This window comes from Pelodiscus sinensis, chromosome 17, assembly GCF_049634645.1.
Source record: "Pelodiscus sinensis isolate JC-2024 chromosome 17, ASM4963464v1, whole genome shotgun sequence".
In the NCBI taxonomy this organism is placed as follows: domain Eukaryota; kingdom Metazoa; phylum Chordata; order Testudines; family Trionychidae; genus Pelodiscus; species Pelodiscus sinensis.
Window position 1 is genome coordinate 14876532 of NC_134727.1, and position 141742 is coordinate 15018273.

At 46.9% G+C, this 141742-nt stretch overlaps 3 protein-coding genes and 1 pseudogene across 5 annotated transcripts; 2 read left to right on the plus strand and 2 right to left on the minus strand.

The window, feature by feature from the left end:
• The first annotated feature begins 1482 nt into the window (after nt 1-1482).
• Nucleotides 1483-29302, plus strand: C1QTNF2 (C1q and TNF related 2). Of its 2 annotated transcripts, XM_006137140.4 has the most exons (4): nt 1483-1761; nt 18869-18980; nt 22897-23148; nt 26968-29302. In XM_006137140.4, exons 2-4 carry the CDS (start codon nt 18950-18952, stop codon nt 27579-27581), a joined length of 897 nt encoding a protein of 298 aa, XP_006137202.1. In that variant the 5' UTR covers nt 1483-1761; nt 18869-18949; the 3' UTR covers nt 27582-29302. The 2 variants fall into 2 exon arrangements, with proteins under 2 accessions (XP_006137202.1, XP_006137203.1); XM_006137141.4 differs by lacking the exon at nt 18869-18980 and having other exon boundaries at nt 1486-1761.
• A 10874-nt stretch (nt 29303-40176) lies between these two features.
• Nucleotides 40177-99502, plus strand: CCNJL (cyclin J like). Of its 2 annotated transcripts, XM_006137143.4 has the most exons (6): nt 40178-40499; nt 41234-41343; nt 63810-64020; nt 92461-92760; nt 93942-94101; nt 96771-99502. In XM_006137143.4, the coding sequence occupies exons 2-6, from the start codon at nt 41266-41268 to the stop codon at nt 97207-97209; spliced, it is 1188 nt and encodes a 395-aa protein (XP_006137205.1). In that variant the 5' UTR covers nt 40178-40499; nt 41234-41265; the 3' UTR covers nt 97210-99502. The 2 variants fall into 2 exon arrangements, with proteins under 2 accessions (XP_006137207.1, XP_006137205.1); XM_006137145.4 differs by lacking the exon at nt 63810-64020 and having other exon boundaries at nt 40177-40499.
• On the minus strand, nt 87468-89747 carry LOC142818707 (endogenous retroviral envelope protein HEMO-like; annotated as a pseudogene).
• Nucleotides 99503-113726: 14224 nt separating the features above from the next.
• FABP6 (fatty acid binding protein 6) lies at nt 113727-119340 on the minus strand. The gene is made up of 4 exons (XM_006137150.3): nt 119226-119340; nt 117724-117899; nt 115866-115955; nt 113727-113817 (listed from the first exon to the last, which is right to left on the minus strand). Exons 1-4 carry the CDS (start codon nt 119290-119292, stop codon nt 113764-113766), a joined length of 387 nt encoding a protein of 128 aa, XP_006137212.1. The 5' UTR covers nt 119293-119340; the 3' UTR covers nt 113727-113763.
• Nucleotides 119341-141742: the final 22402 nt, after the last annotated feature.

Genomic DNA, 141742 nt, shown 5'->3' on the forward strand with positions numbered 1-141742 from the left:
AGACTAGGCCCTAGTCATTCCAGACACTTGCCATTGGCAGATATTAGAGGTACAACTACCGTATTTTCCGGCGTATAGGGCGACTGGGCGTATAAGACGACCCCCTATCTTTTTAATTAAAAGATAGGGTTTCATCTTATCCCCCAGCGCCCCTCCGCCTCCTTTGCTCCCAGTGTCCCTGGTCTGCTGGAGATGGTCCCCAGCAGACCAGAGGCACCGGGAGCAAAGCCGCCAGGAGCGCCTGGGATGCCCCCCTGCCGGCTTCCCCCGAGGCTTTCAAAGCCGCGGAGGGGCTCCGGCGGGCGGGCAGCCCATGCGCGCCTGGGATGCCCCCCCGCCAGCTTCCCCCGAGGCTTTCAAAGCCGCGGAGGGGCTCCGGCGGGCGGGCAGCCCATGCGCGCCTGGGATGCCCCCCCGCCGGCTTCCCCCAAGGCTTTCAAAGCCGCGGAGGGGCTCCGGTGGGGGGGGGCAGCCCATGCGCGCCTGGGATGCCCCCCCGCCGGCTTCCCCTGAGGCTTTCAAAGCCGCGGAGGGGCTCCGGCGGCGGGGCATCCGGCGTACAAGACGACCCCCGATTTTTGGGGGATGTTTTTTAACTTCAGAGGTCGTCTTGTACGCCGGAATATACGGTATTCTATTCTTGGCTGTCATTGACTTGTTGTTTGACCATAAGTAAGTCACTTCTCTCGTGAAGCAAATGGATGATGAAAATACTTACTTCTGTAATGCATTTTGAGGTCTATAAATTAAGATTACTGCGCTGCTGTTTGTCTTCCTTATCCACTACATCATTTCTGTGTTTGTTTTTCCTTGTGGCTACTTTTAAAAAATTATTTTTGTTTTATAATTTTCAGAGAGAACTTCCTTGAAAATTCCAATACTATCATCACTGTATCAGCTTCAAAATATTAATACACCATCCGGTAACAAATAATAAAGTAAAGAGTGTCATTTTTCTTGTAGCATGTATGTGTATATGTAATAGAGATGTATAACAGAAAATGAGGCTGCACAACTAAATAAGATTTGTAAAGCTGTTGAGTTGCATTGTCTGGTTAATGATGATGTCAATAATCCATGATGGAAATGGAATAACTTATTTCACTTCCAGAAATGGAACTAATCTCCTGCCAAAGTCATTTTAAAATTTATAACAGAGTTTCAGTCTCCAGGATAAGATCCTCCTCTCCTGCCAATGTGCTCAGCTAAGGATCAAGCCTGGATTTTTTTCCCTTGGGTCAATAAGCTAATCTCTCCCCTTAAAAACACTCTTTGCACAGACAGGTTGTGTCAGGCAAACTCTCAACCATTTATCCATGAATCCGTCAAGGTCTGATCCTTTTAGACTAGTCTGTAAAGGAGAAACAGAGAGGGGAAAGAGGAGTTTGTGGGGGAGAAAGGGGGGAAAAATCCCAAGCATCAAGAGTTTTACAGCCATATGTGTGTAAAATTTTTCTTCCCATATCACGTGACACAAGGAAGAGGCTCAGACCCATTACACAATAATAAAAATATGCCTTTGGCAAAGTGGAGCCAAAATCTGAAGCTGCTGAAGGAAACTGGGAATAGAAGCGAAAGGAATAAACTTTTTAAAACACAGTTTGAGGACTTGAAATTTCAAGCTACCCTCAGAAAAGAAGCTGTTTGCAGAAACAACTGAGATTCATGCTAAACTGTGTGATGATTTGCAGTGAAACATCTGCTTAAGATTCAGTAGGTTTTCCAGTGCAGATCAAAATCTTACTGACAAGATTTGTCCTGGTAAGTAGAATTCCCCTTCCTCATTTTATTTTTAACCTTAACTTTGAAACAATTAGTAAATAATGTCTAAATTACTGAGCACTCAGGTTTCCAAGACATTCAAAGGAATCCTTAATGGCAACAGTCTTGAATGTTTTCTGAGCTCCGCATGTCTGGGCAGTTTTAACTGCAACCTTTTTTCTCTGTTCTTTAACTGGTGACTTGTATTGCAAACTGTTCTACACAAAGTTACTGAGGAATTGCCACAGGCATCAGCTACTTGCTTAATGGCAGGAACAATAATGTGACCTGAAGGGTAAGAGATATTGTTCTTTCTTTTTGGAGGTGTAACTTTATCAGCATTTTGCCTGGCAAAAGATTATGGGCCAGATTCAGACCTGATGTGACTGTTCCTTTCAAAGAATTACACCAGTGATTAAATGCATCCATTTTAAACATACCACGATGGTTACTAATAGCACACTTTATTTAATTTTGTGTGGATGAGTGCCTTGCTGCTATTATCAGGGTGATCATTTATTATAATGATATATTAAAAGTATTTAGAACATTAAGACATTTTGAATTACAGTGCAAGAATCTGGGGTGGGGAAGTTGTTTTATTTGATAGATAGCCAAATGTTTATGGGAAACACTGGAATGTAAAGATAGAGCTAATCCTTTAATTTACAAATCTGTGAGAGAAAACACTGTAAGGTCATAAGGCACCAGGGAGGAAATATAATTCAAACAAAATCAGTTTATAGCCTGCATGGTCAAAACTTACTATTGTTATTCATGCAATACAAAATACCCGATCTTTTCAGACTCATTTGTCAATTACTGTGTGGCGAAGGTTCCCTCAGACCTATTACTTTCAAACACTTCCACCTCCAACTTGTACTTGTTAGCCTCCTTGAAGGAAAATAACTGCACAACTACGATTCTGCTCGGCTAAACACCTTTAGGAATTTTACTCTGATTTTACATTTCCAAGGCAGCTGAAATGCAATAAGGAATGTATCCTATGGTACATGACAACAAAAAGGATTTGCTTCCAACCATTCATTCATGGTTCATTCTTGGTTGCCTGGGCAAAACTTTTCCGTCTCTAGATCCAGCTTTCCCTTCCTCTTTTTAATTTATATTTGCAGTATCCTATATCCTAATTGTAGAATTGCTTTGGAATCCTATTGTGAATAAAATTCCAGGTTGGCAGGACAGCATTTGCCTTTTATAAGTCTGAGGCTGTGTCTAGACTGCCATTTTTTCCGAAAAATCAGCCGCTTTTCCAGAAAAACTTGCCAGCTGTCTACACTGGCTGATTGAATTTCTGCAAAAGCACTGACTTCCTACTGTAAGAAATCAGTGCTTTTTGTGGAAATACTATGCTGCTCCCGTTTGGGCAAAAGTCCATTTTGCGCAAAACTTTTGTGCAAAAGGGCCAGTGTAGACAGCTGAGATTTGTTTTCCGCAAAAAAGCCCCGATCGCGAAAATGGCGATCGGGGCTTTTTTGCGGAAAAGCGCGTCTAGAGTGGCCATGGATGCTTTTCTGCAAAAAGTGCTTTTGCGGAAAAGCGTCTGTGCCAATCTAGATGCTCTGTTCTGAAAATGGTTTTAACGGAAAACTTTTCCGTTAAAAGCATTTCCGGAAAATCATGCCAGTCTAGACGTAGCCTGATTGTATAAGCCAAGAAGAGTGGCTAGAATTTAAAAGTGATTAACTCAGGACAATTGTTATGGTAGGCATATAGAAAATGCTTTTATTTAGGAACTCAGAAATGTGCACATATGGAACCATGCTAGAAGAGTATTGGTCTAGGTCTCCTTCAAGGGGCTGGTCCCTGTTAGGTGGTTTATGAATCTGCTACAGAATGTACTTGGGCAATTGCTCTTTTAGCTCAAATGGTAAAACACATTTTTAGTGTTGAAGATTCAGGGTTCAAATCCCACTGATTACTCAACTTGGTTAGTTATAAACAGGAGTGTTCAGTATCCCAAAATAGCTATTCCACATCTTTCAATGCGCCCATTATTTCAAAATAGATTTCAAAGTAATGGGCGCACTATTCTGCTATCCCTGTAACCATCATTCCTTGAGGGTTAAGATACTTGTTGGAATAGCACTTTATTTCAAAATTATCTCAAAATAAGCTACACAATTTTGCGTAGCTTATTTCAAGGTAAGGTTGCCATGCAGACACACACTTAGAGAAGACAGAAGCTGTCACTGTTGATCCAATTAGTGGGTCTAGTGAAGATATGCTAATTGGAACTGGGAGAAACTCTCCAGTTGATGCTGGTAGTTCTACTTTCATGAGGATCAAGGGAAGTCGAAGGGAGAATGGTCTCTCTTCGACTTCCTGCAGTGTGGACAGTGCCAAAAGTTGAGTTAAGGTACTTCAACTTCAGCTACACAATTAACGTGGCTGAAGTTGCGTATCTTAAATTTGACTTTATCCTGTAGTGTAGACAGACATACCCTGAGGCTATGTCTACACAGCAGGCTTTTGGTCTTGAAGCGCTCATTAGCATTTGTCACATTGCCATTTGCATATCTCTGCTGATGCTTTTTGCGCAAGAGGTTTTTGCACAAAAACAAGCAGTGCAGATGGGTCCATTTTGTGCAAAAACCCCCTCTTGCGCAAGATCCCATATACCTCCATTTTGAGGCATAAGGGATCTTGCACAAAAGGAGGTTTTTTTGTGCATAACGGACCCATCTACACAGCTTGTTTTTGTGCAATAAGTATTGGCAGAGATATGCAAATGACAACGTGACAAATGCTAATGAGCACTTCATTAGCAAACTCGCTGCTGGCAAAAGCCTGCAGTGTAGATGTAGCCTTAGAGAAGAAGGGAGAGAGAGCCTCTTCCACCTATCAGGAAAGCAATTGCCTACTTATTCTTTTCTCCACCCCCTTGTGGATTTGATTCTATCTGCAAGGGCAAGCAGCCTTGAGGACTCATGGAGGGCAATGGGATAAAGAGCGGGGGGACTCATAAGGCCTGCAAAAGTGTGAGTGGGGGCAGATGGGGAGAGGGAACTATAGTTAGGGGAATGTGAATGCACAGTTTTCAGGGCCTCGTGGTCACTCCAGAGCCATAGAAAGGTGCACTTCATTGTAATACAGAGACTAGGAGCAGTTGTTGTCTTGACGGACTTAGCAAAGTCGGAAGGCAGAATTCAGCAGTCCTCAAGCAACAAGCTTGTTATGCACCGATCCATATCAGACCAAACCAATTGAATTTGTGGTATAATTATGCTCCAGAATCTGTGTGTTCAGTGTTTGCAAGGGGACTTTGTGACTTGAATTCTGCCCAATGCTTTCTTTCCTCCTAGAGATTCCCCTGTATCTTCCCTTTGGGGGCAGAGAACTGAGTTTTCCCTCCACCCTCCAGGGGAAAGGTTACCCTCCAAACCCTGTCAGATCCCAGGGGACATACAGAAACCTTGTACTCCCCCACCCCCGCTGTACTGGCCTTCTGGCTTCAGTGACTCCCAGGGATCCAGCTAAGTAGCAATGTGGGAAAGGGAACAGGGAGCTCCGACTCATCCCCTCTCCATGTGTGGATCACATAGAAACCTCTTGGTTTCTCAGAGGAGCTGAGGCTGCATTTGAACCTCCATTTTGACTCGAACTATGATGAGATTCCCCCCCCCCTTTTCTTTTTGAATAAGTGATCTGAAAAGCCTTAGCAGCAATGAATACATGCAGCCTGCAGACGATAATATATATAATTTCAAAATAAATTGATTAATGGATTGTTTATTTTCTGGAAATTTGGGGCTGAAAAGGCGATCTTCCTAATTAGGTCTTGTAAAGCACATAGGGTATGGCTACACAGTAGCGTTGTTTTGGAATAACTTATTTTAGAATAAAAACCTCCAAAATAGCTTATTTCGAAATAGCGCCTCTACACTGAAAATGCCCATTAAAATAGCACTGAGCTATTTCAAAACAGAGTGTCTACACTGATTGGAGCCTCAGTCACATTTAAAGCCTCCCCAGAAGCACTCCGGGCAGGACATCGGGACGTTACTTCCTGGAGATGCTGCTTGAGGCTATCTAAAACTCGTGTTTAAAGGGGCTCCTCTGTAAAGTTGTGACTCAGGCACCTCACCTTTGCCTACCTCCTTGAGCCTTTTCACTGCCTGCTCTACTTGCCCTTGCGGACACCACAGCACTCTAGCCAAGGAGCTGGACCTGCTGTCAAGCTCCTGGATCTCATGATGCACCTCTTGGTGCAGTTTTCGCAGGCTGCCCTCGTGCCTCTGCAGGAGGAGGACCTGACACTCCCTATGGGGGACCTCTTCATCTCCCTCCACATGCTGCTCATGAGGCATAGACTCTTCCACCCTCCCCTGCACACGATACACCTCCGCTTCTAGCGACTGGACACCAGTTCTGACTGGTGGGACCGGATCATCATGATCAGCAGACAGAAGGATTTCCGCAGATGGAAGGACACCTTCCTGGAGCTGTGAGAATGGCCCACCCCTGCCCTCAGGTTGCCAGCTTTCAGAAGCAGATTGCCATCACACTGTGGAAGCTTACCATGCCAGACAGCTACTGCTCTGTGGGGAATCAGTTTGGCATGGAGAGATCACCCGTTGGGGTCGTAATCATGCAGGTATGACTCTCTGTTATTGTGAGGGAGGGGAACTGCTGGAATGGGATCTCCTAAGGAAGGGGTGAGTGGAAGCTCTCTCCCCGGAAGTTTTTTCAGCCCTGCATTCACAAAGCCCTGCTGGGGGATGCGGTGAGTTGGGGGATGCTCTTAGTATGTGGGGAGACAGGGGGGCTGGGCTCAGGGACTTCCCAAGGGCCCTAGAAACCCTGTGATTCCCTGTTTGTCTTCTTCTACAGGTAATCATCAACAGCATCCTGCAGCACCAGCTCATCCTCCTGGGTGACATGGACCACATCATCCCTGGCTTTGTCGCCACGGGCTTCCCCAACTGCAGGGAGGTGGAGAGGCAGGCATTGATGGCACCCACATCCCCATCCGGGCCCCCAACCACTGGACATCTGACTACATCAACCGGAAGGGGTACTTTTCTGTGGTCCTGCAGGCTGTTGTGGACCACTGCAGCTGTTACAGACTAACATGGAAGCTTTTGTAATAATTTGTTGATGTTTGTCAAACTCTATGTAACTGTCGAGCATTATCACATAAGACAAGGGATGCATTTTTTATCAAATGTTTAACACCGCTCTGAATATAGAAAATATTCTCCTTGAAATGTTATGCAAACTGTAAAATGTCAGATGGAACCTTGTAATAAGCCAAACTGTTTTATTTCTAACCTTTGCTACTGGGAGCATTGCCTGCAGTTTGGAGAGGCCAGGGACATACGTTGATCTGGTTCCAATATGCATTTGAAGCTGAGTGAGTGAGAGAGAATTGGTCAGTTCTACTCTTTTGTGAATTTGATTTTTTTTTCCTTTAGAGCCACTGTACTGCAGTGTGGCATTCTGAAGTCCTGCTGAGGTTCTAATCAATAGTGCACAAGAATTGCATCAGATCCGTGGTCCATCTAGTCCAGTTGCCCCACATCAAAAGTTGCCAGTATCAGATGCTTCATAGGTACATTTAAGAATCCTTCCATAGCATGGGGTGGGCAAGATACTGCCCATGGACTGGATCTGGCTTGTTAAGCCTTTCAATCCAGCCCACAGCCCAATCTGCCAGAATCCTCAGGCACAGAGCAGCCCCATGCTATTCAAAGTAGCTGGCTGCTCCCTGGCTCTCTGTGCTGTGCGGGTGGGAGGGAAGAGGCTTTGCGCACTGCTCCCACCCCAGCATAATCTATCAGCTCCTCCCAGCAAGCGGGGGAGCGGGGGAAGTAGGAGCCAGTGCTGGTTCTCCCCAGCACCGTCTCCATGGTTCCTCCTGTCCCCTCCCCCAGACTGCTGCCTCTATCAGAGACAGCAGCAAGGGGAGGGGAGCAGAAGAGGCTTCTGTGAGCCTTGGCCTGCCATGGGCAGAAGCTGTTTTATGGCAGCAGCCCCTGTCTATGAGAGGGTCAGAATGCCCTGCAGACAGAGGCTGCTTTGCATCCCACAGAGGAGCCTCTGTCCTTGGGGAGCTTGGACACTCCATGGACTGGGGCTGCTGCCATCTTGTGCTGCTGCTTTGTGGAACAGCTCCTCCTACAACTCCACGCTGCTGCCTCTGATAGGCAGCAGTGCAGGGTTGCCCGGGGTTCCCCAGGAGTGAGGCTGGGAGTGCAATGAGTGCCGGTCCCACCCCCTGGAGACTGTAACATAGTCATGTAACTGCAAAGATTTCTTGCAGTTACACAACTATTCAATTATCTGATATCTAACATCCCTACTCCACAGGCATCTATTCTGCCTCCGGGGAGACTTTCATCCTCTACTTCATGAGATAGTGATGTATTTATGTCCTGAAGCATGAAGCATTATATCCCATTGAAAAATCCTGGCTTTTAATTGCCATTTTAAATGTACCTTGTTGCAATGAGTTTCACATGATAATTGCTCAATGGTAAAATTTATAAATTTGAAGTGTGCTGCCTTTCATCATCCACTGTGCCCTTATTCTAGGAGTATGACAAAGTATATAATATATGGAGATATACCTATCTCATAGAACTGGAAGGGACCTTGAGAGGTCATCAAGTCCAGTCCATCTCTGACAGATTTGCCCCAGATCCTTAAGTGGCCCTATCAAGGATTGAACTCACAACCCTGGGTTTAGCAGGCCAACACTATCCCTTCCCCCAATCAAAGTGCTTGATTTATTTTCTTGATACCATTTGTTATCTTGTACAACTTTCTATCATTCCCTTTTATACATCTCTTCTCTACACTAACCAGCCCTCTTTTCCCAATCTCTCTTGATAAGGAATTTTATCCATGCCTCTATTGCTGGATTCAGAATTAGTACAAGTTGGGAATTTTTAGAACCCATTGACCAAGATATCTGCCCCATAGATGCAAAAATATGGTGGCTAGGGAATTCATGAGGGCTACGTCTAGACTGGCATGATTTTCCGGAAATGCTTTTAACGGAAAAGTTTTCTGTTAAAAGCATTTGCAGAAAAGAGTGTCTAGATTGGCACGGACGCTTTTCTGCAAAAGCACTTTTTGTGCAAAAGCGTCCGGGCCAATCTAGACGTGCTTTTACACAAAAAAGCCCCGATTGCCATTTTCGCGATCGGGGCTTTTTTGCACAAAACAAATCTCAGCTGTCTACACTGGCCCTTTTGCGCAAAAGTTTTACGCAAAAGGGACTTTTGCCTGAATGGGAGCAGCATAGTATTTCCGCAAAAAGCACTGATTTCTTACAGTAGGAAATCAGCGCTTTTGCGGAAATTCAACCACTTAGTTTTGTGAGATCTTTTTGAAGTTCTTCACAATCTGTTTCTGTCTTGACTTTCTTGAACTTTGACTTTCTTGAACTTGATTTTCCACTGTAATCCTCAGGTCCCTTTCTGCAGAACTGCTACTTAGCCAGTCAATCCCCAGCTTGTAATAATGCTTGGGATTCTTCCGTTGCAAGTGCAGGACTCTATACTTGTCCTTGTTGAACCTCATCAGAATTCTTTAGGCCAAATCCTCTAATCTGTCCAGATCACTCTGTACCCTATCCCTGCCCTCCAGAGTATCTACCTCTTCCCCCATCTTAGTGTCACCTGCGAACTTCCTGAGGGTGCAATCCATCCCCTCATCCAGGTCATTAATAAAGATGTTGAACAAAACCAGTTCTACAACAGATCCTTGGGACACTCCGCTAGAAACCGACCACCATTCTGACATCGAGCTGTTGATCACTACCCGCTGGGCCCGACAGTCTAGCCAGATTTCTGTCCATCTTACCGTCCATTTATCCAATCCATATTCCTTTAACTTACTGGCAAGAATATTGTGGGAGACCATATCAAAAGCTTTGCAAAAGTCAAGGTATATCACATCCACTGACTTTCCCATATCCACAGAGCCAGTTACCTCATCATAGAAGATAATCAGATTGGGTCAGGCATGACTTGCCCTTGGTGAATCCATGCTGACTATTTCTGATCACTTTCCTCTCTTCCAAGTGCTTCAAAATGGATTCCTTGAGGATCCCCTCCACGATTTTTCCGGGGACTAAGATAAGGCTGACTGGACTGTAGTAGAAGGATCATCCTTCTTCCCTTTTTTAAAGAAAGCCTCGTTGACCTCATCCACCTGATCTGGCGGTCTATAGCAGACACCAACCACAACATCACCCCTATTGCTTCCACCTCTAAACTTAACCCATAGACTCTCAACAGCCTTTTACTCTAAATACTGGAGTTCCGAGCAATCATACTGCTCTCTTACATACAATGCAACTCTTCCTTCTTTTCTCCCCTACCTGTTCTTCCTGAACAGTTTATACCCTTCTATGACAGTGCTCCAGTCATGTGAGTCATCCCACCAAGTCTCTGTTATTCCAATCAAACCATAGTTCTTTGACTGGGCCAGGGCTTCTAATTCTTCCTGTTTGTTTCCCAGGCTTCTCGCATTGGTGTACAAACACCTTAGATAACTAGTTGATCACCCTATGTTCTCCATCCAAATCAGGGGGCCTCCCTTGTTGCTCATTCCTCCTTGTGTTTCTTCTCGGTATCTGACTTCCTCACTTACCTCAGGGCTTTGGTCACCATCCCCCAACGAACCTAGTTTAAAACCCTCCTCACTAGGTTTGCAATTGGGGGCCCAGAACTGGACACAATACTCCAGATGTAGCCTCACCAGAGTGAGCAAAGAGTTATAATCAAATCTCTGGATCAACTTGCAATGCTCCTCTTAATGCAACCTAATATGCCATTAGCCTTCTTGGCTACAAGGGCACACTGTTGACTCATATCCAGCTTCTCATCCACTGAAATCACCAGGTCCTTTTCTACAGAACTGCTACTTAAGCAGCCTGTAACAATGCTTGGGATTCTTCCATCCCAAGTGCAGGACTCTACACTTATCCTTGTTGAACCTCATCAGATTTCTTGTGGCCCTATCCTTCAATTTGTCTAAGTCACTCTGAACTCTATCCCTGTCCTCCAGTGTGTCTACCTCTCCCCCTCACTTAGTGTCATTTGCCATCTTTCTGAGGGTGCAATCTATCCCCTCATCGAGGTCATTAATAAAGATGTTGAACAAAACAAGTCCCAGAACTGATTCTTGGGGCACTCTGCTAGAAACCGACCGCCATACTGACATTGAGCTGTTGATCACTACCCTCTAGGTCCGACCTTCCAGCCAGCTTTCTATCCATCTTACCATCCATTTACCCAATCCACATTCCCGTAACTTGCTGGTAAGAATGTTGTGGGAGACCGTATCAAAAGCCTGGCTAAAGTCAAGGTATATCACATCCAATGACTTCCGTATATCCACAGAGCCAGCTACCTCATCTTAGAAGCTAATCAGATTGGTCAGGCATGACTTGCCCTTGGTGAATCCATGCTGCCTATTCCTGATCACTTTCCCTTCTTCCAAGTGCTTGAAAATGGATTCCTTGAGGATCTCCTCCATGATTTTTCCAGGGACTGAGGTAAGACTGACCAGCCTTTAGTTCCCTGGATTGTCCTTCTTCCCTTTCTTAAAGATGGGCACTACGTTTGCCTTTTCCCTATGATCCAGGATATCTCCCGATCTCCAAGAATTTTCAAAGATAATGGCCAAAGGCTCCTCAATGACATTTGCCAACTCCCTCAGTACCCTCGGATGCATTAAGTCCGGACCCATGGATTTGTGTACGTTTAGCTTTTCTAAATAGTTCCTAACCTGTTCTTTCTTCACCAAGGGCTGTCCACCTTCTTCCCATATTGCATCACTTAGCGCGTTAGTCTGGGAACTGACCTTGTCTGTGAGTACAGAGGCAAAGAAAGCATTAAGTACTTCAGTTTTCCCCACATCACCTTTCACTAGGTTACTGCCCTCATCCAGTAGGGGCCCTACACGCTCTCTGATCACTTTCTTCTTGCTATCATGCCTGTATAAACCTTTCTTGTTATCCTTCACATCCCTTGCGAGTTGCAATTCCAATTGCACTTTTGCCTTCCTGATAACCCCCTGCATTCTCAAGCTATACATTTATACTCCTCCCTAAGTTCACCAAGGATTTCCCCGGTGAGCCAATCTGGTCTCCTACCATATTTGCTTGTCTTGCTACACATTGGAATGGTTTAATTCTGTGCCTTTAACAAGGCTTCTTTAAAATACTGCCAGCTGTCCTGGGCTCCTTTCCCCTTCATGTTAGCATCCCAGGGGATTCTGCCCATCAGGTCTCTGAGGGAGTTGAAGTCTGCTTTTCTGAAGTCTAAGGTGTGTATTTTACTACTCTCTTTTCTTCCTTTGGTCAGGATCCTGAAATCTACCATCTCATGATCATTGTCTCCCAGGTTGTCACCCACCTCTACTTCCCCTATTAACTCCTCCCTGTTTGTGAGCAGGAGGTCAAGCTGCGAACAGCCTCTGGCTGGATCCTGCAGCACTTCTCAAGATTGCAAGTTTGGATGGCAGATGGATGACTCAGTCCCACTTAGGATGGAGTCCCCAACCACCACCACCACCTGTCTTCTTCTTTTGGGTTTGCATCCCATGCCTTCTGGTAAGTGGAGTTCCCGTCTGATTTCTTCCCTGAGAGATCCCTGCCAAAGCATTCTCCACTGCAGTGCCTGTGGAGAGAGCCTGAAACCTCTACAGGAATGGGGGATACCTGAGTTGGCCTTCTTCTTCTTGATGTTATGTGCTGCCAGTTCTCTTCCTTGTCCTGCACTGCCCTCACTGGCTCTTCAGCCTGCTGTGCCTGCAGGATTAAATGCTTCCTTCTATTGAAAAAGTCTTCATCCTCTCTGATGGAACTTATGGTCGATACTTGGGTCTCGCGTCCTCTAATTTTGTCTTCCAAAATGGCGACCAGCTTGCACTTAGTGCAGATGAAATCCCTTCTTTCTTCCAGGAGAAAGACAAACATGGCACATGCTGTGCAGGTAGCAACAGCAGACCTATCACCATCCATATCTGGCTTCCTTCTGAGAGATTCCTCAGATGTTATTAAATGCCTCCTTGAAGGGGAGGAGTGTAGTGAAAAGATTTTAAAGAATGGCAAGTCTATCTCACCCCTTCCCACTCCTCAACTCCCTCTCCAAACTCCCTGTTGGCAGCCCCTGTTTGCAAGCCCTGGACTGCCTGATAGCCCCTCCCCCTGATTAAGGCTCAACCAATGAGCAGAGGCTTCATGATTTCAAACCCTATTAGAAGCTCACAGCTTTCACCTGCCAGTCACAGCACACATTCCTTGGGGGGGGGGGAGGGGAAGAGGGGGGAAAAAAACCCAAACCCCAGACAGACAAACACAAGCTCAGCACACAGCAAGACACCCCCAAACACAAACACAAACAAACACAAACACACACTACACTACAAACAGCCACTTCCCTCAAGGGTCCTGTATCAGCTCCTTCTCCACCTGGAGAACTCCCTCTTCAAACTCACTGTTAGCAGCCCCTGTTTGCAAGCTCCCTGGTCGCTGACTCACTTTTCTGCATTCCCAATAACTACAAGCATTGGTGATCATATCTTACAGTTCCTGCATTTATGGTTAACACAGTTTGTGACCCCATAACAGCCAAATTGGTTACAATGGGCAAAACACCATACTAACAGTTGGATATCTAGCAGGCCTAAGCAAACTGGGGGTACGTCTACACTACAATGTTAATTCAAACTAACTTAGTTCGAATTAGTTAATTCGAACTAAGCTAATTCGAACTAACGGATCCAGACTAAAAAACTAGTTCGAATTAGCGTTTTGCTAATTCGAACTAGCATGTCCACATTAAGTGGACCCTGAACCGGGCTTAAGGATGGCCGGAAGCAGTGCTGGCAGGGCATCAGAGGAGGACTTAGAGCGTGGAGATGCTGCCTCAGGCTAGCCCAGGGCTGCGCTTAAAGGGTCCCGACCCCCACCCCGGACACACAGTTCTCAGGGGTGCCCCGCTTGCAAAGCAGTCCTGGCTTGGAGTGCTCGGACTACCCACACTGGGCACATCACACCACTCGGCCATCAGCCTGGCTGCACTTGCCTCAGGCTGCCATCTGGGGAGAGGGGGCAATTGGGGGGCTGCAGGAGAGCTTCCACCCCCAGAAGCCCACAGAGCCAGCCCAGTCCTCCCCATCGGGGGCTCGTGCCCCATTCCTCCCTCACCTCCTTCCACTTACCCTTCCCTAGCCCCTCTTCTTGATGTACAAAATAAAGATAACGTGTGAACAAAACTAGAAACTCTCTTTATTTAACAAAACTCAGGGAAACTGGGAAAAGGAGGTGGGAGAGGGGAAGAGAGAGGGTGGGAGAGGGGAGGGGGAAAACTGGGAGGAGGGAGCTGAAAGGGGGAAGCAAGGGAAAGGAGGGGGTGGGGAAACTGAAGGATCAGGGGTGGGGGTCTCGCCGGGCCAACCGCCTCCCAGCACAGCGAGGGAGGGGGCCTTGGCGTCCCCGGGAGGATGGGGTGGAGGGTGCGGAGGTTGAGGTGAGGGGTGTGGACACTGAGGAAGAGGTTGTGGGGGTTGAGGAGGAAGAGGTGGGAGGGGGGCAGTAGTGGGAGGAGGGACAGCAGTTGGGGGAGCAGCAGGCGCAGGACCAGCACGGGGCACCATGCTCTGCAGCAGGAGCTGCAGGTTGGTGCTCAGCCCTCGGAGCTCAGCCAGCAGCTCGTGGCGGACCTGCAGGTCTTCCCTCATCCACGCCTGTAGTGTGCGGTGCACGGCTCGCAGGGCCCCCAGGTGCTGGTCCCGGTACTCCTGCTCCATGCTGGCGGTCCGTAGCAGGCCGCGGGTGCGGGAGCATGTCCCGGGCGGGGTGGTGCGCCCTGCATGAGCAGTTGGTGCAGCTGTAGAGAAAGAAGAGAAGTAGTCAGTTCTCCCTGGGGATGCAGAGGATGATGCCCAGCCCCCTCCCCCACTCCGCAACGTGAGGGTGACCATGTCCTGCACCGTCACAGCCACTGTGCTTGTACAGAGGCCATGGTCAGGATGTCTGGCTCTCCCTGGGACTGGGAGCTGCCCCAAGACCGCACCCATGTCCCTGTGCCATGTATAGTGTGGTCGGGGCGGCAGGGGGGAGGGGGAGATGTCCCCTGCCTCCGTGTAGAGAGGACATGTAAAAGGAAAGCGTCCTGCTGGGTCCTGCCCCGGGGTCGGGAGCATGTCACGTCTCTTTGCACAAGCATGTGCCTATTGGGCAATGGCCCCTGGGTGTCACGCAGCTGGAGCCACCTGTCCAAGGGTGGCATGGCACGTGCTCGCACGTGCACAGGTGTCTGCGTGATCCATGGAAGGCATGGCCCACGCGCGCGGTCCCTGGTCTCCCTCCCACCACCCCCCCCCCGAACTACTTAATTCAAACTACTTACCCGGTACGGTCTCCCTGGATGACCCTGCTGGAACAGCTGGCGGTGGCCCCTCCGGTGCGCCCAGGTCATGGCCCTCTGGTCCCGGCTCGCTGTCCCCCAGGCTGGCACGGACCGCCCTGCCCCCCAAGAGTTGGTGGAGGGCAGTGAAGTAGGGGCAGGTGTCATCCCCTGCAGCGGCGCCGCCCCTTGTGGCCCTGGCGTAACCCTGCCGCAGCTGCTTCAACTTAATTCGCACCTGCTCTTGGGTGCGCCTGTGTCCCTTGCGGGCCATGGCGGCTGCTATGCGGCCGTAGACGGCCGCGTTCCTCCTCCTGGTGCGGAGATCTTGGAGATTGGGGGCCTGCCCCCAAACCTCAATGAGGTCCATGACCTCCGCACTAGACCAGGAGGCCGCGCGCCGTCTACAGCCCCTGGCTGGCCCCTGGGTGCTCGGGGACTGGGCAGGGGACGGCTCACTGCCACTGGCTACCTGGCTCATGGTGGGGCCACTGGCTCAGGGGCAGAGACTGCTGGCAGGGCTGTCTGACTCCAGTGCCTTCTGGCCAGAGTCTACCCCTTTAAGGGCCCGGGGCTGAGGGAGAGGAGAAGAGTTTTCCTGGTTGTGCCCAGAGAGGCCACCAGGGGGAACCTGGGAAGGGCTAGCCTCCCACTAGTTCAAATTAAGGGTCTACACAGCCCTTAATTCGAACTAGCTAGTTCGAACTAGGCTTAATCCTCGTAAAATGAGGTTTACCTAGTTCGAACTAAGCGCTCCGTTAGTTCGAATTAAGTTCGAACTAACGGAGCGCTAGTGTAGCGCCTATGAAATTTAGTTCAAACTAACGTCCGTTAGTTCGAACTAACTTTGTAGTGTAGACATACCCTGGGAGAACTATATTTATATTACCACACCCAGGATTTCGTTCCCATTCCAGCTGGCTGTAATGGAAGCCTTGAGATAGACTCTGCTTACATTTGTCTAACCTGCACTTAAAAATTTCCAGGTAGTTAAACATCTGGACAGTTAGGAAGTTTTTCCTAATGTCCAACCAAAACCTCCCATACTGCAATTTAAGCCCATTGCTTCTTGCCCTGTTCTCAGAGGATAAGAAGAATAATTTTTCTCCCTCCTCCTCTTTTTCTACCTCCTCCCTCCTTCTCCTTTTAGGTATTTGAAAGGTGTGATGTCCCTTCTCAGTCTTCTCTTTTCCACATTGAAAGAATTGGATTTTAAGACCTTCTCTCCTAGGTCAGCCCTACCTCTTTGTTAGTCACACAGGAGGCGAGTGATTGAGGGTGATCAAGGGAACAAAAGCTCAAACTGTGCCCAGACACACAATCCCAGCTGACACAGTAACTAAAATAATCTGAAAGAGAAAGAAAAATGCAAACAGTCAAACATACTCACTCACCCCAAAGTTAGCACTTAGACCTTGTTTGGGGTGTTCAGCAGGGGAATCTCCTCTCCTCAATCTTTCATGTTTGCGGTACCCTGTTCACTAGTTCCCGTGGTCACTCCTTTCAGTGTTATTCCTTACATCTTCTACCATTCTATTTGCCTTTTTATTATTGTTGTTGCTGGATACCAAACAAAATTTTTATTCATCTACCCACAGTTGATATCTGGTCTGCGGTTTCAATCCCCAATACTATTAGTTCAACACCTTTCACCAGCCATAAATAACTTAAATCTTATAAAACAAGAAAGAACACAGGGATGAGATTATCAAAATATCTGAGGAACTCAACCCTTTCCAGAGAACAGTTTTATGTCTCTTGTTCCACTGCATGCTCTTAATTATATACATTGAAATAATGTGAGGCCCTCAATACAATTTTAATGTGTAGCATATTTTCTCAATGGATTTGAATAAGAAGTTACGTGGCTCTTGGAAAACATAAAATGGCATAGTTCCACCCCTTCAGAGAGTATGAGTGGGAAAGGATTTGATGTGTGTTTTACACAATACTTCTGATAATAATCTCAGTTTCTAATATATTTGCTAATTTGATCAGGTCATTGATATTCGAAGTCCCTCTGAGTCAATGGGAATCTTTCTCTTGACTCCAATATGCTGTGGATACAGCCTCAGGAGACTGCTGTGCACTTATTGACTAGAGTACTCTAGTAATGGATAACAGAATTCCTACTACCATAGTTGGGGCTCTAGCTTGTATCTTTGACCATTTAGCTACACTTGCTTTGCCTAGCTACAGATATTCAGAGTGCTAGTGAACGGTCTGGAAACTGGCTAGATTGATCAAAACCCAATCTTATATTACATCTTAGTATATCTTAAGCATCTGATAAGAAAATCCAAGTGGGATGATTGATTATTCTGTTATTTTATATATATTTATAAAGAGGGATATCTGTCACAGCTAGAAGAGTAAGCTGCATGATAAAGAGATCATGTTCTTATGCCTACCTCTCTCTTTGTCCATTGATTAAGCATACTGAACCATTTAACCTGCTAGACTCAAGAAATACCATAGTTGAGGAATATTAAAGTGATATCTTGTTAACTTCATCGGGTTGCATTAACAAAGATATTTAGGCACCTGACTGACATTGATTTCAATAGGAGTTAGACACCACCCTTTGTGACTAGTCTTCTGTGCTGTCAATAATCTGCAGTGGGAAAGGTAAGTTAACTAGAGATGGGCATAGGGCAGAGGTAGATTGCATCTAAAGTGAGGTATCATGGATTATAAAGGTCTGTGCTATATGCAGCTTCCATATTGTCGGCAAATGGCACCTTGTAAACACCAAGTGAACAGTGGTAATTTGCCCCCAATTCTACATTAGTAGGGCGGCGACAAGCAACATGTAGTAAAATGACATTTTCTAAAGCTTCCGAATAAGGGATGGTCAAATTCTTCTTCTCTATAGGGATTTAAACATGTGACCATCATAAGATTTTCTATCTTTGTGTGGAACACATTTTGTTATGTGCACTGAAGAATATGCAGATGCGCACCACTAATAGAAACACAAGGAGTCTGCTGTGAGCAGCTGTGGGCACTCTGCCAACCAGCTGGGATGCACCTGAATTTCTGCTGGGCAGACGCCCAAGTGCTCAGCTTATAGGGAACACTGGTGACCATGCTGGAAATTTTGCAGAGGTTTACATGCTTCTGCAAATCCTACCTGCACATACATATTAATTTCTGATATCCATCGCATCAGGTTGAAAAGCGTACTTCAGCCAGGTTCACGAATTCATGAAAGGAATAGAGATGCATGACAAGCACCAGGGGACAGGACCTGTGTATCAGTGAACAAATGAGATCTTAAAAACTCATGGTAAAAATAGGAAAGGAAGACTTAGGGCTTTTCAAAAGGTTGTTTACACAGGAATACAAATGGATAAGGTAACTTGGCTAATATTTTATTCTCAGCCTATGATTCGCAATCAAAACAGATTAGCAGCTCTGCTTTTAGGAAATCAGACTCTTGGCTCCAGAGACTCTGAAATACTTATTCCATCTCCACAAAAAGCTCATGACTAGACTATAACATTTTGCTCTGTGACTGCCCAAAATGTAGTCAAAAATCAGTTGCACCATCAGTTTAAGCTAGCTATAAACGGGTGATTTAGTGGGTTGGTTCAGGAACCTCTGAAGTTAATATTTATTCAGAAGTGGAGTCTGGGGGAGTTTTTGTTATTTAAAATTAACAACATATAAAGCCAAATGTTCTTATTTTTGATCATGATGGTGTTTCTCTCATTCAGAAACTCCTATGGAATGATCACAGAAAAGAAAACACCTTGTGAATCAGTTGCCATTATCTAACAGCAGGCTGATCTACACAAATGTTAAGTCAACCCAGCTATACTGCTCAGGGTATGTAAAATGCACACCCCTGAGTGACATAGTTAAACCAATCCAACCCCAGGAATAGACAGCGAAAGGCTGATGGAAGAATTCTTCTGTCAACCTAGCTATTGCCTCTCGGGGAGGTGGACTAACTCTGACAGAAGAACTGTTCCTGCTGCTGTATTGAATGTCTACAACTCTGAAGCACAGCAATGGCACAGCTTAAATACTTTGCTGAACATAGAGGAAGGGTGTCCAGCAGTTAAGCCATTAGCCTAGATTTGGGACCCTTGGTTGAAATCCCTGCTCCACTACAGATTTCCTGTGTGACCTTGGACAAGTAACTTGCACCCATCTGCTCAAAGGTATTTAGACATCTAAATTCCATCTATTTCAGTGGAACTAGACACATAAATGCCTTTAAGGATTTATCCCTGACTTCTGGAACCTCAGTCCCCCATTCGTAAAATGGAGATGATAGACATGTTGTGAGGATAAATACAATAAAGGTTACTAGGGGGCAGTGCCCTCTGCTCACTATGCTTGCCAAAGACCCCTGTCTTGGGGGGTAAGCAAGCCTGGCTCTCCCCCCCAGCAGCTGAAGGCAGCACCAGCTCTGGCCTCTCGGCCCCCCACAGCTGCTGGGGAGGAGATGTCTAGGGGCTGTGCCAGACCCAGCTGCTGGGGAGGGGAGGGCCAGGGGCCACACCAGACCTGTCTCTTACCCATCCTGGACACAGCCTTGGCCTCTCGCCCCTCCTGACCTTCCCTCCCCAGCCTTTCAGCCCCGCCTATTTTCCCCCCATACCTCTCCCTGGTCACAGCCAGCCCTGGCACCCTTCCCGCTTTCTATCCTCCTCTCTAGGCTCTCGCCCATCCCCATTCCCTCTCCCCCTGGTTGCAGCCAACCCTGGCCTGCCCCCTGGACTCTTGGTCCCACTCGGGTTGCTGGAGGAGGCTGGGGCTGAGCCAGGAGTGGCAGCACTGGGGGCCCCGACACTCTGGGACCCAGTGGGGAACTGCTGACTTTGGCTGCTCGGGCCAGGCATGCTGCGTTCCTGGAGCTCCAGCCTGGAAACCCTCCACCTCCTCTCACGCCAGTGCGCGTGTTTCTCCACAAGCCGCCTTCGGCATGGAGCCTCAGGGTTTTCTCCTCTCCCCGCTCCCCCACAGGAAGCCGGAGCTGGCGTGCTAATCTTGCAGGCGGAATGGGGGGCATTTCCAGGCTGGAGCTGCAGGCATATGGTGACCCCAGCATGCCTGGCCTGAGCAGCCAGAGTCGAGGCCCCCAGCGCAGAGAGGAGCAGCTGCTGCCCCCCCGACCCTCCTTCAGGGGAGCTGGGGGCCCACACGGAGCCCAAGGCAACCCCTAAGGGAAGGGGAAGAGAAGCCTGAGCCATGGCCACCTCTTCCCCTTCTGGGTACTCTGTTGAGGCTGGGGGTTGGGGCAACATTGTCACCCTGCAGGAAAAACTTTAATATGTATAGAGATGGGACACTCAGGTGCTACGGTTGTATGGGCCATACACGTAACTGAAGTTAAATATGTATCTATAACTGTTTTAACTATTTTGTGAATGGAGTAATTATCCCAGAAGAGTCACTTTTATTTTGGAATAGCTTATATGCAGCAGCTATGGAGTTAAATTTCTCCAAGCAGATAAGGCCTGCCTATGCATAACGGGTATACAGAGTTTGCTTTCCTCCACTTCTGCAATTCAACTTCCACCTCTTAACGCACAAAGAACTTTACTGAGGTCACAATTATATCGGTAGGTCCCCCTTCTGTCATCCTCACTCATATGTTGCTGCTTACTCCATAGCATCACTCATTAGGTGTAAAGGCTATCAGAATCTGGAATACTCTGAAACCATGAGCAGATCAGTAGGTAGTGTCCTCTGCTATTTTTTACATTTAAATCAGCTTTTTACATGCTAATGAGCTAACTTCCATGAAATACCATGGAAGTGAATGGGATTACAGGGGTATAACTAAGCCCTGGTCTACACTAAGGAGCTACTTTAAAACAATTCCCCTTATTTCAACATAACAAGCAGAGCGTCCACACTACCAAGCCTGTTATTTCGAAATAATTCCTGCTTTCCACGAGGAATAATTCTTATTTCGAAATAGTGGTAGTGTGGACACTCCACTACTGCTATTTTGAAATAACGACTTCCCAGAGTCATTCAAAGTAATTACTCCCCAGTGCTTCCAGGGGCTCTAAGTTGACATAGCACATCCACATTAAGGGAACATGCCTTGGACTAATTTCCAGGCTTCCCAGTAGTGTAGACACATTATTATGGAAGTTATTTCAAAATAAGTTCTGCCTAAGTGCAGAATTTGCCTCAGTATAGCAGACTGGGGGAGGGGAAGAACTACAAGAGGAAACAGACACAACAAGATTTGGATTTCAATTTGTTGTACACATTTCCAATTCCCATGAGATTTGAACTAGAATGCTTAACCAAACAACATAGAGGCACAAAAAACAAGGGGAGGGAAAATGAACTATCTTGGTGTGAGGTTAGGAAAACATCAGAGGACAGAATATAAAGGAAGCAAAGCAAGATGGGGATCCTGGAGGGGGAAATGAAGATGCAGAGAATAAAATACTGAAGAATGTCAATGATCTCCTGCCAGCTCTGACAGCTGTAAGATGACAGCTGCAGCCTATTTTCAGAGTTCGAGAGATTGTGTGTTATTAGGCTGTTTGATGTGGACTGGAATTGATGGATACATGATAATGAACCAGAAAAGCAGACAGACATCTTTTTGCTCAAAAGTCTCAGAGTAAAGAGAGATGGCTGTTGTATTTATAGCCTGTGGGCAAAAGGGAGTTAAAAAAAAATCTTAGCTGAGGTTTTGGCAGACTGGGAACTAAGTGGATCTGAAAAAGCAACTTTCTAGCGAAAGTAGGTAGAGTTCTCAACCACACTTGACATGGATTGCTGGTGGTTCAGGAATTACCTTTTTAGATCCCTGAGTAATGAGAAACATGAGAGTCCAGCAGTAAGGATTCTAGCTCTGATGATATTCAGCAAATCACTACTTCTACACAGCAGTGAAAGTCATGTATTGCAGCCTAGGTCTCTGCCAGCTTTTTACATAGATCCCCACTGGCTTTTGCTGTAGCTCAGCCAGCTCTTGCCAGCAGCAGGGTGCACCTGCTCACTTTCACCTCTGCCTTTACTCCTCTGCATCACTGCTACTCTGCAGTTCACAGCCGTCATGGGCCAGGAGTAAAAAGAAGAAACAGCAAAGAAGATAAAAATGATAAGGCTGTGAAAAGAAGTAGCAAGTAGGGAAGAGAGAGGGAGAAAGTAAGAGACATGAGAAAGCAAAGGCTCTTTTTGTTATCTTTAAACCTGGCTTTCCTACTCCTTTGCTTCTCCTAGGGTTGCCAGATGGTTTCAACAAAAATACCGGACACACTTGACATTACATCACAATCTACATTACATCTTATTTAGAAAATACTGGACATTTATATTTTCTCAATTATATCTTCTCAATTTGTTTCCCGAACAGAAAGCTCAAATGCTGGTCTGTCTGGTTCAAAACTGGACACCTGGCAACCCTAGCTTCTCCCCACTTTGTTTCTGGCAAACACAATCTGGAGTAGATAAGATTCAGCTGTCTAGTCCATTTCAATGCAGAGGTCACAAGAACAAGAGAGAAGGTCAAGCCAGAAGCATTCTCATTGAGGGGAAGAGGAAAGTGGATGGGTAGGTAAGAGGGAAAATGTGAACATCTATTCACCAAACAACCAAAAGGACCACCACCACCAAAACAACACCACTAGCCCCAAAAGTTAAGGGAGCATGTGAAACACTCCCTCTCTCGTCCCAGCCCCATGGTGGATCGGGATAACTTTGTGCGAAAGCTGGCCTGCAGTTGTACATATCAGTAAACCCCTCATTCCTTTCATTGTGACAGATTTCACCATGATCACTGCAATTCTGCTCATCTGGACCGTGCCCTGTGTAGCTAATCACCTTCTCAGTGGCTTTGTTAAAGGAGAAATTCAGAAAGGTTCCCAGCAGCTCATATGCAGCATGCCAGGGCCACAGGGCCCTCCTGGCCCCCCTGGAACACCAGGGTCTCCAGGAACAATTGGGCGGATGGGGTTTCCAGGGAAGGATGGAAAAGATGGAGAAGATGGGGAGAAAGGAGAGCATGGAGAGGAAGGTAAGAGGAAACTGCCTCTTAGAGCTTTGTTAACCCTTCAGATTATCCTGGTAAAGAGTCAAGGTTCAGAAAACACAGGGAAATCCAAAACAGTTGCTCCCAAAAGCCACATCTGAGGCATTGTCCCAGTTCTGGGTTTCATCTGGAAGTTTCTTACTTATCTAGAAGTTCCAGCCCTGCTCCCCACTCAGTCTCACATCTAGCAACTCCCAGAAAGGGAACCCAGGTATGACTTGAATTCAGTACTACCTTTCTGTAGTCAGAAACAGGCTGATTCAGGCAAAGCTAATCAAAATAAAGATGGAAGTAATTATTTTTAAGATAGAGATGATCTGATTCTTCAGATTGAGCAAATTAAATGGAAACTCACCTTAAAAAAGAATGGTGTGTCTACACAGCACCCTTACCTTGAAATAAGCTATGCAATTTGTGCTACACAAATTGCATAGCTTATTTGGCACTGTCTACACAGCACCAAATTTCGAAATAAAACACTATTCTGACAAAACCCTTGACCTTCATGGAAAGAGGGCTACAGAGACACTGGAATAGCATACCCATTATTTTGAAATAACTTTGAAATAACAGGTGCATTTAAAGACATGGAATTGCTATTTCAGGATTCTTGCAGTATCTCAAAATAGCCCCACTATCTAGATGTAGCTAGACTGAATTAAGTGCAGTCTGGTTCCAAACAGGTTGGCTACGTCTAGACTGGCATGATTTTCTGCAAATGCTTTTAATGGAAAAGTTTTCCGTTAAAAGCATTTGCGGAAAAGAGAGTCTAGATTGGCACAGACGCTTTTCCGCAAAAGCACTTTTTGCGGAAAAGCGTTCATGCCAATCTAGACGCACTTTTCTGCAAAAAAGCCCCAATCACCATTTTCGCAATTGGGGCTTTTTTGCACAAAACAAATCTGAGCTGTCTACACCGGCCCTTTTGCACAAAAGCTTTTGCGCAAAAGGACTTTTGCCCGAACAGGAGCAGCATAGTATTTCCACAAGAAGCACTGATTTCTTACATGAGATCATCAGTGTTCTTGTGGAAATTCAAGCGGCCAGTGTAGACAGCTGGCAAGTTTTTCCGCAAAAGCAAATGCCAGTCTAGACACAGCCGTTGTGTTTAAACTACTGATGGAATTTTGTTTCACACCAATTTAATTCTCAGTAACTGAAATCTATGATTCTGTTCTTTCATGCCTGTGGAGGAAGTCCTAGGTGAGATCTCTTATTGCTTACCCTTTCCAATGTGAGTTTACTATGTTACCTCAAAGCTCATTATTACTCTAACACAGCCGACTGGCTGCAGGAGCATTTCCTTTTGTAAAGTCTTCTCTTCATGACACAGCAGCTGCATCTAGACTGGCAAGTTTTTCCACAAAAGCAACCGCTTTTGTGCAAAAACTTTCCAGCTATCTACACTGGCCGCTTGATTTTGCGCAAAAGCACTGACTTTCTCCTGTCCGAAATCAGTGCTTCTTGCGGAAATGCTTTGACGTTTCCGTTTGGGCAAAAGCCCTTTTCCAGAAATGTTTTTGTGCAAGAGGGCCAGCGTAGACAGCTAAAAACTGTTTTGCGCAAAAAAGCCCCAATGGCGAAAATGGCGATCGGGGCTTTCTTGCGCAAAACCGCATCTAGATTGGCACGGACGCTTTTGCACAAAAAGTGCTTTTGCGGAAAAGCGTCCATGCCAATCTAGACGCTCTTTTCCGCAAATGCTTTTAACGGAAAAACTTTTCCGTTAAAAGCGTTTGCGGAAAATCATGCCAGTCTAGACATAGCCAGCATGTTTAGAGGTAGAGAGGAAGGATGAGCCAGCATATTTAAGGGATTAGTGTGGTACTCAGGAAACCTATATTCATTTCTCTGCTCTTCCAAACTTCCTCTATGACCTTGGGCAAGTCCTCTAGATTCTGTCTACTTCCATTCCCATCTGTAAAATGGAGATAGAGCAGCGCCTTACCTCACTAACATGCTGTGAGGATCAATAAATTAAATATCTGAATATTTTGCAGTTATGGTAATGAAGAACAGATTCTTCTCTCTCACTGTTACCTTCCCACTTTCCTGACTTCCTTTTGCTTCTTACACCCATATGTTGAATCCCATCTTAAATTAAGCTCTGTTTACTTACATTATCTGTACTGCAGGACTCTTAGGTTACGTGTAGACAGCAGCGCTATTTCAGGATAGCAGAAATATCCCGAAATAGCTATCCTGAATCTTTAAACGCACCTGTTATTTCCAAACAACAGGTGCAGTATGCTGGCATCCCTCTAAACCCTCATTCCACAAGGGCTAAGGGATTTGTTGGAACTGCACTTTCAAAATAAGCTATTTTAAAGTTGCCTCGAAATAAGCTACGCAATTTGCATAATGCAAATTACATAGCTTATTTCAAGGTAAGGGTGCAGTGTAGACCCACCCTTAAAGTCACAGAAATATACAACTAGACAGGACCTCAAAAAGTCATCAAGTCCAGGCCCCTGCACAGCATCAGGACCATCCCTGATAATGGTTTGTCCAACCTGTTCTCTAGTGACAGGGATTCTGCAGCCTCCCTTGGAAAGGAGCTTAACCACCCTTAGAGTTAGACACATACCCTGAGACATCATCTAGTCCTGTACTGACACAGGACCTAAACCAGCCCCAAGAGGCATTTGGAGATTTACATCCTGTTTTTTTGACCAAAATGTCTATGGCACAGGAACTCTCATCAGAAGCAGCATTAACTGGCAGTTTCTGCAGACAGTTCCTACAACTGAGGATTGAGGCACCAAAAGGGGATCGTAGTGGCCACCCCTTGCTGGCCACTCAGGCAATAGCTTTTTGGTGCTGATGCGCCCCCTTCTGGCTGGTGTCACACCTGCTCTTACCTATTCTGCTCCACCTCTGTGTTAGGACCCACATCCCTCCCAGGCCATGGTGTCTTTCATCTGGGTACTGCCCCACCACAGTGCCCCCACACTCTAGGATTCCCCCCCCCCCCCCAGGAACTCCCAACCCCCTATGCCCACCACAGTGACCCACTGCAAGTCTTCATCTAGCCTCTGCCTCCAGAGCACACTGCAATCTGAAATGGCCACTCATCATTGGCAGGCAGTAGGAGCAAAGTCTTGCTGCCTTTGCCTACCCTGGCTGCCTCTCTACAACCCTAGTAGTCTCAGACCTTGCTTCAGGCTCTGCAGCCTGGGTGTTTGCCTGGCCAGAGCTTCCCCAACCCATCCTGCCTTTGCCCAACCCTGCCCTGAGTCAGGAAGCCTCCAACTTCTCTGACAGCCAGGTCCCTCCTACTCCACAGCAAGAGTGAGTCTGTCTCAACCCCTTCAGGAGCCTTTATTTATATTGCCCTCAGCTGAGCCCCAATTGACTCATACCGGCTTCAGCTGCTGGCTCCACAGCCCCAGTACTCCAGCCACTCCTGGGCTGGGTTTTAACTGCTTAAAGGGCCAGTGTGGGGCAGATGCCCCGTCATGGGGGAAGCAGGGATTCTGCACTATTTCTATCAGTATTGTTCTTGGATTAATGGAAGATGTCACATTCACACCCTTCCACCAGTGTTCATTTAAATTTGTTGCAAAATGCAAGTGAGACGGGTTTCTTTGTTATAATGCACATTATGAATGTTTGTGTTAGAAAAGGTAACGTGATTGACAACCACAGTACTCATCCAGACCAGTGTGTTATTTTATTAGAATCCTCTGTACATGAGGATCCTCTTCCATTTCTTCCCATATGATAATTTAGTGTAATGATAACACCACACTCACGTTGATCACTTTTCACTAAAAATCTCACTGCAGGCAATTTGTCTTCTAGGTCTCCAGGGCAGAACGGGAAACCCAGGTAAACCAGGACCCAAGGGGAAAGCAGGCGCCATTGGCAAAGCAGGTCCACGGGGTCCGAAGGGCATTAAGGGAAATCATGGGAAAAATGGAGCACAAGGAAAGAAAGGACCCAAAGGGAGAAAGGGTGATACTGGGATGCCAGGACCATGCAGCTGTGATGCCAAAAAAGCCAAATCTGCCTTTTCAGTTGCAGTCACAAAAAGCTACCCAAGGGAGAGGCTTCCCATCAAATTTGACAAGATCCTTATGAATGAAGGAGAGCACTACAATGCTTCCAGCGGGAAATTTATATGCAGCATTCCTGGAATTTACTACTTCACTTATGATATCACTTTGGCCAATAAACACTTGGCCATTGGGTTGGTCCACAATGGGCAATACCGAATAAAGACTTTTGATGCCAACACTGGTAACCATGACGTGGCCTCTGGATCAACCATTATTTCACTGAAGCAGGATGATGAAGTGTGGTTGCAGATCTTCTACTCGGAACAAAATGGGCTCTTTTATGATCCCTACTGGACGGACAGTTTATTTACTGGTTTTCTGATATATCCTGACCAGGATTATCTCAATGAGATCTAGGAGGAGACTGTCAAAGAATAGGAAGCAACTATGAGAGTTTATGCAAACAAAGTGTGTATATGTATGTGAGGTAATCAAAGAAGTCTGCCTTCTTGGAGCTGTAAGACTACATCGATTTGTTGGAAGTCTCCCAAATCATTAAAGCAAGTGTATTTTAATGTCATTTAAGTTTTAGCACAAGCTCTTTAGTTGCTGTGCTTTCTTATAACCTTTACCTAGTGATAAAAGGAAGATACTCAACATATAGTTTACTTGGAAGTGGCAAGCAATTATAATTTGGTTGGTTTCAAGTGTTTTCCACCAGGATTGTACAGCTCCTAGCATAATTGTCTCTGAGGTTCTACAATAATACAAATAGTCTTAGGATCAGTGAGACCACTTTAAAGTACCATTAATGGGGGGGTTTATTTACAGTCTTTGGAGCTGTCTTTTGTATTTTCCTTTACCAAGCATATAAACTAGGGTTGTACTACTATTATTTTAACACCAATGCAGAACTTATAATTTTATTTTTTAATTTCAAAAAATGAACCAAAATGTATTTTCTGCAACCTCATATTGGAAGCATTGTTGCTATTAGAGCCCCTAGCTATCCCTCTGTAGAAAGTATCTTCATTAATGCGAGGTCCAAGTTGTAACCAAGGCAGTTATCAGTTAAGAGTCTAACAGCAGTCTCATAAGTGCATTATTAATGGGCAAAGCAGTCTGGCCTAAACAGAACTGGTATAAAGACCTCCTCTTAGCCCCTTCATAGCCAATGGTATAGCTTCCTATAGAATGCTGGCTCCTCTCAACTCTCATGCAATGGGTATTAATGTCACTCAGTACCTTTCAGAATGCCTCCAGTATGCAAAAAAGTCAGATTTTAAGAGAGACTTGAACTGGAATTTTGGATCTGATTCCACCCAAGTTTTTGTAAAGGTGGTACTGAACTTGGAACCTCAGGAGCTTCACTTGAGCTAAAAGCTAGTTGGTTCTCAGCTAAGGCCATAGAGAAAATTCATTCTCTCTCTCTGTAAGTGGTCTAAGTGCCAACAGATGGGAGACTGAACCACATCCCATAGGTGTGTGGGTTACACATATCCAATTCTGAAGTATGGTGACTCACTGATAAAAGATATTGGGGAAATATTACTGATGCTCCACAATCAACCACATTCATCTTTATATTGGTGATAAAAAGAGTTAAAGAGATTTTTTTTTCAACTGGTGATAAGAGAGGCTCTTTAATGCTAGATACACTGTAGCAGAGTCCATAGCAATCCTGATATAAAGCTGTTACAATTTGGCTCTGAGTACAAACTCCCCTTTGTAAAAAGTTCATAACACAGATATCTATCTTGACAGCCACACAAGAGAAACCCTTCACCTGTTTCCCCATTATACTTGGGCCAAATTCTTCTCACATATGTGTTCATGTCTCCCCAGTCATTTCTTTTGTCTCCGTATGAATGTTCATCTATATGAATGTTCATCTAGAATGAAGAATAAAGAAGTTCCACTTTTTTTAAATTTGCGAATATTGAAAGGAAATCCCACCATGTTGGAAAGGCATTTGTTATTTTTACAAGTCACAATATTTACATGACAGTTAAGTACAGTAACTGGGCTGTATCTTGCAAGGTCATTGGATTGTCTTTTTTTCTTTTTTTTTAATAAAGCTGAATTCAAACACTGCTAGAATTATATTGATATTATAATAAAGAATCTCTAGACTGGTGTGCAATTCGAATCATTGAACCATAAAACAGTCACTGATCATAGGCAATAGGATCCCCTGAGAGGAGAGGAACAACAAGAGAAGAAGTAGAAGGAGGGGAACACTGACTCTACAGCATGCTCTCCCTTTTCCTTTGGCTTACATAGACACTCTTCCACCTGGCAGGAGCTTTTCAAAAAATGGAGTGCAAGAGGGTTTAGCTTTTTCTCCTTCCCATCCAACAGACTTTCCATAGGAAAAGCTGTTGGGAATTCATTTGTCTGAAGCAGAACCTATAAGTGTAGACTTCCTTCCTGCACCTGCTGATGTACATTCATCAAGGGAACAGTGTTGATGGCAGCACTGCTATTTTAGGGCATGTGTAGGCAGGGGGATCTTTGGAGATCTATAGGTTGGGGTGGTTGAACCTTTGGCCCATTCTACAGTTGGAAGTAGAGGCAGAAGAGTAAGTAGGAAATACTGCAAGTGGAAATTGTGTTTTCTGTTCTCTATGCAGGAACTCCTATGAGGCAGGAGACTACAGCTTTGAATTTCCCCTGAGATTTATCATTTAAAGGGCTAGTGTATTCATATTTTCAATGGCTGCTCAAATAATTTTCGCTTCTCAAGCACCTTTCATCTGTGATCTTTCAGTGCTTTATAGGTAATAATTATTTACGCCTCAACACTGTGTGAGGCAGGAAGTATTATGCCTAATCTGGAGTAAACTAAAATATGAAGAGAGAAAGTGATTAGATTAAAGTCACACATAATTTAAGAATTAGCTTTAGTCCCCATCCATCATCTCAGAACAACAGTGATTCTGCTGGGACATCACATACGTACCTATCTCTACGTCATTTGGTCAGGAAGAAATAAGAAATTACTTGTAAGGCAATTCATTTTTTTCTAATAAAATTAGAAAAATGAATGCAAATATTTAGGGCAAGCTCTTCAAGTGCTATTGATCTAAAATGATAAACAGATCACTGGTGTTAGTACAGAACATTAGGTTTTGCTTTCAACTTACAGAACAAATTGGAGCTCTCAGGTCCTTATCCAAGGAACGGGAGCACTAGTTCTTTCTTTCAATTAAACACAATTATGTTTCTAAAACCAACTTTATGCTTACCAGTTCAGGTCTGTTGGCCTCAGTATATACCACAGAGAAATTATTTAAGGAGTTTGTCTTTAGGACACAAACTGCAGTTTCTGTATGAACTTAAGGCAAGTACAGAACATGGAGAATTATAAATGGGAAATGGGAAACCCAGAAACTATGAAAATGAGAAGGCAAAGTGGGAGAAATGATTTATTCATACAAGAGGAAATTCACCCCTAGGTAGGGTCCACTCAAAGCCTTTGAACCACTTAAGTATTTCCGTGGGAGACAGATACATCCACTTCAGTGTTATATTGATCTTGTGTAGTTTCCTCTGAACAGGGTGAATTTTGCCCACAATCGCTCAGACATAATCATACGATCTTACTTCTTGGGGGGGGGGGGAACTTACTTAGAATGGATGTTCACAGGCAATTAAGACACGTATGGAAAACCTGATAGGAAACAGCATTTAATAATACTGTAGCTGTTTCTTCCCCTCTCACTTTCCACCTGTCACTGAGAGTGGGGAAGCAGCTGGCATAGAGGCAAAGGTATCTGCAGCAATGCCAGTCTCCATTATTTCAAAGGCATAAGCCAAGCCCTGAAAAATCATGAGTTTGGCTGAAAAATAATAAATGCTGGGTTCTTTTTGTTTTCTGAGCCTTTAGACTGCACTTACTTTATGTTTTCAATTATTGTCTTCCAGCCAAGAAGGCTTAAAATAGAAAAATTAAATTACATTTTAAAAATAGAAGAGTCTTATTCTGTGTTTGCACAGCACCTACCACAGGAGTGGTCAAGATCCAGCCTGTGGGCTAAATCTGACCCAACAAGCTGTGGGATCTGACACGTGGGCTGTCCCAGTGAGCAGGGCCAGCTGTAGGAAGTGCGGGGACCAATTCAAGCTGTTTTGGCAGCCTCCCACCCCCCAGGATTTTTTGAGGAAAAAAAAAAGAAAAACACACCACCCACACAAGAAACCACAACCACGCACAAATATCACATCAGAAGTAGGTCTGATCAAAATGTATATCAATATAGTTGAACATTTAAATGCCAATTTTTTCAATGAAGTTTAAAGTTTGATTTTTAAAAAGTTACCAGAGAGCGTTGCAGTTTTCTGTTACATTGATTTACTTTTTAAATAGCAAAAATGGAGTCTTAGTTAAGAAAGTGTCAGTTCTGTGGTCAAATTCCAGTCCTTAGTGATTTCAGCACCAATGAGGTAATATGGTACCTCACCACCATTGCCTCCTTTGCACTGCCCTTCAATACACTGCCTGCATGTTGAGTCCAAGGTCAGTCTACACTAGATTTTATCAATGATTTTTGCTCAAGCGATCACTGAGACAAGACAAGGACTCTCAATTGATTCTAGTCAGCTCTGCCTTTAAACACTGGGGCTACGTCTAGACTGGCATGATTTTCTGCAAATGCTTTTAACAGAAAAGTTTTCCCGTTAAAAGTATTTGCAGAAAAGAGCGTCTAGATTGGTCCCGGAGTTATCGTTATAACGATGCGCTTTTGTGCAAAATCGCGTATAGATTGGCGGCGCTCTTTTGTGCAAAAGCAGAAGCCTGGAACCATTTTGAAGAGGGCAAAAGGGCACCAGCCCTTTCCGGGGGTGGGGGCTGGAGCTCCTTTCAGACATGTGCTTAAAGGGGTCTGCTCTGTGGTTTAGGACCTCTTGCAGGGACTGACAGACATAGCAGGTTTGGTGGTTGCCCTCTGCCTTTTGGACACCACCCTTTTGCCACCTAGTGCTTTTTCCTGGTTTTGGTTTCTTGTGCCTTGCTTAGTCTTCCATGGAGCCACGGGTGGCCATGTGCCTGCTCTGGCCCCTGTTGGCCATTTTGGAGTGCCTGCAGCTGGTGCTCCAGTCTGGTGCCCTGGTGTTCCAGGACCAGGAGGCACAGACTGCTTTGGACTCCCCCACCAGGGAGGCCATGGCATCCCTACCCCACTGTGGAGAGGCCACTCTGGAGACTGGACACCAGTATGGACTGGTGGGACTGGCTGGTCCTTGGGCAATGGGATGACCAGCAATGGCTCCGAAATTTCCACATGCGAAAGCGGACGTTCCTGGAGCTGTGCGCCTGGCTCACCCCTGCGCTCCAGAGAGCAACCACCCAGCTGCATGCACCCATTCCCGTGCGGAGATCGTGGACCTCATCCAGGTTTGGGGGGAGGCCTCCAACGTCCACGACCTCCGCACTAGGCACAGGAAAGTGGCCGTCTAGAGCAGGAGAGCTGCCAGCCTGGCCACCAAAGGCCACATGAGAACCCAGGAGCAGGTTTGCATGAAAATCAAGGACGTCCAGTGAGACCCCGACCCTGAGCCCTGAGCTTAGAACATAAGAATGGCCATACTGGGTCAGACCAAAGTCCAACTAGCCAAGTAGCCTGTCTGCCGACAGAGGCCAACACTAGGTACCCTGGAGGGGATGGACTGAAGACAATGACCAAGCCAATTGTCTCGTGCCATCCATCTCCAGCCTGCCACAAAGAGAGGCCAGGGACACCATTTCTACCCCCTGGTTAGTACCACTCCATGGACCCAACCTCCATGACTTTATCTAACTTCTCTTTAAACTCTGTTATAGTTCTAGCCTTCACAGCCTCCTGTGGCAAGGAGTTCCACAGGTTGACCATTTGCTTTGTGAAGAACTTTCTTTTATTAGTTTGAAGTCTGCTACCCATTAATTTCATTTGGTGTCCTCTAGTCCTTCTATTATGGGAACTAATGAAGAACTTTTCTTTATGCACCCTCTCCACACCACTCATGATTTTATAGACCTTTATCATATCCCCCCTCATTCTCCTCTTTTCTAAGCTGAAAAGTCCCAGTCTCTTTAGCCTCTCTTCATATGGGACCTGTTCCAAATCCCTGATCATTGTAGTTGCCCTTTTTGGAACCCTTTCCAAGGCCAAAATATCTTTTCTGGGGTGAGGAGATCACATCTATATACAGTACTGAAGATATGGCATACCATAGTTTGATACTTCCCCTCCTCCTTCTTCCCCTGGCTTCCCCGTTCCAGCTCCCTCCTCCCAGGTTTCCCCCTCCCCTCTTCCACCTCCTTTTCCCAGTCTCCCCAGAGGTTAATCCCCTCCCCCCCAGTTTTGTTAAATAAAGAGAGTTTCTATTTTTGAACACACGTGTCCTTTATTTTTTACATCAGGAAGGGGGGCTAGGGAGGGGTAAGTGGAAGGAGGTGAGGGAGGAATGGGGTACGAGCCCCCAATGGGGAGGACTGGGGTGGCTCTGCGGGCTCCTCATGGTGGAAGCTCTCCTGTAGCCCCCCATTGACTCCCCCGGATGGCAGCCTGTGGCAAGTGCAGCCGGGCTGATAGCCGAGTGCTGTAATGTGCCGAGTGTAGGTCTAGATGCACTAGTTCGAATTAGCTTAGTTCGAATTAACTGATTCGAATTAAGTTAGTTTGAATTAGTGCTGTAGTGTAGACATACCCTAAAAGAGTATCATAAGGAGGAGGAAGAAAAATTGTTCTGCTTGGCCTCTGAGGTTAGGATGAGAAGCAATGGGTTTAAATTGCAGCAAGGGAGATTAGGTTGGACATTAGGAAACACTTCCTGCCTGTCAGGGTGGTTAAACACTGGAATAAATTGGCTAGGGAGATTGCAGAATCTCCATCACTGGAGATATTTAAGACCAGGTTAGACAGACACCTGTCAGGATGAACTAGGGCAACTCAACTTTGTAAGCTCCAGGGGCCACACTGATATTTACAGAACATGCTGAGGGCCTCAACTTACGTGTGGTCACATATGTAAGCAAATATATACAAATAGCTTCTCTCACACTGACAGGAATGAATACAAAGATTAAGGCAAGACTACACAACACACAGGCCCCATTTAAATCAGTTCTGCTGATATTAATAAAATGCAATATTTACCTGATTTCTACCCATGTGAAAGCACTTTTCATGAGCAATGACAGTCCAAGAATTTATCTACTAAAACGCATTTCAACAGAAGATCATTACACGAACTACTTTTTTGTTTCGGCTCCCACTCGCCGGCCACGTATTGATCCCCACATAAACCCAAACTGCACCACGAGGCACAAACAAACTGGCCATGGGCAGCATACCAAGTTATTAATAAATATTTTATAAACCTTTACCATTTCTCTCTCCTGCTATGTCTCCTCTCCTTGCTCCATCATCTCCCCTGGTGCCTGCTGCCCCCCAACTCCTCACCCTCCTCTGCTGTCCTGACTCCTGCTCTTCTCACTGCCCTCAGTCCTTCTGCAACCTGCCCCCTCTCCACCAGCCCTTCTCTCCCCCCTGTGCCCACTCCTCGAGTAGCCCCACTCTGATCATGTGAGCTACCCCTCCTCATGCCCTCTTCCAACACCTCCATCTACACACCGGCCCTGCCTCTCTTCTCTGGTGCTTGTCCCTCCCCTGCAGGTGTCTGCCCTTCTGCTTCACCCCCCAGGAATCCCCTGGCACCTGCACCTTCCCTTAGCCCTGCACCCTCCTGGTGCCTCTCCCTTCCCTTACTGCCTCTGTCCCCTTTGCCCTCTTCCCCCCCCCGATACCCACCCCCTCACCACTCTCTGCCCCATTCCCCTTCTGCCCCTCTGTGCCCTCACACATGCCTTGCTCCATCTGCACTTTTCTCATGCCCACCCCTTCTTTCAAGCCTTCTCCCAGCACCTCTATCCTCCAATGCCCTTCGCTTCTCCTCTCCTCTCCCAGCATCTCCCTGTTCCCTCTCCCACTGACACCTCCCCTCCTGCTCTTTCCCTCATTGTCTACACTTGGCCCCCTGGCATTTGTCTCTTTGTCCCTGCTGTTGCACAGCTCCCTTTCCAACCATTGTTCTTGACAGACATCTCCCTGTTCAGGGCAAGCAAGGAAACCCTGGCACAGCTTTTCTAGGCTTGTGACTTTTGCCTTGCTCAGTATGTAACCCCCTTATGTGCCAATTTGGCTTCTGTGCAAGTAACTGATTCATTGTATGGACCAGTGTTTCCGAAAATTGGTTAACTTTAAAAAATTCCTATTTTTCCAGTGATAAAGCCAAAACATCAATAGGAAATATAATGCCCCCCCTTAATTCCTCCAAAAAAACCTGGAGTTTTCCCAGCCAGCTCTATCTGTAAGAATGGAACCGCATTTCCCCAAGTGTGAGAAGTTATAGTCTACCTAGTAGAATTTTTACTTGGAAATAACATTTTTTCATATCGTTTTCATTGGGAAGTAGATTTTGGAAGAAACTAATGGATACATTGATTTATTAGTTGCAGGAACTACTGGTCTTCCTTGCAGTCAGTAGAGCAGAAAATTGAAGGATTAGAACACAGTCAATTGCAATTTGTGCTAGGGTGTAAATCAAATCACAGCTCCCTAGAAGCATATGTGTGGAGGTGGGAGCAGGGTGATGAATAGATTCCAACTCTCTCAATATGGAACTCCAGGACCTGGGGAATAGAATCCCATTCACTTGGGCTCTGAACCCAGGACTCAGCTATTGTTGCCATCCGTATGGTATGCAATGTTGTTGTAACGGTATTGGTCACAACATTAGAGATACAAGAAGGGACTAACTTCTGTTGGTGAGAGAGATAAGGTCTGGCATTTACACACAGCTGGAACGAGGTGTACAGCTAGTTCGGATTAGGAAGCCTAATCCGAACTAGCTAGTCCGTGCCGCGTGTGGCCGCGCGGCACGGGGTCCGACCTAGCCAGCATTTAAAAATGGCGCCGGCCGGCTTTATGCAAATGAAGCCCGGGAAATTCAAATCCCGGGCTTCATTTGCAACTCTGTATGACTACATTACCCCCCCCCCCCCCCCCAGTTCGAACCAGGGGGGTAGTGTAGACATACCCAGGGTGTCTAGATGTAATCAGGACCCCAGTATGCTGGGCATTCTAAAATAAACTATAAATACCACTCACTTCACATGCAATTTTCATCAGGAGACTTCAAAGCATTTTATAAGGGAACCAAGCATAAACTATTGTTTATTTTACTGATGGGGAAACAGAGAAATCCACCCTGAAGAGAGAGACTTAGACTTTTCCTCACAAGGTTGCTCACTATCCTGCAGCCTGTGGAATACCTCCCCAAGTTAGGAACCATAAAATTCAAAAGATTAAAACTTCTGTTGATATTTTTCCATGTACTTCCTAACCTATATTCTTGAATAGGCCTTCATATCCTCTGTAGAAGACTGCTTTATGGCCAAACAGATGTAGTGTCTCTTCAACTCCAGCACCCTCTATCAACAACCAATAATAGCAAGCAATGGTTTGACTCTTCTCACAACTCAGCCCTCCACTCAGATCACTTGTAATCCCAACCTTTCCAGATGAATTAAAAAAAAAAAAAAAGCAAAATAGGCTAATTATCTAATGGCATGTCTTCATCCACATTCGTGCATCAGGAGAGCTTTACATCCTTTACCTTGGGGGCAGATAGGAGAACTCTGGCCTGCTCACTCTTAGTTTTAGCCAAGGTTTGCTTCCTCAGATGTACTGTCATAGAGCACTTGGTTACTTGAATTTCCTACATTCATTAACCTCCCAGTCCCTCTTCAAGAACAGCTCATTCTAGTACTTACTCTTAGAACAATCCAGGCACTCACTTTACTTCCTTCCATACTGCATCTGGTACCAAATCCTTTTCAGGTTTTCAAATACTAGCCCATCTCTAGCTGAGCTGCAGCCTTTTACCCCAACTATTGCAGCTTGTTAGTCAAGTAATTAGCCACAAGTGGAAAAATAATGGCACTGACTCTATCCATTAACCATTTGGTAACTGTTGCAGTACAGTCTACTCCCACTCTGAAATGTGAAAGTCTCACCCAATAAGAGGGTGAACAGAGAGGGTGTGCGGAAGTAACCTCGTGGTGATCGGGAGAGATCTCAGATGATTGGAAAAAGGCAAATGTAGTGCCCATCTTTTAAAAAGGGAAGAAGGACAATCCAGAGAACTACAGACCAGTCAGCCTTGCCTCAGTCCCCGGAAAAATCATGGAGGGGTCCTCAAGGAATCCATTTTGAAGCACCTGGAAGACAGGAAAGTGATCAGGAATAGTCAACATGGATTCACAAAGGGCAAGTCATGCTTTACCAATCTCATTAGCTTCTGTGATGAGGTAACTGGCTCCATGGATATGGGAAAATTGGTGGATGTGATATACCTTGACTTTAGCAAAGCTTTTGATATGGTCTCCCACAGTATTCTTGCTAGCAAGTTAAGGAAGTATGGATTGGACAAATGGACTGTAATATGGATAGAAAGCTGGCTAGATTGTTGGGCCCAACAGGTAGTAATTAATGGCTCAATGTCAGGCTGACGGTTGGTTTCTAGCGGAGTGTCCCAAGGATTAGTTCTAGGGCCGGTTTTGTTCAACATCTTTGTTAATTACCTGGATGAGGGGATGGATTGCATCATCAGCAAGTTTGCAGATGACACGAAGGGAGAGGGAGAGGGAGATACGTTGGGGGGCAGGTATAGGGTCCAAAGTGACCTAGACAGATTAGAGGACTGGGCCAAAAGAAATCTGAAGAGGTTCAAGACAACTGTAGAGTCCTGCAATTGGGACGGGAGAATCCCAAGCATTGTTACAGGCTGGGGACCGACTCCACTGAAAAGTGCAGCCCTTAGCCACTTATCAAAATCTTGGAGTGCTCCCCCCCATAAACAATTATTGTCCACTCTGATCTACACTGAAAATTATGTTCCTAAGGCAGGTAACCAAGAGGTGACATGTCCTAGGTTCCTTTCATGCAAGGGATAACAGATGCTTATCTCTCTTTCTGTGTACAGGATGTTGTGTGGCTCACAGTGGATGTTCGCTCATATGAGTTTTCAGTGTGTGTGTGTGGGAGGGGAGTTTCCAGATCTCAGGGATCTCTAAGAAAACACCAAAACATAAGCCATAAGTCTAAAAAATCAAAAGGCAAATAAAGAGCCCCAAATTTATTATAAAAAAGTCATGATTTTAAAGCCAACTTCATAATGGTAAGCAGGGCATCCCCTGACTTCTGGGGACACATCTACACAGCAGGTCAAAAGTCGAATTAAGCTCCATAGCTTCAATTACGTAGTTGAAATCGAAATAGCTTAATTTGGCTTTTGGCACTGTCTATACAGTAGAAAATAGAAAGAAGAAGACTCTTCATTTGACTTCCCTTACTCCTGGTGAAATGAGGGTTACAGGAGTCAGAATAAAAAGTCCTCCAGCTCAACATTATTTCAAAATAATGGCTTGCTGTGTAGACACGCTCTTCATTATTTCAGAATAACGCCAGTTATTGCAAAATAATGCTGCTGTGTAGATGTAGCCTGTGTGATTGCAGCTGGCAAAAGAGTTAAGAACATAAGAATGGCCATATACTGGGTCAGGCCAAAGGTCCATCTAGCCCAGTATCCTGTCTTCCAATAATGGCTAATGCCAGGTGCCCCAGAGGGAGTGAACAGAAACAAGTAATCATCAAGCGATCCCTCTCCTTCACCAAATCCCAGCCTCTGACAGAGGCTAGGGACACTGTTCCTACCCATTCTAGCTAATAAGTATTGATGGACCTAACCTCCATTAATTTATCCAGTTCTTTTTTGAACCCTGTGAAAGTCCTGATCATCACAACATCGTTTGGCAAGGAGTTCCACAGGTTGACAGTGCATTGCATGAAAAAATACTTCCTTTTATTTTAAACCTGGTACCTATTAATTATCATTTGGTGACCCTTAGTTCTTGTGCTATGGGAACAAGTAAATAACTTTTTCTTTATTTACTTTCTCCATACCGGTGTGTCATGATTTCATAGACATTTGCCATATCCCCCTTTAGTTATCCCTTTTACAAGTTGAAAATCCCAGTCTTATTAATCTAGCCTCATATGGCAGCCATTTTTAATTTCCCTAACCAGCTTTTTGTCCTTTTCTGAACTTTTTCCAGTGTCAAACTATCTTTTTTTCAGATTAGGCAACCACATCTGCATGCAATAGTCAAGATGTGGATGTGCCAATGGATTTATATAGAGGCAATAAGCTATTCTCTCTTACTCTCTAGCCCTTTCTTTATGATTCCTAACATTCTGTTTGCTTTTTTGAACTGCTGTGGCCTGTTGAGTGGGTATTTTCTGAGAACTGCCCACAGTGACTCCAAGGTCTCTCTCTTTAGAGGTAACAGCTAATTTAGTCCTCAGTATTTTATACCTTATGGAAGCATCTGACGAAGTGGGTCTTTGCATATGTGTGTGCATCTGACGAAGTGGGTCTTTGCCCACGAAAGCTTATGCTCCAACACTTGAGTTAGTCTATAAGGTGCCAGAGGACTCCTCACCGCTTATGGCAGCAGTTGCTTTTCTTGGGTCCTGAAGTTGTGAGGAAGCTTGCCATTCACTGACTTTACTCCCCAGTCCCAAACTGCCACGCCAAGCTCTCACTGGCACTACAATGCATGATTAGATGCACATTATTTTCAAATATGATTCATTCATCGCATGATTGACATAAGGAATTCACGCTGGCCCCGACAGGACGCTTGGTGAGCCTGTTGTGGCGGGCGCTGCTGCAAGCACGTGCTTAGCAGGTTCCCGCGCGCTAGCAGGCGCAGCTTTCCCGCGGGACACCTTCTGCCTCCAGCGCCCGCCGCACGAGCCAAGCCCCGCCTCACCTGCCAGTTCCCACCAGCCTCACCGCGCGCGCGCGCGCGCGTGTGTGTGTGTGTGTGTTGGGGGGAGGGGGGAATGGGGACTACATCCCCCAGAGTCCTGCGGGTGGAAGCCTTGCGCCTGCGCGGACGGTGTTGTAATCCCCGCGAGCGCTGCTGCTGCGGTTGCATAGAGCGGCAGCAGCCTGCTGCAGTGCATAGGGACTCGGGGCAAGAGGACACCGGGGGAGGCGGGGGGGAGAGAGAGGCTGGCGCAGGGGCAGGTTGCGTAGCTGTTTTTCCTGCATGGTGCCCCCTTGGGAGGGGCATCTACGGCCCGTCGTTCCCTCCGACTTGTAGGGCAGGGGCAGATCCCCCGGTGGCTGCGGCGTTCCCGCTGCCGCAGCATCCGCAGGACGTGGGAGCAGGACAAAGGCTGCTGCCCCGTGTGAGAGGCACAGAGGAGGCAGCCCGCGGAGGTAACACGTTGCATTTCTCAGGGTCCTGAAGTCGCGTAGCGGTGTTAGTTAAAATAAGGGAGACCCAACCTGGAGGCTGGGCTTGCACGGTAGAAGGATATTTAAAACCCCAGTTACACAAGCAGGTGGGGGAAGGGCTAGAGCCAATAGAGGTAAAATCAGTGTAGAGCACTTCTTGTCCTCATCTGATCAGGTGAGAGAAGTCTTCCAGGACTTCTCCAGCTGGGATTCATTCTTCCCGTCCGGTCTCTCCTCCCTCCCCGCCCCCCCCCCAAAAAAAAACTTAGAAGAGGAAAAGTTTACTCAGAAAAAGCAGTTAGTACCCTAAAAACTAGCCAGTAATGGTGGCTGAGGATAAAGGTGCCACTTTATCTTAGGGGAAGGAAGCAACAATAGTGTATGAAATACTTTATTAAATTGGAGAAGCTCCATGAAATTTTAAATGCCTCCTCCCTCCCTTGTCCAGCACAATGCTGTGCAAAACTCCTTAGAAGGATTTGGCAATGTGTCATAACTGGCAGAACCTACAGGTTCTAATCAGAAGTTTCATGGTCTTATGATGACTCTGAATAACTTGTATTTTTGTCTTTGAATCAAACTGGTGACTATGCTTTATTAGAGTGTTGCCAATCAAAGACAAGAAACTAACACTAAAATAGCTATGAAAAACTGATGGCACTGGTTTGATTTGTACAAGCTGCTTGACTTATTTAGTTGGTTCCTTTCCTTTCTAGAGTTGCCAAATCCCTCTCTTCCACACCTTTGCATGGGAAGAATGAGGTTGGAAGAGCAATGGTGGAAAGGGGAGCTTGCAGCAGACATTCATCAGACTCTGAGATTGAAGGTTAGACTTTAATTCCCTTCTTTGACCTTCCCTGTTTTCAATTCATTAAAAATCTTTAGCAGCCCCATCAAGCATTATAAGGAAAACAAATGTTTAATCTCTGACTGAACTGGTGAAGACAGTTACTTAATTTAATCAAAGTAGAGGCTTCTGGTAACACTCTGTTCTATAAAAATGCTTTAATCATAATTTAGAATCTGCAAAAACTTATTTACAAGCTAAAAAATTAGCTTGTTTTTGTTCAGCAGTTTTAATTTAGGCAAGCTGGTGATGATTCTGTGTTAAATGAAAAGGAGATACTATTGCCTATGCTACTCACAATCAAATAATTTTAAGGTCTGAAGAAGTAGCTCTATTTGTTTTCAAACATACAAAGTAAGAGGCAATTTTACTTCAGACACTTGTTCTTGTTCAACTGTATAGGGGATGAGAAATAGTATAAATACTGACTGTAATTGTCTGCTTTGATAGGAAGAAAAAAGCTTTATATTAAAATACATAAAGAGCAATATTTAGGTGGTATTAGAATCAATTTATGCTGGGCATTGTCTTGTCCTATTAATTTGTTTAAAGTGCTTGTTTTGAGCAGGTAGAAATAATAGCATTGTTCATTTACATGTTGCACTTCCTTAACTATACTTCAGATACTAAATCACTAAATTCATTTGGCTGCATAACATGGAAGAAGATCACAGCAAAGATTAGCTATCTGCACTTTATTCCCTTTCAAGCTACTCTTTAAAAAAATTAACACTTTGGATATTCTGCTACTTTTTGTCTTTCCCATAGCCATGTAAAAATAATTACATCAGGTGACTTAATCATGATCAGATTTTTGCAAGTGAGTTGTTTGTTCTCTTGCTGTCATGTTGTGGGAAAGGTCCTTGTGATTCTGAAGTGGGATGGGGAGGGATAATTGATGCATGTAATTTTAGATTAACGACTTTTCTTTTTCTTGTAAAACAAAACATTGAACTTATTTATGAAATTACTTAAAACTAATTTTTCTATATTAGCCCCCTTGTCCCCAACGAAGTTGATTCAAAGCTCAGGAAAATGAGTTTTACCCCACACGAGCTTTTAGGTCCGAAGACTTCAGCAGCCACTGAAAATTCTATTTGATCTAAAAGCTTTTTACTGAAGCCCACGCTATTTGCTTTGTGAGTTTCTTCTGAGGCCTGCATAATTTCTTTGCCATGTTTACCCCTTGTATATCTGGCTTAGACTTTATCTTTAGAAAGAGTATACTTTTGGGACATAGTTGCATGGACTGTGTTAGAATGCTAACACCTTTTCTTTGTTTGTGTACATAGATACCAGTTGCTATAATGGGAATAGGTTTCATTGTTTGAATTTGAGGGTTAAACTGCAAATGGGGGAAATTGCATTGTTCTTTTCCTTTGCTACTTTATTTGTAAGGAAGGCATGAACTATCCTGTATGTATTCATGTTTTTGCATTATTTTTTCAGATCTTGTGTTAGAAGATTCCGGTTAAAAATGTTTAAGAGCTCAGAGTATATGTTAGGAAGGAAAAGGGCTGTTGCTATGTACAATTTGGAGTCTAGTGGCACCTTAAAGACTAGCAATTTTGTTATGGCATAAGCTTTCGTGAATTGAAACTCATTTCGTCAAATGCATGAAGTGAAAGAAAAAACAAAATAGGGGTACAGAGATGGGAGTGTTTACATCAGAGGTAATTCAACAAGGGTGAGTTGGGATTGGTCCTGCTTAGAGCAGGAGGCTGGACTCGACCTTCTGAGGTCTCTTTCAGCTCTATGGTTCTATGATTCTAAAGTGAGAATATCTAAATTAGAAAATAACTTATTGTCCCTATTCAGACCCTCTTTGAAATCTGTTTACAATTTGTTGAGTCTTTTTGTTGATGCCTTTAACGTTTTGGAAAAAAGAGTCATTGAAATGAATGAGAGCATATAGTAAAACACTGTCCTTTAGCATAACTAACAAAATGAGTTGATATACATGGTATGTAAGTGGAAAAAATTAACCATAAACCTCTACCTCCCCACAACTCTTTCAGGCTTTCCTTATATGTAATAGAGAGCCCCTTTTAATAAAAAAAATAAAATAAAAAAAAAGATGCCAACCCATTTTTTTTTTTTTAAATTGCACATTTCCCTTAAAGGGAAATGTAAATGCAGAATTCCGAAACTCTGCAGTATTGATATGATGTTGCCTGCTCGTGCTTTTGGGGTATGAGTTTGACAGGAATCCTTCCTTTAAAAAATATAAAAGTAATTGTAAAAAATATAAAAGTAATCATGGCGTATTTCTGGTCACATAGATGAAGCACATCTGATTTTGTTCTGGAAGACTACACTATGTTGAACTACTCAGTGATGGGGAATTCTGCAACAGCAGCACAGAAAAAGAAAAGCAAATTTATTTAGTCTTACTTTTCTATTTCAATTAAGATTGCTGTGAGTCTTAATGGAATGGTATGGTGCTATGTTTTAGACAATGGTAAAGCAGATGGTGTTGCCCACAAAACCAAGTCTCCCCCTCCTCCCTACCCCCCAGATCTCCGAGGAGTTTTCTAAACATTTTCAGTACTGTTGTCTGGAACAGCATGTTAATCTGGTCATGGATGGTATGTGTGTTTGAGATGGGGGAAGAGGAAGAACACATTAACAGTCTAATCTTGATCTGAGCAGGTGAGTTTGAGAAGAAAACAAGCAATGCAAAGATTGCATTTGGCAGTGGGGGAAAAATGCACTTTATGTATCCCATGACTTACAGTACAAATTTTTTAGATTATCCCCTCATTGGAAGAATATACTTAAAGTTTGTTTTTAATAGGGGAGAAGACATTTCCTGTTTCAACAACAGAAGGATTTCTGATGGGAAACTTTCTGAATTTTTTTTTTCAACTTGTTTTAAAACAAAATGTGCTGCCTTGCAGAATTGTGCCGTGAAGAACTAGTTGACGGTAGCCTGTTGACTAGTGCCCCTCCTCCCCCCGCCTCTATCAGAAAGAGGCAGCAAGGCAGGGGAAGAGAAGGGGGTACTTCAAACCGGCAGCGCCTCACGAAGCCTGGGCCCGAGCCTGGGGCCAGACCCCAGGCTCCACACAGCGCTGTCACTTTGAAATGCTGCATGCAGCCCAGGGCCAGCTGGGGTATACCCAGGCTACACGCAGCAATTCAAAGCGGCAGCGCTGTGGAACCTGGGATCAGCTGGGGACTCCCTGGGCTGCAGACAGCACTGCCGCTTTGAAATGCTGCAAAGTGCCCAGTGTCACGCTCCTTGCAGCGTTTCAAAGCAGCAGCACTATATGCAGCCTGGGCTCAGTGGGGGAGTCCCCAGCTGACCCTGGGCTCGACATGGCGTTTTCGCCTTTCAAAGGCAGAGGCGCCCTATTGACTAATGGAATAGTTGATGCAAAATGCATCGACTATTCAATTAGTGAATGTCGCAATTTAACATCTCTATGAAGAACTGCTTGAGGCAGTAGAAAGGCATTGGTGGAGTGGAAGGCAGCCTGTCCTGTATTCTTCAATATTCTCCTCTATCCTGCCTGCCACTACCAGAAAATACCTGAATGATTTATTTTTAACATTTAATTCTAATGTCAAATTAAACTACCTGCTGCTGCCTGGTATACTCTGCCGGGTGGGTTGAGTGTATTACTGATTAAAAGTATAGAAGAGAACATTGAAGACTACAAGGCAGGCTTTCTGCCTTCCATTCCACCAGTGCCTTTCTACCAGCTCCAGCAGTTCTTCAGGGCACAATTCAGTAATACACTCAACCCACCTGGCACAGTTTGTGCTGGTGCTCAGGATCTTTTGGTAGCCTGTGCAGTGTAGTCAGTAGTGGAAGGACAATGTGCTAGTAGCCTGACTTGAATTTTAATTCCTTCAGTTTGCAAGAGGCTTTTGGAACCTGTCAGATGGGTAGAAGATCATAGAAATTGTGCCCTCTGATGCATAAGTGTGTGTAAACATGTACCTCTGTTTTAGCAGTAATTAGTACAGGTTGCACCTCCCTAAACTGGGACACTCTCATCTGGCAACATCATAGATGTTGCTGAACGAGAGAGCCCTGGGAGAGGAGGTCCAGCAGCTGAAAGCCCCAGACAAGGCTGGTGGTAGTGAGACTGGGCATCAGTAGCCCAGCAGTGGTAGTGGGGCGGGTGCAACCCAACAACCTAGCTGGACTCAGGGCAGCTTGTGCATGCCAGCCTTGCAGTGGGGACAGAGCCGCGGCAGCCTGGCCACGGCAGTCCCACAGGAGAAGCCCATTTGGGGCTGTGGCAACAGAGCCGGGGCCATGGCAACCCAGCTGGGGCTGTGGCAGATCAGCAGCTGGATCAAAGCCATGGATTCGCTGGCAGCAGGGCCAGGGCTGGGTGCTGCTGTGCCAGCTGCCATGCTGGGGTAGCTATATAGCCCAGCCAGCCAAAGGAGCAGGAGATGGGAAGGGGGAGCAGGCTGAGGGGGCCAGTGGCGGGGACCTTCCCTGGTCTGGCAAATTCCTTGATCCAGGACTGCTCAGTTTCCAAGAGGCTGGATCTGGGAGGTCCAACTCATACTCTAGAAAGAGGAAATTAAATAGCAAGTTAGCATTTTCCTTGCACTTAAATGCCTAACGAGGAAAAAATCTTGTTTTGGAAACAGAGTTCTGGTTGTCTCCCCCCTCTCCCCGTTTTTGTGGGAATGTTGGCTTTCCTCCTTCCAGGATATGCACACTTCCGACAATTTAAAAGTTCTGTAGATCTTCTTGTATTTCCTCCTCTATTCACCTCTTGCATGACTTTTTTGAAAGCAGTATGAGTAACAGCAGGGATGAATTTCACAAAGGCCATTGAGCGTGCAAGCTTTAAGAGTTTGAATTGTAACTTAATCCTTCAAAGGCAGTCTTAATTGCTTTGCAAATGAGTGGTCTATGGTCTTTCTAGCCAGGTGGCTAGTTGAGAAGAGAGCTGGTGCCTTCTAAACAAAAATTTTTACTATGTCTGTGGGATAGAGATTTTGCTCTAGTTAGAAGTTACTCCCCCAATGAAGAGTAGGGTTGCCAAATGGTTTCAACAAAAATACCAGACACATTTGACATTACATCACAATCTACATTACATCTTATTTAGAAAATACCGGATGTTTAAATTTTCTAATTTATATTTTATCAATTTGTTTCCAGAACAGAAAGTTAAATACTGGACTGTCAAAACCGGACACCTGGCAGTCCTAACTAAGAGAGAACCCTAATAGTATTTCTGACTAATTGTTTTATTACTATAAAGCAACAGGTTTATGGACACCATTCCTCAGTAAAAACACACCACCTCCACCTTTCTCCCAATGAATGGGGAGGGGAAATGTTTCCAGGTATTCTTTACACACATTTTCTGGATCCCTTAAACCAGTGGTCCCCAACCTTTTGGGGCTGCCAGGCACCTGGGGGTGGGGCCGGGCATGTGCCGCGCGTCCAGGGGCAGGGCCACGTGTGTGCCATGTGCCTGGGGTGGGGGCCACACATGTGCTGCACGCAGGGCCGGCTCTAGGTTTTCTTTTATTGCCCCAAGCAAAAAAATTTTTGCTTCCCCCCCCCCCCCTCCCCGCTGCAGGACAGGCACTGAGGAGGAAAGCACCCCTTTCAGCTCTTTGACTCCCACCATGCCCTCCAGCCAAACCCAGCCTACATCTTGTCTCCCCTCTACACACATCCCCGACCCCACACATCCCAACCCCACCCACCCACTCACCGAACCCAGTTTCCACCTCCTCTCCCCTCCCAGGCAAACTCGACCCCTCAGTGACCAGATGCAGTCTGCCCCCTTTCTGTCCCCCCACCTGATCCACCCTCTCTCTTCCCTCCCAGCCAAACCTGATTTTCCTGCCCACCAATCCCAGTCCGCTCCCCTCTCCCACTTCCCTCCATTGACCGAACTCCAACTCCTTTCCCTCTCCCCGCCAAACCCTCATGTCCCCTCTCCCCAGCACGCGTGGAAATGTTGGCGCACCCTGAGGGAGGGGTGAAAGTGGCACGGGTCCCCCTGGGGATGCGCGCGGACACATCCAGGAAACATAAAGGGCAAGGCCAGGGACACCTCTCTCCCTCGCCGCTCCCCCTCCCACCTCCAAATCTCTGAGCCGGGGCAAGCGAGGCCCCCTCCAGCGGTTCCTCGGCCTCAGACCAACCAGATCGGGCTGCAAAGTAGCTCTTCCCTCCCCCTAGCCTAGGTGCCTCTGCTTGAATCATCCTGGCCCAGGCAGGGCCTTCCTTCTACCCGGCCCCACCAATGCTGCAGCTCTCCCATCCCTCCAACCAGCACTGAAGTGATGTCATGGTGCCTCAGCCAATCATGGCAGGGTTGTGAGCACAACTTGCCCTGTGCACCCTGCCTGCAGAGGGTGGCTCGCTGCTGGCCCATCATGCACTCTGCCACCCCTCCCATTGCCTTGGGCAGCCACAGGGAGGCCCGCGTCAGGCAGTAAGGGTTAGGAGTTCTCCGACCAGTGTCTCTCAGGGGCGGCTGGAATGCCACCCCTGGCAATGTGCCACCCCAAGTACGTGCTTGGTTTGCTGATGCTTAGAGCCAGCGCTCGGCGGGCGCACCTAAGTGCCTCGGCAGGTGCCATGGCGCCCGTGGGCACCACGTTGGGGACCACTGCCTTAAACACTTGGCTTCCCTGTACTATTAACTAATCAAAATCTTACTACACGAGGCCATAGTAATTCATTGTTTCATGTCTGTAGCCTCTTAAATACACTTTTTGCCTGTTAATTAATAGGTGCTTTTTCTTTAACTTATAGATGTGTGGCACAGATAATTGAATTCAGCATTGTAACATCACAGCTTAGTAAATCAGACAATTGTATTTTTTTTGTTTGGGTTTGTTGTCCAAAGGGTAGCAGGCCACTAGGACAATGAAAAAGGCAATGTAACTTGATTTTTGGGATCCAGCATATGTATCTATGAGATGCTATTTATCTCTTCAGTTCATCTTGATAAACCGGAAAAAATGTCAGCATTCACTTTTAATATGCCCCTCTAGTTTAAATCAGTTGTAGAATGAAAGTAAGCATAACCAGCAGTGAGTAACTGACAATGTTAAAGCCTCTGAAGGGATTGTCTGCTTAGCAACAAATTCCCACTTTAAAAACTCCAGCTTTTGAAAGTTGTAACAATAGCATTACTAGCTTTAGTTTGTGTTTATAGTATAGACAGCAGCATATGAATGGAGCAGAAAGGAACAGGTGTCCTAATAAATTACGTCATTATTCCTGATCTCTCTCTTTCATCTTTTCTTGAAAGTTGGAATTTCAGTTTTCACACTACTTTCTTTGATCCTGCTTCAGATAAGATGCTGAGCATTTCAATTATTTGAACTGAGTAAGGAAAATTTAATGAAACCCTCCCATGTGTTCTACTTGGGTATTTTAGAAAGAGAAGATTTTTACTCACAGTAGCAATTAAGCTGTCCTTCAAAATTAAAATATTTGGTAATATTGTAATTAAAATGCTTGGTGTGCAGTAGGGCTGTTTAAAAGCAGTTAATTAGGTACCCAAGTAACTACTGAAAGGCTCAGTGGTTACAGGATTACATGCTGCGGGCACTGCAGTATAAAGATTATACTGCAGATCCCTCAGCACAGCACATGGGAGACGGCTCCCAGCTCCACTCCCAGGAAGATGGCTGCACTGTGGGCTCTGTGGTATAAGCTTTTAGGCTGGCTCCTGGTGCACACTTGCTCCCACCTGAAGGCTGGCTGCTATCCTGTGCTGCTTCCTCTGATATGGGGAACCAGCTGCTGGTCCAGGAGCCAGTGTGTAACTTATGGTAACCAATATGCTCATGCTTCTTGGTTAACCATTCAAATGGTTATACTATTACATCCCTAGTGTGGAATGCACTCAAGCACAAATAACTCCACTTACATAAGAACGGTCTTTCAACTCTTGTCTGTGTTCTTTAATAGGCTATAAAAATATATTTGTGAAAGGCTAAGCAGTGGTGTCTGCAGTTTTAATTGCATAAATGGAAAGGAATTGCTATTGGGCAGCAGTCTGGCAGTACAGTAGAAAGATGAAGTAAAAATTACACATGTGATTTGAAGTAGTTTTTCTTCTGGATGAAGGAGGGAGGGATGGCAATTCTGAAGTTGTCTTCTCTGAAAGTGAGTACCTGAACTGGCAACTTCTTTCTAAAGGTGAGGTAAGAATCTGTAGCAGTGGGTCATTAAACGTGGATTCAGTCACCTATTGGCTGACCTTGGACAAGACATGTCCCTTTTTATGAATCAGTTCCTCACTTATAAAATGGGGATGACGGTCTGCTGATGAAAAAGAGCTATCTAAGAGCTATGTGATTTCCTATGTCTGCTTATTTTGGTTTACTCATGTTAGCTTTATTGGCTTGGACATGCTAGAGCAATTCAGCTAGTATGCTAGGAACTTTTAACTAAATTTTGGAAAATTCATCTTTCGGCTTTTTTCCCCACAGGCTGTCTGAATGTGAAGGTCTATCAGGAAAAACCTAAATCTGCAAGTTTGATGAGGAGTTGAGAGCAGTGGTTAATTTGTAACAGAAAAAGGTGCTCCGGCTCAAGCAATTTTTTTCTCACTTAGATGATGCAACAACCAGAAGTGCTGGGGAGAAGAGGGGATGAGCCCTGTCACAGAGACATAACACGGAACATCCCTCGCCCAATGATGCCATTTGAAGTCAATAGATAAGAACCACGTGTTTGCTTTAGAGGCTGGTTTGTTTGTGAGGTTCTTCTGAGTTTGCCTTTGAAATAATTTATTTTTAATTAAATAGCGTTTGTCTGTCGTCTTGCACCTACTGGTTTTAAAAATACTTAGCATTGCTTACTGGATGTGGAAAGTTCTGGTGTACTCAACTTCGGACAACTTGTGTACTCTTCAAAAAGAGGTCTCCGCCATCTTTTTCTATTGTAGAAGGTACTTGGTAGCGCTGAATAGATCTTATTTTTTATAGCTTTCTTGGTAACTGGGTGGCACACTTCACAAATTGGTAAAGGTGGTGGTTGAACATTAGCTTGCACGCAACTGTATCCATTATTGGATTCTGTTGAAGGAGGAAGAATGCTGGCCAGTAACCTTGCCAAACAGTACGATAGGATCTTCCATTTCAAGAAAGCTGTGTTTTTGACACCCTCTTTAAAGGATGACACAAATAGATTAGTGTCCCCCACAGTCCTGTGCTTAAGTGAGGCCAATGGGGATGAACCCAATTGAGACTCTGATCACACAGTCTTCTAGAACTTAGCTTGGTTAGCAATGGGGAGTGTGGAGAATACTGATAAAACTTGTTTAATGGAACTGATGGACTCGGGATGTTAAATTTAGATTAGTTAATCGACTAGTCAATGGGATTTCCATGGACTATTTCTTTAGTCTAGAAGTCTAAAATGAGCAGGGGACTCCCTTTTGAAATGTACAAGAACCCCAGCTAGGCCTCTTGTACATTTCAAAAGGAAGTCCTGTGGGGAGCACGGGGCCAGCCGGGGACTCCCCGCCTTTAAAATGTACAAGAGCCCTGCTGGGCTCTATGGCTACGTCTACATTGGCCCCTTTTCCGAAAGGGGGCATGCTAATTTTCCAGGTCGTAATAGGGAAATCCGCGGGGGATTTAAATATCCCCCTCGGCATTTAAATAAAAATGTCCGCCGCTTTTTTCCGGCTTTTAGAAAAGCCGGAAAAGAGCGTCTACACTGGCCCCGATCCTCCGGAAAAAAGCCCTTTTCCGGAGGATCTCTTATTCCTACTTCGAAGTAGGAATAAGAGATCCTCCGGAAAAGGGCTTTTTTCCGGAGGATCGGGGCCAGTGTAGACGCTCTTTTCCGGCTTTTCTAAAAGCCGGAAAAAAGCGGCGGACATTTTTATTTAAATGCCGCGGGGGATATTTAAATCCCCCGCGGATTTCCCTATTACGACCTGGAAAATTAGCATGCCCCTTTCGGAAAAGGGGCGAATGTAGACGTAGCCTTATAGGTTTCAAAAGCAGAATCGCAGCAGAAGTAGCAGGAGCAGAGACTGCTCCAGTCCCTGCTCGAGCTGTTTCCTGTTGTGCCTCTACCTGCCCTGACGCATATGGAGATGGTGCTGGTGGGAACCGGCTCCTGCTCTCCTCTCCCCCCTCCCCACCCTCCGCCTGCTTCCGTTGCCTGTCTCTGCAACAAGGGGGGAGAAGAGGGGGAGCTACTAGTCGACTGTCCAATAAGCTACTGCTTATCGGATAGTCGACTAGTCTCTTAGGGTATGTCTACACTACCCCGCTAGTTCGAACTAGTGGGGATAGTGTAGCCATCCGCAGTTGCAAATGAAGCCCGGGATTTGAATTTCCCGGGCTTCATTTGCATGAAGCCGCCGGCACCATTTTTAAATGCTGGCTAGTTCGAACCCCGTGCCGCGCGGCTACACGCGGCATGGAGTAGCTAGTTCGGATTAGGCTTCTAATCCGAACTAGCTGTACTCCTCGTGGAACGTAGGCTTCCTCATAGGAAGCCTAATCCGAACTATCTACTCCGTGCCGCGTGGCTACACTAGCCGGCAACTGCGGATGACTACAGTACCCCCGCTAGTTTGAACTAGCGGGGTAGTGTAGACATACCCTATCATCCCTATGAAGGACTAAGTTAATTTCAGGTGACATTAATGTTTCTCTGCCATTTTGATTCCATCTATTCTACATCAAAAGATCACTTAGTTATGATAAGACTAGAAGTCATGTAGAAAGTATATAGTTGTGCCCCATAACAAGGTTAAAACCCTGGACTGTCTCCCTAATCTGGTTGGAACCTATCTACCCTACAGCTTTGAAAGGATATAGCAGTAGCACAGCTGTAGTCTGTTTTGCCCTTGCCTGCATCATGGGAGGGATTTTCATGCACATTCCTGTCCTCTGAACAAACACATACTACTAATTTATTCTGAAGTGTCATTGACCTTTCAGTTTATCTCTGCCTCTTCCCGTTGGGGGAGCATTGTAACCAGAAAAATCCAAAAGCATCAATCTGTAACCACTAACAAGCTTTCATACATATAGTATCTGACTTTTAGCCTTACTGACCTGTTCACTAAACTACTGCCAACTGTCTAATCGTAGAAACACTTACCAGAACACTTCTGTAAATGTTTTGTAACATAAAGGCACAACACTACCCTTTGTGCAGAAGCTGAAATTTAGTGTCAGCTGTAGGAGACAGCATGCTATCCATTGCAGAGCCCCCTCTTGAGTTTGTAAGGACTTGTTAGCCCTTTGTAAATAAGCTTTCAGATTGCACTTAATATTAAATTAGGCATATACAATTTTTTTTAAAAAATTTAACCGTGGAACCGCTAAAAATTGTAGCAGTTACCCCCCCCCCCCCCCCCCCCCCCAGCAAAGTCTCGTGGGAGCAGGGTCAGCAAGGGTTGTTGCCGGTCCCACTCCAGGGAAGGAGGCTTCCTGCAGCAGGGCAGGTGGGGAGCTCCTTCAGCCCCTAGCTGGTTAACCATTTGCATCCCTAATGGAAATACTGGCCAAAAATTGAAAGTTTGGAAGATAGGTAGCATAAGTTAAACTAAATTAATGTGTGCGCTTCCCCCCCCCCCCCCCCCAGAAAAAAAACTCAAAAAGCAAAACCAGAACAGAAATAAAAGATCCTTAACTTTTAAAGGTCTTTGTTCTATTCTCCAAACACTTCCTGATAAGAGGATTGTTTATTAGTGTCAACTACAGAGGCTCAACTAATTTTCACCCCTGACTTTTAGTGCTAATGCTCTATGCAGAAATAGATTTCAAAGAGGCAAAATAAGAACCTCTTCCTTGGACGAGTTTTTTTTTTTTTTTTTTTTAAATCTTATCCAGCTGAGGAAGTTGAACTGTTATGAGGGTGAACTTTTAAGGTAAACTTATGTAGGATTTTTTCCTTACCTGTAAACTATAGGCATTCCTGCTGTTTTAGTTGGCAATAGTCTTAACTGTATTATCTGACACACATTTTTCTTGTAAAAAAATCTGAGGATGCAGTGCAATCGACATACTGTGAAAAGGAAAAGCTAGTATACAGAGAACTACAAAAAGAAATTGAAGACTTTTTGGCTCCCTGATTTGATTAAACTATGGGAATCATTATTATTGGTTTTCAGGCGTGGCTGAGGCACTGTGTAGGTTTAGGCAAGTTTCCACTGGGTTAAATAGTTATTTAACCCAAACATAATTGTAATTGTGAAACAACTGCATCTTAGAAACACGATACTGAAGCAGTCTTCTTTCAAGTATCACTCTTCTTAATCTGTCATCAGCAAAGATGAGACAGATGCTATCCTTCGATTACTTCTGCCTAATATTGTAAGGAAAAATGCATGCACATGTGTATGCAAGGTTCCTGCAAGGTTCCTTCCTTTTCATCAGGCTTGTCTGTGCTCACCTAGCAGGATTGGGTAAACTATGGTGGAGTCTCAAAGAAGTTCTGGTTTGTGACTTAGTTGGAATCCCCTGCTGCATCTGCCTCACTTTCCTGTTTGCATCAGGGATCTGTGTCTCCATCTCAATGGAGGTATCTGTGCTCTATAGGATGCTGATGAGGTCTCCACCAAGTATGGCATGTTATAAAAGCAGCTTGTGACTCCTCACCAGGTCTATTGTGGAGAATGGGAAACTGTCGGACAGCTGCTGAAGAACTGCTTGGATTGACCTGTCAAACAGTGTCAGCAGTTGCAATAGATTTACCTGTGATTCCATGGCATTTTACTGTTACTATAATGGGGCAATCAGAACTCTATAGTTCCTGTCTGCTGGCCCCTCTTAAAGCTGCAGGCACCCATCACAAACATTGGGGCAGGAAGCTTGCTCACAGCAGGTGCTTTTGCTGTGTGGCTGTTTGCCACAACATGGCAGAGCAGGAAGATGCTTGAGACTACCCCTCCTCCTCTTCCCCCTCCCTCCCTGCCCTTCCAGGGAGCAGCCAGCGCCATGCCCAGCCTGGGTCAGCCGCTGAAATAGCGACCCTCCTCCAATTGTGGGATGAGGAGGAGTTGCTACAGGAACCCCAGGCCAACTGCAGGAATGAGGACATCTTCACCTGCATGGCCACGTCCCTGATGGAGTGAGGTCACACTGCCCGTACCATGGAATAGGTCTGAGCCAAAGTGAAGGAGCTTCGTCAGGGATATGTTCAGGCGACAGAGTGGAGGGCTCGCTCAGGGGCAGGATCCCACATCTGCCTCTACTACAGGGAGCTCCACCACATCTTGGGGATGGGGGGCAGGGCAACCCTCTTGTCCCTCTATCGTGGTGGACTCCGGCCTGGATCAGCCTGTAGTCCCGTGGCCGCAGCTCGTCCCTAAAGACGAGATGGAAGGGCAGGTCCAGCCCCAGACAGAGGAGGATGAGGAGCAGGACCATCACCCTGGGCTTGAAGCCAGTCCCTGCCGAGGCGGACTGGGAGAGATCTCTTCAGGTACATTGGCGCGCACAGACAGGGTGGGGAAGGTGGGCGCATGGGACGAGGGGCACAGTGTCACGCAGGCTGGTCGGCCAGCACATGCTGCTGCAGTCTGTGCACGTGCAGCCATGTGCAGTGGGGGGGCATGGCATGCAGGCACAGCAGCCAGCCCCTCAACATGACCGGGAGCCTGCTGCCAGCCTCATGCGTGGCCACACAAGTCCTGCCCCCAGGGGGGAGGGGACACACCCAGCTGCAAGCAGGCTAGCTGCAAGGGCACAGGCACCACCCCACATGTGCCCTGAAGCACAGCACACAGTACATGGACATGCCTGTACATGTGAGTAAGCTGCCGCTCCCACACAGCACAGTGAGTTGCAGCTGTGTGCGCACACCCCAGGGAGGGGCAGGCTGCATATGGCTCCTCTGCTGCCCATCAGGGATCCTGCTTTGGCCACACACTTCCCTTGCTTGGCTGGCCACTGTGTGGGGGGGAGAAGGGGAGGGAGAGAGGGCAGCATGGTCCTCTTGCCACCTCGGGGCCCCTGTGACACAGGGTGTGCTGTGCAGGCCAAACATGGCCTTGCACCTGGGACATTTCCCTCCTATGGGCTTCGAACTGGTTCTGTTGCTGCTCACAGAGGAGGGCACAGCCACAGGGAATGCATGTGCAGGAAGCACTGATGGCCCCTCCCTCTGTCTTCTCTACAGCTGGACCAGCCAGGACAGAGGGCCGTGCCATGCCACTGCAGCCACGTGCCGCTGTTTGGGGGACGCGAAGATGAGCCAGGCATGGCAAGGACCTCATGTGCCAGCACATCGGTGTCATGCAGTTCATCCACGGCACCTTGCCACGCAGGCTGAACGCCGACCTGGGGTGGCAGCAGCAAGCCTGGAATGACCTGATGGTGCACTGCGACACCTTGTGTGGCATCCTGTCCCGCATGGGGGAACAGCCGCCTGCTGCTGCAGCTCCTGCCTTCCACCTTCCTGCCCCCCCTTATGCCCATTGTCCATCTGTCTGCCCACCCTGCCATGCCTCTCTCCTCCCTCCCCATGTCATGCCCCTCTACCTGCCCCTCCCCTGACTGACTCTGCCCCCGCTCCAGTTGCCCCTCCTGCCTACCCCTTTCAGGTCGCCAGACATGCCTAACCCTGAAGAGGTCTGCGTACCCCAGGTAGCTCTGCAGGCTGTCCCACTACTCCTCCCAGTCCTGATCCCGATCCCCCCTCCCAGTTCAGACAGCCCCCTTCTCTTTATGTTTAATAAAAAGACTTGTTTTGTTGTCAAACCAACCAGATGTATTCATTGGGAGGTCAGGGTAGGGACATGGGGAGAGAGTGAGGGGGGGGAAGGGAAAGAGAAGAAAAGCCGAAGTCCCTGTTGGGGAGGCCCTGGGGAGAGTTACTGTGGGTCCTGAGAGAACCTGTCCCTCGGCCTCCTGGATGTACACCCCCAACTAATGGGCCTGGCAGGTAGCAGCTGTCCGGGGCCGCTGAAAGCCATGGCCCTCCTGAGCAGCTTCTGCTACCCACCCTGGGAGGAAGGCCTCCCCCTTGTGCTGCACTGGATTATGGAGCACTCAGCAGGCTGACACCACCTCAGGGATATTCTGCTCCCCAATGCCCAGGAGAGTGAGGAGGCAGTGGAAGCATCCTTTGAGGCTCCCAAACGCACACTCCGCCTGCATGCAGGCTCTGTTGAGGTGTGAATTGAAAATGTCCTTGGACACATCAGGCTGGCCCGTGTAGGGACACATCAGCCAGGGCATTAGCGGTTATGCAGTGTCCCCCACTATGCACACTGGCATTGTGTGCTCACCCACCTGAAACTCCTGGTGGAGGGGGAGAGGGAAAGATGCCTGCCTCCAGCTGGGCACATATGCTGGAGTTTCTGAAAATGGGGGCATTATGTGCCCTGCCTAACCACCCCCTGTAGATGTTCATGAAGTGGCTGCGGTGGTCCACTAGTGCCTGCAGCACTACGGAGAAGTAGCCCTTCTGGTTCACAAACTGGGCCGCTTGATGGTCCGGGGCCTAGATGGGGATGTGCATGCCATTGATGGCTCCCCCGCAGTTGGGGAATCCCAGGACTGCAAAGCTGCCCATAATGGTTTCCAGGTCCTCCACACAGATAAGACTTCACCGCAGCAGGGAGTCGATGTCTCCTGCAGGACATTCAGGACAACAAAAACACTTAAAACAGAATGAGAGGGGTGTGATCCCAGTGGAATGTGCCTCCCCCCACCCTCCGGGAGAGCCCGTGTGTGTCTGCTGCTCCCCCCAGAAGGACGAGACGGCATATACCCCTTGGGCCTGGGATTCCCTCCCCACCCCATACAGTCCCCAGCCTCCCTGTCCTGAACTCATGCCCAGGGGCAGCTCCGGCTCTGTAGCACACAAGGGAGAGGAGGAAAAAGCTGTGTTGCCCCCAAAAAAGCGCAGGGCACACACAGCAGGCACTGCTGAAGCTTTGCTTTGCCAAAGAGGCTAGCAAGCTGGCAGCAGAAACAGAGAAGTGGCTGTCCAGGTAGTATCCCTTTAAGCGCAAGTCTGTTGAGGGCTCTGGCAATAGCACTTAAGAGCAACTGGTGACCTAAAGCCCAGGTAGATCCGGTTCCGGGGGGCTTTATGTGCGAGTGTCTGATAGTGTGGACACTCTCTTGTGCAAAAGTCAGTCTCCAGACATGTTAACAAGCTGTTCCAGGCCCCCTGTTCTAAAAACAGCTCCCTTTGTGGGCAGGCTGTGCGCCAACTCACGCTGCTGCCTCTGATACAGGTGGGATGCAAAGCAGCCTCTGTCTTTGAGGAGCTCAGACCCCCTGTGAACAACGGCTGCTGCCACAAAGCAGTCAGGCCCATGCTCACCGGAGACAGAGGCTGCACTGTGGGATAATTCGGAGCAGCCTCCTCTGTCCCGTCCCCCATGTACTAATGCATGATAGAGGCAGTGGAGCGGGGGTCCACATGGCACTGTGGAGCTGGTGTGGGGGGAGCCAGCTCCCCACAGTACTGGCTCCTGTGTGCCCCCCTCTGTAGGAGGAAGTGGTGCAGGGGAAAGGACAGGTGGGTCCGTGGCAGCTGGGAATGGCCAGGCAAGGATGTGTCTCGTTATGTCCGATCTTGAGGTGTGCCAGTGGTGGGAAAGCCCCAAGACTGGGTCAAGGCATCTCTCCAGCCACTCCTCATGATAGAGGTTCCATTCCAGCATGTGGCTGTGGATATTCTGGGTCCTTTCCCTAAAAAGACACCCAGAGAAAAACAATATACAGGTGGCTCCCGACTTGCGCCATGATCAGTTTCTGGGGAAGCGTCACAAGTCGGGAGTGTCATAACTCGTGCACCATTGTAAATGTGGGCTGAGGATGTAAGTTGGGGGTTTTCGACCCCTTTTGCACTTACAAAAATGGTTGTAAGGGTGGGGGGTCGCAACTCAGGCAGTCACATCTTGGGGGTTTCCTGTATTCTGACTTTAATGGATTTTGCCATCTGATGGCCTGACTCAGTAGCTCTAGGGAACACTACAGCCAAGAGCTTGTGCCAGGCATTAACATATATTTTTGCCATGGTCAGTTGGCCCTGCAAGATCCTTACTGATTCAGGGACTAACTTCCGGGCCCCCACTTTCTGCACTCAGAGTGACAGAGTGGGGAACAGCTCTGACAGGATTACATGCAGCTGGTTGTAGAAGTGGCTTGTTTGCGGCGATGCTCCAGACTATCCGTTTGCCTCCTTTTTCTTGTGGAAGGACTGCTTTAGCTCCTTGATTTTAACACAGCACTTTTGGGAGCCCCTGGCCTACCCTATCTCCACCATGCATTTTGCAACCTTTGCATAGATATCAGTGTTTCTTTTGCTGTTTCGAAGCTCTGCATGAATGGATTCCTCTACCCGGGAACTGGTGTGCAGGGAACTTGAACTCATGGCCATGTGTGCTGCTCATGTGTGCTTCCTGTTCTGAGGAGTGCTCGCAATGCTGGCCACACAGGAAATTAAATTCAAACTTTCCTGGTTTTTTTTTCTGGTAACCTGGAGAGCAGCTGAGTCACAAATTCTGCCCAGAGTGGTCACAGTGGGGCACTATGGGATGCTTCCAAGAGGCCAAGAACATTGACTTTAGCAATGCTGAGTCTACACTACCATACATTTGACCATGCAAGGTCAAATTTTCCATTACTGCTTGTGAAAAGCGGGAGTACCAAAATTGACTTCAGTGGTCCTTAAAGTGGCAGTGTGGACTCATTGTTTAGAAAATCAACCTTGTGCTGCTTAATTTGACCTAAACTCCTAATGTAAATCAGGCCTCAGTCCCTGTACTAGAGCTGTCAAGTACAGCTCATAAAACTATTTTGTGGTGTTAGTGTAATTATGGCAAGTAAGTGTGCATGTTGGCAATTAAGCAGCAGGACTTAATCAAGTACCAAAGGATTCCATTCCATGTTTTCAGCAACCTACCAGTTCCTAGAAGATAGAGTTGAGTGAGGAAGAGCTTGTATAATGACGAAGGCCTGGTTTGTGCTTTTAAGTTAACACAATCTAATTACATTACTTGGCACTTGGGCTGACAAGAGTTTTCGCAGGGCTTTGGGGGGAGCTGACTCAGGGGTAGGGCAGGGCTGCAGGCTAGCCTCCTTCAGTGCTGCCAGGTGCTCCATCAGTGATTTTTTTTTAAGGGCCCGGGGATCTGGCCCCTGGCAAGATTGCAATGGTGTCAGCCAGGACCCCCCAGCCCTTTTAAAATCACCAGGCCTGGAGAAGCTGCCCCCTCTGCATCCCTCGCCCAACCCCCATCACCACAGTCAGTGGCCCTGCTCGGGACTGAAAATCTTCTCATCCTCTGACAGGGATCAGCAATCTTTCCCACGTGGTGTGCCAAGTTTTAACCCTCCTGCCCTGGAGAAGGGGAGGGGCTCTACTCACCACATGCCACATTTGATCTGCCCTGGGCTCCACTCTGGCTTTTCCTCTGGGGAGGGGAGGAGCAGCCTCCATGTGGATGCAGCACGGAGCCTCGGGGATTCCCCTACCCCTGAAGAAAGCCAGTGCTGGTTCCAGTCTTGGGGTGTGTGTGTGTGTGTGTGATGCTAGATCGCCAATATGGACTGGGGTTAGGGAAATGGGCAAGGTGAGTCGGGGGTGACCCCAGTGTGTCCAAAACCCCCAACCCTCTGACACCCCAGTCCCCAATTCCCCCATTACCTCCTCAGCCTGGCCCCTCCCTTCTCCTGGTCCTGACTCCCATGATCCCACCTCTCCCACAAGGGGGATCCTGGCTCTGTGAGGGGTCCCTGTGCTGCCTGGTGGAAGCGGATGGGGAGTCAGGGCCACACCATCGCTTCTTGCTACCCCTCCTGCCAACAGATCCAGGGCAGATGGAGAAGCAGCATGAGGTGGCAGGGGGCTCCCTCAGAATGGGGCCTGGAGTGCACTGACTGCCAGCCCCACTACCGGGGACTATTCAATGGTTGTGTAACCACTAAGATAGCATGTGGTTCCATAAATATTCAATTACCTGGTATCTAACATCCCTATTCCTGACCATAGAACATATATTCCATTCTGGTTTGAGTACAGCCACTTCCTCCATTTTGGCTTGTTGCTACATTTAAATTAGGAAAAAGGTCATCTTTGAAAATGTTTGGCTGGCTGTGGGTTACTCTGGGATTCACGTCACGTGCCCTATTTGCTCTGATTGCACAATCATATTTAAAATCTCATTAGTTCAAACTTGATCTATTTTACTGGTATAGGATGAATGTTTCTCTCCTTGGCCTGTAGAATTAAATTATTTTCTTTATAATCAGTATTGTCCTTTTTGTATATTTCCACTACTCTGTAATATTTGGGCTTTGAACACAGTAAGAGAATGTTTTTAATTAAAAAATAAAACTCTGTCATTGCTAAATACTTTATAAAACAAAGTTTAGGTTCTCTGTGTGAAAAATGTGTGTGCATAAAAACATAAAATGAATTTCTACATCTTGAGAAATATAGTACAGAATGTGACTTTGATGCAAAATTTGACCTGACAGTGGCCCTTTTCAGTTATTCATGGTTGTTTTTATCCAAGCCTAGGTAGTGTTGAAGCTCTATTTATGGAAAACAATAACTGATTATTGTTGTGTTTAAACCAGAATTTACAGTGCACAACCAAATAAGTGAATGACTTGAACATATTAGATTTTTCAAAACATGTTGGCACTAACTTAACTTTGCTTACTGTGTAAATCTCTTTGCTAAGCACTTACGGGTATGACTACACATCAAAGTTAATTTGAAATAACAGCCGTTATTTCAAATTAACTTTAATAGCATCAACACAGGCAAACCGCTATTTCGAAATAAAATCGAAATAGCGGGGCACTTATTTTGAATTTGATAAACCTCATTCTATGAGGAATAACCCCAAATTTGAAATAGCTAATGCGAAATAAGTGTTGTCTAGATGCTTATCTAGATGCTTATTTCAAAATAGGGGGCCTCCAGCCCTTCCCAGTTTCCCTTGGTGGCCACTCTGGGCCAAACCAGGAGAACTCCTCTCCTCTCCCCCGGCCCCGGAGCCCTCAAAGGGGCAGACTCTGGCCACAGTGCATGTGCCAGTTACAGGCCTGCCTGCACAGAGCAAACAGTCACTGACCCTGACCTAGTGGCCCCAGTAAGAGCCGGACAGCCAGTGTCTGCCAGCTGTCTACCGCCCAGTCCCCCAGCTCCCAGGAGCCAGCTAGGGACCAGAGATGTCAGGCACCCTCCTGGACTAGTGCGGAGATCATGGACCTCATTGAGGTTTGGGGGGAGGCCTACAATGTCCATGATCTCCGCACTAGACGGAGGTACACAGCCGTGTACGGCCTCATAGCTGCCACCAAAGGCCACATGTACTCCCAGGAGCAGGGGCACATGAAAATTAAAGAGCTGCGGTAGGCGTACGCCAGAGCCACACGGGGCAGCTCCCCACCAGAGGCAGACACATGTCCCCATTTTGACACCCTGGGTCGCATAATGGGGGGGCAGGATGGTCCGTGCCACCCCGGGGGGCAACAATCCGGGAGCAAAAGGCCCTGACCAGAGCATGGAGGAGGAGTCGCAGGAGCTGCTGCGGAGGGTGCCACGCCACCAGGACCCCCGAGCTGTCCCAGCAGCTGAGTCACCAGGGTCGTCTGGGGAGGCCATAACATGTGAGTGCCATCACTGTCCCCCCCCTTCTGGGGGGGGGAGCAGAGGGAGACCAGGGACCGTGCGCATGGGCCTTGCTTACCACGCATCACGCAGCCACCTGTGCACATGCGAGCATGTGCTGTGCCACCCCTGGGCATGTGCCGTGCCACCCCTGGGCTTTAGCTGCCTGCCACACAGGGGCCTTGGTCTGATAGCCACACGTGTGTGTGAAGAGACATGACATGCTTCTGACCCTGGGGCGGGACACAGCAGGACACCCTCCCTCCACAAGCCCCCTCTACATAGAAGCAGAGGACATCTCCTCACCACTTCAGCCGCACACAGCACAGGGGCATGGGTACAGTCTTGGGGCAGCTCCCACTCCCTGGGATAGCCGGACGTTCCGACCATGGCCTCTGTGCAAGCACATTAGCTCTGACAGTGCAAGGCACGGTCATCCTCACCTCTTGGAGGGGGGCTGGGCTTCAACCACTGTGTCCCCAGGGAGAACTGACCACTTCTCTTGTTTCTCCAGAGCCACACCAGCTGCACGTGCAGGACACACCACCCCTCCCGGGATATCCTCCCACACCCGAGGACTCCACAGGTCCACCCGAACACTGCAGGGGTACCGACAGCAGCACCTGGGGGCCCTGCAAGCCCTGAACCGCACCTTGGAGCACTGGGTGCAAGATGATCGGGAGTTCCAGCGGCAGCTGCTTGCCCATGGTTGTGCCATCTGCCCACACCTCCAGAACCTGGTGCAGAGTGTGTTGCCTCGTGCCACTCCAGCACCTGCTGCCTCCCCAGCTACCGCTCTTCCTCCCACTCCTTCTCCCCCTCACGCATCTCCCTCCATACCCTCCTCAGTCTCCACACCCTCCTCCCCATCACCCTGGGGACACCAAGGCCTCCACACCCACTGTACTGGGAGACCGTTGGCCCGGCGAGACCCTGAACCCTGAGCTTCCCCTCCCCCTTGTTCCCCTTGTTTCCCCCTTCCAGCTCCCTTCTCCCAGGTTTCCCCCTCCCCTCTCCCACCGTCTCTTCTCCCCTCTCCTGCCTCCTTTCCCCAGTCTCCCCAGAGTTTCATCCCCCCCCCCAGTTTTGTTAAATAAAGAGAGTTTATATTTTTGAAAATACGTGTTTTTTATTTGACATTAGGGAGGGGTAAGTGGAAGGATGTGAGGGAGGAATGAGGCACAAGTCCCCAGTGGGGCAGACCAAGGAGGCTCTGAGTGCTCCTTTGAGTGCTCCTCAGGGTGGACGCTCTCCCGCAGGGCCTCCTGCCTACTGGCAGCCCCCCAATGGACCTCCCAGATGACAGCCTGCAGCAAGTGCAGTCACGCTGATAGCAACATGTCCACGAAAAGCACCAGAGTGCCCAAGGGAAGCTCTGGCTCCATGTTGCAGAGTGCTATGATGTCCCGAGTGAGGGCAACCAGAGCATGCAGAGACACAAATGCTTTGCTGTCCCTCAGCAAGGCAGGCAGGCAAGCAGGGACACCTGAGAACTGGCTGTCTGGGGATGCGGGGTCCCTTTAAGCACAGGCTTCAGATAGCCTCCGGCAACAGCTACACAAAAGACACTCCTGACCTGATGCCCTACCCCTGACCTAGTTCCGGTCAGCCTTAAATCCGAATCAGTGTCCACTCAGTGTGGACGCAGTATTTCGAAATAGAAAAAGGCTATTTCAAACTGCATTTTGTGTGTAGACACGTTATTTTGAAATATCTTATTTCGAATTAACTGTTTCTAATTAAGATATTTCGAATTAACACTGTAGTGTAGACGTACCCTACCATAATAGGCGATGGGTGCTGGTTTGGGTATTCGAGCCATTGAAACAAATTTTAATTTTAATACCTCTCCCCTCCTATTATGTATCTGTAGGAATTGAAACTGCCTGTCTATAAGGCCCATTCACCTCAGATTGGGATGCGCCGCTACTTCACTGATCTCTTGGGTGTCCTCAGCAGCCGCTGCAGTCTCTGCCCTACAGCACGGCATCTTGCAGTCTACTTATTGGACCTTTTTATGGATCACTATGATATTACTGTCAAGCAACTATATGTCATTTCAATTGCCTGCCTTCTTCTAGCAAGTAAGTTAGCTGCTGCTTGTTGTTTTTTCTGATCAAATAGATAGTTGCCTTGTTTATGTAACACACAAGCTCCTATTCTCTGTTCAGAAGGGGATAATTTTAGTAAAAGAGAAAAACTTCTAGAATTCATCAAGTGGGGCCTGAAAATGTGCAATGCTTGGCTTGCTTTGAGATGAAACAGAGCTGGTAACACTCAGGACATTGGAGAATAGGACCACCTAATGTCTCAGCTGAGGGCATTTACAGCAGCAGCTGTATGTGTTTGAACCAACGTTAAGAGTGTGTGTGTATGTGTGGGTTTTTTTTAAGTACCTTTGTTTAGTAACCAAAGTGAAGAACAAATTGAATTGTTAAACTCTTGCATTTCAGGAAGTTTTTAAGAAGCCATCTTAAATGATGGGAGTTTTTCTTTGGCAAAGTTAATTCAGCATTCCTAGCCAATAGCTTTATACAAACTCTAAACATATGTGCCATTGGAGAACTTTTCTCACAGTGATGTCTTCATAGATGATAGATGCAGGTTTTAGTGAGAACCTGGCTAAAAAACATCCGGTCATCTGAAGAAGTGCGTTTTGCCCATGAAAGCTCATGATACCAACTGCATGTTTTGTTAGTCTTTAAAGTGCTACTAAACTATTTGTTGGTTTTTAAGTTTTTTCTGTTACAGACTCACTCAGCTACCCCTCTGAAGATATAAAAGACAATTACTTGCTCTTGTAACTGGTATACTTTGAGATATGTTGTTCATGTCTTTTCCAGTCAGGTGTCTGTGCTTCAGAAAATTTTCCCTAGCAGCTCCTGTAGGGTCAGTTTGGAGACCCCTAGAGTGGCACCGCTATATTAGCGCATAGATTAGCACACATCTCAAAGAACACCAGTTACAAGAACAGGAAACTCTATTTTCTTCAAGTGCTTGTTCATGTCGATTCCAATCAGGTAACTCCAAAGCTGCTACCCCAAAGATGTGGGGTTGGAGTTAGGAATCACAGATTGAAACACTGCCCTACCCACAGCTGCATCCTCTCTGGAGAATTTATCAATGGCATAGTGAGCTGTGAACGTATGGCTGGAGGATCACATGGCCGCCCTACAGAGCTCATGGAGGGGAACTTGCACCACCAATTTAATCAATGAGGCATGTGCTCTAGTCAAGTGGCCCATGACAGGTAGGGGCGGGACCCCACTATGTCATAACATGTGTGTATGCACTGTACTATCCAGGGCGATGTACCCTTTGCAGAGACCAGATTAAGGATGTTAAATTGTGGTTAATTGACTAGTCGAGTAGTTGATGGAATTTCCACCGACTAGTTGATAGGCACATCTGCATTCCTCCTTTGAAATGTACAAGAGCCCCTGCTAGGGCTTTGGTATTTTACAGGGCGGCGTCACTGCAGAGCTGAGTTGCAGATTAGCTGTGTGGCACTACCACTTTGAAGTATTCCTCCTCCCCCGCCCTTTGCTGCATCTATTTCATAGAGGTGGCGGGAGGGGGGGGTCAACTTGTTGATAGACTATCCGCTAAGCAAATATTTATCAGATATTCAACTAGCCATCTAGTCCTTAACATGCTTAGACCAGGTTCCTCCCTCGTCCACTCCGCTATTGCCACAAATAGCAGCAGAGTAGACTGTCAAACAGGTCGTTATTTTTGGCCTCCTTGGCCTACTGTCCTTGACTCTCCTTTTTGTTGACAGTTCATGCCATGAGAGAGGAGGAATGGAGATGTGAGAAAAGGAACTCATACCCCTTGTAGGGAATGAAGTACCTCCTCTCAACCCCGTTGGCTGTTGGGGGGCTGGACACTGAGGTTTGCCACAAATTCATGTAGTTTGACTGTGTAGTCTTTATTATCGGCAAAGCTACACTTGATGATCCTTCATGTGACAGAATGTCCACCATGGGGTCCTCCGACTCCTGTATCTCCTCCAAGAGGAGACTCATGTTCTGTGCAATCTGGTGTAATAGCTCCTGGTAAGACTGGAAAAGGACCAGCCATAGAGGCGCTCGCCACTGCCTCGTCTGGGGATGAGGATGAGTAGGCGTGTGGAGTCACCCACGGGCTCTGGAGGATGCTGGGTCTGGACCCCCTCATCTGACCCTGTTGCCCTGATCTGGATGGCTGGTCTCAGGCCTCAGCTGATGGGCTGTTATGTCTCAGGGGATGAGACTCCATTGCTGGTGCTCTTGAATGGCGCCTCTCCCAGGGGGATTGGCACTGGTGGCTCGTTGACATCAGTGACCTGGGCACACTCTGGGATTGGTGGTATGTTCAGGGTGTCCAGAAGGGCCATTGTGTAGGCAGCAGCCACTGTGGTTGCCATGGTACCAAGGGGATGCTCCCTCTGCGATTGGTGCAGCTCTGCATCCAACTCAGACTCTGTGATGACTATGGCAGTGCTGACGATGTTGGTGCCGCCACACAGAGACCTCCTCTGAACTCTTGTGTGGTACTGGGAGAATCAGACCTGGATGGTGCCAAGTGCCCCTGGACCTCAACTTTTGTTCTGGAGCGGGAACTCGACTTTGACACTGAGGGTCATGGTTCGCTTGGTGCCTCCCGGGAACTCGGCGCTGGAATCTCTGCCGGTCTTACAGGGGGCATACACTGCGGGTGGTGGTGACCCCTCCAACGGGAATGATGACCGTCCCAGTGTCATTCTGTGGACTATGGCCAATGGAGCATCGCTGGCTTCCCCCTTGAGTGGTGTGGTCTTGGCGGTGCTGGTGGTTTATCCCACTCCCTAGACACTTCAGTTTCTGAAATCTCTGAGGTTTCAGGCTGCCTCATAGGTGTTGGGCATCGAGAGAGAGTTCAAGATCGGACTCGTGTCCCTGTCTGGGCTGTTCCCCACTCAGGCACTTTGAGTGCAGAAGGTGAGGGCCCACAAAGAGGGCGTTTAAATATACCTTGCCGCTACAAGCTCTGATTACAAAAATTCTCCCAGAGTCACAGATTCACTGACTTTGAGGGGAGGGTTCACCGATTCACTGACTTTGAAGGGCGGGTTCACAGATTCACTGACTTTGAGCTGCCACGATCAAGTGATTTTTACCCCTAAAACCAGAGGCGAACACTTGAATTCTCCCCCAGGGTTACCCCAAACTCTTTTGCCCCAAAAGAGCTTAGAAAAAAGAAAAGAGAAAAACAGTCTTTGGTAGCTGACTTCTTAGTCTGAGGCATGCAGACACAGACAGACAGACCTCCTGTGTTTTCCAGGACACAAGAATCAAATCATCACCTTTAAAAAGTGATTTTTATTACAAATAAAAGATATACTTGATAAAGCATACTTGGTTGCTAGATGTTACAGAGCGGAAAACAAATTAAAACAAAAAATCTCTGGGAACAGTTCTGAGATGGTAAATGGGGAGGGGAGGCATAGATTCACACAGAGCAATCAAATCACATTATAAAGAAAAATACCTTGATCACAACTAGATTCATTTTTTCCCTTTATTTACGCACGATCTTCTCTTGGTTCAGTCCACTTCCATGCCCTGAATTCTCTGGAAGCATGATAGTCCTGCCTGGGTTTAAATCATTCTGTGTGTCTCAACTCCTGGATTAACTCTCCTGCACAAAGCAAGCAAGCAAAGTACCCTATACCATTCAAATTTCAGCACTTTATTCCTATCAGTTCTTCTGGCTTCCCTGCCAACACCCTTACTAGCTACCTGTGTTTAACCTCTTAGTCACCAGGTGCTGGTCAGCACACTTCCTACCCATTACAGTCTCGGTGGCAGGCTGCATGCTGGACTTCATGGCAAGTCCTGGACCTCCTGTGCTGGGATCTGTTCCCACCACTCCTGGTCCTGTCTTGGCTGGGACTTATGAGCAGATCTGCCTCTCGCCTCTTTCCTGCCCTGCAGTGCCAGTGAGGTGGACTGGTGCCTTGGCGGTGTGGGACTCTGGCGCCGGGAGTTCTTAACTGCACCCACTTTCAGTGAGTGTTGTGAATCGAGGCTGGAGCACTCCGTACCGAGCTAGCCTGGGAAGGTTTCTTTGCCACCTCCATAAGGAGCTGTTGGAATCTATACTCCTGGTCCTCCCTGGTACAGAGCTTGACACTCCTTCAAATTTTGCACTTTTCAGTGAGATGTTCTTCACGCAAACAGCGAAGGCATGTGTCATGTGGGTTGCAGTTGGGTATAGGGGGCTTACACACTCCACATGACTTAAAGCCTGGGGAATTAGGCATGCCCTGGCACCCCAGAAGGGCTACTCTCTTTGGGCACTTGCCTGCTTTTCCAGTTAATGACAACAGCTTCGCTACACAAAATAAGACAATGAGAGCTATACACTAGGGACTAGGAGATTGCTGAGGTAAGATCGTTAGGATGTTCCAACACCATCATGGACGGTAAGAAGGAATGGAGGGAGGATAGAGTCGACAGTTGTATATACGTGCTAATATTGAAGCGCCACTCTAGGGGTCCCCACAGTATGGGAGCTGCTAGGGGAAAGGTTTCTGACTAACGCGACACACATCCACCTATTTGGAATCGACGTAAACAAGCACTCGAAGAACCAGAGAATATGTACTTAAATGTTACACAGCAACTAATGTCCAGTGGATGAAAATGTCTTGGTTTGTCTTGAAAATGAGCCTTCGACAAAGAATTGTATTTGTTTTCCACTCAGCTGTGCACATAGTGGATTGCACCAATGCAGCCACAAGGATCCTACTTATTTTCTCTCCTGAAATGGATTGTACTAGGATAATTCTAGCATACAAAAGACACACAAGGCAATGTAACACTATGGTGTACCAGACAACAGACTTAGGTATGTCTACACTACCAAGTTTTTCTTGACAAAATGTATGTTGCTGCCCAAAAGTCAACAAAACAAACATCACCAGTGGGTGTTCACATTTTCTCCCTCTGTTTGCTGATCATATCCACATTGGGGGCACCATCATGGACAGTGTGATCAGTGCACTGTGAGATGGCAGAGCTGAACCCTGAGAATGTTAGGATTCCCTCCAAGTTCTCCTGTTGTTGGTTGTAGCATTATGTGAGCTCTCCCTGCTGAGGAATGTCAAAGCACTGCATCCATCTCCCTCCTCCTGCAGCAGCAGTTTACCTGCCACTGTTCCTATTGTAGCAGAACAGGAGCGGCCCAGTGGTTTGTTCTTTGTTCCTCAATGGAACAGCTCACTCAGCAGTCAAAGACTTCCCAAAGCTTTGGAAGGGGAGATGCAGATGCATGCAGGGCACCAAAGATCAAACTCTGAGCAGAGCCATTAGGGCAGGCATTCTGGGATACTGGTGGAAGCCAGTTTTGTTGACAAAACAAACAGCAGTGTCTACATTGGCTCTTTTTTGACAATAAAGGGAGGGGGAAAGGAGGGGAAAAAAACGCTCAAGGGGTGGAAGATTTTTTATGCCAAACTGATTGTTTTTCCAAACATAAGTCACATTGCATTGTGAATATTCTTGCTGTTTTGTTGCTAAAAGGCAGTTTTTGACACTCTAAAGCTAGTGAGAGGTGGGTTTACCCCATTTTTTTTCCTAGCTTTGAGAAAGGTGGTTTGCTATATCATCTTACAAATACAGATCTCGGATTGCTGAATGATCACTATGGCTATGTCTACACTGGGAAGATTTGGCAATAAATGTGCTGTTGATATGCAAAAGTCGACATTGCATGGCCACATTGTTAGCACCCAGATAAAGCAAAGCAATGTGGATAAGCATTCCATAGTGCCTGGTCACCCTCAGCTGCTAAGCACCGTGGGAATGTGCAACATAGTGTTATGCATCTTGCGAACGTGAGAAAACATCCTGTCAACCACCTCTTTGCTTCCCAATCCTCCTGGGTATTCCAGCTTCCTTTTGCACTGTTTTAAATTGACAGTTCTTATGCACTCCTGCATTGGCCATGAGACATCATATATCCCACAGTTCTTTTCCATGTTGTGATCAGTGTGCTTAATCCATCATGCTTTGCAGCACAGCTGCATCTGGATTTGATATTTTATAGCATCTCGGATGAGGACAAGAATGACACTGATGTATTGGTATTGCATTGGGCTATGAGAGATCACGTGTGAACCATACTGTTGCTTTTGTATTGAGAAATCAGGTGAGAGTAGTGGGATCACTTTGTCATGCAGATATGGGAGGAAGATCAGTCACTACAAAACTTTTGGATGTATAAACAACTTTCCTGGAACTGTAATGAGCTGGCCTCTGAACTGCGGCACTAGGACACCGAAATGAGAGTTGCTTTTTTGGTAGAGAAGTGTGGCGCCATTGGTTTGTGGACCTGGTGACTCCTGATTGCTACCGTTCAGTTGCAAATCAATTTGGACTGGGGAAGTCTACTGTCAGGGCAGTATGTAGGGCAACACATCACATTTTGCTGCATAGGAATGTGATTCTGGGAAATTTGGCTGACGAAGTATCTGGCTTTCCAAACTGGCAGGGCCATCGATGGCACTCATATTCCCATTGTAGCACCACCCCACCTTACCTCAGAGTATATCAAGAAGGACTTTTCCATGGTGCTTGAGGTGTGGATCACTGGGCATTTCATAGACATAAATGTGGGGTGCTCTGAAAGTGCATGATTTATTCAGGGACTTTCTTTCCAGTCCAGAAAATTACTGAGAGAGATGTGGAAATGCTCATAGTGATCCTAGGCAGGGCACATGGTCAGCAGTAAGGAGCGGTTCAACAACAGGCTAAGCCAATGTTGCTAGGTTGTGGAATATGCCTTTGGCAGGCTGAAAGCAAGAGAGAGGTGTCTCTGGCAGGCTGGACCTCTTGGAGGATCATATCCCCAAGGCGGTGACTGTATGCTTTTGCTTACATAATTTGTGTGAGTAAGGGTGAAGCATTTGGCTGTGGGCAGAACAGTGAAACACAGAGCCTGGATGCAGAGTTTCAGCAGCCAGACACTTTTGCAGTCAGAGGCCCATAGTGTGGCCATCAATATTGGGGAAGCTGAGGACACTTTGACAATGAGGGACACTGACATTTCTGTGTGTTGGGGTTGCTTCCCTGCATCATTCCATTGCTCATCCTGAGTGAAGAATTCCCATGAAGCCCAAGCGATATTTCAAGTTTCTACAGGGGCCAGAGTGATTGGTGTGGATTGTTACACAATAAATTCATGACTTTAAAATTGGTCTTTATTGATGTCTTTCAATCAGGATGCTTGGTGGTAAGGTTATTGAAAAACCTCACAATGGTGTTAATGTCTAGCTATTAAAGTCACAGCTGGTTTTACAGGGCAGAATGATGGAGGGAAAAGATTACTTGATGGTGAGCATGTATGTGTGGGTATAGAATAAGGATGTAAAAGAGTGGTCTAATAGTCGATAGCTGATAAGCCTAGATTTATTGGGTAGTCGAGTCGACTACTCACATACCTTCTCCCCTCCCTTGCTGCCTCTATATCAGAGGCAGTAAGGGGAGGGAGGGGTTAAGCATTAGCCGGTGCTGGGGGGAGCTAGCTTAAAAGCTGGCTTAAAAGCCAGTTTCCCCCAGCACCATCTCCCCTCTCACATTATTGCTTATATCAGAGGCAGCTGTGGGAAGCATAGGGGAGGCTGCTCCTGCAGCAACCCCTGTTCACAATGGCCTGGGCTGCTGAAGCAGCCCCTGCCCGTTGTCAGCCTGGATCGCTGCGAACGGGCTGCTGGACCCATCATGAGCCAGAACCAAGCAGTCCCAGCTCGCGCCAGTCTGGGATGCTGTGCCTCTGCATTTTAAATGTAATAAGAGCCCGGCAGCTCCTATTACCTTAAAATGCAGAGCCACCGTGGTTCAGAGCTCTCCTTTCTTTCCTGAATTGCTAACTCATGGTTCTTCTCCAGTGAGTTAACACAGGGTAGTTTTGAATGCCCACCCAACAGTTATTGCACCTCTCCTCCCCCCCTTGAGGGTTCTGTTTTTATTGCAATATAGTAACTTGTTTTGTTTGCTCATGGAGTTTGGCCAATATGTTGTTGGCCGCTTCACTACATTCATAGCTGTGTTGCTTCCAGAACATTCTGACTTTTCAGAGGGTTTTTACTGAACTTCTTTTTTTTATTATTGTTTATTTAGGAAGTATTAATGTGAAAAGGTCCGCCCCCTACCCTGGGGCCCCCTCTCTCCTCGATCCTTGTCTCACATCTCCTGACCACGCTCCCTCAGTCAGTGTGGTCATGAACACTTTTTCTTTGCATGATCACCCCGCTCGGGAGCTGAGGGGGACCTGGGCCCACCCTCTCTCCAGGCCCCAGCCCAGGACCCTAAGGTGAGCGTGCTCCTTCAGGATGCCACCCACCTGGCTGACGGGGCTAACCGCCTAAACGCGTCAGCCCGCAAGCAGTTCTCCGCCCGCCCGCCCGCCCTGGGCTACCTCCTCATCCCCGAGTGTCCTGGCTTCTCCTTCAGCCTTCCGCTCTTTTGTCCTCAGCCCTTCCTCCACGATCCCCGCCCCCCCCCCCCCCCCCCCCCCCCGTCCTCCTCATCTTTCCTTTTTACGGCTGTCGCTCCTCCCCCTGCGCCGGCGTCCGGAGACAGTTTCCCTTCCCCGCCCCCAGTGTCCTTGCCTGACCTGCCTCCCATTGCGCCTGCATTGGCATTGCAGCTCCCGGAGTCCAAGGCGCCTGCGCAGCCTGGGGATGGGCAGTCGCTCGCCAGCTCTGCTGCGCAGCTCGGGGATGGGCTGCCATCGCTGGCTCTGCTCCTGCCACCGGCTTTGCTCTCTCCGCGGCCAGGGGCGGGAGCGACTTGCCCCACTCCATGCGGAGATCTAGTGGCGGGGATGCATTTAGTTCCGTGACCCCGTCACAATTAACATGTTCACTAATTCTTACCATGTAAATATCAGAAACAAAACAACCATTACTGCCACAATGTTTTGTTTAAGGAGACATTATACAGGAACATAGCCATCCAGTTTCTCGTTTTAACAATGTATTACCATATCACAGTTTACATGACTTCTTAATCCTCGAATGTGCCTTTTCAAGAGCAGAGTTAGCACTAGAGGGAGCTTGTGCGGAGGGGAAAGAACGGAAGGCACCAAGGGACAGGGTGCAGGAGAGACAAATGCCAGGGGGCCAAGTGCAGACAATGAGGAAAAAGGCAGGAGGGGAAGTGTCAGTGGGAGGGGGGATGGGGCGATGCTGGGAGAGGAGAGGGGAAGGGCATTGGAGACGAGAGGGGAGAGGGGGAGGTGCTGTGAGAAGGCTTGAAAGAAGGGGTGGGCATGAGGAAGGCAGGGATGGAGCAATTCATGTGTGAGGGCACAGGGGCATGAGGGGAACGGTTGCAGAGGGTGGTGAGGGGGTGGGCATCAGGGAAAAAGAGGGCAAAGGGGGCAGGGGCAGTAAGGGAAGGGGGAGGCACCAGGAGGGTGCAGGGCTAAGGGAAGGTGCAGGTTCCAGGGGATTCTGGGGGTGAAGCAGAAGGGCAGACACCTGCAGGGGAGGGACAAGCACCAGAGGAGAGGCAGGGCAAGTGTGTAAAGGGAGGTGTTAGAAGAGGGGATGAGGAGAGGTAGCTCACGTGATCAGAGTGGGGCTACTGGAGGAGTGGGCACAGGCAGGAGAGAAGGGCTGGTGGAGGGGGGCAGGTCTCAGGAGGGCTGAGGGCAGTGAGAAGGGCAGGAGTCAGGACAGCAGAGGAGGGTGAGGAGTTGGGGGGCAGCAGGCACCAGGGGAACTGATGGAGCAAGTGGAGGAGACATGGCAGCAGAGAGAAAAGGTAAAGGTTAGGGTTACACCTGTTAAAAAAGAGCATAGCTCTTGTGCAAAACGCCCTCTCTTACCACGCCGTACTGTAAATTTCCTTGTGCAAGAACAGGCGGGCATTGTGGATGCTCTGTGCTCAAGAAGCCGCAAGTGAAGACATAGCCTTAGAGGGAACACTTCCCCCAGCCTCTCTGCCCCCGAGTTAATGTCACACCCATTGGGTTAATGCAATTGCAGGATAATTGCATGAGGGGGGTTTGGTGGGGGCCAAACTAATCCCTGTTGGTAGGAGGGTGGTGGGCAAAGTCCTTCCAGAGGGGTGACATGACACCTTTTACTTCTAGACATGATTGCTCTCTTTAAATATATTAGAGGGATAAATACCAGGGAGGGAGAGGAATTATTTAAGCTTAATACCAATGTGGACACAAGAAAAATGGATATAAGCTGGCTAGTAAGAAGTTTAGTCTTGAGATTAGATGAAGGTTTCTAACCATTAGAGGAGTGAGGTTCTGGAACGGCCTTCCAAGTGAAGTAGTGGAGGCAAAAGATCTAGCTGGCTTCAAGATTAAACTAGATGGGTTTATGAAGGGGATGGTTTGATGAGATAACATGATCTTGGTAAGTAATTGACCATTCATTATCAGTGGGAAATAGTCAATGGAGGGATAATAGGAGTTACTATAGAGAACTTTCTGGGTGTCTGGCTGGTGAGTCTTGCCCACATGCTCAGGGTTTAGCTGATCGCCATATTTGGGGTCGGGAAGGAATTTTCCTCCAGGGCACAGGCCCTGGAGGTTTTTCACCTTCCTCTGTAGCATGGGGTACAGGTCACAGCTGGAGGATTCTCTGCATCTTGGGGTCTTCAAACTGTTTGAAGGCTTCAATATCTGAGATATAGGTGAGAGGATTATTCTAGGAGGGGGTGGGTGAGATTCTGTGGCCTGCATTGTGCAGGGGGTCAGACTAGATGATCATAATGGTCCCTTCTGACCTTAAAGTCTATGAGTCTATGGTCATGTGTCCATCTTGCCCCGAGCATGTTACCTCCAAAGGTGTGGTTAACAGGGGTCAGAGGGTGTGGTTAACGGGGGTCAGGAGCGTGGTTAACAGGGGTCAGGAGGTGTGGCTAATGGGGCACCACCAAAAATTATACAAACCTGCCTCCCCTGGAAGTGCCAGCACTTGAGAACTTCCTGCCAAATCTGTCAGGATCACCTGTCAGAGGCTCCAAGACCTACCAGTAGGTCCCAATCTACTGGTTGGTGACCACTGACCTAAAGTGTGAATTTAAACCGGTAAACTTATCAGTATAACTTTTCCTACTCTTTCTCCTGCCCCACATGTAAATTGTCTTATTCTTGTTTCAGTGGTTCTTTTTGGTTTATCGCTTAGTGTAAGGTTGAGGGTTGTTTTTTTAAAGGTGAAACCATTTCCTCTTATGCTGAAATACAAGACTACTACAGAGGTATGGCAATATCAGTGTAATAATGTAGACAGCTCCTAACACTGGCATTCTGTTTAAGACCTCACTATTGGTGTGAGTGTCCACTACAGGATGACTAACCAGTGTTGATTATCTTGCTGTAAGAACATCAGGGAGGCAAGACCCTGCAGATTTACTATTAGGTAAATTAAGTGAGTAAGGGTATGTCTACACTACAAAGTTAGTTCGAACTAACGGACGTTAGTTCGAACTAACTTTCATAGGCGCTACACTAGCGCTCCGTTAGTTCGAACTTAATTCGAACTAACGGAGCGCTTAGTTCGAACTAGGTAATCCTCATTCCACGAGGATTAAGCCTAGTTCGAACTAGCTAGTTCGAATTAAGGGGTGTGTAGCCCCTTAATTCGAACTAGTGGGAGGCTAGCCCTCCCCAGTTTTCCCTGGTGGCCTCTCTGGCCAACACCAGGGAAACTCTACTGCCCCCCTCTCGGCCCCGGACCCCTTAAAGGGGCACGGGCTGGCTATTGTGCCCGTGCCAGGTGCAAGCCTGCCAGCACCCAGCCAGCAGACCCTGCACCTGGCACGGATCGAGCCACCCACCCGATGCCCCCCAGTCCTCCCCCTCTTCCCGGGACCAGGCTGGCTGCTCCCGGGAGCTTGCCCGGGACCGCAAGAGGCGGGCACCCGCCTGGGCTAGTGCGGACATCGTGGAGCTCGTCCACGATCTCCGCACTAGGCACAGGAAAGTGGCCGGCTTGGGCAGGAGAGCTGCCAGCCTGGCCACCCAGGAGCAGGTGTGCAAGAGAATCAAGGGGGTCCACTGAGACCCCCGACCTTGAGCCCTGAGTTTACAATGGCCGTCCTGGGTCAGACCAAAGGTCCATCTAGCCCAGTAGCCTGTCTGCTGACAGCGGCCAACCCTAGGGGCCCTGGAGGGGATGGACCGAAGACAGTGACCAAGCCATTTGTCTCGTGCCATCCCTCTCCAGCCTTCCACAAACCTTGGGCAGGGACACCACTCCTACCCCCTGGCTAATAGCACTCCATGGACCCAACCTCTATGATTTGATCTTACTTCCCTTTAAACTCTGTTCCAGTTCTAGCCTTCACAGCCTCCTGCAGCAAGGAGTTCCACAGGTTGACTCTTTGCTTTGTGAAGAACAACTTTCTGTTACTAGTTTGAAGCCTGCTACCCATTCCTTTCCTTTGGTGTCCTCTAGTCCTTCTTTATGGGAACTAATGAAGAACTTTTCTGTATGCACCCTCTCCACCCAACTTCTGCTTTTAGAGACCTCTATCCTGTCCCCCCTCCGTCTCCTCTTTTCTAAGCTGAAAAGTCCCAGTCTCTTTAGCCTCTCTTCATATGGGACCTGTTCCCAACCCCTGATCATTTTAGTTGCCCTCCCCTCTCCCAGCCTCTCTCTTCCCCCTCCCACCTCCTTTTCCCAGTCTCCCCCAGTTTTGTTCAATAAAGACAGATTCTATTTTTGACCACATGTTTTCTTTATTTTGTACATCAAGAAGAAGGGCTAGGGAAGGGTAAGTGGAAGGAAGTGAGGGAGGAATGGGGTACGAGCCCCCGATGGGGAGGACTGGGCTGGCTCTGCGGGCTTCTGGGGGTGGAAGCTCTCCTGCAGCCCCCTAATTGCCCCCTCTCCCCAGATGGCAGCCTGCGGCAAGTGCTGTGATGTGCCGAGTGCTGTGATGTGCCCAGTGTGGGTAGTCCGGGCAATCCAAGCCAGGACTGCTTTGCAAGCGGGGCACCCCTGAGAACTGTCTGTCCGGGGTGGGGGTCGGGACCCTTTAAGCACAGCCCTCGGCCAGCCTGAGACAGCAGCTCCATGCTCTAAGTCCTCCTCTGATGCCCTGCCGGCACTGCTTCCGGCTATCCTTAACCCCGCTTCAGGGTCCACTTAATGTGGACATGCTAGTTCAAATTAGCAAAACTCTAATTCGAACTAGTTTTTTAGTCTGGATCCGTTAGTTTGAATTAGCTTAGTTCGAATTAACTAATTCGAACTAAGTTAGTTTGAATTAACGTTGTAGTGTAGACGTACCCTATCTGACCAATGTGATGGAGGTGTGGGAAGTTATAGTGTGGACATCACCTAGCTATTCCATGGAATAAACTACAGATACCTTATCTCCACTTCAGATTTTATAGTAAGATAACTGTGGCCATGGGCGATTGGTGAAGGTTGGGCTGGGGGAGGCAAGCCCCCTGGTGTGCCACTTCTGCCAAAGCCTCCGCCCCTTGTTATAGATCAGGGATGGAGTGGCTTCCTTTATCACTTAATGCTTCCAAACTCCAACATGTCAAAAGTAAATGCAGGAAATTGAATGATTTTCAGGAGCAGTACATTAACAGTCTCAAAATCAGCAGTGATTAGAGCTGAAGTTGCTGGGTGCGGTCACGCCTCCAGAAAAATAATAGATTATCTGGCAAATATTTGTGGGTGCAGGAGCACAACAACCTCCATGGGCCCCTGGTCAAGTGGAGGGGTGGCTCTGCATTCCAAGAAGAGGCTGGGACCGGGGAAGCCAGCCCTCCGCACTACACAGTATAGCGTAGTCTTTCGTGCAGCCCTCAGAGCTACACGAAGCGCACGATGTGATGCTCCAGGTAGCAATTTGAAGTAGGGTTGTAATAGTGTAGATTAACTGGTAAACAAAAGATTATAGGTTAATGCTCTAGACTACATGCATTTCCCTCTCCCCTTCTCCCTGCCAGTACATTTTTTAGCAGGCTGGATCAGTCCTGGCTTTGTAACAGGTCCAGCAGCTATCCTTGCTGCCACTCTGTATTTAAAATGCGTTAGGAGTTGGGCAGGCTCTTGCCAGGTTCTCGGAGCTCAGAGCCCTCCCTCCCCCCCGCCGCCCCTTCCCAGACAGGGACTGCTGCCACCCCCGCGCTGCTGCCTCTTTCCCAGAAGCAGCAGCACAGGGCAACGGGGAGCCAGTCTGAGCTGGTTTTCAAACTGGCTCCCCTTGCAGACCAGCTCCCACCTGGCACTTCACGCTGCTGCCTCTGATACGGTGGCTGCCAGCCCTGCCCCCGGGGACTATAGAATAGTTGACTAACCAATAAAATGTCATGAGGTTACTCGGCTATTCAATTAACCGATATTTAACATCCCTAATTTGAAGGGCTCGGAGCTCCAACTGCTGCAGCAGCAGGGGTCTCAGGCCTCTTTGAATCATCAAGCTTCAGAACAACTGCCCCCCTTCCCCTTCTACCTCCATGCTCCACTCCCACCCCACCCTCCTGTTGATGGGCCTGTGTGTGTGTGAGCCTGAAGAGCTGTTCTGTGGTGGTAATCAACACCCAGGTGTGCGGAGCTGATTACCGAAATTAGAAGAAGGTACATGCTGTATGCAAATGAGCAGTTTTACAGACCGCTCACTAGGCATTTGAAAAAAGATAAAAACTATTGGTGGATTTATGGATATAGCCAAGAGGAAGGACATCTCATAGGGAGTAAGAGATCTTTCCTGTCTTGGCTTCACTTAAGTATCTTCACTTAGAAAGACAGAATAGCAAGAAGCACATGATAAAGGTACAGGCGAATCTCCACATTTCATTTCTCACAGTAAAAATTAACTACATGCAATTTCACTGGTCTTTCTAAGCATATATTTGAAATCTCCCTGGTACCATACAAGGAACAGCTTTGTCCCTGCATTGGGCTAACTTCTTGTTGTCCTCTCCAAATTTAAGAAGCCCCTATGGCAGAGGTGAGCAATAAGTTGCCCAGGGTACTGACCATGGTGAACTGCATCTGGCCTGTGGGCTGCTTATTGCCCACCACTGGCCTAGAAGCACCAGACAGATATCAAGGCCCCATTGTGGAATATGCTGTACAGAGAGGCAGGAAAGAGTTTCTAAAGACCTTTCCATCTAGGTAAGTGTTTCCCAGTTTTATTTGGCCGAGGAACCCTCTTCAGCTTTTCAGAATTTCAAGGAACCCCTAGGTTTGTCAAGCAAAAAAAAAAGGGGGAGGGAGGGAGGGACACACCAATGCATGAAAATCACATTCCTTCCCCAACACACACACCCCTCCTTGAGGCCTCATCCGCTCTGTTCCCCTCCTCTCCATCACTTGCTATCTCCAGCCTTATACGCTCTCACTAGCTTGAGACAGGAGGTGTGGGAAGGGATGAGAAGTACAAGCTCTGGGAGGGAATTTGGATGCAGGAGAAGGGGATGTTGGCTTGGGGAGGGGGCTGCAGGCTCGGGAGTGTTGGGCTCTGGTGGAAGGTTGGGGTGCCGAGCAAGCCAGGGCTTGTGGATGTAAGACTTTCCTCGCATGAGTAAAATGAATTGTGTTGTGCACCAGTACTGAATTCATGTGGCTTGTCTGGATGTGCCACTGTGGCACCCAAGTTATTAATAAATATCTTATAAACCTCTACCTTTTCCCTCTGCTGACATGTCTCCTCCCCTGGTGCCTGCTTCCTCCCAACTCCTCACTCTCCTCTGCTGTCCTGACTCCTGCCCTTCTCACTGCCCTCAGCCTTCTTGAGACCTGCCTCCCTCCACCGGCCCTTCTCTTCTCCCTGTGCCCACTTCTCCAGTAGCCCCACTCTGCTCATGTGAGCTACCCCTCCTCATTCCCTCTTCTAACACCTCCCTCTACAAACCTGCCCTGCCTCTCCTCTGGTGCTGGTACCTCCCCTGCAGGAGTCTGCCCTTCTGTTTCACCCCCAGAATCCCCTGGCACTTGCGCCTTCTCTTACTCCTGCACCCTCCTGGTGCCTCCCCCTTCCCTCACTGCCCCTACCTCCTTTGCCCTTTTTTCCCCTGATGCCCACCCTCTCACTACACTCTGCCCCCATTCCCCTCATACATGACTTGCTCCATCCCCACCTTCCTCATGCCCACACCTTCTTTCAAGCCCTCTCCCAGCACCTCCCCTCCCCCCTCTAGCCCCCAATGTCCTTACTCTCTCCTCTCCCAGCATCACCCTGTCTCCCCTCCCACTGACACCTCCCCTCCTGCCTTTTTCCTCATTGTCTATACTTGGCTCCCTGGCATTTGTCTCTCCTCTACCCTGTCCTTTTGGTGCCTTCCCCTTTCCTCCCCCTCTGCACAAGCCCCTTCCTCTCCCAGCCCTTCCCCTTCCTCTACCTTCCACTTTGCGGGGCTGGAGTCTGCGCTCCGTCCCCGGACTCTGAACCTGCAACTCAGCCACACACAGCATTGCAGCACCCAGCAGTTTTAAAATCCCGGGTCGTGACATTACGTCACGCCTGGGCGTCTCCCTGCCTACCGGTTTGAGCACGCTGCACAGGGCAGCGGCAGCCAGCAAGGGGGAGCTCAGTGAAGGTTGCGCATGGCAGGGATGAGACAGGGATGGGGTCGGGGGAGAGACGCTCTGGGGCCAGGGTGGGAGGACGTGCGGGGGAGGCCGGGGCCTGCTCCAGCTCCAAATATTGGTGGAGCATGGGCACATGCCCACACCTTCTCCAAATATTGGTGGAGCATGGGCACATGCCTATGCCTCTCCTGGCTAGCCAGCTCTCTTTCTTTCAGAGGGGACGGGGGAGCGTCAGCTCCTCGCGGAACCCCTAGTTTTGATTTGCGGAACCCCAGGGTTCCCTGGAGCACCAATTGGGAAACACTGATCAAGGTTTTTGCAAGATGCAGCTAGAACAGTGGTTCTTAAATTGTGGTCCACAGACTACTAGTGGTCTGCAGCTGCCTTACAGTGGGCCATGGCTTGAGGCCTGGTCTGCTCTGAAGCAGGGAGCCCACACTGGTGCTCCATCCCTGTGCCAACCACTCCCCTATGAGGTTGGAGTACCAGAACTGGCTTCCTGCTGTGGGGAGGAGTGGAGAGAAGGCACTAAGCCTCACTGCGGGATCCTCCTCATGGGGGGAGCAAACAGCTCTGCATGCTGCTGCTCCCTCTCTTTCCAGCTTGGGGAATAGCTGCACACAGACGCACTGCCTGGAGGCTTTCCCCACTGCTCCCGTTGGCAGTAATCATGACCAACAGGAGCAGCCGGAGGCGGTGCTTGGGAGTGGCAGGGGATGCCAAGTCAGGTAAATGCCCCCCCCATCCCTCTCATGCCCAAACCCTGCTCCTGCATCCTCTCTCCTGGCCCAGCCCACTACTGACCCTCCCTCCCATCCAGACCCTCCACTCTCACCCCCTCTTATATCCCCATTCCTATCCCACTCCTCGGCAGCCCCTCCCCACACATTGAGCCCCTCATTTTTGGCCTGGGGGGCTCACAAAATCTACTAACCCTGGGACCCCAAAAGAATTAACCTGGGCTGTAGGAAGTCCTGAACCTTGGTCCTCCCTGCCCCCCTCCCAATGCCACTGCCACCGCCATCCCCGTGGGGCTGAAGTGCCAGGGAAGTGAGGTGTCTCGGTTGGGGCCACATCAGTGAGGGTTTGGTGGGATTTTTTTGTTTGGAGAGTTTTTTGCCTGTCACTTTTTCTTTTTTTTTTTTTTTTTGTATGGTCCCAGACTGCTTTTTGTTTGTGGATCAGTGGCCCTTGTTCCAAAATAGGTTTCCCACCCTTGCCATTAGGGATGTCAACATGTAGATGATTTCGTAATTAACCAATAAGCCTGGGATTCTTGGTTAATCTTGTCAACTATGCACACTTGCCAGTAAGACTATGTTTATACTGCACAGTTATTTCAGAATAAGATATTCCAGAACAGTTATTCCGAAATAGCTTATTTCAAAATAGCACATCTACACTGCAGGGAAGCCTCAAAATTAGTCCTAATGTGGACATGCTATCTCTATTTAGAGCCCCAGGAGGAATAACTTAGAATAGCTCTGGTGAGGGGCCATTTCAAAATAGCAGAAGTGGAGCATCTACACATGCCTTATTTCAAACTAGCTATTTCTGAATAGGCATTATTCTTCAGAGAATGAGGTTTACAGAAGTCAGAATAAGCCGTCTGTTATTTTGAACTTATTTTGAAATAACAGAATTGCTTTGTAGACGCTCACATAGTTATTTCGGAATGACGGCCTTTATTCTGAAATAACTTTGCTGTGTAGACGCACCCTGAACCAAACTAGTTGGGGAAACTTTCGTTAATATGTGCATTGTCATTTAGTGGGCCAAGGAATAAAGAAAAATGTAGTCTCAGTGTTTAACTGCACTTTTTTAGCATGGTATGATTATTTCTTTCTGGCCTGGCTGGACATGCTTGATCTGTGTATCCCTCACTTGGTTAGGATTGAATTAAGTATTTATGAAATGAAAAGCGTGTGCATTGTAATGAGTCTTTCAACTGCTAGGTTTTTTTTACCCCACTTCTCTGGACTCTGAAACCCTAATAAAAACTAATTGCCAGTGTTCTTTTATTTTGATCACTGTGAAACACACCACAGGAAGATCTTCCTTCTTCTCTCCCCTTGCAAACCCGCAAGTAAACACTCTGATCTGCGCCCTATAGCTAGGATTGCATAGCAACTGTTGCTTTATTGGGTACCTTTGGACAACCGTGGTACTCCCTTTTTTCCCCTCTAGTTAAAAGCCAGCATGGGTAGGCCTTTTAATCTTTTCTGGCTGACAAATAAGCTAATTAAATGTTCTTTTCTCTTTGACTTAAATCCATTCCTCTTGGCAACACTGTGTCAGGCTTTCACTCCAACTAGCTGAAGATATTTGTCTTTTTAAAGAAAGCAAGTTTTTCACACTGGGAAACCCCTTCCCTCCCCCTTGCTCGAACCCCTCCCGTCCCAGGTCATGATCAAAGTGCAATGATTTAACTCTTATTTAATGAGGTTGCAGCTTCATACACCTAACTTACAACTTTTTGCTATTGTAAAATTTAAGCTAACATTACTTACCCATGCTGCTGCTTAAGAAGAACATCTTCTTTGTATTTTACAAAACTGCTATAGGAAAAGAACAAAATATTGAATATTAAAGACCAGATGCCGCACAAATTTAATCAGGTATATAACTTTGCTCACCCAAGTAGTTCTATTGAATTCAATAGGACTGCTCATGTGCTTAAAGTTAAGCATGTGCATTAAGTGTAGCATCAGAGTCTGTATTTATTTTCTTTAGAGGCATAACTTCAAAACGAAACTGTTTCCATGTTAATGAGAGAGGATGAGGCATACCTGGGAGGTCGACAAATGCCTTTGATGTCGACCGCGGAGCGTCCAGACTACTGTGCTGAGCCGACAAACAGCTGATCGGCTCAGCGCGGCAGCCATGTAAATCTAAATGAAGTGGAGATTATTTATATCGCCGCTTTATTTTCCTATGCCATGTAGTCTAATCTATATGCCTCTGTCGCCAGAGGCGTGTAGTCTAGACGTACCCCTACTCTGACAATTAAGGCTACGAGATGGTGTGTGGCGGAGGAATAGATTTAGTAACGTATACATTTTTAAAAAAACACCTTAATTCATATTTTGACTTTTCACCCTGATTGTCATCTAATAAACCAGATATAGTAACTGTTCCTATTTTCAAATTGAAGTGATTTCACAATGGAAGTTAACTACACCAGGTGCTCAATGAATTGAGAAGCCACATTCGTGGGTCAGGCTGGAATTAGACAAGTTTGCTCTTACCTATGCATAACTTGATACAACTGATGGGACGTTGTATTGGAAAATAGATCAAGTAACTTGTTCGTCATAGGACTTGTGATTTGACTTCAATCTCATGCAGTGTGACAATCTGGAGGGCTTTGTTTAGAGTGTTGCTTCAACTCCCCCAAGCTCAAGTCCATATTGTTGGTCATGGTTTTGTTCTGGTTGCTACTTCTTATTTAACACCCAATTTAGAAACTACCAGTGCTAAGAAGCAAAAGGAAGTTCTAAGAGCATTCAAAATACTTGATATTTGAACACTACAACTGAATTAAGCTGTTTCTGTTTAAATTTAAAGCATGTAATAAATCATCGTGATTAAAACCTATTAGGAAGAACTTTGTTTTCTTGATACCTTCTAGGACAAAAGCTTTTGAAAACATCTGGGTAGGAAGGAGGAGTGAATTAGAATTTATAGATGTGATTGTTAGTTTAGCTTGTCCTTAGTTCCACAAGAACACAGAGGCTCTCAGAAATCTTGTGCTCTTCTCCTGAAATTTCTATGCCAAGTGCTAGAATAGCTTTTAAGACCATGGTTCTCAAAATTTATGGCCCACAGCCCACCTTGCTCAATGCAAACCTTGCTGCAGACCACCACCCATCCATGATGACAAAATGCCAGGAGGGGGTCAGAGGTGAAGTCTGTGTGCGAGGTAGGGTGCAGGAGTTGGATGGGAGTGGGATGGCTGGGGGGAAGTGATGGGTGCAAGAGCAAGGTGGGGGATCTGGGTGAGAGGGAAGGGTGCAGGCTGAGGGTGGGGGGATAGCAGAGTTCATGAGTGGGCTGGGAGCATGGAGTCTCAGGAGGGAGGGTGCGTGAGGGGAGTAGTACACTCCCCTAGAAGTACATGTATTTTATTGTCCTTTCTAACAACTCAAGCTCGTGAACACCAAAATAAGGCATACTAAAAACAGCTAAATAAATACAAATAAAGTCAGGGCCATTAAGTGAAAGCATAACAAAATATGCACCAGAGACCCAGTTTAATAACCTACTCCTAGCATAGACCACTAAATCTTCAGGAAAAGTTGATTTAAAAAATAAAGTATCTTCCAAAACATTACTGGCCCCCACAGCCCCTGAGCTGGGGTTAGGACATGACAGGTTAGAAAAGACATGGGTGATACTGCAAATCAAATTTCAAGGCTGTATTACATGTTCCCAGGCAATGCTAAATCCAAATATTTTAAGCAGCCAGTGGAGATTACATTGATTTTTTTTTTAAGGATGCTATTGGCCAGTTAAGTCTGACTGTTCTCGCTCCCAAGCTACCACCCACAGATCAATCAATGGAAATCAATCATATTTCACTCACTCTTTGGGACTCACAAAGCTGTTCCTGATCTGCCTAAATGTTTTTCTCCCTTTCTTAAATTAATCCACTTCTAATGACTCTTCCCCAATGTTTTGCCATACTGTAATCCCTCTGTGGTATAACCTGGACTGTCATTTGCTTTCCATAGACATCACGGAGCTAAGTGGTATGTATTTAGCTTTTCCAGTCATTGCCTACTAACACAGCTCCTGGATCACTACAACAGCAGTGGGCAATAACCAGTCCATGGGCTGCATGTATCCCTTGGCGGCCTTTATTTACCTGCAGCTCTGCAGATACGGGTGCTTGCAACTTCAGTTGGCCGTGGATCACTGTTCCCAGCTGATGGGAGCTGCGGGAAGTAGTGCCCCAGTCTGTGCCACTTCCCACAGCTCCAAGGGACCGAAAACGGTGATCCATGGTCCCTAGTTCCTTCCATGTCAGCTCATTCTTCTTCTAGTGCTTGCTCGTGTCCATTCCACTTAGGTGTACACGTGCTGCATGCATGGATTGTCAGAGAGTTTTCCCTTAGCGGTACCCATTGGGTCAGCAGGGGAGCCCCCTGGAGTGGCGCAGCTATATTGGCGCATACATCCCCCTGCTGGCCCTCCACCCACTCAGTTCCTTCTTAGCACTGGTGATGATTATTGGAGCAAGCATGATCCCAGCAGTATTGGCAGTTAATTAGCACCTCGTTCAGTACCATTGTTCTCCAAGTTGCTTTCCCTTTTTAAACTGTTCATTAAGTTGTTCTGTTTCATCTTTAGAGTTAGTTAGTGTTTGTGTTGGGTTGGGGTTCACCTGTTGTGTCCCCATCCTGTCCCCAGGGCATGCCAGGGCCTCACAGCTTTAAGGCCTGCCCAGATTGTGCTAAGCCTATGACCTTTTGGGATCTGCACGATTTGTGTCTGAAGTGTCTGGATGAGACTCATGTCCCAGTAAATTGCAAGATCTGCTGTACTTTCAAACGCTGGATTCAGCGCATGAGAGACTCGCTCTTGAAGGTGCTCCTAATGGAATCAACACTCCAACCAGCACCAGCTACAGATACAGCACCAAAGTCCTCCAGGGCCTCGACAGTGTCAAGACACTCTTCTACCTGTCACTGTTCCCAGTTGCTGTTGCCTCATAAGAAGAGGAGGTCAGAGAGGGGCAGATCGCCATCTCGGCACGTGTCCGTGGTGCGCCCTCAGTCAGGGACCCCTAATGTGCCTGCACAGGTCTCAAGGCTCGCTGCTTCTGAACCCACACATGGCCAAGTGAGCGTGGCCAGGGAGTGTAGCCTGGACGAGGAGCTCATGGATCAGCCCTCCTCATTGGACACATTTTAAGAGCTGACAGAGCTCACTTCAAGCCAGCCCTCACCATCTTCAGATCACTGCAGTCTTTTGCCTGCACCAAGATGCAGGCTCTGAACCCTGGCAGGTGATTGTCAAGACCAGCAGTGGCTGCGACTTTACTGAAGACCTCAGGCTTGGCAGTACATGCAGTGCTGCCCTCACCGGCATGAACGTCAATGCTGGCTCTGGCAGTGATGCTCTCCTAAGAGTTGAAGAGCTCCATCTTTAGTGCCACCACTACTGGTAGTGTAAACATGCCCTACGTTTTTAAGGTAAGACTGTCAGCCGACGGTCAGGGCAGTGAGTGGTATGTGTATGTGTACTATACACCCAAGACTTTAACTGCTGAGACCGGGGTCCCTTGCAGTGGGCAACCTGGAAGAGGTTGAAGGGCGCCCCAATAAGTGTAGAAAGAGCTTATTACGCTTCAGATTTCAGCTGCTAGAATTTCATAATTCCTTCGCAGCGGGCAGCCTCGGGGAGGCTGAGAAGCGCCCCAACGGAATTTGCCACCTGGGTGTGACACAAATCCAAACGCCCAAGCTCTCCCTATATCTGTCCCTTTATGACCGGCTGAAGTTCTTTTAAATTGTGCTTGGTTCTATTACAGCAACTGAAGGAGTCAGGTTAAAGCTTAAACAGTTACAGGTTTATTTGAGGAAGCTTATAAATCATGTGGTTGCAATGGCTATTGTTCTATTTCTTAACTGCTGGCAAATATATAGATAGATAGATAGATAGATAGATAGATCTTAAAAAAAATGGTTACAAGGAAAATAAAGATAGGAAATAGAAAATAATGGTACCAAATGACAGCTTAATCTTTAAAGAGCTCTATTCTATGCATGCACTAAAAACAAAAGGACACATACAGGTACAATTTTTACCCCTTTCTGCGTCACTCGGTCCCAGCGTGTCAGGCCAGGATCGGTCCCTCAATTCCTCGGAAAGACGAAAATACGAGGTGGGCGTCCCCGTGGACCTTGGGAGGTCAAACACCTAACCCGACCAGCAGGTAAATGGTAGATTGACACTCAAAGTGAGTGTGTGCTGGGCCCATCTTATATACCCATTGGGTCACGTATTTTCTCTTTCTTATCTGTAATGCCAATTGATGCTGGTCTGTCTGCTGTGAGACCAGTTCTTACAAGGGAGTTGTGAACTTAATTTACACTTGTAAGAGAGAATTGAGATGATTAAATTTGAAGTACTGGACATTGTTTTCTCAGTGGGAAATTCCTCTTCCAGGGACTGTGTGCGTTCGAATCAACATAGGTGCCAGCCGACACTTCTTGCAGCCTCGAGCTTAGCTTATTTCCTTAATCGTTACTCAGAGTCAGAAACTTGCATATCCTGGTCAAAGCAGATCAAAGCTTAATGGCTATGCTGATCTTCTTATTGTTCCTTCTCTGCTCTGTATACAGACATCTCAGAGGGCAAGCAAGATTGTTTGAGATGGGGGGGGCTGCCTGGCTACATTCCACCCCCTGATACGACACACCACGTCCCAGGAATGCAAGATGGTGGCTTGCCAGTACCTCTTGCCCACCTTGGAGGAATTTAAAAGTACCCAATGGCCTGATTAGAGGGTTCGGGGTCGAGGAATTGACTGGGATCCTTTCCCAGCGCTGTATATTGAATGTGCGCAGAGGAAACGGCTGTATTAACTAAACATTTTACAACACACAATATTACACAAAAGGCAATTATTACAATCAGAATAATCAGAATAGTGGTTATAATAAAATGCAGAAGGGGAGATAAAGAAAGTCCCAGCTGGTGGGCTAACCAACTCAGCCATGAGAGTTCTCCATCTTTAGTTACAGCATGTAGCACTTTAACTGCATCTTTTATGGCAGACACATCTTGTTCTATCTGCCCTGAATGGTTTACATAAAAACAGCAAGACTGATTGATTACAGCACAAACTCCTCCTTTTTGAGCCAAAATTGCGTCTAATGCAATCCTATTTTGCAGGGCAAAGCGTGCTACAGATTGAATCTGCTCGTTGAGTATGCCTAGAGCATCTGCAGTGTGGTTGAGGGCTATTTCCAGCTGTCCTGAAACATTTACTAAGGCTTGTTCAAGCTCAATTACTCCAAGCCAAGGCTAAAATGCACGGGCAAATGCGTGAAAACCTGAGGGGTGTTCTATGAGAGGGTTTAGGGTGAATTTCCTCCTGGATCTGTGTAGGAAGCTTCCGAGGTTGGTAATACCTGGAGCCGTGATGTGTGGGTGTACTGTTAGTCCTCCGGGCACAGTGTGTCCCAGGGAGCACCGTCCTGTCCAGCCTACTGGCAGGTATTTATAGGCCTTTTCCCCACAAATGAAAAATAGTCCAGGTTCCTTGTTAAGGATAGGGGAATATGGTCCCTTGTACCATCCCTTCCCCAGGGGCTTTTCTTTGGGGGCATGATATGCAGCACAGTAGCTGTTGTTAGTGATGGAGCACTGGAGGGCAATTAATAGGTCCTGTAGGATCTGGTCTGGTCGAAAAAGATTTGCCTTAGCACACTGGCCAGGCAGCAGGCTATTGCTTTTCACCAGTGTAGGGTTATAAATGTATCCAGTGCTAGGGACTATGAAGAGGGAATTATTATGCCAGGTCTTACTTTCTGGGCATTGACTAAAGTTTAGGGGGATAATGGCGGCATTGCTAATGCCAAACAAAAGTCTGTGGCCAAGGGAGACATTGAGAATGTTCCCCCAGCAGTTTAGGGTGTCTTGGTGGGTGTGGCTATCCTGATGTGAATACATATCCCAGGCCCCTGATCCTTTATTAAAAGTTGCAATGTGGGTGCATTGGTGGTCCTCAAAGCTACCTAGTTGAGGTCCACTGCCTTCCTTATTCTCGAAACAAATGGGGTACATGTCTGTGGAGATTCCAGTTACATATTCTATTGGCTTACCCCATACCGTCTGTTGCCACTTTCCTTGCCACCCCCTGAGTTCCCCCCGAGAGTCATTTTTAGGAGTGTGGTGGTCGCTGTCGTCAAACCATACCGGCCCCCATCGGAAAACATCACTCTTGTTCCACCAGTCATTTGGGCTGAGAGGGATGAACTCGATTCCTAGTCCAGTGGATGAATTGAGCAAGGTGCACATCCAACAGTTCGTGGCCCCAGCAGCGGAGGCGATGGCTTGAATGGCACCTTTGAGCGGATATTCTGGTGTAGCAGCAACAGTTGAGATGAGGATGGAAACCATGGCAAGTCGGAGTACCACGTCTTGCTTCAGCTTAGGGTTTCTCACAAAGTTCAGTCTATGGCTAGCAATGGCAGTCGCAAGTGTCACAGCAAGGAGTGATGTATATACAACAAGTTCATAGCAGCTTCCTGGATTCAAGTCAGCATTGGGAAGGGTCCATTCTGCTGGAGCACTGTCCGGGATCATTGCCTCAGTTTCCTGGAATAAAACATAAGGTCAGCCGGTCTTGGATACGATCCAAGCCTCAGTAATGGTTATTGGTGTTAGCTCAGCATCGGCAGTGGTCCAGACTCCTTTTCCCTTGTAGGAGTGTAGTACACGTGTTTGTGTCCCCAAGCTGGGGTGCTTGATTACCACAGTGTCTCCAGGTGCATATTTAGGATCCTTGAGTGGTACAGTGGGGCTAGGAGGGGTTCTCCCTGTAGGGAAGAATCCCTTGTGGAGTGGACTGCCCGTAGGGGTCTGCCGGTTGTTTAATCTCTGCACCACAGTATCCAGTCTGTTTCCCCATTTGCCATCCGTAGGCCTCAGGTGGGATTTTAACAGTCCATTCCAGCGTTCGACTATGCCATTAGACTGGGGTCGATACGGGAGGTGGAAAGTCCACTGGACTCCATTGCGGAGGGCCCACTCATTTACCAGCTTGTTTTTAAAATGTGAGCCGTTGTCGGACTGGATTTCTTGGGGCGTTGGGACAAGGGCTATTAAGCGGTTTAGTCCCATGACTGTAGCTAATCCTGTTGCCACTCGAGTTGGGTAAGCAAACCCAATTCCTGAAATAACTTCTACTCCAGTTAAAACGTACTTCCACCCTTGCTTACTGGTGGGTAGTGGACCAATATAATCTACTTGCCAGGTTGCCCATAGTACCTTTCCATCTCTCAGTCTGGCAAACCGTTGTCCTTCTGTTATATGTTTCCTGAGCTCAGCACACAGGGTGCAAGCTTGGACCAAATCTCTGGCTTGTTTGTGGGTGATAGGCCACCCCCTGGCATGTGCCTGCCGTACTAGTTCATCACTTCCTGTGTGTCCCAAGGTTTCATGTAGCCAAATGTACAGGCGGTTCCAATCCACCTGAACAGCAGAGATCTGTGCTACTGCATCTGCCAGGTTATTCAGCCGTGCAGTCGGGGTGTTATTCTTTTGGTGAGCTGCCACATGGCCTATGCTCAGTGCATGTTGGGTTGCATGCTGGTATATCCACTTCCAATATTCTACTCCCCAAACAGGCTTTCCTCCTATTTCCCAGTTATTATTTTTCCAGTTAGTTATCCACTGGGTGGCTCCAGCCCATACAGCATAGGAGTCAGTATAGATGGTTCTAGCGCCTGCCGCACAAGCCAGTTTAATTGCTGCCAGCTCTGCAAGCTGGGCTGATCCCTCTATGTTTGTGGTCAGGGGTGTAGCAGATGTGTCTGCTGATACAGCAGCGGCCTTCCCTGTCCACTTTCCTTTCACTAGTTTGGCACTGCCATCTGTGAACCATACTCCCTCGGGTTGTGACGGGTTAAATGGGGCTGCATCCTTAATAGGAGATTGCTGTGGGGGCTGATGGTATTCCTCAGGCATTCCTACCCTCCACAGGGACTCCTTAATCATGGTGGGGTTTTGTGCAGTATCTGCCCCACCTACCCTGTGGTGCAAATAAAGTGCCCATCTCTGTACAGTCATTTTCTGAGCTATGCGTGGTGGCAATTCCTTTCCCTCTAGTATGGGCTTAATGATTGGAAGAGGAGTGTGTAGGGTTATGGTTTGAGCTTGGGTTAGCTCCTCTGTTTCCCTTAGGGCTGTGTAGGCTGCCAGAAGCACCTTTTCATAAGGCAAGTAATTTGACTGTGACCCCTGCCATGACTTTGAGCCAAACTGTATAGGACGACGGGGTACAATTTCACTTTCCTGCCATAAGGCATGGGACATTCCTGTATTTCCCACGGTAAGGTACAAATGGAATGGGGCATTAGGGTGTATGGGGCCCATGGACTGATAAGTGTGTATTTCGTTTATGAGCTGTTTCATAGCTTCCTCATGGTTAGGACCCCACTCCCATCTAGCATGTTTTCTAAGCAAATTGTACAATGGTCGAGCTATGACCGCAAAGCCAGGTACATGTTTCCTCCAAAACCCCAAAATTCCTAGCAATTGTCTCAACTGTGTTTTATCCTCGGGGGATGGTGCTTGGCTAAGTTCCTGTACTGTCTCATTCGGGACCATCCTCCTGCCTCCCATCCAGACAGTGCCTAGGAATTTTACCTCATGAGAGGGTGGCAGTGATGCTCTCCTAAGAGTTGAAGAGCTCAATCTTTAGTGCCACCACTACTGGTAGTGTAAACATGCCCTACGTTTTTAAGGTAAGACACAACTTCATAATCAAGTATGTACCCACACTATCAAGTTTGCTGCTATTGTTCTAAGTTGTATGGGTCTCCTCCATTTGCATGTATCTAGAGTTGGTGTTTGGCATATTAAAGTAGCTCTTAAAGACAAGAAAGCTTCAATTTGAAAGATACCTTTTATTCAGAAGGCAAGACTCTTATCAGACCTCACTTCCTGCCTTAACTTCTGGAACTCATAGTTCACTGGTGTACTAGCACTGCACAACTTTGTCTTGTACAGATAGATCAAACCGTGTTTGCACATCCCCTTGAAAGTCTGCTTACCCCCTTCCCCAATTACTTTTGTGTTCAAATCCACAAAACTCTGGCTAGCTGTTCCCCGTGCTGCATGATGGATCTGTGAATTCTACAGGCTTGCTAGTGTACAACTAGTGCCAGGATCCTTTGCATCTTGGTGACCTTGGGCTTGAATTTTTGAGTCAGTTTTGAAATCCACCTTTAATTTTTTTTAGGCAAATTTGAAGAAAAGGAGGCTCGTGTTCCCAAACTGGAGCAGTTAAATAACTTGGTTTACCTGTACAACGTGAACATGGTGCTAAACAAGAAAGACCTGCTCAAGATGGAATTGCTTCTCTTGGAAAGTTTCAACTGGAATCTGTGCCTGCCAACTCCAGCACACTACATCGACTACTACCTCTTCGCCTCTGTGGGTGAGAACGACCTTCACAATGGCTGGCCTATCACATCCCTGGGCAAAGTCAAAGCTTTCATGGAGAAATATGCTTACTATTTCCTTGATTTCTCAGTGCAAGGTAATCTCTCGGGCCAACTGTGCGAGGTTGGGTATGTTCAGCTTTAATATGTGGTTTTCCAGTGGGCTAGTAGCAAAAATCCAAGGCAAATAAAGGCTTTTAAAACTGTCACAGAACAGGCCAGGCCAAAGAGCAGTATCTTTCCTCAGTATTGCTACCAACTGCAAATGGCATATATTATCAAAGGCACTTTTGAGGGAAGAACCTTTCCCTTAAAAGTAGGGTTGTAAGGTGTCCAGTACTGAACTGAACAGTTCAGTATTTTCACTTCCTATCAGGTAAAAAAATTCAAAGAATACCCAACACCTGAAATGTCCGGTACTTTCTGATTTTTTCCTGGCCAGGAGGTGAAAATCTCAGGCTGTCCGGTTCAATACGGAGGCAGCCTGGCAATCCTAGTGCTTACCAGGTTTCGCAGGGGAGCTGTCTGGCCCGGCACAAGAAGGCAAGATGGTGGGAGGCCGCTGGCAGCCTGTTAGGGCCAAAAAGCCTCTCACACATTTTTTTAAAGGGGCCCAGTAGTGGGGTGGTTTTGTATGTTTGTTTTGTTTTTGTTTTGATTAACAACTCTCGGGGTCTCAGTATTTTTTCTGAAAGCATCCGGCAGCACTACTTAGAAGAGTCTATATGGCCCTCTTTGCAAGCATCTAAAACTAGATTGGAATGATTCAGTCCTAGAACTTCTGTGATGCCCCTAATAAGGGGTTGTGGATTTTTCCTTTGAGAGAGAGAGATATTTTGGATAGCTGTTAAAAAGCCAAAGAGGCTTACTGTCTTGACTGATGCAAGATTTGAACTATGGTGTATTCTTGATTCTTGAAAAAGTTGGTTAAAGTTAAGTGGCCCAACCTTGTTGCAGTTGGGACCCTTCATAGAAAACTTGATAAGAAGTCAATGAATGTGCTCAACTTGCATGATATGGAACAGATGAGAATGTCTTGCAGAGGTATAAATCCACAAACGTGTCATGGTCTGAAATGTTCTATCCTGTTTTCAGAAGGTATTTGCTGGACATCAGATGCAAACCTGAGGCCTATGTATCAAAGATGGAGACTTAACTGTCCAACTCTGTGGGCATTTGTCCATGTAACTTTGTCCAACTCGCTGCATATGGACAAAGTGAGTAGAATTCATTATAGTGAATGGCGATAGGTCAAAGTATTTTTTTTTAATTTCTTTAGATTACGCTTTCCTCAGCTTTCGACCATCTCTGATTGCTGCTGCTTGTGTGTGTGCATCGCGCATCTGTATGCAGATTTCTCCCTCCTGGACCACACAGCTCCAGCTGCTAACATGTTATTCCTGGGAGCATCTTGCCCAGTGTATCGAAATGATGCTAATGTAAGACTGCTGGACCAAAGTAACCAATTTCTCAAACTCTTAGTAGACTTTCTGTTCTCCAGAAAAGTAGAGCTGTAAAGACTCCAAGTGGCATTTTGATTAGCCGTAATCGAGATCACATGAGATCAGTACATCTCAATCCATATCAGTAGAGTTGGGGATTGGGGTAATCTTTGTAAATATTGGTGCAATGGTAGTACAGTATGTGAATCCATTACCTCAACTATGCAATTATTCAGGCAATTGAGTAGGTAGGCCATACAAAATTTGGCTCCCCCTATAGTTTTGTGGAAGTAGTAATCCATCCTTTGTGATGTTATAACGCTTTTAGTGTATGAAGTAATACTGTAAAGTGATAGTGATATTCCCCTTACAACAGAGACATTCCAGAACTGTTCTTCTCACTCTCTCTCCAGTAGAGGATATTGTTTGTCTTGTGTCCTCTGGGCCACTGTCATGATCTATCACAGGGGTTGGCAACCTTTTCAAACCAAAGAGCCAAATGACATCAAAATTCAGAACAAGTGGTCAACAAAGAGCTGTGTAAGAATGCTCATTTGCATGAGTGAAAATATCTAACTTAATATTATTGATAATTGGCATAATGGTTAACAATAGAACAAATGAAATCTTGCACTCTCAGATTTTATTTAATGGGACTTCTGCTGTTGCATCTTTTAGCACAATTCTTTGAAGTTTATATCATAACTGGTCAAATCCAGCTTCATGCAATGCAGTTAGGTTGTTTTCTGTCAATCTTGTGGGGGCTGGGGATATGGAGGTGCAGGAGTTGTTGGATTGGAGTGTATGAGGGGTTCAGGGCAGAGGGGCTGGATGTATGATGGGCTCAAGGCACAGGTCTGGGGTATATGGGTGGTGCAGGAGTGTTATGGCAGGAGACTGGGGAGGTGGGGGTGCAGGAGTTTGGGGATATGGGGGTATGATGGGCTCTGGGATGGGGCGTTTGGGGGTACAGGAGTGTTATGATGCTGCAGCCAGATGGGGGCTAAGCCCCAATTGGGGGCTTGCTGGCCAACCTTTATTTTTAAATAAAGTAAAATATTATGTCCAACACAAAAGCTTTCAACATTGTCTTTATTTGTGGCACGGGTGGGGAACCTTTTTTGGGTTAGGAGCCACTGCCCTATAGAAAAATCAGTTGGGGACCATACAAGTGAGAAGCAAAAAAACAACTCCTCCGGGAACCTCAAACCATCATTGGTGTGGTCCCCAGCTGAGATACCCTTACTCCCCTGGTACTCCAGCCTCATGGTGGGGAAGGGGAGAAGGGCAGGTAGGATTGAGGTTCAAGGTTTCAGGCCAAGTTAACTCTTCTGGGGTTCCAGGGTTAGTGGATTTTGTGCCTCTCTCCCCAAGCTCTGGGGTGGGGCCAAAAATGAGGGGCCCAGTATGTGAGACAGCTGCCAGTGAGCGGGATAGGGATGGGGTGTAGAATCTGAGTGGGTGATAGGGTGCAGGAACAAACTAGGAATAGGTGTCTCACCAGGGAAGGGGCAGGGGCAGGGTGTAGGTGGGTGTCTGGCCAGGGGGAGGAGGCAGGAGCAGGGTGTTCCTGGGTGTCTGGCCATGGGAAAGGGGCAGGGTGCTGATGGGTGTCTGGCCAGGGGTTTGGATTGTGAGGGTGACCCAGGGCAGGGGATTGCAGTGCAGTGTCTGGGAGGGGCATGGGCTCAGGAGGGGGGCAGAGGGTTTGCATTATGTGGGGGAGGGGCAGAAAACTGGGGGAGGGGGAGACTGGCCTGCCAGAGGCAGGTTTTAGCCGGGACACTTACCAGTGAGACTTGCAGCTCATCTAATTTCTCTGGCAGGAGCCAGCCTTGCCCCCACAGGCTGCCTGGCCATGTACTCCGTGACTAAGAGCCTGAGAGGAGTGGTGATTTGTGGTTCCCACACTGCCTGTTCTTGGAACAGGCAGTTGCCATTGGCCAAAACTGGCCAAAGAGCTTGTGCTGGGGGCGGGAGCATCCCCCTCTCTTCCCTGCTCACTGCGTGTGGAAAACAAATGGCCACGCAGCTGCTTTTCTGCATGGCACACAGCAAGCAGGGGAGGCTTCCTGGGGGCCCAGTCTGGCCAGCGGGGGGTGTTTTGCCTGCTGTGGGAGGAGTAAGAAGGGGGCTGGGCTTGAGTTCCAAAAGAGCCATATTTGGCTTGTGAGCCATAGGTTGCTGACCCCCGGTCTATTACTACACAACTTATGTGGACACAGGCAACTCCTGCTAGCAGAGACCGGACAGTATTCCCTTTACTGATATTATGCAATTATGGGGCCTTGCTACACAATATGGCTGCATGTTCTAAAAGATCTCTTCATGCTGTAGACCAATATAGCAAGGTGCCCACTAAATGTGTTAACAGTGCAGAGTGACCCTTAGAATAAATTGACCATTTCTATCTACTTAGTGCTTACAGATCACACCAAGACAGGTGACGTATGAACATTATTGATTATGATAAGTCTTATCTCTGATCAATGCATGCTACCATTGCCCAAATCCTGCATTCAGGATAACTCCTACTGACAGTGTAGGAACAGCCTGTCAAGGAAACAGTTGAAAATCAATTTCTAGAAACTCCTCATATATTTAGACCAGTTCTAGTAGCTTACATTTGCTTGACAAAACTGTGCTTTAATTTTTGTTTTCTATAGATATTATGAGAATGATGTCAAAGAAGCCAGCAAGATGAAAAAGCAAGTGACATTGCAGCAGCAAGAAGTGGAAAGTATGGACCACCAAACCACGACTCAGGTCCTGTTTCAACAATCCAGTTATCACCCACTAGCCCAGCACTCAGCTACCCTTTCCCAGTTCCAGTCTCCAGTGCAGGATTTGTGTTCTGCTTACCGTGACTCCTTGCAGGCTCACAGGCCCAGCAGCCTGCTTTCTGGGAGTGTTAGCAGCTCACTGCATTCTTATTCTGCTCTGCAGGCCAGCCTTCAATCTGCTGTGCAGACTCTTCCCCTCCAGGCACCTATCACAATGCAGGTGGCTATAGCAACAGAACCTAGACATTGCATCTCCATGGCCTACGGCAGCAGCTATTTCAGTGGCCACCACTCATACACTGCCAGGTGTTTTGACAGATGACCATCTAAAAAAGTGATGATCTGAGTAAAGTCTGAACAGAGGGCCCAGTGGAATGTGAGCCAAATGTGTATGTGCGGCGAAACATACTCACATAGGCTCAAGTTCATTCAGATGATGGGCCTCCAGATCAAACTTTCTAATATGGGTGATGTGCCTGCAAAGATTGGGCTTTTAATGAGACTAAGAGAAACAGAAATGCAATAACGTACATTTTATTTTAGATCGTCCCTTTTGAAAAGCATCTTGTGTAAGAAGTTATACTCTGTGGGGTTTTTTAGCTTCCATACTAAAAGCTTCAATGAATCATGCTGAAACTTGTGATTTAAAGGGTTACTTCAAGCAGGCATGCTTGGAAGGGCTTCTGGTCAAATAACATTCTTGGAGGGTATTGTTGAAAGTGAGCTTTACCCCAAGGTCTCTCTGATGGTAGCTTATCCTACAGGAAACTATCACTAAAATGATGATACAGAAGCTTCTTGATGATATCTGGGTGAACAATCCTAGACTGTGCAAAATCTCTATGTAAGATGCTGCTTTCCCTTTCCTTGACTTGGAATGAAAGCAACCCAGATGACCATCAAATCCTCTTTGCCTTAAAAGTCCTCTTGGATTTGGGTGCTCTGCCACTGAACAAAACCTCTGTCTGCCTTCATGTAAAAAAACCTCAATCTTAAATCACCTTCTAGATTTTTAAGCTGCTGCTGCCTTATGTGACTGGATATAATGTGTTTAGTAAACTTGTTTACAACCTACATCAGGGATTTAATGTTGCTTGAAGAAAACCCTTTGGAAGAAAATTCTTATATATACACAGAAGGGGTTTACTGACGTCAGTTTAGCATTTTTGGACTTACAGTTCAGTGGTCGAAGTGAAGTTTAGAACTGAAGAACTTAATGAGGATGGGGTGGAGAGGGAAACCAGTGAATTCTACCATGAAAGTAGGAATAGTTCTGCCTTTATTCTAGGGCTGCAATATTAGGCTGCACACAACTTTGGTTTTTAAAAACCATCTTAGAGCAATAAAGTAAAACTGGGTTAAGGGAACTAGTCATTTAACTGCAATGAGACTGATACCTGTTACCATGTATCCAAAGGGTTATGTTTTTAAAATCATTGACCTATGTTTGGTTAAAAAGTCTATGTAGGATTTGTATAATAACGTAAATAGTTACAAGTAACATAGAGAATTTTACCTGGGTGTCAAACACACTCACTTGATATGCAACCACCATTCTGTAGTTGCTGGAAGCCAGTATTATTGGTTTGTAAAGGTTCTCAGAACAGCAGTATAGACAATGTGCAATATTCTTTTAATCTGACTTGCCAGTGCGGTTTTTTTAAATACCATGTTAGACATTGCTGCTGAAACTATATTATTAGATCGTTTATTTTGGGATGTGTTTGGGTAAAGGGCAAATCTGTCTAAAAAATTATCTAATATTTGTTTTGACAACATACTGTGTATTATAATTTTGTGTCACATAAAGATAAGTGTCCTTAGGAGAACAGGCTAGGAAAGTTTAAAATCTATTTCTTTGTATTATTTAAACTACGAATCCTAACAAAATTGAAGAGGCAATGTCATGCAGAAATTAGTTTAGCAACTAAGAGGTTTTAGTTCACTTTTTTATTTCCCTGTTTGCATATTTATATGAAACTTATTTCCACAAGGTTTTAGTGTATCTTCATGACTGTTATAGTCATTCAGCAAATTGTAAAGTACCTCTTTAATATATGGGGAATATTGTGGTACTGTGGCATTTCTGATTGTGGAATCCATGTGGGTTTTTTTGTAACCTTGTCAGAACAGGTCATGTGAAGTAACTGTTTAATGACCATTGCTACTACGAGCTTGATGAAGGTTCTCCAATAAACAAATGCCCTGCATCTGACATCCTTATGTGTTAATGGTGTCTTCATTCTCACAGTATATTTCTCCTAAGACAGGCCAGTGAACTGATGTCTCCACTTTGCAAAAAGTAGTCTGTTCTATATGTGTAGAAGCTATAGCTGTTGACAGTGCTTTGTGGGACACAACAGAAAAGTACTCGACAAATATGATATTCAGGATGAATTAACACATGGCATTTTGGTAGGTTAGGAAACCTATTTAGGAAGACTTTGCAAAAAAAAAAAAAAAGAATTGTGAAGGATTAGGGAGGTGCTATTGACTTCTAGAACGAACTATTCCAAGTGTAAGATGTGGAAGCATACAAAGAAGCAAGAAGTGAATCAGGAAAATAGTCTAAGGAGCAATTAGAAAGGATGCACAAGTCTTATGGTGAAATTACAGTTTTTGATGTGATGTGACCAGTGCATTTCTTGGACACTATCACAATGCTTATATAATTTTAATTCTGAATTGAAGAGAATGTCTCTGCAATTTCTTACTTTCCTTCATGATCACTTTTTTCTACACATTTTTTCCCCTGGGTTCTCTCAATTCAGCTGTATTTGTGTCTTGTTTGAAAGATGGAGGAGTGTGAGCATCAAAACAAATCTCTGAAAGAAGCATAAAGCTGTTTCTCAGAATACACAAACTAGAAAGCCCACCTTTGCCTCCTGTTTGGGGAGAACACATCTTCTGCAATGCCTCTGAATGCTGATAGGAGTTCCACTTCAATTTCCTTGTCAGTGGAAATTAAGCTCCACCTAATGTAATTGAAAATACACCACCTCTGGAAATAACTAGGAAAGCTCAGACAACTGTAATGTAACTCTAAACCTGATTCTATCATAATGGCACTTGCATAAGTGCACAAAAAGCTTAATGTTTTTAAAGCTTAAAGGCTGTAACAAGTCTTTGAAAGCCCATGCTTGTCATTTACTACAGCAGTGTGTCCTAATTTTATTTGGCTGAGGAACCCTTTTCAGCTTTTCAAAATGTCAAGGAACCCCTAGGTTTGTCAAGCAAAAAAGGGGGGGGGGGAGGAGAGAGGGACCCACCAATTCATGAATTTCACATTCCTTCCCCAAGACACCCCCCCCCCATCTCCTTTCTGTGAGGCCTCATCTGCTCTGTTCCCCTCCTCTCCATCACTTGCTATACCCAGCCCTTATACTTGTCTCAACCTAGTGAGAGTGAGGTGTGGGGTGGGAATGAGGGATTTGGGTGTGGGAAGGGGTGAGAAGTACAAGCTCTGGGAGGGAATTTGGATGCAGGAGAAGGGGCTGTTGACTCAGGGAGGGGGCTGTAGGCTGGGGAGTGTTGGGTTCAGGTGGAAGGTTGGGGTGCTGAGCAAGCCAGGGCTTGTGGATGTGAGGGTGCAGGAGTTTGGGCTGGATATGTGAGGGACTCAGGGCAAGAAGTTTGTGATTATGATGGGCTCAGGACACAGATTTGTGATGTGTGGATGGTGGAGGAATGTTGTGGCAGAAGACTGAGGATGTGGGGATGCAGGAGTGTGGGGATGTAAGAAGCTCAGGACAGGAGGTTTGAGGGGGAAATCTCGCTCCCCTGGGGTACAGAGCCCCCAGAAGGGTCCGAGGCCGGAGGTCAAATCAGTGAGGCAGGAGAGGAATCTAGAAGGAAAAACTTTATGATGCATGTATGCAGGCTGTCACACCAAGAGTGAAAGCAGCACTGAGAGACAGATTCAGGTATCCTATATACAGAATGCTTAGACAGTTCAGTTGTTGATTGTTATTCTTTAACATATCAAAGTCTCAGCAGAAGTACTCTGAGACTTCTGTTCACCCCAGGAGTGCTAGAAGTAAGTTTTACAAAACAAAGGCACATGAGAATGTGGAGTGGAGAAGTCTACAAGGCAAACTGTGACAAAGATAAGGGTTTACATGACAAATTGTGACAGACTAGGAGTATCCATGAACTTGAGATAGACATTGTAAGGCCCCGGCAAGCTCCCGGGAGCCGCCAGCCTGGTCCCGGGAAGAGGGGGAGGGCTGGGGGGCATCGGGTGGGTGGCTCGAGCCATGCCAGGTGCAGGGTCTGCTGGCTGGGTGCTGGCAGGCTTGCACATGGCACGGGCACTATAGCCAGCCCGTGCCCCTTTAAGGGGTCTGGGGACGGGAGGGGGGCAATAGAGTTTCCCTGGTGTTGGCCAGAGTGGCCACCAGGGAAAGCTGGGGAGGTCTAGCCTCCCACTAGTTCGAATTAAGGGGCTACACACCCCTTAATTCGAACTAGTAAGTTCGAACTAGGCTTAGTCCTCGTAGAATGAGGTTTACCTAGTTCGAACTAAGTGCTCCGCTAGTTCGAATTAAGTTCGAACTAGGGGAGCGCTAGTGTAGCACCTATCAAAGTTCATTCGAACTAACGTCCATTAGTTCGAATTAACTTTGTAGCGTAGACATACCCCAAGAGACCTAGCTTTTAGGTCAGAATGGTAGAGGCTCCTTCACTAAGCTCCAGAGGTCCCAGGTTCAGCTCCACATGGTGGCAGTTACAGCTGCACCAATGACCAGAAGGCACTACTACAAAGGATTGCATGATATACCCACTCCCTCTCTGAAGACTCCTATGGGACTATGTCTACACTACAAAGTTAATTCAAACTAAAAGCCGTTAGTTCGAATTAACTTTCAAAGCGTCTATTCATGCAAACTGCAAGCAACGGAGCGCTTAATTCGAACTAGGTAAATCTCATTCTACGAGGACTAACGCCTAGTTCGAATAAAGTAGTTTGAATTAAGGGCTGTGAAGCTACTTAATTCGAACTACTGGGAGGCTAGCCCTCCCCAGCTTTCCCTGGTGGCCACTCTGGGCACCACCAGGGAAACTCTTCTGCTCCCCTCCCAGCCCTGGAGCCCTTAAAGGGGCACGGTCTGGCTACAGTGCTTGTTCCAGTTGCAAGCCTGCCAGCACCCAGCCAGCAGACCCTGCACCTGGCACAGCACGAACCAGCCACCCGCTGCCACCCAGCCCTTTGCCTCTTCCCGGGACCAGGCTGCCGGCTCCTGGGAGCCTGCCCGGGGCCGCAAGAGGCGGGCGCCCACCTGTCTAGTGCGGAGATCGTGGACCTCATCGAGGTTTGGGGGAGGCCTCCAACGTCCACGATCTCCACACTAGTCAAAGGAATGAGGTTGTCTACAGCCGCATGGCTGACAGCCTGGCCACCAGAGGCCACATGCGGACCCGGGAGCAGGTCTGCTGCAAAATTAAGCTAGGGGCTGACCTGCAGGCATGCCCCCATTATGAGGCCCTGGACCACAACCTGGGGACTGACGCAGTGCATGCCCCCGGGTGGTGATCGACTCCGGAGCAGAGGGACCCATCCTGGACATGGAGGAGGAGGACGCTGAGAGACAGGAACCTGCAGGGAGCTTGCCCAGGACCCAGGACCCCAGAAGCACCCCACAGGGTACATCGGCTGTGTCGTCCAAGGCCGGGGAGGGCTCCACATGTGAGTGCCATCATGCTCCCCCTATGTGTATGGGGGAAGTGGGGGGAGAGGGAGCCCAGAGACCATGCGCCTGGGCCTTGCCCACCATGGAGCAGCAGCTGGGTGTCATGCAGGGGCACTGGCCCGTTCCCCACACGCCAACCTCGCCTTGCAGAGGGGGGCTGGGTTTCACCCACCTTATCCCCAGGGAGAACTGACCACTGCTCTTGTTTCACCACAGCCGCAGCACCTGGGACTGCAGGGCACACCACCCTGCCTGCAACAGCCACCCGCACCCGGGCCAGCAGGCATGCCAGGAATCTGGAGGACTACTAGCGGCGGCACCTGTGGCTACTGGAGCACCAGATCCGCATCCAGGAGCACTGGGTCCGGGAGGACCTGCGGCTGCAGCAGTGGAGCTTGAAGATGCTGGAGGAGCAGAGCCGTGCCCTCAGAGGTCACCTCCAGACCCTGATGGACAGGTTCCTGCCTCCTCCTGCTCCAGCCCCTACGGCCACCCCAGCTCTTGCTCCTCCTTCTACCCCTGCTCCCTCTCCCGCTTCCTCCGCACCCCCGTCCCTCCTGCCCCACCCTCCACACCCACTCCCCCCGATGCCCTCGCACCCGCAGTGCTGCAACACTGGAGAGCCAGCAGGACCCCCAACCCTGAGCATTCCCTTCCCTTCCTCCCCTTCCGCCCCCTACCAGCTCCCTCCTCCCAGGTTTCCCCCTCCCCTCTCACACCCTCATTTCTCCCTCCCCCACCCCAGTTATGTACAATAAAGAGAGATTTTTGTTGGCAAAACAGGTGTGTTTATTTTACATTAGGAAGGGTTGTTAAGCTCTCCCGCAGGGCTTCCCGGATCTGGACGGCCTCCAGCTGGGCCTCCTGGACAACGGCGGTGTGGGGCTGCACGCACTGGGCAGCCATGCACTCAGCCTAAGCCATCCAGGCTGGCAGGAAAGCCTCCCCCCCCCCCCCGCTCACATAAATTGTGCAGCACACAACATGCTGCTACCATGGGAGGGATATTGTGCTCGGCAAGGTCGAGGTGGGTGAGGAGGCATCGAAATCAGGCTTTCAGGCATCCGAAGGCCCCTTCGACCACGATGCGGGCCCTGGTGAGCCTGGCATTGAAGGCCTGCCGGGAGGGGTTGAGGTGCCCTGTGTACGGCTTCATCAGCCAGGGCTGTAGGGGGTAGGCCGTATCCCCCACCAGGCAGATGGGCATATTCACGTCCCCAACCCTGATGTGGCAGTCGGGGAAGGAGGTCCCGGCCTGCAGCCTCTGGCACACGGAGGAGTTCTGGAACACCCTGGCGTAGTGTGCCTTGCCGGACCAGCCCACATTAATGTCCAGGTCACACACGGCCTGCAGGAGGATGGAGAAGTACTGGGAGAAGTATGGATGATGTACTGGGAGGATGGAGAAGTATGGTTGATGTACTGGGAGGCCTGGTGTTCCGGGGCATGGATGGGGATGTGCGTCCCGTCGATGGCCCCTCCGCACTTGGGGAAGCCAAGGGTGTCGAACCCCTGAATGACCGCGTCCGGGTCGGCGAGGCAGACCACCCTGTGGCACAGCACCCGGTTGATGGCCTTGACCACCTGTAGAGAGATACAGCAAACTGTGAATCTCTGGGGCACCCAGGTCGCTGGAAGTGTTCGTTCCCTGGCACTGCCCCACGCCCCACTCCTGGAAGCAACCCCCATTGGAGGCATGTAGTACGGCCGGGACAGACCGAACCCTCCCGTGTGGGGCACTTTCGCCTCCTCCCGCCTCCCCCCCGTTTTCCCTGGAGCGGCCCATCCCCTCCTTGCAGCCCATCTCTCCACCGGCCCAGGGGCCGGTGGGTGTCATACCTGCATGAGCACTGCTCTGACGGTGGATCTCCCCACGCCAAACTGGGTCCCGACGGATCGGTAGCTGTCCGGTGTGGAAAGCTTCCACAGGGCGATGGCCACACACTTCTGGAGGGGGATGGTGGGCCTCATGTGAGTGTACCGTCACCGCAGAGCAGGGGCAAGCCACTCGCAGAGCTCCAGGAAGGTGTCCTTCTTCATCCTGAAGTTCTGGGTCCCACTGTTGGTCTCCCCAGTGCTCCAGGACGATGAGGTCACACCAGTCGCTGCTGGTGTTCAGACGCAGGATGCAGCGGGGCACGCTGGCGTCCAGGCGCTGCTGCCACTCCTCCACAACCCCCGGGGAGGCCAGGGGGAGAGGCAAGGGGCTGACGTGCACCAGGTGGTACAAAGCAGCCTCCATCCATTGCTGGCAGGCTTGCAGCAGCAAGTCCAAAAACTGGAGCAGTATGCCCAGGGTGAGCTCTGGCTCCATGGTGCCAACTACGGTGGCGTCTCCAATAGGAAGCACCGACACAGGCAGTCAGAGAGAAAAACTCTTTGCTGTCCCTCGGTGAGGTAGGCAAGCAAGCGGAAAAGCTGAGAATCCGCTGTCCAGGGGGGTCCCTTTAAGCACGAGCCTCAGATAGCCTCAGACAGCAGCCACACAAAGCAACTACTGACCTGATGCCCTGCCAGAACTGGTTTCAGCTGCCCTTAAATGTGACCCAGCGTCCAATCAGTGTGGACATGCTAGTTCGAATTAGCAAAATGCTAATTCAAATTAGTTTTTGGGTCTAGATGCGCTAATTCGAATTAGCTTAGTTCAAATTAACTAATTCGAATTAAGTTAGTTTGAATTAGTGCTGTAGTGTAGCCATACCCATGGATACCTCAGGGGCCATCTGACACTGGATCGAGACAGGAGGAGAAAGTTGTACCCGGCTGTGCTGAGGGGGAGAGAGGCCCAGAGCCAGAGGACGACTTGGCATCTTAGAGGCTTTCAGTCAGGAGGTGTTTTATACCCCTAATAAGGCGAGCCACTCTCAGTCTTCAGAGGGTGTGCCTGGTAAGTGAGCTGGGCCTCAGGAAGTGGCTGGGTTACAGAAAGAAGGCTTGGGCCATGTCTACAGTGGCAGATGTAAAGTGCTGGCAGTTACAGCACTGCTGATGAAGCGCAACAGAAAAACACTATTGGGTATCCATCCTGTCAGCCACCAGCGCATTAGCATGAGCTCATTTGTGGCACTTGCAGTATCTTTTGGAGTGATGCATCCTGGGCCGCTATCTCACCGAGCTCTCTCTTCTGCTACAGAGATTTGTGGGGAGACATGGGCATCCTGGGTCCTATCCAAATGCCCCATAGTGCATTACTTCAGGTCCTAGCAACTCCTTTGCTTTCATCCACATATAGTACCATCTTTCAATGGCTTGGATGCTGTGTGCTCTGCTTCTGTGTGCAGGAACAGATCAGATGCTGATAGATCTCAAGAGCAGCATTCAAATGACACGAGATTTCTTGTGGCATTCACGGAGGTGCTGACCACAGTAGTACGTCTTTTTGGACTTGGGAAACAAGCACTGGGTGATGGTATCACATTGTCAGGCACAGCTGGGATGAGGAGCAGAGGCTGTAGAACTTTCGGATGAGGAAAGCCACTTTCATGGGACTATGTGCTGAGCTCGCTCCCACCCTGCAGGGCAAGGATATCTGAATGAGAGCTGCCCTGCCAGTGGAGAAGAACGTGATGACCTCACTGTGGAAGCTGGCTACTCCAGACAGCTTTTGCTCTGTCACCAATCATTTTGGAGTGGGAAAATTGACCACTGGACTTGTGTTGATGGACGTGAGGAGCAGGGGAGCTCCTGGTGTGTGGAGAAATTGGAGAAGGTCAGAGAAGAGCAATAAAAATGATTAAATGAGGGACATGAGCTATGAGGGAAGACTGAAAAAATTGGGCTTGTTAGTTTAGAAAAGAGAAGACTGAGAGGAGACACAATAGCAGTTTTCAAGTATCTAAAAGGGTGTCACAAGAAGGGAAAAAAAATTGTTCTCCTTGGACTCTGAGGATAGGACAAGAAGCAATGGGCTTAAACTGCAGCAAGGGAGGTTTAGGTTGGACATTAGGAAAAACTTCCTACCTGTCAGGGTGGTTAAACACTGGAATAAGTTGCCTAGAGAGGTTATGGAGACATTACTGGAGACATTTAAAAGCCGGTTGGATAGACATCTGTCAGGGATGGTCTAGACGTTATTGGGTCTTGCTGTGAGGGCAGGGGACTGGACTTGATGATCTCTCAAGGTCCCTTCCAGTTCTAGTGTTCTGTGATTCTATGTACTTCAGAGGGATGATAGACGGCCATGCACATTCCAATGTTGGCATCTGACTACCTAGGCTCTGAGTACAATGGGGGGTCTTTGTAGTGGAGGTCTTCCAAGTACCTGCAGGTTGTGAGCACAGTACTAGAGGGGTGGCTTGCTTCCCGCACCTTGCAGTAGGCATTTTGCAGCTTTTGTGAATCCTGGTCATGGCCCCTTTCATGTGCCCATAGATATCATAATTCTGACAGCTGGAGCATAGTTGGAAGCACAGCATCCTCCCCCAAAATACTAACGAAATCTAGAACCTTAGCCTGGGTCTAAGCTGCGGATCTCCTGGTGCATGGAGCAGGTATAGTCAGCTGGATGCACTAAGAAAACACCACATGTCACTAAGCAAACAGGAAGGGAACTTACAAATTTCAAAAGAACATAAAGGTGGATCTTGGTTACCTGGTTGGTCATCTGAGCAGAGCAGTAGAGTTCAAAGAGTTGACCAGAGAGGCCAGAACAGGCATTGTGGGAAGGATTCTGGAAGCCAATCAGGATGCAACATTATGCCATGGTGTCTACACTGGCACCTCAGCACACTCAGAACACAGCAAACTCTACCCTTCTCACAGAGGTGTTTTCCCTAGAGCACACTAACTGTGGAGCTAGTGTGCACTAAGTGCCTTGCCAAAGTGGACACCATGAAAGCTACAGTGCTGGCATCTGATTTATTGTGCAGTGGCTTGCCACTAGAGACTTGGCCTTGGTTCTGTGTGATGCTGCTACCAGCAGAAGATCAGTCAGATGGTGAACAGACCTTTGATGCAATCTCTCCTATCTTGATAATCTCCCTCACAGACCTCACTGAAAGTGTCATGCAGCTGCTGTGCAGCTCTTCTGCTCAAATTAGCTGGCAAAGCAAACGTGGTATTTGCCCCCTGAAGGCTGACATTCATTTGCCACAGTGCTGTCTGGGAGGGGTGGGCGTTAATCACTGCTGCACAAAGACAAGCCACATGTGGTCCCGGAAAGAAACCGCAATCCAGTAAAAGACCCACTTTGCTTCCCTGCTCACCCTAAGCAGCAAAATGTCTTCCAGGGTGAACACAGCCTGTGGAAATGAGTGGCCATTACTAACTTTTGGTCCGGCTCCTGCAATGCTCCCCCATTCCCAGAGCAGAGTACTGCCATGTACGAATGAAAATCCCTGCTCCTCAGCATGAATGAGAATCCCTGCCCGGCTGCACCAAGGGATGCCCCTGCTGCTCTAGAGGTGACTCACCATTGTGGGTTCCTGTATGTTATCTACGCTCACTCCTGGACAGTGCTGGGTATGTGGATGGTGCAAGTGTTCCAAAGGGTTTGGGCAGTGCTCTGTCTAGTGTTAACAATGGACCTCTGTAACGTGGCCATTTTGGCTTGATAGTGTGGGACTCAGAATGTCAGTCTGCAGTCCTAATGCCTGCCAAGCACGTAAGATGGCGCCAAATGTGGTCAGAAGCACAGAGGTTGCTGGAATGTGAAAGGATGCACCACGGGGCATTGGGACAAGACCAGGATGCCCTGCGCCTCCTTGCAAACTTCTGTGGCAGAAGAGGAAGAGGTGGGATAGATGCCCAGAATGCACCACGCCCAAAGGCACTGCAAGTGCCATGAGTGTGGCCATGCTAATGTGCTGACGTCTGACAGTGTGGACACGCAAAACTGTTTTTGCTGCTGCACTCCCTTACGTGAGCTGTAGCTACCAGCACTTTACATCTACCAGTGTAGGCCTGGCCTTAGAGCCACATAGAGCTCTCTGTCAAGTCTGGGAAAGGTACTTACAGAATCACAGGAAAATGCAGGATGGTGCAGATCTTTTCATGTAAGTAGTTAACACATGTGGTTAACTGGTCCTGCCATAGCACATGGAGCAGAATTTGACTTCTGGAGGTCCCCTCCAGCTTTACATTTTGGATACGTCTAGACTACAGGGTTTTGTCGACAGAAGTTTTGTCGACAGATACTGTCGACAAAGCTTCTGTCGACAAAGAGCGTCTAGACTACATTCAGTTCTGTCGACAAAGCAAGCTGCTTTGTCGACAAAACCCTGTAGTCTAGACACAACCCGACATGCAATAACACCTTCTGTCAACAGAACTCTGTTGACAGAAGGCGTTATGCCTTGTAAAATGAGGTTTACCAGCGTCGACAAAACTGCTGAGTTCTGTCGACGTTATGTCGACAGAACTCAGCGGTAGTGTAGACGCAGGTATACTTTTGTCGACAAAAGTCCACTTTTGTCGACAAAACTCTGTAGTTTAGACACACCCTTTATGATTACAGCTCCTCCGTTGACACTTTTTAACAATGTTATGGTAGTAGTCAGAGGGGAAATTGGTTATCATAGGCTGCTGTTGCCAAGACAACGAGGGCAAGAGTGACTTTCTAAATGGCCTGGATGGGGAGAGGGAATGGCTGATTACCTCTGGTGTCATAATGTTCGAGTTCAGGAAGCAGAAGCATAGGGCAAGAAATGTGTACTGTTTTGTGGTAGGGAGGTGGAGAAATTAGTTTTACCTAATGTTTTGGGTTTCCCCAAGCCTCGTCCGGCAATATAATAATTGGAGGTTCTTCTACAAACATTAATTAGTGGCTTAAATTTGGTTGAAAATTGGCATGTTTATAAAAAAAGGCATTCTAAAAAATGTGGGACACTGAGGTACAGACCATGTAAAACAAAAAAAAGGATGCAATCTTAATATTCTCACTACAAATTAGGATTTGCCATATGCCTGATACTTCAGATTTGAGAATGTTGGTTAATTGACTTGAATCATAATCAAGGACACAGCCTGAAACATCTGGCATATCATGCTCTCTTGCAAGTTGCTACACCATGCCTCAGTTTTCTCACCTGTAAAATGGAGATAATTACCCATGATTAAGAGGCATATTGTGAAATGTAATGTTTGTTAAATGCATTGTGCACTGTGGTATATTTCTTTCTACAAATCAGAATAAATTGTTTATATAAATTTCATCTTATTGCAAGTTTTGATTTAGATTCCAGCACTTTATTTAGTTTATTTATCTATTTTTAATTCCATTGTTTAGAATGCTGGTAAAATCTGAACCCCATGGCCGCTGGCATGAAACAAATGCCAGTTCTACCCTTTCCCCGATTCCACCTCCAAAAAGTCAGTATTCAGAATGAAAGTGGATTCCCCATGGTGTAACGTTTCTTAGAGGTAGTTTTCTCCAATACATACTTCAAGTGCCTGCAGGGATTTGGCCAGTCCCTTATTAACATTCCTTCAACAGTAGGAGCTTTCACAAGGCTAATAAAACATCACAATTAAAAAATATAAAAGCATCTTGGAAGGCAGAGGGTAGGAACAGTAGTTACCTTTCCATTCAGTTGACAGCAACCTATTAGTGTGTAAAATAGACTTTCTAATTTTCTTCTGTAAGTATAGTTTTTCCTCCATGATTCTAAATTAATCTGTTTTAATAGTGACATTCTAGAATGTATTACTATTAGTATGAGTAGAATTTTAATTAGCTTGACATAACATTTTCTTATTGCCAATACTGGAATTTTGGCCAAATATTCCCAAACAGAGTTCAAATTCATCTAATTTTGTAAGCTGCATCAAAAATTAGCTTCATTTGGGCATATTTTAATCTTTTCTTTGGTATCTCCAAAGCAAATAAAAGAAAACCATAAACTAGGTGCTCCCCTTTACCTTCTTGCATTAATTTTGACATGAATAGACGTGATTTACGCCAATGTGAAGGTAATGTGGCAATTTGATTCTAATTTTTTATTAAGATCTGAATGCATAATGTGGCTCTGAGTTGTTTCGGTACAGTACTTGACTCTCACCTCTGCAACTGTATTTCTATGTGTATCATATCCAAGTCTTAAAGGTACTTTGTGTGACTACATTTCATATTTGCATAATGAATTTCCTAAACTCATTCTTTCCCATCTATTCTCACACTTTGATAGTTTTAAAATTTGTGTGGATCATGTGACCTTTAACTTTTGTGTCCCTGTGCAAGTTAAGACCCCGTTAACACTGAAATGCATAAAAACTGAAATCATTATTCATGGGCTAGAGAAGGACTTTCCACAGAGGTTTACAGCGGTGCTGGAAGTTTTCATAACTTAATAGATTGTTGTAAGTAACACTTTGTACAGCTAGCAAAATGTCTGAGTGAACACACCAAGAGACCACTCACTACTGGAGGATTGACCCCGCAGCCTTAGGAAATTGTGATGGTGATTTATGTCTCCATTGTTGACAGCCATGCTCTGAATCTGATGAGCTGCCTTCAGAAATCAAGTCTGTTGTCCAGTGAGAGAGGATAGTGTGGAAATGGAAGCGCATTCTTGAAGAGAGGGGTAGGAAAAAATCAGTGCTTTGCCATCATTTAACAATATGGTGGAGGAGGCTAGATTTAAACAGAAGCGTGTGGTAAATCTATTTGTTGTAAGCAGCAGCAAAAGGTTCCAAGCATGCACAGCTTTCAGACCTGACTCCTGTTTCACCAGTTAAAGTTCAGCATGTTCTCTGACAAGATGTATTTTAGTCTTGGCAACAAAAGAGTTGAGCAAAACCAGCACATAAGTTACATGTGGCCTATGCCATATAAATTGGCTTTCCTGCAGCCAGTGCTATAACATAGGTGGGTAAAACCTTGTTAAAGCTCCTGGTGGTGTTAGATACCCTTCATTCAGAACAAATATAAGTACTGTCGCAGTTAAGCTTTTTGCAGCAAGAGAACTGAAATGCAGTCATGGGTGAGCATGGCCAGAAGCTGAGCTCTGTGCTTGGAAGGGTTTCACCGTGGGTTGAATGCAAACACAGGTTGACTGGATGTGTGTGTAGGAGAGCAGAAATAGAGAGAAGCAGCCAGAAAGCCCAGGAGAAGCACTTGCAGTGAAACCCTGACAAAAAGCCAAGAGAGCTTTTTGGGCAGAGCACTAGCTGAAACTGTGACAAAAGAACGTGCCTTCTCTTTAATTCCTACTGAGTTAATGGAAACAGGATTTTGCATCAAAATCTCTCTCCAGCTGTGAGGCCTGGTCCTCCACCAGTACAGAGGGCCCATTCCCCAGGGGAGTACCACAGCCAGTCTTCATCAGGTCCCCTTACCTGTAGCCCAAAGCTGGTGTCACCCAGCACCCCACATCCACAGCCCTTTCTCCCCTCCTAGCACTCTGTGTGTGAGAGGGGGTCTTTGCCACCAGGTTGTAGACTGAGGGGTAGGGGGAGGGGCAGCCTTTATCATCCTCCTGCCTCAGCATCCTCCTTCTCTTTTTCAGCTCCCCAGCAACAGGCTCTAGCCTTGGGGTTTCCTTCCCCTAGAGGCCCACAACTCCACAAACCACCCACCAGGAACGGCAAATTACAGAAAAACAGCAGAGGGTTTCCTATACTCCCACCATTTTATAAGCTTTACAACTTAACCTTTCTAAGTGCTCTAAAATCTGAATGGGTCCTTTGCTTGGAAATCTTTCTCATAGGAGGCAGAGTAGCACTAGTGATCCAAGTGCAGGGTCATTTGACCAAGGACCCCCGAGTTACAGGTTGCTCCCCAAACCTGTTTCTTTCTGTTCTGTTAAACAGGGAGTAAGGGTATGTCTACACTACCCTCCTAGTTCGAACTAGGAGGGTAATGTAGGCATACCGCACTTGCAAATGAAGCCCGGGATTTGAATTTCCTGGGCTTCATTTGCATAAGCGGGGAGCCGCCATTTTTAAAACCCCGCTGGTTCGAACCCCGTGCAGCGTGGCTACACGGGGCTCGAACTAAGTAGTTCGGACTAGGATTCCTATTCCGAACTACCGGTACACCTCGTTCCACGCTTATGCAAATGAAGCCCGGGAAATTCAAATCCCGGGCTTCATTTGCAAGTGCGGTATGCCTACATTACCCTCCTAGTTCGAACTAGGAGGGTAGTGTAGACATACCCTATGGTACTAAGTATGTCTGGATGAATCACAGACAGACTTTATCGAGAGAGATGGTTATGAACTTACCCCACCATCAGTTAACAACTATGGATAAACCTAGACAAAAGGCATTTTGGAATAGATGTTGGAAGGTGCTACAATTTTAGGAGTCACTTGTGGCAATTTGATTTTGATAAGCATGTAATCAGTGGAGCAGGAGGGAAGAGGCAAATTAAGCATGTGAATCCTTCCTGGGCAGGACCCAGTATTAGGAAACAAAGGACTGGAGATATTAGATGGGGAGGTGGTAAGTAGAGAAAGACAGAGGGTTCAGGTGAAGAAAGCATGTTTAACTTGTCAAATTAAGGAAGTGGAGTGACAAAATCTATATTCAAGCTAAATTTTTTGGACACCAGAGAACTGGATGAAGTGTTTTCCACTTAGTTCATCCAGAATACCTTGTGCTGGTCTGGGAAAAGGTCTGGGAGGGAATCTAAACATCCTCCTTCTAAACAAACATACCCTTGCAAGCCCACATGTATTGGCTAACCACTTGGATAAAGAGGGGTAACAGCAGTGTCAGTCACAACAGTAGCAAAGCTAGATGATTTCACTGCCATTGTATGTAATCAAAATACCTTATTTTGATACCGAAGGAGTTGATCATAAGAAAACATAAATGTAGCCTTTCAATTATGTAAAAATCCTGCATATCTGCTTTTTAGCTAGAGACAAAGGCGAACTCCTTCCCTCTGCTCTCACCATGGTAGCTGCTTTCATGCACAGTCAGATGCCAAATCTACCAGTTGGTTATAGACACCACTCACATATGCCATGCACAAAATGAATCCTGAAAAAATTCAACTGCAGCCCAGTCACTATATATGTGTTTGCACTTTGATTTAAATCTCATGTTTCTGGCTTGGTGTGTGCCAAACCCTTAGTTACACAAACAGTGATAATATTAACATGAAAAATTGAAGTTCTCTCTCCTTGAAACAACTATTCCCTCATTTATTTGCAATAGAAACCGAGAAATAGAGTTTCTAAAATTGGTTTATTGATTGTCTTTATATTTATTTATCAGTGCGCTGGAAGATCAATTCTCTTTCTTAAGCTAGCTTTTTGCTGATTCTTTTGTAGGTTACCCCACCAGCTGTAGAGATCTGGAAAAGAACAAACCAAAAACTCTGAACATGGTAACGAGAACCACAGAGCTATTTATGGAAAAGCCTTGTTAGAGCATTGAATATGCGCCTTGATGGTACAAGATTGGGTCTGTGATAAAAGGTACCCAAAACTAAATTATTAATATATGCCATCCTAGAATACGCTATAGAAATTTTTAAATAGCAACTTCTCACCTAAAAACATGTTTAGGGATGTCTGAAAAAATTCCACCCTAAAATAGTTGACCCTGAGATGATACCTTGGATAATATTTTCCTAGATTTGCTGTGATGGGTGTTCTAAAACAGCCATAAATGGAAGAAAATAGGAGTTTTGGTGCAGATGACTATTACCAGGGAATGTCTATTGGCCCAATTCAGCAAAGTGGTTAAAGCATGTATGTAACTCTAGGCAAATTATTAGTCCATCTGAAGTCAAATCCTGACTTCTTATACCATTCATGAACTGAAGCCCTCATGCTTAAAGTTTAGCATGTGCTCATATTTTGTCAAAGAAACCTTAGAAACCTGGTCCCTGCTCTAGCTTAGACATATCAGTCAAAATTATTCAAAATCCATTTTCCATAACTATATGGACTTATTGTTGGTTCAGCAGTGGCTCTGTTTTTCCAAATTGTTTGAAACTATTTCTTCCCTTTATAACATACTTCCATAGAATTTTATAGGTATGAAAAACAAGTAGTTTTATAGAAACTTACAACCCTACAGAATTTAAGTTGTAAGCGTTCTGTAGAACTTTTCATAGAATAGTAGAACTGGAAGGGACCTTGATCATCCTATGGAACCGCTATGCCAGAAATATAGAAAATTATAACCCAGATATAAGTGGGTCATAGGTGGCCTTAAAATATACGGAGAGTTTCACTATTAATATAGAAGACATCAGTAAATGTTTTCATTTCAAGTCTTGAAGCATGTGTATTTTATGTAGTCAGTTAAGACAAAAGGAAAAAACTATGTAGCACTTTAAAGACTAACAAGATGGTTTAATAGGTGATGTGCTTTCGTGGGCCAGACCCACTTCCTTAGATCATATTCTGGAAGAGAATTGGCATGACCATATATACCAAAGGAATACAATGAAAAAAATGAACATATTATTAAACTGACATCAGATTTAGTACAGAAGATGGGATGAAGGAGAGGGAGGGAGGGAATAGCTATTTATGAGTCAATGAATGGCTAATCAGGATTTTAAGTGGGGAAGCTATCTTTGTAATGGGTAAGGTAATTAGCATCTTTGTTAAGGCTCATAAGATCTGAAGAAGTGGGTCTGGCCCACTAAAGCTCATCACCTATTAAACCATCTTGTTAGTCTTTAAAGTGCTACATAGTTTTTCCTTTTGTTTTAGCAAGATCAGACTAACACGGCTACCTCTCTATTACAAGTCAGTTAAGGACAGACTAGTCAACATGAATACAGTCAGGTTAAAACATCCAAATACCTAAAATTGTGCTTAAGAATTATCTGAGTTTTTATGTACCTGTGATACTTTACAAATCCAATTAACTATGAAAGCAATTTCCCTCCCCCCCCCCCCATTCAAATGGAATAATGAAACACTCGTCCATTTTACAGATGGTATTTATGCAAAAACTGGAGAGGGTCAGTTTGCTTTAAAATACTGCCTTTAAAAAAAAATCTTACAATTTAATGAAAACTTCTCTCATAGTCCCTTAGGCTTAAAGATAAAGCCCAGCGTTCCATACTGTAACTAACCTGGGAATGTTCTTACATTTCATGAAGCGCCTCTAGAGGACGGTTCAGGTGTGTCTACTCTGCACCGTAGATTGAAATAAGATCCTCCATTTGCGCAGCTCATGAGCTCATTTCAATGTTATTTCAAAATAGCTTATTTCAAAATTTGGCGCTGTCACACACCACTTATTTCTAAATAAATCTCTATTCTAAAACCTCCCTTATGCCTCGTGGAATGAGGTTTACAGGGACGTCACAATAGCGAGCCCATTGTATTTCAAAATAACAGCGTATAATGCAATGTAGATGTAGCCTCAGAGACTTACCTCCAGTAGTTTTCCTCCAGCAATCTCAGCAGTATGATGGTAGTTAGGGAAATCAGCAACCACTTTCCCACCTTCTAATTTAACAGTTGCCTGTAATAGAAATGTGTTTATCATTGTCTTGATGTGTAGGCTTTACGATGCACAACAGCTTTTCAACAGCCTCTAAAGAAAATAAGATGTGAAGGAACCCATGTGCGACAGTCCCTATTGTATAGTCTCAGACATGAACAAGATCAGAATCTTAGTACTTTAGCTCTTAAATATACGTTTTCACAACTTAAACTAGCAGTAGTAGCAGGAGGCATACCTGGGAGGTTGACAAATGCCTTTGATGTCGACTGCGGAGTGTCCAGACTACTGCGCTGAGCCGACAAACAGCTGATCGGCTCAGCATGGCAGCCATTTAAATTTAAATGAAGCGGCGATTATTTAAATCGCCACTTCATTTTCCTATGCTGGGTAGCCTAATCTACATTCCTCTGTCGCCAGAGGCATGTAGTCTAGACGTACCCTGAATGGCTAATCAGGGGTGTTAAGCGGGGAAGCTATCTTTGTTAAGGCCCATTCGTAATGGTGCAATGAGCAGCCAGGAGGAAGGGTACAGGAACAGGCTGGGGTAGAGTGTCTGGCCCGGGGTGGGGGGCACTTACTCGCCTTCGTGCCCCATGCTGGTCCCAGGCACTGCCTCCTGCTGCTCACATTGGCCAGATTCCATTGGAGCACCAGTGACGGCTTCCCACTGGGGGCAGGGGGCAATCTGGCTCGTGAGGAAGAAGTGCTCTTCCTTCTCTTCCTCCTCCTCCAATTGGGGGACGCGCAGCGCACTCGCACACTGCTGCTTTCCCGCTGGGCGGGGTGGTGTCTTCCCTACGAGCCGGATCACGCAGTGAGGCTCAAGGCTCTCTCTCTTCCACCCCCACTCTCCCGGTGGGAAGCTGGATTCCAATGGAATCCAGGACCAGCATGGGGCATGAAAGCAAGAAAGGCAGGGGAAGGAGTCGGGAGGGGGGACAAAAGTGCTAGTGCAGCCTCCCTGCTGCGGGGGGAAGGAGGGGAGCTGAGCTTGAGCCACAGACCATCTGGAAGGCACCGCGCAGCACCCTCACACTGACTTGGGAGACCATGGGGAGGTGCATTCGCACAGCTTCCACAGGCCCCTGGGCAAGGTGTGTGTGTGTATGGGGGGGGGCAGTTCTGTGCTTCCAAAAGGGGTGGGGCCGAGGGCAGAAAGGATGGGGCCATGGGCAGCTGGCCCTCAGCACCACCAGTGCACTACACACCAGCCCTCAGGCAGCCTTCACCACTGCCCAGAGTGCAGCATGCCCACTACACCTTAAGTTCCCATCAATGCCAGGAGCACAAGGCATGCTGATCCAGCAGTGATTTAAAGGGCCTGGGGCTTTGGCAGTGATTTAAACAGCTGTGGTGGTGTCCAGAGCCCCGGGTTCCTTTGAATTGCAGGACCCTGGGGAAATGGCCCCATTTACCACCCCCTCCGTTGGCAGGCCTAAGGGTGGCAGTTGTCCCTATGAGTTCTGAAAGGCAGTGAGCACCTTCTGGGGCAGTCATTCTACTATTTATTTTATTTTTGTAGTGACAATGTTCAAGTCCTAACTAAACCCTTAAGCCAATAGTCAGCTAGTTTGAAATTAAAAAAAATTAAAAGTCTCTGTGGGCATATTTCAAAATAAATTCATGTTAAAAACAGTGGGTAGGCAAAATAATATAGGACATCTCTTTGTATGTGCCAGGACTACAGCATTGAAACTCCCTCAGATGGGGTGTCAGATGCTACGGACCATAGTCAACTAAATTATGAAATGAAACAACATTAAATCATAAGATGAAATTAATTTACCTTGAACTTTTTACCTCCCATTGTCTCCATGTCTGCTTCCTTGCCAATGGTGAATTTATTGGTCATGGAGTGTCCTGTTGGATAGATCTGGGTCCAGATGAAGTCTTCTCCATTTTGTACCACTTCTGTGACAACCTTGAAATTCCTTCCCTTTTCAATGATATCGCTGGAGATACCTACCCAATGGAAATACTTTTATTATTAAACTAGAATCCCATCAATAACATTTTCTTCTGTATTTAAGCAAAACCATGGTGTGTTATTAGCCATACTGAGATCATCATGATTAACTTCACAGATCCCCATTCTTTTACATTGGTGTCTTAGTTCAGAATGTTGAAAGCATTCTTTGGAAGCAGTGAAGCCTCAACCCTATAGCTAGATGCTGCTCAAGAGCTGGAAGTGAGTTTGGAAAGTGTCCATGGTTGGGTGTTAAAAAAAAATTCAGCTATATCTACCCAGTCTATGCACTTGTATGCTCATAAAGTTACATGTGCACAACATTTTTTCTGTACTTTGCAGGAAAAAACATGTATTACATTGTAATATTTAAATATGTCATTTAAATAGCTGAACAGGTGCATGAATGCAAACTTTTATACTTTCAGAATCCTGTAACCACATTGGATTTTACAGCTGCCTGCGCCAGCCTTAGCTTTTTAAAAGTTCGTATGGCAATAGTGTGCACTCCCCTGACTCCTGCAGAGGGTAGTCATGAGTTTGTACCACCACAACTGAAGTATGAGGATTGAACATGGGACCTCCTAATTCATTGCATTTACAAGTATCTTTGGGGCTGATTCTGCTTCTACAAAACTCAGTAAAGGTATGTCTACACTACCCCGCTAGTTCGAACTAGCGGGATAATGTAGGCATACCGCACTTGCAAATGATGCCCAGGATTTGAATTTCCCGGGCTTCATTTTCATAATCGGGGAGCCGCCATTTTTAAAACCCCACTGGTTCGAACCCCGTGCAGCGCGGCTACACGGGGCTCGAACTAGGTAGTTCGGACTAGGATTCCTCGTTCCTATTCCTAGAATAGGAATCCTAGTCCGAACTACCTAGTTCGAGCCCCGTGTAGCTGTGCTGCACGGGGTTTGAACCAGCGGGGTTTTAAAAATGGCGGCTCCCCGCTTATGCAAATGAAGCCCGGGAAATTCAAATCCCGGGCTTCATTTGCAAGTGCGGTATGCCTACATTACCCTCCTAGTTCGAACTAGGAGGGTAGTGTAGACATACCCTAAGACTTTAGTGGAAGCAGGCCTCTGCTTTGCTGTAGAATAGATGGTGTTATTCTGAAGATATGATTGAAGAAAATTTGTTGAAGATCTAACCCTTGCTAGCCTGGAGCTGATGGATTTGATGCTCAGCACTTTCTGATGGGTATCAAGCACCCTCTGCATCTGGCAGGAGCAAGCCCCAAAACTTTGCATTGTTTTATCTAGTAACTTATTAAAACTTGTCAAGATTCACTGAGAAAAATATCCATACATACTCACCAATATGCTTCACAAAGGCGTCATAGTTCTCCTCACTTTCCACTTCATATTTGCCTGTGAAAGCCATGCTACCTCCAAGAGGTGGCTGGTGCAGGAGAGCAGCTGTTGTGATAAAGAAATTTTACTGGGTACAAACAGGCTCAAAGCTCTCGCTTTATAAACCTTCCCAAGCTGCTTATACCCACCCCCTGATCATTCCACCTGTCTGCCACACCTCTCTGAAATACTGTCTGAGTCGGGAGCCTGGGTGTTATTGACCCTCGTGAAATTGCCTGTTTACAATTTTATTATAACTCCTTGTCCTTGGTTTATACAACAGGAAGGATCAGTTGTTTTACAAGTGCTGACCCTCACAGCTGGGATTTATTTTAAAAACGAGAACAGAAAATGTAGTTAATTTATTTGAAACAAATCAGTTGTTTGCAGATGATGTATTTGCAAAAGTTCTGGTTTGACTGCTTCTGATTGTGTACCTATAAGCAAGTCACTTAATTTCTTTTGGATGGTGTTTCCCTATTTAAAAGGGATGATAATACAGTACCTACCATTATGAAGGGCTTCAAAATCTGAAGAAAAATGTAGTATTATTGACTCCGATTGAAAAGATCGCTTTTTCAATTTAAGTGCAATGTAAGATCTACTGCCAACCCAAATACCCTAGCCTAGCTTCTTTCTCCCCCTTCTCTGGGGCCCTGCCCCTGCTCCATCCCTTCTCCAAGGCCTCAAGTTTCTCAAACTTTTTTTTATAAAATACCCCTTTTTCAAAAAAAAATTTATAAGTACTCCGAGTACCAGTTTTCTCACACACTTTTTTTTACGCTGTTGCATCACATTTGCTTAAACAACTTGGGTGCGTCTAGACTGGCAAGATTTTGTCCAAAAGCACTTGCTTTTGCACAAAAACTTGCCAGCTGTCTACACTGGCCACTTGAATTTGTGCAAGAGCACTGACGTTCTGATGTAAGAATTCTTGTGCAAATAGTTTGACGCTCCCGCTCAGGGATAAGCCCTCTTGCACAAGAATACTTGCGCAAGAGGGCCAGTGCAGACAAGCACCTTAATTTTTTGCGCAAGAAAGACCGATGGCTAAAATGGCCATCAGAGCTTTCTTGTGCAAAAGCGCGTTTATACTGGGCACGGATGCTTTTGCGCAAAAGCACTTTTTGCGTAAAAGCATCCATGCCAATCTAGATGTTCTTTTGCGGAAATACTTTTAACAGAAAAACTTTTCCGTTAAAAGTATTTCCGCAAAATCATGCCAGTCTAGATGCAGCTCTTAATTGTAGCTGGGTGGGTGATGAAATATTTGGGTGTAAAAAGTACAAAAATAATACAAATGCTGTAAAACAAAACAAAAATCCACTTTTCTCCAAATTTCAGTTGTGTTGATGTACCCCTGGGCTTCTCGTGGGTGCCACTAGGGGTTGAGAGGCACTGCCCTAGGCCTCCACTCCCTTATCCTGTCTTCCTAATTCAGAAGCCTGGTCTACCTCTGGGGGAACCTGTGTTGGCTATCCAGCTGCTCCCAGGGTTTGAAACCACCACCTTGTGCTCTGCAGGTGAATGTGCTATCCTCTACACCACTCCAGTGCTGAGCTGAGCCCACCCCCTCTCCCCTATCTTTGATGGGTTCTGTATTGGCCATCTGGTTGCTCCCAGGGTGGGCAGAGCTTGGGCTGCTGGATGGAGACTCCAACCCACAGTCCTGTCCTTCCCCAGGCAAGTGCTGTATTTGTAGTCTACTGAGGATCTGAGCCCACCCCACCTCTCTGCCTTTGGGGAGGGGAGGGGGGAAGAGGGTCCCTTGTCCTGTGTCTGGTTGCTTGTAGGGTAGGCAGTGGAACGTGGGCTGCCTGGGGGGCAAGGGGAGGGCTTGAACCTGCCACCCTGTGTTCCCTAAGCAAATGCCCTATCCCCAGTCCAGTCCACTCCACCACCTTTCTTTCAATAGGTCCCTTATCCTGCCTTCCTAATACAGAAGCCAGGTCCATCCCTCGGGCAGCCTGTCTTGGCAGCCCAGCCATTATCTGAGTGGGTGGAGGGGGGGCGAGATCAATCCCACCAGCTTGTGCTCCAGAGGCAAATGCCCATCCCCAAGTTCACTGGAGATCCCGTCCACCTCCCTACCTTCAAGTCATCCCCTCCGCTCACCCTGGGAGTGACCAGACACAGGATAAGGGAGCCTTTGATGGCAGAGAGGTGGGGTGGACTAGGGGATCAAGCAGTTACCTGAGAAGTACAGAGTGGTGGGTTCAAGTCCTGCCCACCCTAGGAGCAGTTAGACAGCTGCCCCAGGGATGGAGCAGCGGAGCCAAGGCAGCCCCACCCTATCCCCAAAAGCAGCTGGCATGTACAGCAATGGCTCCATGTGCTGCTCCTCATCCACAGGCACGGATGATGCCACAGTTCTCCATCACTGATCAATGGGAGCTGCAGGAGTGGTGTCTGCTGGCAAGGACAGCATGTGGAGAACCCCTGCTCTGACCTTCTCAGGGGGCTGCAGGGACATGCCAGCTCCAGGAGCACAACTAACCAGAGGGATAATTACTCCAGTCATAACAGGTTAGGCACTTTAGTACTTAAAGAATTAAATTTAGGCATAAGAGAGAAATGAAAGTTATGAAATGCACTGACCAGTCAAACACTAAAACGAACCCACTTTGCAAGCAGTAAAAGTAGTAACAACCCCCCATGTACATGTTGGGTCAGGAGATGAGAGGGAAGGACAGTGTGTGTTTGTGAGAATGACAGAGACATACACAGTGTGTGAAAGAAACAGAGATTTGTATTGCCAAGCTCTCTCCATCCCCTTCTCTCTGTGTGGAGATGGGGTACAGGATTGGGGGGAGGGACACCCTGACAGCACACCCCCTCTTCTCCCTCCCACACACTGCACAGCAAAGAGGAAGCTTCCAAGGGGCAGCTCCAAGGCAAGAGAATAGGAGCAGCATGACAGTGGGTGGAGGGGCAACTGAAGTGCCAGCACTTGAGAGCTTCCTGGCCAAACCAGTCAGGATCACCTGTCAGAGGCTCCAAGATCTACTGGTAGATCCCGATCAACTGGTTGGTGACCACTGCATTAGAGAGCAGACTGTCACCTCCACATGCAATCTCAGGGGCTATCTCTGCCTCTACCTCTAAGCAAGGGGTAGAGTCAATAGAACTGGGGGCCAATTTACTTATCATTATTGTTGCAGGGAGGATTTTTTTTCTCTGGAGTCTGGACTTTGATTATACATTGACCAAAAAATTTGGACCTTGTCTGGAAGCATCCCTAAAGTAGAAAATATACCAGGCAATACCCTTTCTTCCCTTCAAGGCTCTGTGTAGACATGGTAAGATTTGATCCTGGCAGGACAGCTCTAATGCATTGAGAAATCACAAGGCAAGTTTTCTCAAAGTTATGATATTATAAAAAGCAATTACTAGGTTCTTATTATTTATCTTCTGGTTTTGGAGTACCAAATCATATTTTCCTGCTTTATTCCTCAAGGCTAGATTTTTTTAAAGAATAAACCTGATTACTATATAATTTCATAACTCTAGGAACTGAAGCTTTGAGAAAAGAATCAAATATGAGATGTTATAAAAATTGCAAGAGCTGGAAATACTGATAAAATACAATAATTTGACAACCTATAACCTCCTTCTATCACCCCAAATGATTCACTATTCCTAATTTGACAGTGTCAGAAATGATACATTAGGGCCTTTTTAGATGTATGGTTAAGACATCCTGGATCAGGTCCTAATTTCTTAAATACATTCGCTATTTGTAATCTAAGGGCCTGTATTATGTGACAACAAAATTTTCCTTTTCAGTCCCTGGTGGAGAGGGGTTTCATATGTCTTTCTGGGTATGTCTACACTACAAAGTTAATTCGAACTAACAGCCATTAGTTTGAATTAACTTTCATAGGTGCTACACAGGCAAACTTAATTCGAACTAGGTAAACCTCATTCTACAAGGACTAACGCCTAGTTCGAATTAAGGGTTGTGTAGCCACTAAATTCGAACTAGTGGGAGGCTATCCCTCCCCTGCTTGCCCTGGTGGCCACTCTGGGCACAACCAGGGAAACTCGTCTGCCCTCCTCCCGGCCCCGGAGCCCATAAAGGGGAACGGTCTGGCTACGGTGCCCGTGCCAGGTGCAAGCCTGACAGCACCCAGGCAGCAGACCCTTCACCTGGCACGACATGATCCAGCCACCCGCTGCCACCCAGCCCTCCGCCTCTTCCCGGGACCAGGCTGGTGGCTCCCAGGAGCCTGGCCGGGGCCGCAAGAGGCGGGCGCCTGCCTGGTCTAGTGCGGAGATCGTGGACCTCATTCAGGTTTGGGGGGAGGCCTCCAACGTCCACGACCTCTGCATTAGGGACAGGAACGTGGCTGTCTAGGGCAGGATAGCTGCCAGCCTGGCCACCAAAGGCCACATTCAAACCCAGGAGCAGGTTTGCATGAAAATCAAGGTGGTCCAGTGAGACCCGCGACCCTGAGCCCTGAGCTTTGAACATAAGAACATAAGAATGGCCGTACTGGGTCAAACCAAAGGTCCATCTAGCCCAGTAGCCTGTCTGCCAACAGCGGCCAACACTAGGTACCCTGGAGGGAATGGACCGAAGACAGTGACCAAGCCATTTGTCTCATGCCATCCATCTCCAGCCTTCCACAAACAGAGGCCAGGGACACCATTTCTACCCCCTAGCTAATACCACTCCATGGACCCAACCTCCATGACTTTATCTAACTTCTCTTTAAACTCTGTTGTAGTCCTAGCCTTCACAGACTCCTGCGGCAAGGAGTTCCACAGGTTAACTATTTGCTTTGTGAAGAACGACTTTCTGTTATTAGTTTGAAGCCGGCTACCCATTCATTTCATTTGGTGTCCTCTAGTCCTTATATTATGGGAACTAATGAAGAACTTTTTTTTATGCACCCTCTCCACGCCACTCATGATTTTATAGACCTCTATCATATCCCCCCTCAGTCGCCTCTTTTCTAAGCTGAAAAGTCCCCGTCTCTTTAGCCTTTCTTCATATGGGACCTGTTCCAAACCCCTAATCATTGAAGTTGCCCTTTTCTGAACCCTTTCCAAGGCCAAAAATCTTTTTAGAGGTGAGGAGACCACATTTGTACACAGTACTGAAGATATGGCGTACCATAGTTTTATACTTCCCCTTCTCCTTCTTCCCCTGGCTTCCCTCTTTCAGCTCCCTCCTCCAAGGTTTCCCCCTCCCCTCTCCCACCCTCTCTCTTCCCCTCTCCCACCTCCTTTTCCCAGTCTCCCCAGAGGTTAATCCCCTCCCCCCCAGTTTTGTTAAATAAAGAGAGCTTCTATTTTTGAACACGTGTCCTTTATTTTTACATCAGGAAGGGGGGCTAGGGAGGGATAAGTGGAAGGAGATGAGGGAGGAATGGGGTACGAGCCCCCATTGGGGAGGACTGGGGTGGCTCTGCGGGCTCCTCGTGGTGGAAGCTCTCCGATTGACCCCCCTGGATGGCAGCCTGCGGCAAGTGCAGCCGGGCTGATGGCCGAGTGCTGTGATGTGCCAAGTGTGGGCACTCAGGGCACTCCAAGACAGGACTGCTTTGCTGTCCCTCATCGAGGTAGACAAGCAAGTGGGGAACCCTGAGAACTGTTTGCCCGGGGTGGGGGTCAGGTCCCTTTAAGCACAGCCCTTGGCTAGCCTGAGACAGCAGCTCCACGCTCTAAGTCCTAACCTGATGCCCTGCCGGCACCTGTTCCTGCCAGCCTGAACTTCGGTTCAGGGTCCAGTCAATGTGGACATGCTAGTTTGAATTAGCAAAATGCTAATTCAAACTAGTTTTTAGGTCCAGATGCACTAGTTCAAATTAGTTTAGTTCAAATTAACTCATTCGAATTAAGTTAGTTTGAATTAGTGCTGTAGTGTAAACATACCCATATTCTGCCTTTCTTCTTCATGAAGTACAGACTTCAAGTCGAATATCGAATGTACAATAACTTTTTACACTACAAAGAATCAAGTTTCTTAGTTGGAAACTTAAACTTTTTTCTGGTTTGAGTATCTATTTCCTCCTCTGAAGTTTGACGGCAAGTAATGCTAAATATTACTCTCGACAATGGAAGGTACAAAACTTTCAGACGGAAATGTTATTTTTCAAATTGAAGTCCCATTTAAAATTGCTTGCTTTGGTGCATGTGCCTATCATAGAATCAAAAAGTTGGAAGAGATGGCAGGAGGTCACTGAGTCCAACTCTTTGCTAAAAGCAGGACCAACCCCAACTAAATCATCCCAGCCAGGGCTTTGTCAAGCCAAGACTTAAAAAGCTCTAGGGATGAAGATTCCACTAGCTTCCCTAGGTAACCCATCCCAGTGCTTCCCCATCTTCCTTATTCTGCCATCTGTCCCCACTGAGATCAGCCTCTCTTCATCTTCTTTGGACTCCCTCCCCTTCAGGTGGCTAAAGGCTGCTATCAAATCCACCCTCACTCTTCTCTTCTGTAAACTAAATACACCCAAATCCCTCAGCTTCTCCTCATAAGTCAGGTGTTCCAGCTCCCTAATGATTTTGCTTGCCCTCAGCTGGACTGTTTCCAATCTGTCTACATCCTTTCTGTAATGGAGGCAGGGGAGCAGAATTGGATGCAATACTCCAGGGCTACGTCTACACTGGCATGATTTTGCGAAAATGCTTTTAACGGAAAAGTTTTCCATTAAAAGCATTTTCAGAAAAGCATGTCTAGATTGGCAGGATGCTTTTCCACAAAAGCACTTTTTGTGGAAAAGCATCCGTGGCCAATCTAGACGCACTTTTCTGTGAAAAAGCCCCAATCGCCATTTTCGCAATCGGGGCTTTTTTGCAGAAAACAGTACTGTGCTGTTTACACTGGCCCTTTTGCGCAAAAGTCTTTGGGAAAAAGACTTTTGCCCGAACGGGAGCAGCATAGTATTTCTGGAAAAGCACTGATGATCTTACATGAGATCATCAGTGCTTTTCCGGAAATTCAAGCGGCCAGTGTAGACAGCTGGCAAGATTTCCGCAAAAGCAGATGATTTTGCGGAAAAACTTGCCAGTCTAGACACAGCCCAGATGTGGCCTTAGGAGTGCTGAATAAAGGGGAATAATCACTTCCTTAGATCTGTTGGCAATGCTCCTACCAATGCTCCCCTAAACCAGTAATTTACTAGAACATGTAGAAAGTGAACATGAGAGTGACATCAACAAGTTTTTAGGAATTCTGCACACGCCCCTCTACATTCTCCCCACTATTCACTCAGCTTCAGATTGCACCATGCTGGGGAGTGACTAGTCAGTAGAGTGCTCTTCACCACAAAAGATGTGCCATGCATGCCATCTGTTGTCTGAGGGTAATAAAAAAGAAAGTCACCATATGCAGAGGAGCTGACAGGACCGCTGGGCAATGGGGAGGGGGTGGCTCCATGATCCTGGAAAGGGTGGGTTCTCACCAGAAGGGGTGGGCTGGGATAGCTAGCGCCCTAGTGCTGCCTATACACCCCTAGAGCCAGCTGGAGCATGTGGCACGGGGCTCTGGAGCACGATGGGGCTCTGAAGCAGTGGTGGTGACTGGGAGCCCTGGGCCTTTTAGAATTGCTGGACCGTGGGGCAGTTACCCCTTTTGCTCGCCTGCCCCCTCCCACAGTGGGCCTATCCATATGAGAAAGGGAAGAAGTCCATTAACTTCTCTGTGAATTTTCTCCACACTCTGTAGCTACTAGCATTTAAAACGGGTATACGAGAACAGTAATGAATGCATGCCTCCATGTCATTTGTAAGGCCCGCTCACACAGGATTCGGGGAATCCCTGCTTCAAAGCCAGGGCTCCCCTTGCCCTTCTAGTATATATTTTGTTTCTGATGATTCAGGTCTGATTCTGAGTCTGCAAAGTCCTTAGCAAAGTTCCCCATGTTGTTCACTGTACAGGATCGTATCACTGGAGGGGATCTTTTCTTTATCAGCTGGGTCACGGCTCTTAGGTCCAGTCCATATTTTAAATAATAGCTTTGTTAAAAAAGAGGCAAAGAGAGAGAGAGAGAGAGAGAGAGGGGTGAATTGATTGGATCAGAGTTTTAATTGACTGGATCAGAGTCCAGTGGCAGAGCCAGGAATCAAACATGGTTATCTTGGGTCTGAGTCCAGTGCCTAGCACAGGGGTAGTCAAAAGGGCCTCCGTGAGCCAGATCCAGCCCTCAGAGGTCCTACTGCTTCCCCACCCCCCAGCCAATCAGAGTTTGGGGGCAGAGGAGCCCACAAAGTTTCCTCCACCCTGCAAGGAGCACGAGGTGCTTAGAAGTTCTGCATGCTACTGGCAGGGTGTGAGGAGCCTTCACGCAATCCCCTGCCCCCAAGCTCTGATTGGCCTAGGGGCAGAAGGGGAAGTATGCAAAGTCACCTGGGGGAATCTCTGGGGGGGGCAAAGACTTCATATGCCCTCCCACCCCCAGACCAATTGTGGCCTATGGGTGGGGAAGCAGGGAAGTGTCCTGGCCCCACCCCTTCCGCGTGAGGTCCTGCCCCTTCTGGAGCAGCCCGCGGCCATTTCAAAAATTTCTGAAGTGGCCCTCAGTAAAAAATTATTGTCTACCCCGACCTAGCAGATTGCACTAGCATAGCAGCACCTGTGCAAATTTCTTGATATAGATAAGGCCTTAAGGTGATGGAAAATGATAGTGAGGAACTACTGCTTTCAAGTCTCTGTGATGTTCTGAGTTATTGTCTGGACCATTTTGGTTGCTAACTCCTCAGTAAAGACTCTTGTCTTCTCTTTTATGTCTTGTACATTCTGTAACCGAAAAATAATTGGAAAATAGTTATTGATCAGGAATCATCTCTTTCCCTACCAGATTTGTCAACTTGCTCCCCAAAAATCCTGTTAGTGAGACTGTCCCAGACCTGGTTTTGACAATGGCAGTCAGACCTCCATGTTGCATGTTCGAGATGGAAGTCTTCCCTGGATGATCCAAGGGAAAAGGCGAATGAACTCAAGTCATGAACTTTTTCTGTTTGCACAAAACTGAGAAAACAATCTCACTAGTGTAGTAATATTAAAGAACCTTGGAAGTCAGATCAACTCAGAGATAAGGAACATCACTGCAGCTCTAGGAAACTGCTGGGAAAGATAACCAGCCTTGTATAGTACATGACTTCTTGTGTAACTGTATCTATTTAACTGGAAACCAGTCAGGCTCACTGTGTGTTAGCATTGCTAAAATAGAGACAGCAGCCGGCAGCAAGAGGAATGGAGAAGGCTCTGCACTTTCCCTCACTCCCTAGTAGAGGAAGTAGGAAGAAAAAAAAGCAACAGGGACCTATTATATGGGGCTGCTCCCCACTCCCAAAGTAGTGGCGGGACGGGACTCAGGGCAGGGGCAGTCTCAAGGAGGGGAGCACTCGCAACCAGGCCCTTTAACCTGCCTGGCAGTGTGTAGCTGAGTACAGTATCCTGCAAGAAGCCCTGGGAGCCAGGCTGGGAGCACGTCACCACTCCCATTGTAGCCAAGTGCCCAGCTGGCCGGCTTCTTGCTGGAGCACCGCACCAGGGTGCACTGGCTCACTTTCACCTCTGATTATAACTCGACACCCTCTATTTTAACAATGCTAACACACAGGTGAGCCTGACTGGTTTCCAGTTACACATTTGGCAGCATTCAGTGAGGCCTAGGCACTATGAACTGGCACCTGCTGTGCCAGCATTACTGCTTTGCTCACACAGTTGCTAAATTTAGTCAGCCACATTTCCATCACTTTAGTTTTAAGTAACAATTTTAGATTTTGACACTCTCTGTGGGACTAGTGTTAGAGCCCTGCAGCAGGACTGTAACTCACAGCTGTACTAGTGGCTGTTGGATTAAACAACAGTCCCATGAAGGGTTCTACCAAATGGCACAGGAGATGCAGAAATCATCATAATGTCAAAAATATTTATTAAATCAACATTCTTCATGTGTTATTGCTCCTGTCAGAGCAAAAATCAATTTACCTGCATTTATTCAGCTGTTTATTCAAGAATATAGGCCGTCTGCACTCGGAGCCATCAGAATTAGGGACTCTGTACAGTCTGATTAAAAATGTCCCTGTTTCGCATTGTTAGAATGTCAGAGACATTGGATTATATACTGTTAGACTAACAGAAAGAGTGGTTTCTGTGGAGGTGAGACTGGAGGTAGGCAGAATGTTTTTATCAACTTGTTGTAAGTGCTGACAATTGGTCTCCACTATCACCTCCCTTTTGCCCTTGACATTAACTACATTTCTACTCCATGAGGAGTTGGTCTTTAGATGGATCAGAGGAGAATACTGTTCGCATAAAAGAGATTGTGTCTGCCATCTGGTGGCCAACTATCAGAGAAGACTGAACCAATTAGCGTAGTCCTGCATTCAGTGAATTCACACTCCCTGAGTCAAATTTAGTCCGATTTAGAAGCCATGTTAAATTTGTGAGTCTGTCAGCAGGAAGCTGCTTTTTGCCTGTCTCATGTATAAGCTAAGTAGAGAGTATTTCCAAGGTGACAGCTGTTCTTCTTCGAGTGCTTGCTCATGTCCATTCCACTTATGCATATGCGAGCCACATGTACGGATTGTCGAAGAATTTTCCCTTAGTGGTATCTGTCGGGCCAACAGGGGAGCTCCCGGGAGTGGCGCCACTATATCAAAGCATATATACCCCTGCTGGGCCTCCATGCACTCAGTTCCTTCTTACCACCGTGGGTCTGGCCCACAAAAGCTCATCATCTAATAAACCATCTTGTTAGTCTTTAAAGTGCTACATTGTCCTGCATTTTGCTTCAACTACCCCAGACTAACACGGCTACATTTCTATCACTATTCTTACCACCAGAGATGGTTGTTGGAGCTCCTTTCTCGTTTGCTAGCAAGCGTGCCCTCAGCAGTATTCGCAAGTCTTCAGAGTTTAGTTAGCACCTAGTTGAGTCCCTTTGTTCCCTCCAAGTTGCTCTTCTTGTTAAGTACTTGTTTAGTTAGAATTAAATAAGGTTTGCATTGGCTTGGGGCTCACCTGTCGTGTCCCCTTCCCTTCCCACCCATGCCAGAGCCTCATGGCTTTAAGCCCTGCGCTTATTGTGCTAAGCCTATGCCCTGCAGTGTGGGGTGAATTTTTTCAGCCCCCATTGGAGGGCATTGGGGATCAAGGCCCCTCAGATCAATCAGCTCCCTTTCAGGCCTCAGAGCAGCTGCATGAACTAGAGGACTCGATGGTGCATGCGTACGCGTCTTCTCCAGATGAAGCCTTGGAGCTGGCCTCTTCATCAATGCCAGCCATGGACTCTCGGGCCCATCAGGAACTCCTCTGGAGGCTGGCACAGAGTCTCAGGGTGTAGCTCGAGCAGGCCTCAGAGGACTCCAACCCAACAGTTGATATCCTCAACGTGGAGGAACCATCTTGCATGACCCTCCCCTAAACAAAACAGTGGGCAAAATTACCAAGGCTTTCTGGCAGATGACAGTTTCCATATAGCCCACAGATAAAAGGGCAGAGTGGCGGTACTTTGTCCCCCAGGCAGGCCATGAGCATTTATTCTCACACCTACCGCTGGGTTTGATAGTAGTACAGGCTGTTAAGCACTACGAGCGTCAGGGACAGCCTGCTCCTACCCCCAGAATTTGGACCTATTGGGTCGCAAGCCTATGCTTCAGGGGGTCTCCTGCTCAGTCCATTCTCCTGAGCAGCTATGCCTTCAATTCCCGGTCAGCAATGGACAAATTTAGGGAGTCACTGCCTCAGGACTCTAGGCAGGAGTATAAGGCCTTATCTGAACAGGAAAAGGCCGTGTCCCGGGCGGCACCCCTGTGCTCCCTCCTTATGGCCCCCGTCCAGCCCTTTCCAGCAGGGGAACAGGCTGGATTTCTCCAGGCGCACAGCCTGCAATAATAATATTAGAAGCGGTAGGCGACTGTCCCGCTCTTCATCTGACCATGACGCGGGACCCTCAAACAAGCCCTAGGCTGAATCTTTGAAGGTGCGAGCAAGGAACGCACACCAGTCTCATACCAGAGGCCCTTTCCCAACCACCTTTTCCCCTTCCACCATGCCTGGTTGCATATCACGACAGACTGCTGGGTCCTAGGCACAGTGAGAAGTGGTTATTTCATCCCCTTATGCCCCGGTCAGAGACCCCTCTCATGAACATCTTCTCAGGTTAAAAGGTGCAGCAGCTTTTTAAGCTGGGGATGGTAGAGGAGGTTCCCTGGGGGACCTGTCCTCAAGGGGGCAGGTTTCTACTCCTGGTACTTCCTGGTCCCAAAGTCTAAAGGTGGCTTCCACCCCATTCTGGACCTGAGAGATCTCAACACTTTCATAGTAAAGTCAAAGTTCAAAATGGTAACGTTGGCCTTGATCATCCCTTCCCTAGACACAGGAGACAGGTACATGCCCTCGATCTTAAAGACACCTGCTTCCACATCTCTATCACACCCTTGCACAGGTGTTTCCTCTGCTTTATGGTGGGCCATGACCATACAACTGACTTATAAAAGGTGTCCCTCCCTCCCTCCCACGTGTCCGACCACATATCCCTCATCAACAAGACATTCCTTAGGTTGGGCCTTATCCTAAATGAGACCAAATCCATCCTGAGCCCCACACAAACGATAGAGGACTTATCTAGCCACAACGAGGGCCAGGGCCTTCCTGCCCATAGTGTGCTTCATGGCAGTAAAGGAGGCTGCTCTGAGGCTCCAGTCATTACCCACCATGACGGCCCGCTGTTGCATGAGCCTGTGGGGTTCATGGCAGCCTTCACTTATGTGGTATGACATGCCAGGCTCAGGTTATGACTGCTCCATCTCCATCAAATACCTTGGGAATCAGCAATGACAGGAAAGGAAATACAGAATACGTGGCAGTTTCATGGGAATTTAATCAAATGTTAGAGGTTAGGGCTAAAATCTTGAAGTCAATAGCAATTATACCATTTGCTTCAGTTGAGAGAGGATTTTGCCCCAGATTCTTTTAATGTGAAGCATGAACAATTAGATGAACCTATATGGTATGTGAAAGTATAGTCAGGGGTTTGTGATACACTCAGCGGTTGGGGTGGACATGTGGGAACACAGTTACTGATATACATGGACATACCAGCACAAGGCTTAAGTGGGACTAAGACCAAAGAGCTTTAAAGGGGATTTAAGTGCTCTAAGTGGTAGAGGGGCCTGCCCTGTCTCTCTACACAGGATGGATTCAATGAGGCAATTAGGTGATCAGTGTGGCTGAGTAATTTACTTCATCTGGAAACTCTGGCATATGATTTTTAAAGTTTTTCATGAGTGTGACATGGGTTGGGGTCTGCAGAAAGGGTAGGCATTATTTTTGTCATCCAAAAGAAGCATCTGACTTCAAATTATGTGTGGACAATGCAGGGAGTGGGAATTCAGAAGCAGCATTGCTGTGGAAGTCTGTTCCTAATGAAATGAAGCAAGAAGTTGGGTCCCACTGTTTCCAACACAGCTCCCTATGATATTCTAAGCAACTGAAAATCTAATTCCACTGGCAACTCAGAGAACTTTTAGCAAGTGAATCAAAGACCTGGCATGTCTTCACTTTCAGGATTTACTTGCCACAAAGTCATAAAAATAATGTCTTTACTTTCTTTCTTTTTTTCTTGCCAGAGTCACCTCGCCCTTGTATGTCGCCCCATGTGTGTTAAGAGTTTATTAACTTTCTGCTGTTTTATAGTCAGCGTAGAGACAGAAAAAAGATAAGTAAAGCCTTTCCATTAGTAAGTGAAGGAAGGCTTGTGATTGTTTTCTGGAGTGCTTTCAGAACTGAAAGGCACTTGAACAAAGAAGGTCACATTCAGAATAAAATTGGGGAAACTCCATTGAAAACAAAGTTACCCTTACTTAATGCTTTCAGCATGAAGTCTGATCAGGAAGATTTTTGAATAATTAATACAACTGTATTTTGCAGTTCAACAACTCTGCATAGTCAATGGCTAATGATTTTTAATTCCTTTGGTATTCGGAGTAATAATTCATAATGAATTCAGAAAGAACTCATCTAGTGTTAATGTAATGTGTAATTCCATGGGAGTCCCATTACACTTTTGCCTTATTAAGTAGCAATTTACTACTAGCTGATGTTATTCTGAACTCATAAGCAATAGAAAAGTAATTATGAGGGAGTTGTAGCTAAATAAGAAGAACTATGGTTTGTGTAAAGTCGGAATGTAAAATCCTTTTTAATCAGTTAACCGGTTAATTGGTTTAATTGGTTAACTGCTTAAAATGGACAGGCTGGAGGGCATAGTATAGTGTGGCTTGCCTGGTTCCCTTACCGTGGATGGGGCCTGCTCTGGTCAGGCCAGGCCTGCCACAGGTGTGGGGTCTTCTGGCTGTGCACCTCTTGGGCACCTCTTACCCATGGCATGGCAGGCTGTTCCAACCCAGAAACCCACGGCAACCTGCCACTGGCCCAGCCACACGGGGGCAGCCCTGTTGGGCAGCGACCATTCCAAACTGGCATGGCTGGGCCACCGATTAAATGTATAGCTCGAGAATGCAGGGGAGTTATCAGGAAGGTGAAAGCGCAATCGGAATTGCGACTTGCAAGGGACGTGAAGGATAACAAGAAAGATTATCACAGGCATGTTAGAAAGAAGAAGGTGTGGGGCCCCTACTGGATGAGGGCAGTAACCTAGTGATAGACGATGTGGGGAAAGCTGAAGTACTCAATGCTCTCTTTGCCTCTGTCTTCACAGACAAGGTCAGCTCCCAGACTAATGCGCTAAGTGACACAAGATGGGACGAAGGTGGACAGCCCTTGGTGGGGAAAGGACAGGTTAGGAACTATTTAGAAAAGCTAAATGTTCATAAATCCATGGGTCCAGACTTAATGCATCCGAGGGTACTGAGGCAGTTGGCAAATGTCATTGAGGAGCCTTTGGCCATTATCCTTGAAAAGTCGTGGAGATCAGGAGAGATCCTGGATGATTGGAAAAGGGCAAATGTAGTGCAAAGTCTGCATTTTAACAAAATACTTCAGCCAGTTCTTTAGGATTTTTGTGGGTAACTTAATGATGACAAGGTCAGTATCTACTTGCCTACCACACTCTTCCAAGATGTGACTTTCTGAAGAGTGAAGTGTATCCAAAGGAGGCATCTGGAAAAGGAAGCTAAGAGGCAATGGGTACTAATTAAGAGACTTACAGCAGCACAGCTCTATCACTTTATCTCAGGGGTGGGCAATAATTTTAGACAGGGGCCACTTCAGAAATTTTTGAAGTGGCCCCGGGCCACCTCGGAAAATGCAGGGCCTCGGGCAGAAGGGGTGGGGCCAGGATACATCTTTGCTTTCCCACCCACAGACCTCGATTGGTTCTGAACAGCTGGTGGTTCCCTCTGGGTACTGATGCCCCTGGCGGTGGAAGGAGACTTTGCGCACTCGTCCTGCACTCATGTCAATCAGGGCTTGGAGGTGTAGAGAGCATGCAAAGTCTCTCGCTCCCTACCCCTGCCCTGCCAGGGGCACGCAGTGCTTAGAGTCAACCCTGGTGGTTGACTCTAAATGCCGTGCACCCCTGGCAGGGGAGGAAACTTCGCATGCTCCCACATCCCCAGGCCCTGCTCTCTATGGGAACATCTACACAGAAGGGCTAAGGCCGAAATAAGCTACGCAACTTGAGCTACATTAATTGTGTAGCTCAAGTCAAAATAGCTTATTTCAGCTTTTGGTGCTGCCTACACAAGCCCGGCCAAAGGGTTTGTGGGGCCCAAGGCAGGAGGGTGGGAGTGGGACCCAGACCTAGCCGAAGGATGGTGAAAACTCAGCAGCACAGGACCCTAAAAGCGCAGGGCCCAAGGCATTTGCCTTGCTTGCTTTGCCTTAAGGCTGGGCCTATGTCTACAAAGCAGGAAGTCCAAGAAAGAGCTTCCCTTACTCCTCGTACAATGAGGGTTAGAGGAGTCAGAGCAAGAAGTCCTTCATCTCAACATTATTTTGACATTATGTTGAAATAACTGCTTGTAGTGTAGACATGGATTTGTTATTTCAGAATAATGTCAGTTATTCTGAAATCACACTGAGAATAATGTACCCTATGTAGGTGCCATTGAGGACAATGGTCTAGATCAGCGTGTTTCGGTGTGTCTCAAAGTTGCTAAAGATCTTTAAAGCCTTCTCTAGGCTGCAAAATCATTTAGCAGTGCATGTTAATGGGGGCATTTTCAGCAGATATATACAGGTCTGTGGATTTGAGAAGCAGGAGTATTGCTAAACTAAACTAATATTGTGGCTATTTTTATGTGTTCTGACTCAATTTTCTGCAAATTTAGAGCCCAGCCCCCAGTCCACGTCTCTGGAAATAAAAAAAAAATCCTATTGACTTGTATGGGAATTGGATTGGCCCTGGGAACTCAAGTCTGCATTCCTTGGATACTCAAAACACCCGTTCAAACCAATGGAAGTTGTGTGTGTGCATGGAAAGCAGGAGTGGAGCCTTAGCTTAATTGTTAAGTTTCATCAGGATTGCTTTCACTGGTCACTGGGTGACAACCTTTGCCAATTCCATGAGACTCCAGGCCAATCGGGGATAGCAACCCTATTTAAGGGTATGTCTACACTAGCCCCCTAGTTCGAACTAGAGAGGCTAATGCAAGCATTCGAACTTGCAAATGAAGTCCAGGATTTAAATATCCCGGGCTTTATTTGCATGTTCCCGTCCGGTCGCCATTTTTAAATGCCACTAGGCCGGAGTAACTGCCTGCGGCTACACGCTACAGGGACCCGGTAGTTCAAATTAAAGCCCCTAATTCGAACTACCTGTTAAACCTCCTTGCAGGAGGAATAACAGGTATTTCGAATTAGGGCTTTAAATCAAACAACCAGGTCCCTGTTGCGTGTAGCCGCAGGCAGTTAGTCCGGCCTAGTGGCATTTAAAAATGGTGACCGGATGGGAACATGCAAATAAAGCCCGGGATATTTAAATCCCGGACTTCATCTGCAAGTTCGAATGCCTGCATTAGCCTCCCTAGTTCGAACTAAGGGACTAGTGTAGACATACCCTAAGAGATGCAACTTCTGCATATTTTTACTTTATTCCACAAACTGTTGTACCTGGAACATCTGAGGTCCTTAAAGGAAAGAAACCAAAATTCTAGTCAGATGAAGTTAACATACAAGATTCTTTAAAAGTTTAAGATAACCCATTATGGCCTATCCCTCCTGCCATAAATAAAGTGTGATATCAATCTCCTTGCATTTTATCTTTGTAATGCTTGTGATGTGTTGTAAAGATTTTATTACTTGGTCATTTCTGTATAATGTTACTTGCTGATAAGCAGAATTAGTCAGATAGAAATGGGGGCTAATCTTCAGTGTAATCTCATTTTGCTTACACACTTTTGATATAAGACCTTGGGCTTTTGACAAGGTTCAGTCAGCACTAAAAGAACAAAGCACAACCACAAGAACTGAATAGTCACTCAGGTTAGCGGGCATTGCCCTTCAGCTATGGTTAGGTGCCTCTGAGGCTATGAAGTGCGGAGGATTAGTGAACTCTGTCTAGACATCTGCAGCAGATTCACATGGTGTTGGTTGCAATTTGCTCCAATTCCCACTTTTCTTCAGCAACGCGCATCTAGAAATGTATCACAATCTGATCTGCAGCCTGTCTGAGAGAGGCCTAAGCCTAGGGTAGTGGGGTAAGTCACAGGTCAGGATTGTAATGCATTAGGGCTCAAATCCGGCTCCTCTTACAGCTCTTGTACTTCAGTGGCAGACGAATTAGGGCCTTTATGGTGGTATGACACCTCCCCTGAAGCCAGCCTCATGAGTTCTGTATTTTCCTGGGCGCTAAATTCACTCACACATTTAATTGCATTAATCCTAATTCACCTTTCTTTATTAGTGTTCAAGTTTATTATTTGCATTACTACCCACTGGTTACAAGTACACAAAGGGACTCAAGGATTAACAATGCTGACTGTTAAATCAACTAATTTGATTGAAGATTACCAGCTTGGTTCCTGATTTTGCCCATAGAAGAGATTGGGGGCTCAAATGCAAAAGTTCCATGAGGCAATATGTCAGGAATCAGGGCCTATACTGGGATATTGCAACAAGCACAGATGGCCTGTAGTAGGACGCCTGATTGGTTACACTGCTGTTTTGTTTGAAGAGGAAGCAGATAGGCTCTTCAAGCCAGCAGTAGCAGTTATTCAGTGGCTGCTAAAATAATTTACCATGGCTGTATTAGCACCTGCACCTTCCCAGCTTTTATCCTGTCTTGAATCTTGCCTTGCCTTACTCTAGAATGACCATCTGGTCCTAAACCCTGGTTCCAACTTCTGACTTCAGTCTGACCCCTGGCTCGGACTTCTGTCTATGAGGGTATGTCTACACTACAAAGTTAATTCGAACTAACAGACGTTAGTTCGAATTAACTTTGATAGGCGCTACACTAGTGCTCCGCTAGTTCGAACTTAATTCGAACTAGCGGAGCGCTTAGTTCAAACTAGGTAAACCTCATTCTATGACGACTAAGCCTAGTTCAAACTTACTAGTTCGAATTAAGGGGTGTGTAGCCCCTTAATTCGAATTAGTGGGAGGCTAGCCCTCCCCAGCTTTCCCTGGTGGCCACTCTGGCCAACACCAGGGAAACTCTATTGCCCCCCTCCCGGCCCCGGACCCCTTAAAGGGGCACGGGCTGGCTACGATGCCCATGCCAGGTGCAAGCCTGCCAGCACCCAGCTAGCAGACCCTGCACCTGGCACGGCTCGAGCCAGCACCCGATGCCCCCCAGCCCTCCCCCTTTTCCCGGGACCAGGCTGGCGGCTCCCGGGAGCTTTCCCGGGACCACAAGAGGCGGGCACCCTCCTGGTCTAATGTGGACATCGTGGACCTCGTCCATGACTTCCACACTAGGCACAGGAAAGCAGCCGTCTAGGGCAGGAGAGCTGCCAGCCTGGCCACCCAGGAGCAGGTGTGCATGAAAATCAAGGTGGTCCACTGAGACCCCCGACCCTGAGCCCTGAGCTTACAATGGCCATACTGGGTCAGCCCAAAGGTCCATCTAGCCCAGTAGCCTGTCTGCCAACAGCAGCCAACCCTAGGGACCCTGGAGGGGATGGACCGACGACAGTGACCAAGCCATTTGTCTCATGCCATCCTTCTCCAGCCTTCTACAAACTTTGGGCAGGGACACCACTCCTACCCCCTGGCTAATACCACTCCATGGACCCAACCTCCATGAATTGATCTCACTTCTCTTTAAACTCTGTTCTAGTTGTAGCCTTCACAGCCTCCTGCAGCAAGGAGTTCCACAGGTTGACTCTTTGCTTTGTGAAGAACAACTTTCTGTTACTAGTTTGAAGCCTGCTACCCATTCCTTTCCTTTGGTGTCCTCTAGTCTTTCTTTTATGGGAACTAATGAAGAAGTTTTCTTGATGCACCCCCACCACCCCACTCATGCTTTTATAGACCTCTATCCTATCCCCCCTCAGTCTCCTCTTTTCTAAACTGAAAAGTCCCAGTCTCTTTAGCCTCTCTTCATATGGGACCTCTTCCAAACCTCTGATCATTTTAGTTGACCTCCCCTCTCCCAACCTCTCTCTTCCCCTCTCCCACGTCTTTTTCCCAGTCTCCCCGAGTTTTGTTCAATAAAGAGAGATTCTATTTTTGACCACACATTTTCTTTATTTTGTACATCAGGAAGGGGTGCTAGGGAAGGGTAAGTGGAAGGAGGTGAGGGAGGAATGGGGTACGTGCCCCCGATGGGGAGGACTGGGCTGGCTCTGCGGGCTTCTGGGGGTGGAAGCTCTCCTGAAGCCCCCCAATTGCCTCCACTCCCCAGATGGCAGCCTGTGGCAAGTGCAGCCAGTCTGATAGCCAAGTGCTGTGATGTGCCCAGTGTGGGCACTCAGGGCACTCCAAGCCAGGACTGGTTTGGAACTGAGAACTCTCTGTCCGGGGTGGGGGTTGGGTCCCTTTAAGCACAGCCCTCGGCTAGCTTGAGACAGCAGCTCCACGCTCTAAGTCCTAATCTGATGCCCTGCCGGCACTGCTTCTGACCATCCTTAACCCCGGTTCAGGGTCCACTTAATGTGGACATGCTAGTTCGAATTAGCAAAACGCTAATTCGAACTAGTTTTTAGTTCTAGATGCGTTAGTTCGAATTAGCTTAGTTCGAATTAACTAATTCGAACTAAGTTAGTTCGAATTAGCACTGTAGTGTAGACATACCCTGAGGGTGAATCTACACTGCATCTGTAGCTCAAAATAAACTATGTAATTTGAGCTACGCAAATTGCTTAGCTTATTTTGAGTTAATTTCGAAATAGCTTATTTCAAAATTTGGCGCTGTCTACACAGCACTTATTTTGAAATAAATCACTGTTCTGAAAGGTCCCTTACTAATCCTGGAATGAGGTGTACAGGGACGTCAGAATAGCGAGCCCATTCTGTTTCAAAATAATGGACATGCTCAAAAGACACAGAATTGCTACTTTGGGGAACCTCTGGTATCCTGAAATAACACCGCAGTGTAGACATAGCCTGAGCTCCAATTCTTGACTACTGACTCCTACTCTCCGCATGAGGCATGACCACTCTCTTCTCAGTCACTGACACAATTGGCCATGGGGGAATACAGTTTAATGTTTAAATAACTCAAATGGAAGCATTCCGGATCCTTTCAACAAACCAAAATATTGAATTTTCAGGAATATTGCAGCAGTGTTTTGTTTCAGTAAAAAAATGAAACTCTTTTATGTGTCCAAAATGAAATTTCAGACTTTGTGTACACAGGAGTGGCCTAAGGCAGGCTGAGGCAGCTGGCGCCCCAGGCGGAACGCGCGATTAGCACCCCACATCAGCAGCCGTCAATGGGGTGACGTCATTGTAGGGCGCCCCATGACATCATCGTCAGGCGCCATTGAAGGTGGCACCTGAGGCGATGGCCGAGTCGGCCAATAGCCACAAGCCGCCTCTGAGTGTACATTTTGTAGACAATTTTGTACTTTCAATTTTCTTTCATTCTGAGATTAAAACAAATGTTGAAATTGCAGAATTTTCTAACACAGAGAAATTCTGAAGTTCATTCAGTTCTACTTGTCCCTTTGCTCATATCATTTGGGCTGCATTTGCAATGCTCTATAAAGCCGGCACCCAAAGTTTCTGAAGAAGTACACAAAGCTAAGGAAATGCTTTATTCTCCACTCAGCCCAACTCACACTAATGTAGGAGCTTATAAAACAATGGATAGTCCTGCAGCACCTTAGAGACTAACAAAACATGTAGATGGTATCGTGAGCTTTTGTGGGCACAGCCCATTTCTTCAGATGAATGGAGCACAGGGGTAGAGGGTGCAAAATAAATAGCAGAGACCCTGGACCCCTTAGCTCCATTCATCTGAAGAAGTGGGTGGTGCTCACAAAAGCTCATGATACCATCTATGGTTGTGTCTAGACTGGCCACTTTTTCCGGAAAAGCAGTTGCTTTTCCGGAAAAACTTGCCAGCTGTCTACACTGGCTGCTTGAATTTCCGCAAAAGCATTGACGATCTCATGTAAGATTGTCAGTGTTTTTGTGGAAATACTATGCTGCTCCCGTTGCGGCAAAAGTCTTTTTCCAAAAAACTTTTGCGCAAAAGGGCCAGTGTAGACAGCAGAGATTTGTTTTCCGCAAAAAAGCCCCGATCGCAAAAATGGTGATCAGGGTTTTTTTGCAGAAAAGTGCGTCTAGATTGGCCACGGACGCTTTTCCGCAAAAAGTGCTTTTGTGGAAATGCGTCCTGCCAATCTAGACGCGCTTTTCCGAAAATGCTTTTAACGGAAAATTTTTCCGTTAAAAGCATTTCCGGAAAACCATGCCGGTGTAGACGTAGCCTATATGTTTTGTTAGTCTGTAAACTTAGTTAGTCTGAAAAAAACGTTGTTAGTCTGAAAAAAACTTAAAAAAACAACTAATAGTCCTGCAGCACCTTAGAGGCTAACACGGCTACCCTTCTGAAACTAATGTAGGAGTCACTTCAAGTTCAGTCTGAATGGAATCAAAACAATGTACTTTACAGTATATACATAATGCCTTCCAGAGTTCTCTGACCCAGCATTTCATTATCAAAGGCTTAGGTCTGTATTTTAAATACTGGTTATAGAATTTATCCCAGATCACACAGAGACCAGAATAACACCCAGAAACCTTGATGCACAGCCACCTGTTCTATTTTTTCGAAGAGATATAACTGTATCTCCAACAGATTGCTTTGCTTCTGTAGTGACTATTTTTTTACAGTGAAGCATAATAACCTATACCTAACCCATTTGGAGAGCCCGGTGTTTTATTTGTGCATATAAATTTGTACAGTATTAACTTTCCTAGTGTGGCAGCTTTTCTTTAGATTGAACTTTACTGTATCCCATTAAGGAGGAATATTAAAGTTTGACCTCATATTTGTTTAGTCTTCATTTGAAAGAATATCTTTTTTGCAATCAGCTTTATCATATCTCAAAGTCTTTGTCTATTTATCTCTTAATTTGATTGCACAATCTTACTTTGTGAACCATAT

Coding starts and splice junctions, on each gene's coding strand:
- C1QTNF2 (XM_006137140.4), top strand. CDS start 18,950: ATGTTAAGTCAACCCAGCTATACTGCTCAGG. Junction 18,981..22,896: donor ACCCAGCTATACTGCTCAGG/GTATGTAAAATG, acceptor TCATTGTGACAG/ATTTCACCATGATCACTGCA. Junction 23,149..26,967: donor AGGAGAGCATGGAGAGGAAG/GTAAGAGGAAAC, acceptor TTTGTCTTCTAG/GTCTCCAGGGCAGAACGGGA.
- CCNJL (XM_006137143.4), top strand. CDS start 41,266: ATGGGAAGAATGAGGTTGGAAGAGCAATGGTGGAAAGGGGAGCTTGCA. Junction 41,344..63,809: donor ATCAGACTCTGAGATTGAAG/GTTAGACTTTAA, acceptor ATGTATCTGTAG/GAATTGAAACTGCCTGTCTA. Junction 92,761..93,941: donor CCTTGATTTCTCAGTGCAAG/GTAATCTCTCGG, acceptor TAATTTCTTTAG/ATTACGCTTTCCTCAGCTTT.
- FABP6 (XM_006137150.3), bottom strand. CDS start 119,292: ATGGCTTTCACAGGCAAATATGAAGTGGAAAGTGAGGAGAACTATGAC. Junction 117,900..119,225: donor CGCCTTTGTGAAGCATATTG/GTGAGTATGTAT, acceptor TCCATTGGGTAG/GTATCTCCAGCGATATCATT. Junction 113,818..115,865: donor CTGGAGGAAAACTACTGGAG/GTAAGTCTCTGA, acceptor GTTCTTTTCCAG/ATCTCTACAGCTGGTGGGGT.